This window comes from Geotrypetes seraphini, chromosome 12 (assembly GCF_902459505.1).
Source record: "Geotrypetes seraphini chromosome 12, aGeoSer1.1, whole genome shotgun sequence".
Lineage (NCBI taxonomy): Eukaryota > Metazoa > Chordata > Amphibia > Gymnophiona > Dermophiidae > Geotrypetes > Geotrypetes seraphini.
The window spans coordinates 116,108,514-116,240,093 of record NC_047095.1 but is presented as its reverse complement, the minus strand read 5'-3'; the positions used below and the strand labels follow the sequence as shown (position 1 = coordinate 116,240,093).

The 131,580-nt window shown below is 43.8% G+C and overlaps 1 protein-coding gene across 3 annotated transcripts; it reads right to left on the bottom strand.

Moving 5' to 3' along the window:
- Nucleotides 1–10,143: 10,143 nt before the first annotated feature.
- On the bottom strand, nucleotides 10,144–104,708 carry MSH5 (mutS homolog 5). Of its 3 annotated transcripts, XM_033915212.1 has the most exons (26): nucleotides 104,220–104,708; nucleotides 102,683–102,807; nucleotides 86,630–86,753; nucleotides 86,112–86,192; nucleotides 83,998–84,060; nucleotides 82,719–82,840; nucleotides 72,474–72,583; nucleotides 67,310–67,345; nucleotides 64,047–64,129; nucleotides 63,105–63,150; nucleotides 60,053–60,191; nucleotides 53,118–53,180; nucleotides 52,436–52,564; nucleotides 50,175–50,247; nucleotides 49,501–49,610; nucleotides 48,697–48,777; nucleotides 48,476–48,563; nucleotides 45,962–46,148; nucleotides 44,928–45,054; nucleotides 43,013–43,162; nucleotides 25,251–25,325; nucleotides 24,773–24,916; nucleotides 20,780–20,917; nucleotides 20,615–20,688; nucleotides 17,956–18,069; nucleotides 10,144–10,279 (listed from the first exon to the last, which is right to left on the bottom strand). In XM_033915212.1, exons 2-25 carry the CDS (start codon nucleotides 102,791–102,793, stop codon nucleotides 17,958–17,960), a joined length of 2,466 nt encoding a protein of 821 aa, XP_033771103.1. In that variant the 5' UTR covers nucleotides 102,794–102,807; nucleotides 104,220–104,708; the 3' UTR covers nucleotides 10,144–10,279; nucleotides 17,956–17,957. The 3 variants fall into 3 exon arrangements, with proteins under 3 accessions (XP_033771103.1, XP_033771102.1, XP_033771104.1); XM_033915211.1 differs by lacking the exon at nucleotides 10,144–10,279 and having other exon boundaries at nucleotides 17,190–18,069; XM_033915213.1 differs by lacking the exons at nucleotides 10,144–10,279; nucleotides 17,956–18,069; nucleotides 20,615–20,688 and adding an exon at nucleotides 21,182–21,245 and having other exon boundaries at nucleotides 20,783–20,917.
- Nucleotides 104,709–131,580: the final 26,872 nt, after the last annotated feature.

Genomic DNA, 131,580 nt, shown 5'->3' with positions numbered 1-131,580 from the left:
GGGGTGCAACCCCCATTATAGAGAAAATGGAACTTTTCCTGAAACAAAATCGGAAAACGTTCCGTTTTCTCTACAATGGGGGGGGGGGGGGGGTTGCACCCCTCCAACCGCAGCGCAAACTCTATGCATTAAAGTGTGTGTGTGGGGGGGTTCCCCCCCACACCCCCCGTCTGAGCTCTTTATAAATAAATTTTTCGGCAGTGCAATTCTTTCTTGCACTGAATTGTCAGCGCTGGATTGTCAGCGCGCTGGTCTCTTGCGCGCCACTGACTACAAACCCACTTCCCCTTGCCTTTTCTGTTGTTCTGCTGTTCTCCTGAGGCGAGGTGTTCTTCTTCTGCTTGCCCTTAGAAATTCCATGCATGCAATTTGCATAACGAGCCAATTGGCGTCAATAATTGGATGCTAACAATTTTTGGCGCCAATTGGTAATAATTTGGATTTACATGTGTGCTTGCTAAGCGCTATTTCCATAAAGATGTGCTGTGTATTTTTTTGGCATGTAACTGAAAAGGGGGCATGGCCGTGGGGGTGGGGCATAGGTGGGTAAGGTGCATTTACTAAAGATGCATGCAGTAGTATAGAATTTGGGGGAGCTGCGCCTAATTTACATGGGATTTCAGTCGGTATAAAATTTTGAGCCCAATTGTGACATTACGCGCTATTCCATAAATGCTGCTCAACCCAGAATGCCATTTATAGAATAGCGTCCAACACTTTTTTTTTTCAGCGTCCAAATCTGGGTACCATTTATGGAACGTTAAGTTTCAAGTTTATTTAGCACGATCGAGAGGACGTCTAGGTGGTGTACAATAATACTGGTTAATAGGGACGAAAAAAGAAAAAGTGAGGGGAATAGGGGCACAAACAAAGAACGGGAGCAAGAATGAAACACAATAATTGAGGTGATGTGCACATTCTGAATAGGACACCCCGAGGAACAGCTCTGAGGACCACTCTCAAAATTACCTGCCTTCACCATTTCACCTCCCCCCTCCCCCCCCCCCCCCCCCGAGCATCAACATCGGTTGCTAAAGGTTGGAGGGATAAAACTGCATTTTCAGCGTGTTAATATAGCAGGTTATGCCACATAAGGGAGCTAGAAATCATCGCGCTCACCTCAGCCCACCTGCAGCCATGATGGCGTCGGAGAATGGGCCTCCTGTGGTGCCTTCTGTTATGCCTTCTACAGTGCTTCTCCATGAAGATGTGGTTGTGGAACTGAAAAAACATCTAACAGCCATCATAGACGATCAAATGTTGGGTCTACAAGCCAGCATACAGGAGGTCAAAGATGGTATGGTTGAGCAGACTGGATGGACCATTCAGGTCTTTATCTGCCGTCATTACTATGTTTTAATAATCAGGAGCTCCAACTGGAGGAACACGAGACCACTATGGATTCCCTTTCCACCTGCATGCAGGAGCTGGAGCGTATTGCTCAACAGCTTAATGACCGGGTGGAGGATTAAGAAAACAGAGCCAGAAGGAATAACTTAAGAGCCGTGGGGATCCCAGAGACGGTTAAAGAAGGAGACCTGCGCACCTGGCTGGAACCTTGGTTGCCTACTTCGCTTCAGCTGGGCAATGACCTTCCCAAATTGTACATTGGGCAGCGAAGGGAAGGGGGATCACCATCCTTGCCCGGTAATCATGAGATTTCTCAACTACGTGGAGAAGGAGAAAGTTCTGCGCCGCTCTCGAAACAGCAAGCAGCTCATAATAAATATGATTTAATATATATTGATTAGATTGGTTCTGTTTATAAGTATGAATTATATTTGCTTTCTTTATTTGTTATTAGTCTTTTATCCATGAAGTGCTAGGGTGTTGCCAATATACATTTGTGCTTATCTATATTCATGTGTTTTCTGATGCATTTGCATGTTTTTAATTCATTTATGTATGTACATATTTGTAGACTCCTGAAAGCAGGCCATTTTGGCCGGAACATATACCATATTTTCACTCATATACCACGCACCCGTGTAAAACGCGCACACGGGTATAGCGCGCGGGAAACTGTAATTTATGTAAATAAATTTTTATATACCGCACACACCCGTATACCGCGCATGCCGCCCCAACTCTCCCATCGCCACCCGACTCTCCTTTTGCCCGCCCCGATTCTCCTCTCCCCCTTGAAGTCCTGTCCCCACCCTGAAAGCCTGATGCCCCCCCGACGTCCGATTCACCCCCCGCAGGACCACTCGCACCCCCACCCCGAAGGACTGCTCACACGCACTCGCACCCCCACCCCGAAGGACCGCTTGCACGCACTCCCACCTGCACCCCCACCCCGAAGGACCGCTCGCACCCCCACAGCCTCCTGACCCCCCCATCATGTCTGACGTCAGAGAAAGGGCGGGACCGCCGGAAGAGGAAGCAGCGCAGACGCAGGGCTCACAGAAGGGCCGGGGCCGCCAAGAGGAAGCAGCAGGACAACGGTAGGAGCTTCTACATGATGTGGGGGGGGGTCGGGAGGCTGTGAGGGTGCGAGTGGTCCTTTGGGGTGGGGGTGCGGGTGCGAGTGTGTGCGAGCGGTCCTTCGGGGTGGGGGTACGAGCGGTCCTGCGGGGGGGTGAATCGAACGTCGGGGGGGGAACTATGTAAAAAAAAAGTTGTAAAATGCGCTCATGCGTATAACGCGCAAGGTTATGCACGGTTTGTAAAAATCGTGTATAACGCGCGCATTATATGCGTGAAAATACGGTACATGTCGTGTCATTGAGTTATTGGATGAATAAAGTCATTTGAACCATTGGATGAATAAAAGGACATTTTTGCAATAGCTTGTGTTCACCAGTATTAATAGGACAATTCCACTCTTTATTTTTTACATTTGAGGTTGTGGTTTTGTTTCCCCTGTTTTAGTCCTATGTTATTTATAAAACAGAAACCAAACCCAGCATGTAATTACCTGAAAAACAGCTTATGTATTATGTTTTAAAGGTGCTCAGAAGAGTTTGTCAGAGAGATCACTGCCCGGGAGTTTCTTCCTACTGGCTTGTTTCTACTTCCAAGCATTGCACTGATAATGTTGCCCAAATCCACAATTTTCATATACAGTGATACCTTGAAATCCGAATTTAATCCGTTCCAGAACTCCGTTTGAGGTCCAAGACAATTTTTCCCATTGAAAATAATAGAAACTGGATTAATCCATTCCTGGGTCCACAAACGCTAATTTTAACAGGAAATACACTGGATTTTAAGGTAAAATATTAACAAATATTCCAAAGCAGCGTTCAGATTCTGGGGCACAAACACACATGTACAATGTGCAGGGCGTTCGGATTCCAAGACAAAATTTATTGCAAAAAAATGTTTGGATTCCAAGTCATAGAAACATAGAAATGTTTCTCTGTTTCTAGTTCTGGGGCATTCGGATTCCGAGGTACCACTGTATTAGTGAAAAATATACAGGTGCACTTGAATCTTTTGAGTTCTTTGTGTTTTGCCATTGATGGGCCAACAATTACCTATTTGAACTTGTAACTATCGGCCTCTTTTACAAAGTCGCACTAACAGCTGCGCTGTGCTAACGGCCTCGAAGCCCATAGAGATTTAAAGAGCTTCGGGGCTGTTGCTGCGCGGCTTTGTAAAAGAGGCCATATGTATTTGTAACTATGACCTAACTGAATTCGTAAGTGTACTGATCTAGCAACCCCTATTGAATGTCCATGTCAAACTATTTTAACTTCCTGGGTAACTGACCCAATCTCTTGTAATGCAATCCGACCTTGAACTGAATAGGTAAAGGTGGAATAGAAAACATGGAATATGACGGCAGAAAAAAGGGCCTTCGGCCCAACAAGTCTGCCCACACAAGAACCTTCCCCCCTAAGAACTTCCTCGAAGTGAACCCACATGTTTATCCCATCTTTTCTTAAAATCGAGCACGTTGCTGGCCTCAACTACCTGAAGTGGAAGATCATTCCAACGATCAACCACCCTTTCGGTGAAGAAATACTTCCTAATGTCACCATGAAATCTCCCACCCTTGATTTTTAACGGATGCCCTCTTGTTATCGTAGGTCCTATAAGGAAAAAGATGTCTTCTTCCACCTCAACACGGTCAGTAACATATTTGAACGTCTCTATCATGTCTCCCTTCTCTCTGCGTTCCTCGAGAGAGTATAGCTGCAACTTATCTAGACGTTCTTCATATGAGAGATTCTTGAGTCCTGAGTCCATCCTGGTGGCCATTCGTTGAACCGACTCCATTCTCAGCACATCCTTGTGATAATGTGGCCTCCAAAATTGAACGCAATATTCCAGATGAGGGCTCCTTTTACAAAGGTGCGTTAGGGCCTTAACGGGCAGAATAGCGCATGCTAGCCACTACCGCCTCCTCTTGAGCAGGCGGTAATTTTTCAGGTAGCGCACACTAGAAACACTAGCACACTTTTGTAAAAGGAGCCCTTAGAATCCATTATTTCTGTTAATAAGCTGGTTATATATTTCCATATTTGCATATTCAATTTGTATGTTTTCACATGATCACCAATAAAAATTGTTTGAACTTAAAATTCAATTGAGGTCTGAAACTATGATTAGAACATAATCCAACTAGTGATACTGCTAGTGGTATATGAGTTTTATGAATGCTCTGGGGTTTTTAAATCATTTTTTATTTGTTTCGCACACGCATTTCACTTGATGACGCATGGTTTGTTTGATCTTTCATTGGAAAATCACATGCAGGCTGGAGACCACCCTCAGTCATATTCCAAGCTGATTTGTTAACACTGCTTTTGGTTTGGTTTGGTTTATGGGAAGCCAGCCTAGCTACCAGAGACAGTCACCATGATCAGCTTTCTAGGCCCTATGTCAGGTGTTCAAAGCCAGTGTCTTGGGATTGGGCGCAAGTTCATGGTCAAGAAAGGCATGGATCCTGTTCTATCAAGACCAAACATTTCCAGGTGACGTTTTAGAGCCTTTGAATTTTTCAGTGATTAGCAAAATGGTCCTTTCCAAGATAGATGTAGTGGATCTTGTGGACAGGTAGTGATGGAGATCTTTCAAACACATTTGGAAGAGAATTTGAAGCGGGTGGCCTGCTTCTCTGACATGGTAAACTTATTTTATTTATTAAGATTGACAGTATTTACCACTTTTCTGAAGAAAATCCCAAGGGCGATGTACAGCAAGAATAAGGCAAACATAGGCAATAGACAATTCAAATAACAATACACATTAAGGTACAGTATGTTATTTACAATATCACAATATATTAAAACATCTTAATACATAGCTAAGAAATCAAAAGGAACTTTTTTTTTTTTTAAATCTCAGGTTAAAAAAATCACCCGTGAGAAAAAAAATGGCAGAAGGGGAACCACAAGTACAAGGGGGCACTCAGAGAAATTGAAAGGGGAGAGGTTTAGAACAAACGCCAAGAAGTTCTTTTTCCACACAGAGGGTGGTGGATACATGGAACATGCTACCAGAGGATGTGATAAACAGAAGCACGCTACAGGGGTTCAAAGAAGCTTTGGATAGGTACTTGGAGGACAAAGGGATTGAGGGGTACAGATAAGAGTAGAGGTAAATTATAGGGATGGGATTAGAGGTAAGTTATAAAATTAGTCAGGAACCACTGTTCAGGAACTAGGCCTGATGGGCCGCCGCGGGAGTGGACCGCTGAGCAAGATGGACCTCTGGTCTGACTCAGCGGGGCAACTTCTTATGTTCTATGCACTGCTGTTTCCCCTGGAAAAGCCAGAGAGGATACTTGACTCAGAAACATCAAAGAAGGTAAACTTGATAGACCGCCAAAGCCTGACTAGAAGCTAAGAGGGAAAATAGTATAATTCTTGACTCTGACCAAAAAAAAACAAACCCAAAAGCAAGATGGCTGGTGAAAATAAAGAAATTGAGTGGTTATGGAACCACAGTGATAGAAAAAAAAAATGGAAAATTGCTCCACTTGGCACATACAACCATGTGACCCACTCATGTAACTAATTAAACAGCTCGTGTTTAGGAAAATTACATATCTCAAATACACTTCTCCCTCCGTATTCGCTGTGATCGGGGATTAACGGAACCGCAAATCCAGAAAAAACGCAAATAACTTTTTCATGTGTTATTCGCTGTTTTCTATTAAAAACCATCGTGAATATGGTGAAACCACGAATAACATGGTGGGAGACCTGGCCTGTTCCTGAAGGGGAGGCAAAACACGGTGAAAAAAGTGCTGGGAATCGGCGATTTTCTCTGTAAACGCTTGGAATCAACGATTTCTCTATGCAAGCTGATGTCATTTGGGGGGAGGAGCCAGCAAGCTAAAAACTGTGAATAATCGAAACCGTGAATGCTGAAACCGCAAATACGGTGGGAGAAGTGTATGATAAATAAATTAAAAGTATAGAAACGAGACCCAACAGAGGACGGCGGTGTCTTATCACATGAATGCCAGGAAGGAAGATATGGTGCAGTGTTGCTGCTTGGCCCTGCCCCATTCCTGCTTCCCAAATCCCAGAACTCTTGTTATCTTCCTCAGCACTCTGAAACATTCTTACTATGGCTCTCATTACGATACCCTTCGGGTATTTGAAAAATGCCTGTGTGTGCCGACGCATTGGATATTTCCCTAGAAAAGATCCCTACCCCTCCGATAGTGAGGTACAAACAGTTTGCTTTTCTTGCCTTGACTTAAAACTAAAGAATATACTAAATAATCACTCAGTTATAAGTACATAAGGTGCATACAACTGTTCATAGAGTTTTCTGCTCGGAGAAATGGAGGTGATAACAGAGAAAATCCCAACGCTACCACCTCACCGCTTCAAGATCTGTCAGTGTTTGAAAAGTGCTCAAAGCTACTTCTATTTCAAAATAATAAATATAATGATTTAAGTCTGGAACAGCAAACTTAACTTTGAAATAGAAGTAGCTTTGAGCACTTTTCAAACACTGACAGATTTTACTACAGGCTTCTAGAGTTGAAGCAATGATTGGGCGGTGAGGTGGTAGCGTTGGGATTTTCCCTGTTATCACCTCCATTTCTCCGAGCAGAAAACTCTATGAACAGTTGTATGGTTATAAGCACCTTATTTACTTATAATTGATTATTTAGTACACTTCTCCCTCGTTATTCGCGGGGGATACGGGCAGAGCCGGGCTGCGAATGGTGAAAAACCGCGAATATCCAGCTCTGACCCACCCCCACCTCCCTGCCGCCTTCCCGGCCTTACCTGGTGGTCTAGAGGGCTTTCGGGGCAGGAGCGATCTTCCTACGCTCCTGCCCCGTGCAGATCGCCATGAGGAAATGGCTGTAGGGAGTTCCCGTCGTAGTCTCGAGAGACTACGGGAACTCACAGCAGCCATTTCCTCATGGCGATCTGCACGGGGCAGAAGCGTAGGAAGATCGCTCCTGCCCTGAAAGCCCGCTAGACCACCAGGTAAGGCCGGGAAGGCGGCAGGGAGGTCAAAAATATGTTTTTTAAAAATTTTCCCCCTCCCCAGAAAAAAATCACGATTATGTGAAACCGCGAGTGCAGAAAGCGCGAATGGGGAGGGGGAAGTGTATATTCCTTTGATATTTTTTTCTGTTCACTCTCCTCTCGATGCTTTAGAGAGGTTCTTGCTCCTTTTTGTTTATTTGATTGAGTTAAAACTATGCATGTTTCCCCTCTTCTAACATAGCTAGGTCTCTTTTATTTTTATAGGGGAGGGAGAAGTAGATGATGCTGTTCAGGTACCTTGAGGGCGGGAAGTTAAAAATCTCGGATGGGGTTGAACCCCGTTTGTGCACCTTTTCCCTGTCCTGGAATTTCTAAGTCCAAGGGGAGAATCAACCTCTTCCCATGTCCTTATCCCAGGCTCTGGGCAATGCCATCTCCATGATGCTCTGGATCACCTCGCACACACTCAACAACTGGTTTTACAGTGGTTGATGTGTTTTTGGTTGGAGTATTATTAACACTTTCCCTATTGTTTCTGGAGTGCGGTCACACTTTAGATAGGGTTTCCAGATGTCTGTTCTTTTGAGGACATGTCCGGAGGTCCAGACAGATTTTCAAAACCCGGCACTTGGAAAAGAAATTGTGTTGAGGGGGCTTCCACGCATGCAACACAGTGACATCAGGTGCACGCAGGCATGCTTGCGATATCATTGAATTGCATCCGTACATGCACGGATGCCTTCCTGCCCGACAAACAGGCAGGGGGGTTGGAGCTGAGGGCAGAGGAGGGGCATAACGGGGCGGGGATGGATAGATCTGGGTGGGCCTGGGGGCCGGGTCTAGGGGTCCAGATTTTACTGCCATAAAATCTGGTAACCCTAATTTTAGAAAAAGCATCAGATGTCCTATTGCTCCCTTTGCCCCCTGTGTTCCTGTATTTAGATGTTTCTGCATGCCTTTGACAAGTTATTTTCATGTTTGTTTTCACCGGAACACAGTTCTTTATACATTAACTAATGTTTTAGCCCGTTACATTCGTACCAGCCCCACCTATACTCTGACCCTGACTTTGACCCCACCCATGCCCCGCCTCTATCATGCCCGGACCCTGCCTCCCACTGATCCTAGTCCCACCACCTCACCTTTCACCATTTCCTTTGTACCCTTTTGGCCCTCCTGACAGGGTCTTTACTTCCCCGAGGCGGCAGCAGCAGTCCTGACGTACCAACCTTTCCTCCCTCAGTGCCCCAAAGCAGCAGTGATCCTACCATTTCCATCTTTCCCTTTCCCCCCTTTCACACCCTCTACCATCTCTCTCTGACCCCGTTTCACCTCTTTTGCCATCTTTCCCTTTCCTGTCCCCCTCTGTCCTTCCCCAAGACCATCTCTCTCTCCTGCCCCCCTCCACACTCCCTGAAGTCGATCTCTCCCTATCCCCTACCATCTCTCCTGGTCCCCCTAGTAGCCCCCTCTGTCCTTCTCATCCATCTGTCTCTCTCTCCTCACCTCCTGTCTCTGCGGAGCTCTCGCAGCTCCTCCTCGTCCTCCTCCAGCCAGGCTTCAGCCATGTCCTGCCGCCGCCAGCTGCAGCCGCCGCAGCCGACATCCGCCTCGGGGGATTCTTGTGCATGCACACTCCTACCTGCGGTGCCCTAAAGCGCACGGAAAACAGGAGCATGCAGGTGGATTCACTTGATTAATGGGCCTACTCAGCGCTGACAATTGGCAATTAACTCCTCATAATTGACGCTAATCAGGACTAATTAAAATTACGCGCACAGCTCAGAAAGCACAATTATATAACAAGTATGCACCAGTTGCAGTGCATGAATTTGAAAAGGGGGGTGTAGCCAGGGGCGGATTAGAGCAGATTGGGGGCACTCCCTACAAGTTACGTGCGTTGTTATAGAATAGGCCTGATCCGTGCACAACGTAGGTGCAAGTATGGCCTAAATGCCTGCGTCACTCATCAACGCCTAGCATGATTCTATAAAAGGTACAAGTACCATGTAGAATCACGCTAAGTGCCGTTCTAGTCCACACTGATTTTTTAGGTGATATATATAAAATATGGTAATACCGTGTAAGAATGGGCATCGGGAGGTTGAATGATTTGCTCAAGTTCAAAGAATGAGGAGCCAAATATAAGAGTAGCTGTTGTTTTCATCCCTAAGATTATGAGGAGACAAGTATCCCTATAATAGTAAGGATTGATATAAGGTTCGCGTAGGTCGAGCTGAGAATTTTTTTTCTTTATCTTTTCTTTTACTTTTTCTTGTTGTATTAGTATCCTGCCCCCCCTTTTTTGTGGGCTTAAAAAGGATTTATGTATGATGAAATTATGTACTTTGATTGTAGATTTCTCTTTTATTCCTGTTATTAATGGATAATGTATTATTCAAATTATAATAAAAAACTTATTGAACTAAAAAAACAAAACAAAAGAGAGTAGCTGCAGGACAGAGGTTTCCAGGGTCACCCCTTTAGGTACTTCATGCCAGCTTATGAAAATATTGAAGGCCATTATTCTGTCTTACAATAAATAAAATTTTAAAACACACACACACACAACTACAACCCATAATGCTTTATCCTTTTTTGTAGCATAAAGAGAAGGCCAACAGGGGACGTGATGCTTCAAACATTCCTAAATTTTATTTAAAGGTTTTGCTCAGTACATTCTGTTCCAATGTTCCAGCTCTCAAACTATTTTTTCCTTTAAACAAAGGCTGCTTGGGACGTTTGTCTCCCGCTCTCTCTCGTTTCTCTGTTAATCTTTTCCTCTCACACTGGACTTTCTCCCTTTCTGTCTCTTTCTCTCTCTTTTTCCTTTACTTCCATTCTTTCCCCTCTTGCTGTTCAACCTCCTGAGGTAGGTAGGGTAGAGAAAATTAATAGGAGTCTGAATCATGTCTCTAGGCTACATCTAGGGGGGGGGAAAAACCTACACTTGGTATTAAAGAGGAGACTTCAAAAAACTGGCAAGCAACCCAAGTATTTTACACAGGCTCCTGAAGTATAACTTACATTACATTACTGACCTCTATTCCGCCTGTACCTTGCAGTTCTAAGCGGATTACATTAGAAGATAACTGGACATTTCCAGGAAAAAAGTTACAATTAAGGAGCTGGTTTCATAATAAAGTTTTGAGAAGAGGGTACAAGATAGGTAGTAAAATTAGGAAAACGTCAGTTGAAGCAGGAAGATTACGAGGTAGTTAAAGAGTGGAAGCTGGTTACATTGTTGAGTCTTAGGGGGATAATACAGGTAGAGAGGGTGTGAGGGGGGGGAATTGCAAGGGGGAGGGGAAGGGGGGTTAACTCCAAAGTCTAAACAAGAAAAAAAATATCAGATACAGTAAAGCAGTGTTTTTCAACCGCTGTTCCGCGGCACACTAGTGTGCCGCGAGATGTTGCCTGGTGTGCCGCAGGGCCGCCATCAGGGCAGTACTACCAGTCCTGCATTCAGGGGCCCGGAGCTGACAGGGGGCCCGAGGCAGGGGCGCCAGTAGCTCGCCAAGGCAAAGTGAGTCGATCACCCAGGACTCACTTTGTCTTGGCGATCTAATCTATCGAGCCGATCAGTCTTCTTCTCCCCCGACGTCAATTCTGCAGTCGGAGAGGAAGTTCGGGCCAGCCAATCGCTGCCTGGCTGGGCGGAACTTCCTCTCCGATTGCAGAATTGACGTCAGGGAGAGCATGCGTCGGCGTCGGCTTTGGGGCCTGTTATCCATTGGTGGGTCCTGTTCCCCGATAGCAGTGGCTTGGGGAACGGCAGGGAGAAAGAAAGAAAGGGGGCAGGCAGGGAAACAGAAGGAAAGAAGGGAAACAGAAAAAAAGAAAGAAAGGTCAGGGAGAGAGGAAGAAAAAGTTGGGGGAGGGAATGAGGTGTGGAGGAGAGAAAGCATACAGGCTGATAGAAGGGAAGAAAGATTGGATGCACAGTCAGAAGAAGAAAGTGCAACCAGAAATCACCAGACAAGGTAGGAAAAATGATTTTATTTTAAATTTAGCAAAGTGGAGGCAGTATTACCACAGTTTTCAAAGGAATTTGCCCAAATAACTTAATAGTTAACTGGGTAAATTCCCAGAGATGAAAACTTCCCTTCACTTACTATGCACAGTTCTGAATTTATATCTGCTGTCTATATTTTACAATATGGTCACCTTTTACTAAACCGCAATAGTGGTTTTTAGCGCAGGGAGCCTATGAGCGTCAAGAGCAGCGCTGGGCATTCAGCGCAGCTCCCTGCGCTAAAAACTGCTATTGTGGTTTAATAAAAAGGATGGAGGGTATATTTGTCTATTTTTGTATGCTATAAAAACCAAATACAGAGAGAGACTGAGAGCTGTTGACGAAGAGCTACGTGTGTGTCTTTCTTCGATTCCAGCCAGAATATCAGCTTTGTGTTCAGCCAAACAGGCCCAGGTTTCGCACTGAATAAAGTATTTTATAATTTTTCACTATTCTGTTTACTTAATATTTCATAATAAAGTAATTATAAAATACTTTCTTTGTGTTTATTTGATTCCTATTCAAGAGAATTACTTTATATATAGTCAATATAGGCACAGAGTTAAATTTTTTAACATTTTCTAATGGTGGTGTGCCTCGTGATTTTTTTCATGAAACAAGTGTGCCTTTGCCCAAAAAAGGTTGAAAAACACTGCAGTAAAGGACAATGGGAGTCAATTTTCAAAGGATTTATGCTCTTAAATTGGCTTCTATGAATATTTACTAGGGTTGCCTTTCTAAATTTGTGCTTAGAATTTCATTAAACCCTTAAATTTTAGAAGTCTAAAAAGTGGATTTAGGATGGAGGAAAGTTAAAAGTTTAGCACTGATTTTCAGAATTAGGATCTTAAATCTAATCCTAAATTTAAGAGCATATCCTTCAAGCTCCAAAATTTAGATTAATTTTCAGTCAAAAGTAAGGGACAAATTTAGGTGTCCTTTCACGAAAATCTGTGCATAGTGCATCCTAAAATGGGAATTTCCTGCGTGCTAAACCCAGATTTTGCACAGCAGTTTTAGAAAGCATTTTCAATTTCTTTTGCAGGTTATGTGCTAATGTTTCCCTTAGCGCAGGGGTGTCAAAGTCCCTCCTGGAGGGCCGCAACCCAGTCGGGTTTTCAGGATTTCCCCAATGAATATGCATGAGATTTATGTGCATGCACTGCTTTCAATGCATATTCATTGGGAAAATCCTGAAAACCTGACTGGATTGCGGCCCTCGAGGAGGGACTTTGACACCCCTGTTCTAAGCCAATCCCCCTTGTAACCTCAATTTCATGTCCTCTAGTTCTGCTGCTTTCCATTCTCTAGAAAAGGTTTGTTTCCATATGAATAACGCCAGGGGTCTCAAAGTCCCTCCTTAAGGGCCGCAATCCAGTCGGGTTTTCAGGATTTCCCCAATGAATATGCATGAGATCTATGTGCATGCACTGCTTTCAATGTATATTCATTGGGGAAATCCTGATATGGGATCTCAAAGTCCCTCCTTGAGGGCCGTAATCCAGTCGGGTTTTCAGGATTTCCCCAATGAATATGCATTGAAAGCAGCGCGTGCACATAGATCTCATGCATATTCATTGGGGAAATCCTGAAAACCCGACTGGCTTGCGGCTCACCAGGAGGGACTTTGACACCCCTGCCTTAGCGCAAGGTACCTGCAAAAAAGAGTTAAGCGGGAGCACTCGCTGCCTCTTATTTAGGAGGCAGTAAAGGCTCCTCCCACTTTAATCTAGCATTAACCAGTTAGTGCCCAGCAATCCTCATTGTACTAGTCTCTGCCCATGACACGTCCCCTAAAAAACAAAAAGTAACACATGGATAAGCATGTGCGAACTGGCAAAAAAGTGTAGTTACTTACCTGTAACTTAGGTTCTCCGTGGACAGCAGGATAGTCAGCTGACTATCCTGCTGTCCACGGAGAACCTAAGTTACAGGTAAGTAACTACACTGATAAGCATGTGCGAACTGGCAAAAAACTGCAAAATGCATTAGCAGCCTGTTTTTCATGTGCTAAACATGCATTATTAGGGTATAACGCTTTTTAGTAAAAGGACCCCTTATGATTCCTAAATTTATGGGATCAGATTTGTTAAATATTGGCCTCAATGTCTCCTGAACTGGGTTCATAGACAACCCCGCGAAAGACAAAGGCGCGCGCCGACAACTGAGCGCAAGACGGAGGCGCACGCCAAAGAAAATTACAGTTTTTAGGGGCTCCGACGGGGGTTTTTGTTGGGGAGCCCCCCCAGTTTACTTAATAGAGATCACGCCGGCATTGTGGGGGTTTGGGGGGTTGTAACCCTCCACATTGTACTGTAAACTTAACTTTTTCCCTAAAAACAGGAAAAAGAAGTTTTCAGTAAAATGTGGGGGGTTACAACCCCCCAAACCCCCCACAACGCCCCCGCAACGCGGCACGATCTCTATTAAGTAAAAACCCTCTATTAAGTAAAAAATCTCTATTAAGTTCCCCCACACACACCCCCGTTGGAGCCCTAAAACCAGTAATTTTCTGCGGCGCACATCTCCGCGCTGCGCTCAATTGTCTGCGCGCGCCTTTGTCCCGGCGCGCTTTTGACCTGACACCCCTGAACTGTGATGTCCTGAAGGAATCCTCATCAAAATGAATTGTATACAATGAACAGAACTCACCACCTCTATTAAGGGATACTCGTAGAAACAAAGTCAGTACGGCACTAATATTAAGCCTTCAAGTGGTAGATGAAATGAAGGCATAATAAACCATGTCATTTATCATGTGTTTGTTGAATCTTTAAATGGTGGAGTCAGTGGCATAGTAAAAGGGGTGGGCGAGGGGACAGTCCACCCCAGGCACTGTTTTGGTGGGGAGCGCCCGTCCTCCTCAATGCCCTCCCCCGCTCCTTTCCCATCCCCCACTGCCATGCACACGCACCTTTTCCCTTCCCCTCCCATACCTCTTTAACGTTCCCCGCGCAAGCAGCAACCCCCAATCTGCTGTCACGCCAGCACTGGCTTTTCCTCCGATGTCACTTCTTGAATCCGCGCCTAGGAAGTGGCGGTGGAGGGAGAGCTGACTCCGACGCGGGCAGCAAGTCGGATATGACGCTCGTGGTGGAAGTGTTAAAGAGGTATGGGGGGAAGGGAAGGGGCACACAGGTGCGGCGGGAGGGGCGGGGTAGGGGGTGAGAAGAGGGCAGGGGATGGGCGCCACCTTCCCGTGCGCCTCTCACTCTCCCTACGCCACTGGGTGGAGTGGAAGGTTGTCGGCTAGTGGGAGGAGGGGAATGTGACTGGCTGAACTGATGTGCACTATAAAAAGACACCTATAGTCAGTTTTGTGAGATATTAAATTAGTAGTAATTAGTTACTGTAGTTAATCACTTTCTTGCATCAATCAATAAAGTAGTTAATTACTATCCCAGCAACTGTAATTAATTACATTTGAAGAGTAACTAGCACAACATGATATGATAGACCAGTGTTCTTCAACCACCGGTCCATGGACCAGTGCCGGTCCACAGAAATTTCCTGCCGGTCCACAGAGCCAGCACGTGCATCAGGCCCAAAACAGTGTTCTTCAACTGCCAGTTCACGGTGCGATTGTTGAGGCGTTATCTTCGAGCCAGCTCCCTCTTCCTAACTGATTCAGTGCACAAAGCCATGGGCATCCTGCGCCTGAACCGGAAACCTTCTTTCTGACGTTGCAATGTCAGAGGGAAGGCTTCCAAATGAGGCACGGGACGTGCAAGGTGCAATTAGTACTATTATGGGGGTGGGGTCTGGGGTAGAGATTGGGTAGAGATGGGCGGGGTCTGGCCCACGACTTAGCCCAGTGTTCCTCAATCGCCGGTCCACAGACTGATGCCGGTCCACAGAATAATTCTTTTATTTCTGCCGGTCCATAGGTGTAAAAAGGTTGAAAAACACTGCTCTAGAATGTTGCTACTTATGGTTTTAAAGTGTTTGAGGCGTTGGTGGAATGAGGCATTATGACATCACAATCTGAGCTCTAGAACAGTGTTCTTCAACCACTGGGTCCACGGACCGATGCCGGTCCACAGAATAATTCTTTTATTTCTGCCGGTCCATAGGTGTAAAAAGGTTGAAAAACACTGTGATAGAGGATATGGTTAGTACGAGTTGGTCAAACCTCCCTGAAATAAGCATCAGTAGATGAAGTTATGTAATATTCCCATTGAGGTCGTGTATAAAATGGATATTTTACCTCTTCATGTACCATAAGGCTTTTACCATAAGTACTTGTGGAGGTGATAGTGGTAAAGGAAAAGCAATTAACTAAGCCGATAGCTATAATCTGTAATGAATTGCTTTCCTAAATGAGTAAGTTAATTGCTATAACTTATTAGTTTAAACTGAGAAGTAACTCGTAACTGTAATTAATGATTTTTGAAGAGTAACTAGCACAACTGTCTATAGCAGGGGTAGGGAACTCCGGTCCTCGAGAGCCGTATTCCAGTCGGGTTTTCAGGATTTCCCCAATGAATATGCATGAGATCTATTTGCATGCACTGCTTTCAATGCATATTCATTGGGGAAATCCTGAAAACCCGACTGGAATACGGCTCTCGAGGACCGGAGTTCCCTACCCCCCAGACATCTTTGTAAAACCCTCTAAAGTAGTAACGAAGGGCCACTGAAAAGTTCTCGGTCCAACCAAGAAGAGAATGATGTGGAGCCATGAAACTTACAAGTTATTCCACCCTTTTCTTGGCACTTTTTGTTTCATTTCATTTCATACAGAAGAGTGTGGAGTAACTTGTAAGTTTCATGGCTCCACATCATTCTCTTCTTGGTTGGGGTGAGAACTTTTCAGCGGCCCCTTGTTTTTTGATGTCATAACGCCTCATTCCACCAATGCCTAAGAGCCAGCCTCATCGGTGATGTCACAATGGCTTGTTTCCCTATACTTGTGCCCATTTACTGGGTGCATTTGCCTCATTGAAAGGAAAAGTATGGAATAACTTGTATGTTTCATGGCTCCACATCATTCTCTTCTTGGTTGGGCTGAGAACTTTGCAGTGGCCCCTTGTATTGTGATGTCATATTGCCTCATTCCACCAATGCCTAAGAGCCAGCCTCATCAGTGATGTCACAATGGCTTGTTTCCCTATACTTGTGCCCATTTACCCGATGCATTTGCCTCATTGACATGAAAAGTAGCAAGAAAAGTGTGGAATAACAACAGTTTTAGAAATGCAGTGGGGATAACAATAGGGCTTGTTCAATTTGTGTCTTAATGTGTAGAACATGCTAGCATTTGTGTTTCTCTCCTAAAGTAGTCAGAAGCTAGAAGGGTTGTCTTTCCTTCCTGTCAGTATTCCATAGAACCTGGGAACCCTTGGCACATATCTCTCATTCTTCTTGGAAACTCAGCAGCTGATCAAACGTCACCCAAAAAGCTCTCCCTGCAAAACACAAGCCCCCTGCACCCTGCAAACTTAGAAAAAAAAAACTTCTTAGGGGGGTAGGAGAGACAGAAAAGTTTTTGAGAGTTAACAAATAAAATCCCTAACCTTGTTTACAAGGGGCCGCTGAAAAGTTCTCACCCCAACCAAGATTTTCCCTTTATCATTATCTGCTTTCCTGGATGAATCAGCATTGAACACATTAATACACTCATTAGTAATATCAAAAATCGATTATTGCAATGTCCTATACAAAGGGTCTACTTTAAAAAAAATACGCAGAATACAAATTCTTCAAAACACTGCAATAAAAATAATTACGAAAAAGAAAAAATTTGATCATGTTACACCGCTATTAAAGGAAAAACATAGAATCATCTATAAAATAGCTTTACTCACACATAAAATACTTATAAATAAAACTCCCACATTTTTAGAAAGATACCTAATACCATACTCTCCCATAAAATCCTTAAGATCTGAACATAAAGCTCTGCTAGTAGTGCCTTCCTTAAAAGTTATATATTCTAGGAGGGATATGATCTTTTCTGCCACAGCCCCTCAAATCTGGAATTCACTTCCATTTAATATAAGCGAAGAAAAATCACTGAGCAAGTTTAAAAGTCTCCTAAAGAGCTGGCTATTCAAGGACGCTTTCCAATAGATTTGCTCTAACCTATAATAGCTTTAGAAAGACGATCTAATAGCATTAAGCGGGTACCTGTTCCCCAACCTTTTATGTCTGGACCCTCCCCTGGTTTTATTTTTATTATTATTTTTTTAGAATTGTATTTATGTCAATCGATGTCAACTGCCTTTCCCCTTACTATTATGGTATATGGTATTTCCCCTTATTATGGTATTAGTACTGAATGTTATGTTTGTCGGTTTTTAATATTTTACTTAATTTTTGAACTTATGTAAATCGCATTTGATTTGGACTATGCGAAGTAATCAAAGAAATTAAATAAACTTGAAACTTGATGGAAACTGGTATTACAATTCCCAGATGTTAAGGGGCAAAAATGAGGCCCGACGACTTTTCTCGAATGATCTCTGCTGACCCCTGTGTAATGAATAAGAAACAGTAGACCCGAGTGTCTCTGGCTGGTCCACTTACAGTCAAAGAATGGAGGCAGCAGAAGGCAACACCTGCTGACTGAGGAAGTCCTGCAAATCTAGACTGGGATCCTCCAGGTCCAAGCTCAGAAACTTGTCCACCAGAGCCTTACACCTGCAGAAACAAGCAATAGTACCAGTAATGCCTCCTTAACTGGCTGGTTCAGGCGGACGCTATGCTGTGATTAGGTAGTCTTTCCACACATTATCCCCCAGATTCTATCTATGGCACCCAAAATTTCAGCCACAGCACAGTAACAATAGTTTGTGCCTATACAGTTTTTAGTTTTTCTCATTTCTTTTAGTGCCGTGGTTCTCAAACCTGTCATGGAGGCTGTCTGGCCAGTTATTTTTTCCAGGACATCCACAAAGAATATAGATAGATTTGCTTGCAAGGCCCTCCACTGTTAGCAATTTTATCTCATGCATATTCATTATGGATATCCGAAAAACCTAACTGGCCAGATGGTCCTCAAGGAAGTGACATCAGAGGAAGAGCCGACGTTGGCTGGGTTGCTGCTCGTGCCAGGATCATTACAGAGGTACAAGGGAAGTGTTGCGCGTGTAGCAGGAGGGGGTGGGGAAGTAGTGTGTGAAGGTAGGGGTGGGGAGGCACGGAGAAGATGGCAGGGGAAGGAAACCACTGCCCCGGATGCCTCATTCTCTTTCTTTCTATCTCTCTCTCTATTTCTCTCTGTCTCCCTTTGTCTCTCTCTTTCTATCTCTCTCTCTCTGTCTCCCTTTCTCTCTCTCTTTCTTTCTATCTCTCTCTCTCTCTCTCTATTTCTCTCTGTCTCCCTTTCTCTCTCTCTTTCTTTCTATCTCTCTCTCTCTCTCTCTATTTCTCTCTGTCTCCCTTTCTCTCTCTCTTTCTTTCTATCTCTCTCTCACTCCTTTTTTTTGTTGAACATACGATTCACACTGAATTCCGCCTTTTTGCAAGTGATAAAATCAGAAGAAAGATGTACTCTGTTTTTACACTACAATATCGCTTGTAGTCCATTCACACGACAACTTATATAGTGCCAGAAAAAGAGAGCGAAACGCGTTGGCCGAGGGGATTTCCAGCAATGGCTGAAAGCTAAGTTAAGCAAGTGATTTATAAAATAACCTATTTATTGAAAAAAATATTTATAAAAGGCTAAGCGCGCATGCGCTGTCGAAAATCCGTGAGTCCTGGTGGCGTGAGCTGTGCTTCTGTGCCTGCGCCTGCGCCAGCGACTCCTCCCTCCCACTGCCGGTCCTCTTCAAAGCGGCCTGCTGAGGTTCGCCAGCCACTGTAGCGAACCTTGCAGGCCGCTATAGCAAATCCAGGGAGGCGAAGGCGGGACGGAGGCTGCAATCGGCAGCGGCTGCTGCTACTCCTCCAGCCGCCTAGCTCCTCTCCGCCGGCCCCGGCTGGCAGCCCCCTCTGCCCAGTCCTCTCTGCTCCGGTGGCCCGCGCAGGAGAAGGAGCGGATGAAGAAGGGAGATTGTGCAAAGGGAAACAAGGGGGTTGACGGGACGGGAAGTGGAAAGGGAGGGGAAGGAAGCCAAGGAGTCTCTAGCACCCGTTAATGTAATGGGCTTAAAGACTAGTTAATATATAAAAGTGAAGAAAAAGAAAATTATCTATAAAATGAAAGATTAATATATAAAAGTGAAGAAAAATTAGACGTACCCACGGGTAAGATGAGGAAGTAACCCTTCAGAGCTATGTTGCTCAGAGGGTAATCTGATATCCCTCTGGCACTATATAAGTTGTCGTGTGTGACTGGACTACAAGTGATATTGAACTGATTAAAGATATTAAGAATAATAGATATTGTTTAAAGGATGGCTTTTCACTCTACAAAAAACCAGTAATGGCTATAGACAATCTTCAGACCTCCACCAAAGAAAGCCTTATCAAGATAACAGCTGGAAAGTCCAAAATAGTTTTCAATATAAGTTCTATTATTTTCTCACGGACCTCAGTGGTACCGTCTGCATGCCGCTAAACTTTTAGATCATGCAGAGCTCTGGCACCCCTAATCGTCATCGGTCCCTTGTAGTTCAATTTTTTCATTCATAATTTATAAATATTTTGAATTTTTTAAATATTTTAAATAAATCGGTACTTATCTTATGCTACGCGGGTGGGGGGTAAGCACTCCGACGTAGGCTACGTTTCGCCCCGTAGGGCTGTGTCAAGGAAATCCCCCTCAAATCAACCTGCTCATGCTCCCCGCGTTGTTTTCCTGTCTTGAATTTCTAACGCGGGGAGCATGAGCAGGTTGATTTGAGGGGGATTTCCTTGACACAGCCCTACGGGGCGAAACGTAGCCTACGTCGGAGTGCTTACCCCCCACCCGCGTAGCATAAGATAAGTACCGATTTATTTAAAATATTTTAAAAATTCAAAATATTTATAAATTATGAATGAAAAAATTGAACTACAAGGGACCGATGACGATTAGGGGTGCCAGAGCTCTGCATGATCTAAACGTTTAGCGGCATGCAGACGGTACCACTGAGGTCCGTGAGAAAATAATAGAACTTATATTGAAAACTATTTTGGACTTTCCAGCTGTTATCTAGATAAGGTTTTCACTCTACAGCCAGGTGATTCAAGGGACAGACCCACAAACTGATTAGTGAATCAAAAAATCGCCGTATCTTGGTGTAAATAGCTAACTTACCGTGCCAGCTGGTCTTCAACATGCTGAGGGTCCAGGCGACGAATGGGTTTCCCATTTCGGAACAGTTCTGAAACCTAAGATAGACAAGCCAGAGGTGATCAGGGGCCACAAGAGGCAGAAGTCTGGGATCATTGTGGCGTTTGGTGCACGACAGAGCCACCTTACTTCGACGCCTCTCCTGATGATTTTGGGGGGTAGGCCAGCCAAGGCTGCAATGTTGGCAGCATGACTGACTGTGGCCATGCCCTCTTTGAGGCGATAGAAGAACACCAGCTCATCTCCATCTTGGCAGGTTTCCAGGGTCTGGGGAAAGATGAGGGGAGATTGATGTGAGGTGTTGTTTTCACATTATCCCATTACAACATTTTCTTTCCTGGACCAACAACGAGTGCTTGCTTTTCTATTAAAGTGTGTAGGAATATTGATCTTCATAGGGAAGTGCAGGAAAGCAGGCATCGTAATGTTCACAGGATCTGGCAGTAGTAGTGGTAAATTTGTGTTAGGGGCATGTGTATGTGTGTTTGAATCAACCAGATAAGTTATCAGCAAGGGAAAATTAGATCTGACCTGCTAATTTTCTTCCCTTGAGTCCCTTCAGATCAGTTCAGGTGGGGGAGAGAATGCTCTCATACTAGCAATGGAGACAGAAAACAACTAAATTAATAACCCTTTAAAGAACAAGGGTTTTCAATTCAGCAACTTAGGTTTTCAGAATATCCCACAATGAATATGCATGAGATAAATCTGCATACACTACCCTTCATTGTATGCAAATCTATACCATGCATGAGCATTTACAAACCTCTGTAAACATAATGTGTGTAATTAGTAGTATCACTCCTAGAAAAAAAAAAAAAAAAAATCCCTTTAAGTAGATTGGATGATGAAATCAAAAATAAAATACTGAAAATGTAATTTGATTGCAGAGTTCTTTTGGTATTACTTTATTTTCAGTAAGGAAAATGAGTATTTTTGCTTTCTTAAAATTTCTGCACTCTGTATTTCCTCTGATCATCTGCATATTGTAACTCGCTGAACGTTCAGCTTCCTTGATTGTAAACCGCCTAGAAGTCGCAAGATTGTGGCGGTATAGAAGAATAAAGTTATTATTATTATTATTATCACACAGGGAATCGCTTTTGACTGGAGTGTGCAAGGCAGAATGCATTTGGTAAGTGCATGAAATGTGTTTTATCTGGAGCATGTAAGGAAGAATGTTTTTAACTGATGCATGCAAGCAAGTAGGCTTCTGATTGCAACATGCAAGGAAATAAACTTTGGTGCTGGAAGCTGCTTCTGGTTGGAGTGCAAAGGAAAGCATACATTTTGATTGGGATTTAAAGATAAGAAGTTCAAACAAGTTATGCATTGGCCTGCAAATGCATTACTTGCTTATATGTAGACTAGTTTTTTAGCCTGTTACATTAACGGATGCTAGAATAGATGTGTAGACTTGGGGCATTTCTTTCTTTCTGTATATCTGTCTTTCTCTCTCCCTGCCCCCTTTCTTTCTTTATGTCTGTCTTTATTTCTGACTCTCTCCCTGGCCCCCTGTCTGTCTGTCTTTCCTGCACTGAAAATGTTGCCTCGGGACCCCAAAACACCAAAACCTCTGGTGTTTTCCACAAATGGGAATGTGCAGGTAGGCTTTTCATCAGATCCAGAGAAGTTAAGAACTCCCCCCTGATGGGCCACCATGATAACTGACCTAAGCATTTCCATCTGAAAGGAGGATACCCACAACATCCTGTTCACCTGCTTGAGATCCAGAATCAGGCGCCCTTCTTCTTGGAAATCATAAAATAAATGGGGTACCCGATATTCCTTGCTAAACTTGAGGAACCAGAGAAATTGCCTCCAGTTGTACAAACTTCTCCAGTGTCAACCAGAATGCTTCCACCTTTTAAGGAGATTGTCAGGACAACTCCAGATAGGGTGTTATATAGAGGATGAGTAAATTCAAGGATGTAACACTTCTCAAATGACCTCCAGAATCTAATGATCTAAGATTATCTGGGCCTTTCTCTGGTAAAAGCCTTAAACAGCTGTCCACTGGCACCACCAAAAGATGGGCCCTGGCTGCCTCATTGCGTGACTCAGCCTAACAAACTGGCAAAAAGTTGTCTTCCAATGTTTGCATCCAGCCTAAACATCAAGTCTTTATTCAAATATGATAGGGGCTGAATTCATTCTAGTCTCCCTCTATTCACTTTTTGTCTGCTGTTTATCTTCAAGGATGCCTCAGCCCCACCACTCCACCGCTGTAATAGTTTGTAACTGCGGGAAGAATTATGCGGTGCTTATGTGGGCAGCCAATGATGAAGCACCACATAATTCTCCACGCAGTTACAAACTATTACAGCGGTGGAGTGGTAGGGCTGAGGCGTCCTTGAAGATAAACAGTGGACAAACAGTGAATAGAGGGAGACTAGAATAAATCCATCCCCTGTCATTGCGTGACTCAAGCCATCTGCACCCAAGGATAGGGGAAGTGTCTGAGGTATATGATGGAAGGTCAAAGGCTCAATCAGTTGAGGGGGGGAAAGGGATCCAGTTTTGCATTCCTGGTCAAACATGCTGCACTTTATAGTGGGTAAATGAAAGCCAAGCAACCTTTCCAGGCTTCTTCAAATTCTATCAGACTAGATCTGAACAGCAAAGGAGTTTGCCTCCCATACTGGCTGGTTGTAGGGTGAAGGTATTGAACTATTAGTTCTCAGTCTTCAGGAGTGCACATACACATGCCTGGAATGTCTGGAGGGTCAATGAAAACCAGTATCTGGATAGATGCAGGAAAAATTTTTAAAAAATTTATTTGAAAACCATATGTCCTTACTTTACTTTAAAAACAGGTTAATGAAATTTTGTGGGAATTTGGTTAGGATTTTTCCGGATGTATCCAGAACCACACAGTTGAGGAGGAAAGAATTTCTAAAACTTAAGGCTAGAGTGTTGGCACTGGAAGCATCTTTGTACCTGAAATTTCCCTGTAAATGTCTGATTAAGCTACAAGATATTGAATATTGTTTCTGGGATCCTATACAACTACAACAATTCTTAATTGCAAGAGAAAAGAAATAGAAATGAGATTTGTTTCATAGTGCTGAGAAACATGAGGAGAATTAATATAAATTGTATCCCAGTTTAAGGAACGATTCAGGGTCCATTTAATATGAACCAAGAGTTATTTATCCTTTGTATTTCTTGAATTTTATTTTATTAGAACAGTAAGATATGCTTCCCTTGATGTGGGCTTGAAAGGAGCTTTGTATGTATGATTTGATTATGTGTAGATTTAAAAGTGATTTCCTTTTTCTTTTGAATTATTGGATATTGTAATGTATTCAAAATTATAAATAAAAAAAAAAAAAAAAAAGAAAACCATAAGTCCTTGTATAAAAAGGTCAGAAACAGGACTATAGCAGTACAAAATGATTCAATCAACAGGCAAAGTGTTGTATCAAGTTTTTCATTGTTTTTATTTTTTTCTGCATCTATCCAGGTACTGTCGTTTTTTTCTTTTGCATTTCTTTTTTTTTTTGTGTGGATTCTTTTCCTTCCCTCTTTTGGATGCTTGGAGGGTCAATGAGACAGATGTTTGTTATTTAATTACGAATCCGATAGGGAAAGGACAAACTGGGGGATGCACTACAGTCAGCGACTGTTGCTAAACCTACCGTGCGTTTTTCCCCTCGATCGCCCATTTTCCGATCCGGGCATGCAAATGAGTTAAAACCCCATGCAGAATAGCCAAGCAATTGATGCACTAACATTACTTGACTATTTTGCATGGGGTTTTAGCGATTTAGCCTGATTTTTTTCAATGGCACAGATATTTTGCATGTGTTACACATGCAAAATATCTGTCCCATTAAAAAAAAATAAATGAAAAAAGTTCTCCACCGCCCCCCCTCCCCAACAACCTCTGTCAAATGCGGTCCCCCCGAGCTACTGTCTCCCCGAATGCAAAAAAAATGGCAGGAGGGTTGCCCACTCCATCCTGCCCCAAAGGGTGGGGCTTTAGGCATCTGAGTCAATCAGGCTTAGGCACCTCCCTCTGTATCTAGGATACTGAGGGAGGAGCCTAAAGCCCTGATTAGGGGTTTTACGGTATCACTGCAGGGGCAGTTGAGCATGTGATTGTAAGAAGGAGCTTACCAGGAGCTGCAGCTGTGGGGTATCTGGCAGGAGGTTGAGGTGCAGGAGGCTGTGGAAATTGGTGGAGATGAACACACATGGGCAGTCCTTCCCTTGTCTAAGCCAGTGTCTCAGTACAGAAGCCAGTAGAGCCAGACCATCCACCTAGAAGAGGAGGGAGAGTGAAGCTCATGGGTCAACCCCCTCGGTGAAGGTATCACTAGTGATATATGATGGTATCACATTGATAAATGGTATAGCAATAAATTAAGTATCTGAAACATTTCCAGCCAACTCCGAGATGGGCAACGTGTAGGGTTACTAGACGTCCGTGCATGCCCTCCTGCCCGACGAGAGCAGGCAGCGGGGGGGCATGGCTTGGGCAGAATTGGGGGTGGGAATGGGGCATAACGGGACGGGATGGGTGGAACTGGGGGCGGGTCTAGGGGGACCAGATTTAAAATCTGGTAACCCTAGCAACGTGTGTGTTTCCACATACCGTATTAGTGCCTTTGCCAAACTCATCTACCAGCACCAGAGATCCTTTGGTGGCACTGTTTACTGCGATGGCTACCTGAGAAGAGTGAGATAGATATTAGTAAAGCAATACTGAGAACAGTCCAGCACTGTGTGGGAGATACTGATCCCTCATAGAAACATAGAACATGACGGCAGAAAAGGGCCACGGCCCATCTAGTCTGCCCACACTAATGGCCCACCCCCTAACTACCTCCATGAAGAGATCCCACATGCCAATCCCATCTTTTCTTAAAATCTGGCACGCTGCTGGCCTCAATTACCCGTTGTGGAAGATTATTCCAGCGATCAACCACCCTTTCGGTGAAGAAATATTTTCTGGTGTCGCCATGAAATTTCCCATCCCTGATTTTCAACGGATGCCCCATTGTTGCCGTGGGTCCTCCCTTCCCCTGCAGCTGCGTGATTTTGTCCCACATCACTCTGGTGGCACGAAGACAGCAGAATTTTATGCTGTGTAAGGCCCTTCCTCGCCACACTGACCAGTTCCATTTTGATGTTTAAATATGTGAGGCCCATTTCTCTCACAGTCACAGGGCTTGAATAAGGGGTGTGAAAAAAGGTATTTACCCCATGCTACAGGGGGCCCCCAAACTTATCTGCATCTAATGGAGATATAGCTTGCTGATGGGCTTTGGGGCCACCTTCCAAATTCCTCTCCTGGGTCCCAACATGTTTAAACGCTGACTTTGAACAGTCCTACTAACCCCATACATCCAAACCATGATGCCAACTAGTGAAGGAGACAGATGCAGAATGAAATGCCATGGCCCTCCGGCTGGCTGGAGGAAGGGGAAAGGCTCAAATGGGTGTGTGGGGGAATGGAGAATGGGAGGAAAGGACTGCATAAGGTGACAGGTGCTGAGGGGAAGATGAGAGAGAGCAAACTGTAGAGGGGGTGAGAGTGAGAATTGTGGATGAGAGGATTGCAGAAGAAAGGTGAAGGACCAATGTCGACAACTTCCTGTGTGGTTGGGTTTAATGCAGTTTTACCATGGAATAGCAATGCAGAAAGGGTTTCAGTACAGGTGTTAACTCGCACAGAAACCTTGATGTATGCCAAATCGAAATGAACGCAAATGCAGTGATTGGCTGTTCCACTTCACCATTTTGGTCACCAGATACACTCTGGAGTGATGTAGTCTGCCTTTAATTGCTGCAGTGTTTTGGTGGTTCTTTCTGCCATTTGCTACAATTGTTGTTTTTTGGGGTTTGTTTGTTTTTTTAATTCTTTATTCATTTTCAAATTGAACAGCAAGTGCACAACCTAATATATTATACAAGTTTTTCCACAATAGCACATTAATCTCTACCATATAAAACTCTAGTGATACATTAACCCCCCCTACCAGGGGCGTGGCTTGGACACGCAACTGAATGGTCGGGTAGTCCGTTAGCTCCGTGGTAACAAGCTATTTTTTATTAAAATAAGCTATCAAAAATTACAAATTGGCAAGATACAGCATTTAATTACATCAGAAATGGCTTCAGGAAAGCAAAACAAGAGCGATACGAATGCTGGAGGATCGGGAATGAGCAGCAACAAGCGGTCAAAGCCGGAACCAGCAACTCCTTCTAAAGTTCCGTTGCCGGCAGAAGAAAATACAGATATTATAACTGAATTGCGACAGATCAAAGAGATTGTTATGGAAATCTCAAAAAAGTTACAAAAAGTAAGTGATGATGTGGAAATCCTCACTAAAAGAGCAGATTTATCTGATAACAAATTAAATCTGTTGGAAGAAAAAACGGAACAAATGCAAACTGAAATGAAAAAGAACAAAATAGTATGGAAGGAAATGGAAAATATTAAAAAAGATCTTGAAGATTGCTTGAATCGCGAAAGAAGATGTAATTTAAGGATCATTGGGATGCCTGAAGGTGTAGAAAAAAATGATCCTATCTCTTTCTTGGAAAATTTTCTACCTAAAGTCTTGCCAATTAAATCAAAAATCCCTCTTGAAATAGAAAGAGCACACAGGATACCGACTCAAAAAGTTTTATCTCAAAAAGGTCCAAGAACTTTAATATTTAAATTGCTACGATACCAACACGTTGTGGAAATTTGTCAACTTGCCAAAGAAAACCGGAGCCTCAAATGTCAGGATACAAGAATACACATCGTACCTGACTTCGCTAAAGAAACTGCATTTAAAAGGAAACAGTTCTTGGCTTTACGTCCCAAATTAAGAGCATTGGGGGCAAGATATGGACTGTTATATCCGGCAGTAATGAAGATTACATTAGCAAATAAAACTCAGAATTTCACTGACCCTTTGAAACTACAGGAATACTTAGAGGATTTAGAACAACCAATGACTTCCTAAATATTATTGCTAATTTACTAGATATATATACTTGTGACATATAGAATTATATTTTATTATTCAAAACTTAATTCAAATTTACCAATGGATATGTTCATAACAGGATCTATTTATGGTTTTTTTTTTTGTTTTTTTTTAACTGTAACTCTAACGGTCCATGAATGGCACGAGAACAGAAGCTGATGGAACAAATTATACTACTGTTAGAGATGAAAGACGCGTCATGACAGATTTGTTTACAACTGTAACAATTCTTGAATGGTTATGATACCTTTTGAATGAAAACGTGGGATCTCAATGCTCAACCAATGAAAACGCACTAAGATGAACTTGATTGGCTATCTCTAACGTACAATACGCAGGAAGAGAGCAATGAAGAACAGTGACGTATCTTATAGAACGGAAAGACAGAAGAAGATATACTTCATTATACGGACTTCGGGACTAAAGTTTAACAACATTTACTACATGGAAAGAACATAATTTCTATGGACAAGAAGATCTCTAATAATATAATGGCACGAAGCTGCTTTTCAATTAATATCTGCGCGAAGGAGTGGTCTGCATACAGTAAACCCAAACAAAAAAGGGAACAGAGGTCCAACCGTCTGCAATAAAAAAAAAAAACAATCCAGAACGGATGAGACGAGGGGTTGCGGGCTGGATACGCGATGCGAGCGGACTTTGTTTGTAGCGGATGGGACAGGGGTTGGAAACCTTTTACCGAGCAAGGATTGCCTGATGGAGGATTTTTGACTCGTGTTTTGCTTGTTGTGGGTGAGGTCTGCTTGCGTCATATGCTTAGCCTGCAGTTAATTACATGTTTCCTTTAGATCAGTAAATGGTTATATGGATAAGTAAGGGGTAAAAGAAACTATAAAATGGTGAGATGATAAAAGTTCATTATAGGTTAAGCAACTACTTCCTTCAATGGTTCCTACTAATAAAACGGAAGACTAAGATCTTTTATGTAATGTACTGAAGAAGTTATATATCTCATGAATACTATATGATTATCAGGTAAATCTTTATTGGTTTAAAAGGAGAAAGTGATGAGAAAAGGAAAGATAAAGAAAAGGGAAAGAAAGAAGAAAAGAAAAAAAAAGGAAAGAAATGAGGAGAGAAGAAAAAGGAAATGGAAAGGAAAAAGGAAAGAGAGAAGAGAAAAAAAAAGGAAAGAAAAAGAGAAAATATCACTGATAATAAAATAATATTAATTAAATATAGGATATATAACACTGGAAATTTTTTACAATATAGTAATAGATCCAGTAATGAAAATTAAATATATACTCATTTATATTAATTATATGCTATTATAGATGAAGAACTGCTTTGAACTTTGGATTTGATTAAGATATCTGGTTTAACACAATATAAATTTTAAGAAAATTTATAAAGATATATTTCTAAGATTAGAGATAACACATGAAAAAGGGAGGGAAAAAGAAAAAAAAAAGGGGAAAAAAGAGGGGAAAAAGGGGAAAAAAGAAAAAAAAAAATGATATTATAATTCTCATTCTATATAACTTTATAACACAATAATATTATAGAGTAAACAAGATCACATACAAACTTTCTTTATATTTATTAATTTTATTGGAATATTTAAGATTTTAAGGATTCGATTTTCAGAATTATACAATATATAATCATTCAATAAGAATATATATTGGATGTCATTTATTATATATAATTATTAATTGATATAAAATATTAATTGTTTCTGAATTTATAAAAGTCTACTTTAATGTAAAACGAGAATAGATCTTTGGTGTTTTTTTTTTTTTTTTTTTGTAATCAAACTATAAATTGACTTAAATGGATTTAGATATTTTATAATTTGATAAATTCAGATAAAATCTTTCCACAACTTATGATTAATTATATAAATTGAGATTTAGTATATTAAATTAATTGAAATTGTCAATTTGGATATATCCTTTATTTATTATATATATTATAACAAAGAAACAAGAGTGGATATTTAATTTTTTGATAGAATATATGTAAAATTTTATTTACATCATATATAAATTTAAAGATAGCTGTTTAAAATTGAGATAGTAGCTTGTGAGGAGTTATTTATACCTGATCTTACTTGCGTTTCCAAGTTTTCGTATTTAATTGGGGATGGAAGGGAGGGAAAGGGGGAGGGATGGATAATGAAGGGTGGGATATAAAAAGGGGGGGTTATATAAATATTATTGAATGGGAAATTGACTTATTATTCAATATTCACAATTTAATTTTTGATAGAACAAGTGATGAGATTACCTAATGGATATTAAAATACTGTCGTTAAATGTTAATGGTCTTAATCATCCGATAAAAAGGAAAAAAGCTTTGTTATTTTTAAAACAGCAAAATGCGGATATTTACTGCATACAAGAGACACACCTGTCTAATATAGAATCTCAAAAGCTGGAAGGAGGATGGATTAAACATTGTTTTTTCTCATCGGCTGTTGGGAAAAAGGCTGGTGTTGCTATATTGGTGAATAAGAAATGTTCTGCCTCCTTTAAATTTAAGGCATCAGATTCTCATGGAAGATGGATACATCTGGAAATGAGCATGGGAAATACTACCTTGTCGCTTTTTAATGTATATGCCCCTAATTCGAATCAGCCAGAATATTTTAAGACTCTACAACAACTGATTCTCCCACTGGCTACATCTAATATAATAGTAGCTGGGGATTTCAATGCTGTCATGGATCCTCTTTTGGATAAAAATCCTAAAAGATTTATAAAATCTTTGGGATTAGATAATTTTGTACAATCTTGTAATTTGAAAGATATTTGGCGTATACTTCATTTTGATGGCCGGGAATTCTCTTTCTGTTCTCATGTTCATAAATCTTTTTCTAGAATAGATTATATTTTTGTTTCAAATCAATTAGTACATCAAGTTACGCAGGCTGCCATAGATCCAATTATTTTATCAGATCATGGTGGAGTGTGGATTGAACTTAAAAGCAATGAACAAGATACAAATAGACCTATATGGAGATTTGATAATACATTACTTGCTGAACCAAATTTTTATGAAATTATATTAGGAAAAATAAAAGATTACTTCCAACTTAATGAAACAGATGAGATCTCTATGGAAACTTTATGGGATGCCTTTAAGGTAACCATAAGAGGTCAACTAATTTCTTATTCGGCTCATCTTAAAAAACAGATTAAAAAACAGTTTTCTGATTTAGAAAAAGAAATTAAAATTTTGGAATCAAAACTAATAGAAAAATGGGACTATTCTACACAACAAGAACTTTTAAAATTTAAAGGAAAATTTCATGAGATTTCATCTAAATTGATTAGAAAAGATTTATTTTCTCAGCAAGCTTTATATTATGGAAACTCAAATAAGTCAGGAAGAATATTGGCAAATTATTTAAAAGCTAAAAAAAGAAAGACAAAAATAGTTGCCATTAAAGATGAATTTGGAGATATGCATAATCAAAATAAATCAATTTTAAAACAATTTTTACAATTTTATAGATCCCTTTATTCTTCTGAGACTTATTTAGATAAAGAAAAAGATGGTTTAAGTTTTTTGAAAGTATTAGAGGGTCCTAAGGTTCCCGAGCATATAAAAAGAAGTTTAGAAGAACCAATATCACTAAAAGAATTAGGAATAGCTTTGAAATCCCTTAGAGTAGGATCCGCTCCAGGTGGTGATGGATATACAGTAGAATTTTATAAATCTTTTCAAAATACCCTATTACCTTATTTATTAAATTTATACCAGACTCAACTAACTAAGGGTTGTATTACAGGCACTATGGCAGAATCTTTAATCATAGTTTTACCCAAGCCAAATAAAGATCCCACTTTGGTCTCAAATTATAGACCTATTTCCTTAATCAATGTAGATAGTAAACTTTTAACTAAGACATTAGCTTTAAGATTGGCTAAAGCTCTCCCTTTCATAATAGGTATGCATCAAACAGGATTTGTTGCTCAAAGACTTTCTTCTCATAATACTAGACTGGCTTTTCATATGTTATATTTGACAAAAGCCATGAATGATCCGGCTTTTTCTGTTTCTTTGGATGCAGAGAAAGCTTTTGATCGAGTGGAATGGACATTCATGTATCAGGCAATGGACTGGTTTGGTATAGGTTCAGGATTTATACAAATAATTAAAACGTTGTATAGCTCCCCTGCTGCTAGATTATATATCAATAATACATTTTCAGAACGTTTTAATTTACGGAGAGGAGTTAGACAAGGTTGTCCATTATCTCCTTTACTTTTTGATATTGTTTTGGAACCCTTAATATTAGCTATTCAGCAGGTAAAGGAGATACAAGGTATACCCCGTTCAGATAAGGAATATAAAATATCAGCATATGCAGACGATATCTTGCTTTATTTGAGAAATCCAGAAAATACCATTCCATGTTTACTTGAATTAATTGAAAAATTTGGAAAATTTTCCGGTTACAAGATAAATTGGAATAAATCAGAAGTTCTTCCACTAAATGTACATTGTACAAAAGGTTTATTTGACCCATTTTCTTTCATTTGGAAGGAAGATGGTATTAAATACTTAGGAATTTGGATTGCAAAAACAATAGATGATACTATGAAAATTAATGAAAAAAATTTATTACAAAAAGTAAAAGAAATGTGTGAGCAATGGAATCCTTTACACTTATCTTGGTGGGGGAGAGTACAAACTGTTAAAATGATGATTTTACCTGTAGTTTGTTACCAAATGGGTATGATACCTATTTTTTTTCAGGGATCTTTTTATAAAAAAATAAATAGGATTCTAACCAATTTTATTTGGCTGGGAAAAATTCCTAGAATTGCTTTAGTGTCTTTGCAAAGACCTATTGTGGAGGGTGGGGTAAATTTTCCAAATTTTTATAGGTACCATCAAGCCTATATTTTGCGACAAGGTATGTATTGGATCCTCCCAGAGCCCATTGATAATATTCCAGATTGGTTCTGGTTAGAGTGGAGACTTATGTTTCCACTGCGTCTTGGCCACATAATTAGTATCAAAATGCCAAGGTTATATAAAGATCATAAAATATTTATGGATACCTGGAAAACTTTAAGGTATATAAATAGTCTGACTCCTATTCCGATAAATAAATCAACAATTCAAACAATATGGTTAAACCCCAAGATCAAAATAGGCGGATTTAAAATCATTTGGAAGCATTGGATGTTAGCAGGGATACGTACTTTAGAAGATGTAATAACTAATGGTAAACTGCTTGACTTTTCACAATTGCAACATAAATTTGGCTTAAACAATTCACAATATTTTAGATGGTTGCAATTGAAGCAGACCATTCAGGTAGGGTTCCCTGAATGGAAAAATCTTAACAATTATCATAGCCTAGAATTCTTATGCTTTCAGGTGGCTTCTACTGGACACCAGGCCGCAATGTGGTATAAATTAATATCTGGATATATAAATAAAAAACCAAAAAATGGTCTGAGAGACATTTGGAGCATTGAGATTAAGCATCAAATTAATGCATCTCAATGGCCACGACTTTGGTCTTGGAGGATAAGATGTACAGTATCAGCATCTATGAGACAAACATGGTTTTTTCTTTTGCATAGAGCTTTTTGGATCCCCACACGTTTACATAGAATAGATAGCTCTAAGTCTAATAAATGTTGGCACTGTCATCTTGAGGCGGGGACATTAGATCATCTTCTATTCTATTGTCCATATATATTAATATTTTGGAAATCAATTTGGCCTCAAATAAATAGGATGATGGACAATCCAGTAGCCTTGACTTATGATACTATTCTATTTGGTACAACAATGAGAGCAAAAAGTCAAATTTCGTCACATAATAATAAACTTTTATTCATATTAACTGGAATAGCAATTCAACAAATAACATGTAACTGGAAAAATTATGATAGACTAAGTTATAACTTCTGGTGGAATTCGGTATGCCATATATATAAAATGGAGCGCACAATAGCAACACAGAAAGGATATTTTGGTAAATTTCTGAAGATTTGGAGACCATTAACCGATTTTTGTAATAATTAATAACATTTTCCCATAATAAGAAAATTGGTAAGCGGGGATATGGGTGGGCACTATTTCATTTATCTCACAATTGTATAAATTAATTAATGTATTTTCAAATACTATGTTAGAATTCTGAAATATGAAAGGAGAGCTTGGGGAGGGTTATTTTATTTATATATTATCTAAGAATATGAATATATTAAATTTAAAATATTAATGAAAGAAAATCAAGTGTGTATTTATAAGATTATATGTATTTCTCTGATACACTTGTTGTAATATGAAAAAATGAATAAATAAAAAATAATAAAAAAAAAAAAAAAAACCCCTACCACCCATCCTTTATCACATTTTCAATAGGAATAAACACACATATTATACAGCATATTATAACATATTATGTAAAATTGTTCCCAACACCCTCCCCCCCTTAGTGTGCTAAAAAGGAAAAAGAAAAGGAAAAGAGAAGAATCGATGACTATTCATCACAATATTTTGCCAATGGCCCTCATATTTTTATAAAATTTGTATATGTCCCTTTTTGTACTGCTATTGCTCATTCCATTTTAAATATATGGCATAATGAATTCCACAAAATGTGTAACTAAGGTTTCTGTAATTTTTCCAATTATTGGTTATATGTTGGATGGCAACCCATAGAAACATAGAAAGATGACGGCAGAAAAGGGCCACAGCCCACTCTATTGACCCACCCCACTGAGTCTGAGTGCTAGTGACCTAGTTCCTTAACTCGACCCTCGTAGGGATCCCACGTGGATGTCCCATTTATTCTTAAAATCGAGCACGCTGGTGGTCTTGATCACCTGCACCGGAAGTTTGTTCCAGTGATCTACCATCCTTTCCGTGAAGAAATACTTCCTGGTGTCACCACTAAATTTCCCCCTTCTGAGTTTGAGCGGGTGCCCCCTTGTGACCGAGGGTCCCTTGGGAAAGAATATATCGTTTTCCACCTCGACACGACCCGTGACGCACTTAAATGTCTCAATCACTTAAATGTCTGCGCTCCTCCAGGGTATAGAGCTGCCCAGTTTGCCCAGTCTTTCTTCGTATGAGAGACCCTTGAGTCCGGCGACCATCCCAGTGGCCATCCGCTGGACCGACTCAGCTCGAAGCACATCTTTCCGGTAATGTGGCCTCCAGAATTGCACACAGTATTCCAGATGAGGTCTCACCATGGTTCTGTAGAGTGGCATTATGACTTCAGGTTTGCGGCTGACGAAGCTTCTATGATACATCCCATCATTTGCCTTGCCTTAGATGAGGCCTTCTCTACTAGTTTGGCAGCCTTCATACAAGTAGAGAAGGCCTGTCATGACTAATAAAAGCTTGTTGTTATATGATGATATTTGACTCTTTTTCCTCATCATCATGCCAAATAACACTGTATCGTAAGAAAGTGCAACATGATTTTCCAATAATAAGTTCACTTGAGACCAGATTGAATTCCAAAATATCTTAATATAGGGACAATAATAAAGTAGATGATCGAATGTCCCAGGTACCAGATTACAGTGCCAGCATTTATTGGACTTAGAACTATCTAATTTTTGTAAACGAACAGGGGTCCAAAACGCTCTATGTAACAAAAAGAACCAAGTCTGTCTCATAGATGCTGACACTGTACATCTCATCCTCCAAGACCAAATTCATGGCCATTGAGATGCAGAAATTTGGTGCTTGATCTCAATGCTCCAAATGTCTCTCAGATCATTCTTTGGTTTTTTATTCAAGTATCCAGATAATAATTTTTTTTTTTTTTTTTTAGTTCAATAATTTTTATTGAGTATTTTGAAAAATACAGGGAGCATTTCAAATATATAAAAACAAAATAAAGCTTTGTGTATAAAGAATCTGCAAATATATATTTAACTGTAGAGGACCATAGCAGTAAAAAAAGCTCCAAGTATTGGAACTGCTTGTGAAGACTATATGAGAAAAAGATGAGGGAGAACAGAAATAGAAATTAAAAGAGAAAGGAAAGAAAGAAGAAAAGAGAAGAAAAGGAAGGGAAGACAGGAGTGTCTACGAAGCAGAGCGTACATAGGAATCCTATACTTTTTGGTGGAACTCTCTGTGTATGTATCATAGATTTGAATCCTATGCATATCCAGATAATAATTTATACCACAATGCGGCTTGATGTCCTAGGAAGTCTACAATTTGCTACAATTGGAACGGCAAGAGAGAGACTTCACCTTCAAGTGTGCCCGCATCTCCCCTGCATGTCTCCGGAGAAAATATGTTAACGCTAGGTAAAATCTAGAAATGGACTGACCCTGCCAGAGGAAATTTGAAGTCAGCCGGCAACCCAAGGGCTGCTGCAGGGCCTGTACGCACTGGCTCTCAGGCACAATGGCTTATGCTCATTAGGACAGTAAAAGCCCTCATGGTGGTATGGCAGTGGTCTCCTAGCATCTATACAAATTTGACACTACAAGCAATTGTTAGTTCTAAAATCTGGAATGAACACATACATGTTCAATGAAAGCATTCTATAAATATGATATAACATCAATCTCTTGCAATTTGTAGCAAACTAGTAGCCTAAACTATGGTCTCAGTGCCCCCTGCTGGTAGTGTTAGGAACAGCATTAACTTCTAAATGCACAAGTTTTACAAATCAGAGTTTAGCCTCAGCTCAGCATCACACCTGCTCCTCATGCATAAGCATAGGACTTGATCCACTTCCTGACCAGCCCCAACTTTTCCTTCTATCCTTCCAAATCTAAACTGTTTTTTTTCCACTCATGATATCATCAGGCAACACTTGACATACACATTGTAATAATAGTGTAGTTACTTACCTGTAACGTAGGTTCTCCGTGGACAGCAGGATAGTCAGCCACATATGGGTGTTGTCCCAACACCTCCCAATTTGCGGATAAGCTCTCCAATAGCTCAGAGAGATCTTTTTTTTTTTTTTTCTCTGAGCACGTGCAGTGCCTGGGCCCCACTGGGCATGCCCGAACCCTACCCATTTCCCCCTGCTTCCCCCTAATCCCCAGGATGTTCCTAGCTGTGGCCGGGTCGGCCGTATGGGGAGGCGGGTGGGTTGTGTGGCTGACTATCCTGCTGTCCACGGAGAACCTACGTTACAGGTAAGTAACTACACTTTCTCCTAGGACAAGCAGGATGAGTCAGCCACTTATGGGTGACTCCCTAGCCGAGGGATGTACCGACTGGACCTGCGCCTTAGCGCTTTGTGCATCCCTCGCCTGGCTGTGGAGGCCGAGCCGGGCAGGGTAATCAGGCAAAGCAGGTAAAGTTGTGGAAACAAGGTTTTAGATAAAGTGCTGTGTTAACTGAGCAATAATACTCACAGAACAATGAACTGGTCAATGACAATCAATGAACAGTGAGAAACCAACTGGTCAACAGTGACCATTCGTACTTGCATGTGAGAATTCATACTTGCCTATTCCACATTCAGTCTAGACAGGAGTGCTGGAAGACCTACTTAACTCACAGAACAGCGAAAACTGGTCAATGACAATCAATGAACAGTGAGAAAACCAACTGGTCAACGGTGACAATTCATAACTGGTCAATAGTGACAATTCGTACTTGCATGTGAGAATTCATACTTGCCTATTCCACATTCAGTCTAGGAAGGAGTGCTGGAAGACCTACTTAATCAATATCTATAACACCCTACTTGAACAGTGTTTGTCGATATTTATAACACCCTACTTGATCAGTGTTTGTCAAGGCTATGCTAGTGGTTGCTGTCCCTCCCGGGAGGGAAGAGCCACTTCCAAGACTGCTCGGCCGAATGCATTTGGAGCGTGGAATGCTATGTCAAGGCAGTAGTGCTTGGTGAAGGTGTGCATGGAGGACCAAGTGGCTGCATCGCAGATGTCCCCTATTGGTGTGTGGTGCAGATGTGCCGTTGTGTTGGCTATGGTTCTGCGCTGGTGGGCGTTGGCTCCCACCTGCGGTTGATGCTGCGCTTTTCTATAGGTGAAGGGGATGCACTCTTATATCCAGCGCGAGCGCCTGCGTTTGGTGGCCGGAAGTCCTAGTCTGTTTTGGTCGTAGGAGACGAACAATTGAGGCTTGTCTAATCTGCTGCATAGTCAGGGCCCGCACACAGTCCAGGAGGTGTTGCTGAGGTGGCAGTGTGCCTCCCTGTGGGGAGATGTAGAGTGCCGGGAGGCACGCTGAAGCCACCTTCGGCAAGAATCGGGGGTGGGTTCTGGGTACCACCCTGTTCTCATGAGGGAGTGTGTCAGTAGACACGATGGTCAGGGTTTTCCCAGCCAGAAATACGGGATCTGCCTCCCCCAAAGGTTTGAAGGGGTCGAGGTGAGATGATGCGGCACCAAGTTGAGGTCCCATCCGGGCGGTGGTGGTCTGACCGGTGGGTGCAGATTGGACAGTCCCTTCATGAAATTTTGTGATTACTGGATGCCTCGACACTGGTTTGCTGTCTAGGCCAGCGTGGTATGCCGTGATTGCACTTAGGTGGACCTTGATGGAAGTGGGTTTTAGGTCCCCCTGAGATAAGCTCAGTATGTACTGCAGGATGTCCGGTATGGGGCAGTTGTAGGGGTCTCGCTGCGTGTCTGTGCACTGGTAGCGGAACCTTCTCCCTTTCAACCCATAGCGTTTTCTGGTTGAAGGTCTTCTGGCTGCCATAAGAGTGTGCTCCACGTCTTGTGGTAGGTTCATCCTCTCATCATCCATGCGGTCAGGGCTAAGGAATGCAGGTCGTGGTGGAGGGTAAGGTTCCCGCGTTGTGTAATGAGAACTGCCCTGATCGGGAGCGGGGAGAGGTGGGTGAAACGCTATCCCTTGCCGGAACGGGAACCATGGTTGCAGGAGCCCGAACAGGGCAATCAGGATCACCGTTGCTCTGTCCTGAAGAATCTTCTACAGGACTTAGGGTGTTCCAACTCACAGACAGACCGTCGGGGCTGAAACGGCGATGGGTTGATCTCTTTGCGCAGAAGGTCGAGTATTTTGAGTTCGGTTCGGTTGCAAACAGGTCGATGCTCGGTGTGCCCCAGGTGCTGAAGATCTTCTTCATCGCCGCTGGGTTGAGACACCACTCATCGGGATCCAGCTGGTGGCTGAGTCTTTCTGCCAGGTCGTTCTGCTCCCACAGGAGGTAAGTTGCCTGGATGGGGCATTGAATGGAGTTGGAGAACTCCCACATGTGGCAAGCTTCCTTGCATAGCGAGGTTGACCCTGTCCCTCCCTGTTTGTTGATATAGTGCAAGGCCACCTGGTTTTCTGTTTGGGTGAGGACTACCCTGCCTGTTTGAAGGTTTCGAGGGCATTCCCTAAGGCCCTGAGCTCCAGTAGGTGGGTGGTCAGAGGTTGGGTACACTGGTCCCAGTGACGTCTGAGGTGCCCTTTCAGGGATCACATGAGTAGTCTGGTGTGCTGCACAACAAAGACCGGAGCGTGCTGACGATGAGCTGCTGGCAGGGATGCACTGGGCCAGGGATGTCATGGCATCGATCTGGTAGTCCCGTAGGACGGCCTTGGTCTGCGTGGTGTCGATGACTGCCCAGATGAACGATATCCCCTGGGTGGGTATCAGGTGGGATTTCATGTAGTTGATGAGGAACCCCAGTTCTTGGAGGAGGGTTATGGTGGTTGACGGGGCTGCCAGCTGTCGAGATAAGATAGGACGCGCACCCCTTGAAGGCGAGGATGTGCCACTGCCACGCACTTTGTGAACGCTCTTGGAGCCATTGAGAGTCCAAGGGGCAGGACCTTGTACTGGAGGCGTCTGTCTTGGCTTTAGAAGCGACAATGCCTCCTGTGGGCTGGGTGCATGGAATACTAGCCAATACTCGGGCTGTAACAGGGCCAAGACTGTACCCAGAGAGTGTATCTGGACCTTGTGTATGCATCTTTTGAGCTTACAGAGATCCAGGAACGAGCGTTGTCCTTGTCCATGGTGACGCGGGGATTCCTGGAGTAGAAACCCCTTGGTGATCTCCTCTGTTCGTCACAGCCTCTATTGATTCTGCCGAAGCAGGTCCTCTCCTTGCTGCAGGAAAGTTGGGTCGTCAGATGGAGGGTGCCCCGCCCACTCGGGTGGGGGGGGGGGCGCGGGAGTGGAGACGAATTCGGAATCCCTGCTTGATGATGCTGAGGGCCCACTGGTCGATGGTGATCCTGGGCCAAGCCTTCGCAGACAATCTGATCCTGCTGGGCCGGAGGGTGGTCAAGGTTGTGTTTTTGTCTTGGGGAGAGGATTGCCCTTGGATGCCCCTGCCCCTTGGGCGGTGCTTGTTTGCATAGCAGTTATGTTACTGTTGCGAGCGCTGGGGCACAGACTGCTGCCAGTGTGGACTGGCTCAGTTGTGAGCTGGAGTCTCTATTTTATTTTATTTATTTATTTCCTCTCACTGGCCTCCTGATAAAGCCGCATCTGGAACTGGAGCGCAGCAATTCGTGCGCTCAGCATTGCGCCCTCGAAGGTCTTTTTCCCCGTGGAAACCAGGGTTTTTCAGGTCCTTCCCTGACGGGGGTTGGAGGGAGGGGTCGTGCTGCCCTGTTTCTCTTAAGCTACCGCAATGTCCATGTATGGCTGCTGCGGGTTGTCGAATCCCTGGGCTGGAAAGATCTGGTACTTCAATCCCAGTCTCCTTGATGTTGGTTGCCCTGAGGAGGGAGTCAGCCAAATCTTGTCTCTGCAGTCCAGGAGGTTCTTGTGGACTGGAATCGCCACTGCCTGCGTGAAGTTCTGGTACTGGTAGTTCTGGCCTTGTAGTACTCTGTCTTGGGTACTTGTTGTCCACCCATGTGGATCTTGAGAAAGGCTGTGAGTTTCTGGAGGGACTTGGGGTGCGTCCTCGTTTGTGGGTTTTTGGGGGTTTTTTTGTTTTTTTTTTAGTAAATATTTATTTATTTTTGTGGGTGGTGACTCGGGGCGTGGCTGGAGGCTGGTGTGTAGCTTGTTCCTCCGTTGCTTGGGTGCATGGCATGCCGCTGAACCGCGCCATGTTGTTGTGCGTGGCTCCCTCTAAAGGGGGACATAGTTGGGAGTGTAGCCCGCTGAGAGAGGAGTGGGTCAGCAGGAGGATTAACTGTGGCTGCTGGTCCCACCCCTGGTGGTTCGCAGGTTCATGTACTGCTCCACTTGACTGGTTGGGTGGCTCCATGTACCCCACCGCCCTTCTCTGTCCTTCTTGAGAGGGGGGGAGAGCCTGCAGAGAAGGGGCAGGGTGCACCCCTTCATCTGTGCCAGTGCACCTGGCTGCGTTTCCCACTGTTCCTGGAGGCAGAGAAAGAGGAGTGATAATGCCTCTTGAGTGGGCTTCTGCTGCTGTACTGCCTATTGTATATTAAACTGTACAGCGCTGCATATGCCTTTCAGTGCTATAGAAATCATGAATAGTACAGAGTCCCTCATGCTAGCTGGAAAAGCACTCTGCCTAGGTTTTATAAAGAGCAAACAGCTTTTTAGACTGAGGAGTTTCAAACCCCCACCTTTGGAGAGGCATGGTCTGACATGCCGCATCTCTGAAGATATCAGCACCCTGCTGAGAAAGGCAGACTCCTCGTTCCCAACATGAGAGGGGGAGGGGGGGCGGGGTGGGAAAGTTGTGAATTGTAGACTCTGCAGGACCCCAAGAGGGAAAGAAACATCGAGTTGGTTTTTTTTGTTTTTTTCCAGCATGTCCTTTATGAGCTGAACTCTGGGGCAGCATGTCTCCTACTGGGGGGAGAGGTCTGCAGGTCCCCTCCAAGGGAAAGAAGCATGGGAGATTCTTTCTCCTTAAATTCAGATTGGGAGGAGGGTGGGGCAGAGCCCTCGGGCTGCAACAGATTATCAGAGGTTTTCCCAAAAACAAGCAGATAGGACTTACCTTTGAACCCCAATCGGATCCCTGCAGAGGCTGGCTGTAAGCGGCAGCTTGCCGTCTGGAGGGTGAAAGCCCCGATCTGTTGCTTGCAGAGGCTGTGGATTTACGCAGCAGCATGCAAGACTCCTATCGGCTGCCCTGCAGAGGATGGCTGTACATGGCAACATGCAGGGATTCCTGGAGAGATCTCTCGGTCTGGCGAGACTCCTATCGGCTGCCCTGCAGAGGCTGGTTCTAAGCGGCAACATGCAGGGACTCCGGGAGATATTTCTCTACCGGGCCAAGTGCAGGCGGTGGGATTAGCTGAGCCAGGGCATCCTGGAGGCTCCTTGCCACTGTAGCTTGTAGATCCCCCGCTGCTGCATTCTGATGAGGATGGCTGCTGGAGGAAGATTCTCGGGCCTCACTTCTCTTCATGCCCTGCAGAGGCTGGCTGTAAGCAGCAACATGCAGGAACTCCTGGAGAGATCTCTCGGTCTGGTGAGACTATCGGCTTCCTGCAGGGGCTGGCGGCTAGCGACAGCATGCAGGACCTCCGGGAGAGATTTCTCGACCGGGCAAGTTGCAGTCGAGGGGGTTGACTGAGCCAGGATGTCCTGGAGGCTCCTCACCGGATTCGTCTGTGGATCCCCCACTGCTACGCTCCGATGAGGATGGCTGCTGGAGGAAGATTCTCGGGCCTCACTTCTCTTCATGAAGTCTCTCAGTGCCCTCTTCCTTAGCTTGCGTGCACGTGGTGACATGTGCGCACAATGCAAGCCACATGGAAACCTTGAGCGCCAGATCCAATCAGTGGGCGCACAATTCATGAGGATCCAGTGTATTCATTCTCCTCCTGCATCCCAGTTGTTTCTTTAGATGATTCAGGCATCTTCAAGGTGATGAGTAGAAAAGTTGTAATGGAGAGCTGTAGAAAAATCCGACCGATGGGAACGGGCGGAAACTAAAGACTGGGGATTAGGGGGAAGCAGGGGGAAATGGGTAGGGCTCAGGCATGCCCAGTGGGGCCCGGGCACTGCACGTGCTCAGAGAAAAAAAAAAAAAATCTCTCTGAGCTATTGGAGAGCTTATCCGCAAATTGGGAGGTTTGGGACAACACCCATATGTGGCTGACTCATCCTGCTTGTCCTAGGAGAACCCCAGGTACAGCATGGTGGGAAACACCATATGAACCAATGTAATAATAATAATTATTATTATTATTTTATTTTTATATACCGCCTAACCAAAAAATGGTTCTAGGCGGTTTACAACAAATAAGCACAAGTCATACAGTGGAGAGTAATTTTAAAAGGAAAAAACAATTCAAAACAAAATACAATAAATAAGAATTGGTCCTACAGTAGAAAGCATGATTTAAAAGAAAAATGCAATTTAAAAGAATGGCTCTAAACTCCTGGTAGCCACAATGGACAGGGCAGTCAAACCTCCATCCCTCTAGGAAGCTGTCTACCTGCCAGACCTGTCACAGAGAGATACTTCCAGCATTTCCCAGTCACCGCACACCCCCTTACGAGCCTCCATACCTGGTTTAGGTCAATCATAAAGGTGGAGAGCCCCAGGGACACAGACTCCCGGCTGTGTATGCGGGTGTAGATGCCATCAATGGTCCCAATCTCGGCTTCCGTGGCTGGTACATAACTCCCAACCAAAGCCATGAACACAATGAGACCTACCTGTGAAAGGTAAGAGGACAGGGGAGATTTAGGGCACAGAGCCACTACAGAGACAAAACCTCAATGCTTCTTAAACTTTTACAGTTCAGTAGTTCTGCACTGAAGCAAGATTTTATGCAGGCAATACATTCAGAAATCAGGGGAAAGGAAGACTTTAATTTGAATGCTGGATCAAGGGGACTGAGTGAAGTATATGATACTTTGTGGCCTCTTTACTATATTCTTTATAAACCACCTGTTTGCGATATAGTTAAAGCAATTTATATATTACATATAGGTATTTCCTCTGTCCCTAAAGCAATGCAGAGACTCAGCCAAGGGTTTTATCTCTAGCTACAGCACCTGTTCTATTTTGCCTCCAGCTACCATTGTTGAAAAGAAGATTCTGCTGACACCTACAGGTCATATGTTTTCAGTTCTCTGATCACACTTTCATGTGGGTTGGGTTTTATCAGAAATTTTAGTGTGTGTTAAATCAAGGGCACGGAACTGTGTTTGCACGGTGCCCTATGTAGGGTAAAGCTTCAGTTTGATTGGCTCTGCTCCCGTCTCTTGATTGGTGGACATAATCCATTGATTCTGGACTAGTCCGGTAGAGACGATAAGGAAGTTACCATTATTGCATCCACTATCATGGCCAGTTCCCTGACCTTTAGTGAAAAGAATCTGCCATGCCTTCTTTGGGCTAAGTTTTTTTGTTGTTTTTTTTTCCTTGCAGGCATGAAACTAACTGCTAAGGTGCAGCTCTTTAAAGGAAGAAGTTGCAAACTCTTCTTGGCCTGCTCTTGCTGTACTCAGCCTGGCCTGACATCTGTGCCTTTGGCCTATAGAGGACTTTGGCCTCAATGATTTCTGCCTTTATCTGGGCCTAATTTCTGCTTGGCTTAATAAAAGCTCTGAACTGGAATTTAAAATGCATTCTGTTGATTTCCCACACATTTGTTTTGCCTTGTGGGGTCAGAATAGTTAATGGATAATGTATTTATGTTCTGCTTGAAACCCCTTTGTCTGATGATTAGCCTGGCTTGGAAGCCCCTGTCTGCTTCTAAGAGAGTAAGGTTCAAGGTACTACCCTTTCATTTAACATAAAAAAGAAGAAGAAATCTTCCTCTTGCTCTCTACTTGCCTACTATCTCTTGGGGATCTGCATGGGTCCTTATAAACAATGATATTTAGTTGTTCTTTGTCTTCATTTGCTGGTACTGAAGCATAAACTCAAAAGTCTAGACTACACTGGTCTGGTGGGATGAAAAGGAATGTAATTCGGTGTAAATGATTAAATAAAATACATATATATATCGTACAAGAATGTGCTAAATCTATTCTCTTCTGTGTTCACTGCTAACAAAGGAATACCACAAGCCCAGTGGCGTAGTAAGGGGAAAAGGGGAGGGGGGGTGGAGCAGTCTGTTCTGGACGCCGTCTTGGTGGGGGCACTGGCACCTCTCTTCCTCTTTGTCTTCCCCCACCCCGAACCTTCTTTCACTCTTCGCCAGCAGCAACTCCAACCTGCTGCTCACGCCGGCCTTGGCTCTCTTTCTAAAGTCTTCCGGTCGTGGGACCAGGAAGTGACATCAGATGAAGAGCCGGGGCTGGCACGCTGGAGAAGCTGCCCATGCAGGCAAAGAGTTAAAGACGTACCAGGAGAGGGAAGGGAAGTTGTGGTGGGGAGCGGGGAGATGTGGAAAAGAGGGCGGAAGCGCCACCGCCCAGGGTCCCCTCCCGCCCTCGCTACAGCACCGCCACAGGCACCGATGCTCTCTACCTGCTTCAGGTACACACTCTTTCCACACGAGTTTGGTCCAGTCAGTATCTTTATCCTGCCGGTTTCCTCATTGCTCTCCACGGGATTAGGGACAAAGGTTCTTGCGCACAACTCCATGAGTGGATGCCTATGGAGAGAAGTCTGATCTGTGATAAGTCTCCCAACAGCACTGCCTCTTGTCCTCTGTATAGCAAGGCTGACCCACCCTAGCCCCCATTTCTTTGTTTTCTTTCTCTTCCATTGCAATACCACTTTCTAATTGCAACGTGGTGTACATTCTGCCCCCCCCCAAACCTCGTCTCTTATTCCCCAAGTCAGGTCCACGTCTAGAGGGTCTCCGAGCATGCACAGATGTGACACGATGATGTCACATGCATGCACACATGTGTGGGATGTCATCGCGTCCCATCTAAAACCTGGGCAAATTGCAGGGTTTTGGAAATCTGGTAACTCTAAGTCTATAATTATTGTGAGCTGCAATTTTTACAGAAGTCTATAACACTTTCTATGAGTCGGTTCAGCGAATGGCCACCAGGATGGACTTGGGGCTCAAGGATCTCACGTATGAAGAAAGGCTGAATAAATTGCAGCTGTACTCACTTGAGGAACAAAGAGAGAGGGGGGACATGATTGAGACGTTTAAGGATGTCTCGGGCCATATCGAGTCAGAAGATGGTATCTTCTGTCTCATAGGACCCTCGACCACCAGAGGGCATCCGCTGAAAATCAGGGGAGGGAAGTTTCATGGCGATTCCAGAAAGTACTTCTTCACCGAAAGATTGGTCGATCACTGGAACGAATTCCCACTGCAGGTGATTGAGGCCAGCAGCGTGCCAGATTTTAAGAGAAAATGGGATATTCACGTGGAATCTCTAAGGGAGTAAAGTCAGGGGGGCGGGTCTTTGGAATAGGCAGACTTGGTGGCTATAGCCCTTTTCTGCCATCATTTTCTATGTTTCTAAAGAGATCTTTAAAGCTCTGATCAAGCACATTCCACCGCAGACTGGCTGGGGACCTGAAGAGCTTGCTCTCACCTTCCATCCTTGATCCAGATGCCTCTGCGCTGGGAGAAACTGGGCCTGCTATAGCTGTTCTCCTGGGCTATGACTGCTAGCGCCAGCAGGACATCCAGCTGTGCCACATACCCTGTCACTTCCCCTAGCACCTGTGACTTTTCTAGTACCTTGGTTTGCAGCTGGTGCATGATCAGGGCCTCTTGGTCTGCAGGGAAAGACACACATGCTGTCAGATACCTAGACCCACTATAACCTCCCCAACCCTGAAATGTCCTGTCTGAATTAGACTGTAAGCTCTTCTGAGCAGGGACTGTCTATTGTATGTTAAAATGTACAGCGCTATAGAAATAATAAATAGTAGTAGTAGTAGTAAAAATGGCCATTAAGATACATATGCAGTGACATAGAGAAGGTAGGAGGTGCCCCCTGTATCCTCCTCTCTGCACCCCCTGCTCCTTCCACGCCCCCCCCCCATGCCACACTCACGCCCTCCCTTCCCATCCCCATCCCTCTTTAAATCTTTGCAAGTGGGAGCAGCTTCTCTGGCATTGGCTTTCCCTCGGTATCAGGTCAAAAGCGCGCCGGGACAAAGGCGCGAGCAGACAATTGAGCGCAGCGCGGAGGTGCATGCCGAAGAAAATTACTGTTTTTAGGGCTCTGACGGGGGGGGGGGTGTGGGGGGGAACCCCCCCACTTTACTTAATACAGATCACGCCGCGTTGTGGGGGGCGTTGTGGAGGGTTTGGGGGGTTGTAACCCCCCACATTTTACTGAAAACTTCACTTTTTCCCTGTTTTTAAGGAAAAAGTTAAGTTTACAGTAAAATGTGGGGGGTTACAACCCCCCAAACCCCCCACAACGCCGGCGCGATTTGTATTAAGTAAACTGGGGGTGCTCCCCAACAAAACCCCCCGTCGGAGCCCCTAAAAACAGTAATTTTCTTGCGCTCAGTTGTCGGCGCGCGCCTTTGTCTTCCGCGTTGTTGTCTATGAACCCTTTCCCTCTGATGTCAATTCCTGGCCCCGCAACCTGGAAGTGATTTCAGAGGGAGCCAGGACAGCACAAAGCGGCAGGCCAGAGTAGTTGCTCTCGCTGGCAAAGATTTAAAGAGGGACGGGTGGGGTGGGGAAGGGAGGGCGTGGGAGGGAGGGCGGAGGGATGCCGGTTCACTCACCAGGATGGGGCCCGGGGTGGTCTGCCCCTCCTCCCTTGCCCCCCCTTACTACACCAATGTATGTATGCACAAAATTCTCAAAAGCTGTTGCTCATGTAACAGGGGCAACGAAGCCAAGTGTCCCTTCATTCCTGGCCAATGAAAATTAAACTTCTGTACATCTTGCCTCTCACATATGAACATCACTATTTTTAAATAGATGTTCCATTTATCCATTCACCCGTCTGTCTATCTAGCTACTCTTTTTTTTTTTTTTTTTAATTCTTTATTCATTTTCAAACTTACAATAAGTGTGATAAAATGTCCAAACAAATTAACAATATCTATATCACTTAATAATCATCAATGGTAACAGTGATAAATACTTAACTCCCACCCTTCCCCCCCTTACCTATCAAATAATCAATACTTATACAATACATAACTATAAAACTCCCCCCCCCCCACTTCCCTCACAATTGAACTTGTAAATTTAAAGGAAAAGAAAATTTCATCTAATCAGTCCAATACTTTGTTAATGGCTCCCAAACATCTTGAAATTTCCCCGCTGTATTGCCAGAAATCTCTCCATTTTATATTTATGACATAAGAAATTCCACCAAAAGTTATAATTTAATCTACTCCAGTTTTTCCAATTATACGTAATTTGTTATTGTTTGTAGAAATCTGACTTTTCGCTCTCATTGCCATACCAAATAGCACAGTATCATATGATAATGCCACTGGATTATCTAATAAACAATTAATTTGGTCCCAAATTGATGAAATTCATAAGAAATGGACAATAGAATAATAAATGATCTAAAAGTCCCTGCTTCGAGATGACAGTGCCAACATCTATTAGACTTAGAGCTATCCAATTTTTGCAACCGAACAGGGGTCCATAACGCTCTATGTAACAGAAAAAACCAAGTTTGTCTCATAGATGCCGACACTGTACATCTCATCTATCTAGGTACTCATAAACACCACCCCTATAGTATCCCCTAGCCAAATTCTTCAAACCTTCCCCAAAATCATACTCAGAAACCTAAAAATACAACCTCCACCCGGGATCAGAATATTGCTTCCCTTAACACTGTGTAAGCAACCTCCATCTGTAACCAGAATATTCCGTCCCTCAACGTTATGTAATAATCTTCCTAATTTGTATGTATTGCTATTGTTTTATAAACTTGATATGTATATGTTATATACCTAATATGTAAACTCCCTGGAAATGTCCAGTTTTCACCCAATTTTGTAATCCGCTTAGAACCACAAGGCACAGGCGGAATAGAAATCTCTAATGTAATGTAATGTAATGTACTCTTTTCTGGTATCTACTCAACCTTTCTGAAGAACTATTCAGCTATTACCTCTGATCTCACAGTGCAAGTCTCCTAGCATGGCATCCAGCTCCTTGGTCCGGCTACTTCTATAATGCAACCGCTCCTCTGACAGGAACTGATGACAAACCCAGCCCAAAATATAGAAACAATTAAATACATGCACAGGTTAAAGTCACGTAAGCATACTCCAGTTTCAGAATGGACATGCTAAACAGAAAGAGCATGCAGCAAAATGAAGGGGGGCTCACCATGAAGTCCAGCCCATCTATCTCAAAGTCAACCTTCTCCACCATGGAGGGCAGGCGTGGGATGGACAGCAGGAACCCAATCTAGGACAGCAACACAATACATTAAAAGTGGTGTCATCTCAATCAAGGACCTTGAAGCAAGCTGAGCTGTGCGTGGGAATTCATATACCACCCACATGCCCGTTTTTATTTCATTGTTAACATAACATAGTAAATTACGGCAGATAAAGACCTGAACGGTCCATCTACTCTGCCCATTAGTTATATCCATTAAAAATACATGATTAAATTAACTTGGCTCTTCTTTGATATTTCTGGGTCATGGACTGTAAAGTCCGCCTGGTATTGTCCTAGGTTCCAAATGCTGAAGTTGCCATCCAATCAAGCCATTCTGACATCACTGCTGAGGTTGGCTCTTAGGCATTGGTGGAATGAGGCATTATGACATCACAATCTCAGCTCTGGAATGTTATTACCCTTTGGGTTTCTGCCAGGTAACATAGTAACATAGTAAATGACGGCAGATAAAGACCTGAATGGTTCATCCAGTCTGCCCATTAGTTATACCCATTAAAAATATATGATTAAATTAACTTGGCTCTTCTTTGATATTTCTGGGTCATGGACTGTAAAGTTCGCCTGGTATTGTCCTAGGTTCCAAGCTCACTTTTCTGTACTTGTAGTTTGGCTTTTATTAGTTTTGTAGGAACTCTAGCTCATACATACAATAGAGGAAAAGCAGGCCTGGCTAGCCTATCCTTTACCATTCGGGGTCATTTACCATCCTACCACCATTTCTCTCACCAATGGGATGTAAATCATACAGCAGGACGGGATGCGACTGTCCAGGGTCTCCAGCTCCTTGCGGGCCACATCAGTCAGAAAGTCTGAGAGGCCCATTAGTTTCCGTTTCTCTGCAAGACAATAGGAAGATAGCAGAACAGGGTCACCAGGCAGTTAAGCTTGTTCTTGTGGATGGTAATTTCTGTGTTGTTTAGAAAAAAGTGAAATTGCAACTCCAATAGATAGAATTGGAGGGTAAAATCAAGACCGATTCAACTTGACCTTGATGACTAGGAAACTGTTTGATGTCCACTGTAAATGCATAAACTTGGCACCTATGGGCACCAAATCCTTAATGCATTCCTGTTTTGTTTTTTTTAATATCTTTATTCATTTTTAACACTTTCATTAAGTGAATACAAGAAAAATTCATTTTAACTTTATACATCACTTAAAATCCTTAAAATATATAAATAGATCAACACATTTTCCCATCAAAAATTATTATATAGTTATTAATGAAATATATTCATATCCTTCAAAAAGTGCAAATAGCATATTTTTCATCTTTATAAGGAAATAGTAAGCACTTATATAAATATTTAATTATTCAAAACCCAAACCAATCCTACCCACCCCATCAATCAATAAAAAAAAATTCAAAAATTATTTCCTGTTCTGCTGGAAGTTCTTACTTTCATCAATGGTTGGGTCCACATGGGGTTTCACAATAAAGCGGTTCTCCGACAGGCTTTCCTCAAAATCTACCTACACACGAGGAAACACAGAGCATAAGGGAGTGATAAGGCACAAACAAATGCACCCCGACACACAGATGGATCCAAATGCAAGTGAGCCTAGCTCTTCTCTCATCTTTTTAAATGGAAGAAGCAACACACTTGCTAGTCTCGGATACCAGCTGCACTTAAAGCAGCAGGCCTTGCCTGGCCTCAGGTTTCAAGTTTATTTAAAATCTGTTTGTTTGTTTTTTGTTTTAAGTTTTTTTATTCATTTTTCATATAACAACAAGTGTACTACTTAAATTTATACAATTTCATTACGTACACACTCGATATTCCTTCATACATTACTATATATATAACGTATCATTGTATATGTCTTGGAATTTTTATTTTGGAGGTTGTGGTTTGATGTTTTTTGTTTTTTTTAAAAAGCCATTGAAATTGATATTTTTTTAAATTACAAAGGGAGATTTAGAACAAGATGACTGTTTATTTAAAATCTGTTATCCCGCTTATCAAGCTTGCAAGCAGCATATAAAAGTAAAAGATAAAATACGGGTAATGCATATTGATCTCATTAACAGACACATATTATCATACAATAGGTTAGGGGGCTGAAATACAATAATAAATAGGATACCCATCCTTTTTATTTATTTTCGAATTGTATTTAATCCATTTTCCCCCCCCCCCTCCTCTTCATCAGTGTTTTTACATCGTAATTGTATTTAAGTCCTGTTTGTTGGAAATTTTTTATTTTTTCTATTTTTAATTTTGTAAAATCGCATTGGATTTGGATACTGCGATTATAACAAATATTTTAAATAAACTTGAAACTTGAATAAACTTAAATACGAAAGGGAGGGAGAGATTTCATCAGTGTAGTAAAGGGGAATTAGGGAATTAGAAATTGAATGCATCTTTAAATAAGGTTTTTAAATTTGATATGAATCGATCCAGCGAAAGTTCCTCCCGAAGATATGTTGGCAGAGTTCCATAATTAGGGGGGAGGGGCAGTTACAGAGAAAATCAATGTACGGGTGGTATCATATATAATTTGGCTTAGTGAAGGTATAACTAAGAGGTCCTACCCTAGCTGAAATCATATTCGTGCACCTGTTTTATAGTACAGTAGGTGAAATTTTCTTGAAAACCCGACTGGCTGGGGGTTCCCAGAACAGATTTAAGAACCACTGCCCTGTTTTATTGCAGGGATCTCAAAGTCCCTCCTTGAGGGCCGCAATCCAGTCGGGTTTTCAGTATTTCCCCAATGAATATGCATGAGATCTATGTGCATGCACTGCTTTCAATGCATATTCAATGCATATAAGACCCCTGAGAGACTTGCTGGCTCCTGTAAGATCCTGAATGTCTCCTTCCCCCTTCACCAAGGAGTAAAGGGTCATGGATTTGATATACTCCCTTTATGCGGTACCTAGAGCAATGACGGATTAAGTGACTTACCCTGGATCACAAGAGCCACAGTGGAAATCAAACTCAGTTCCTCAGGTTCTCAACTCACTGTACTAACCATTAGACAACTCCTCCACCAAACTACCAGTTCTTCAAGTAAGCCTAGGAACTATATACCACTCCAAAAACCTGTCACTATCTGCTGGAGACAAAGAATATAGGAAAGCAAATAGTTGCACAGTGCCCTACAAAGTGCCCTTACTTCTCTGTCTCCAATCTCTGGCCAAAGGGCAGAACTCGTTTGTTCTGGATTGGTCTAGTGGAGGATAAAGAATGTTAGGTTCCATAGTTGTGATATCCAGATTGACCGTTCACTGAAGAGAATGAGTGACTTTGCTGATAATTCTGCATAAGGCCAATATTCAGCCGGTCATGTTTGAGAAAAATTAGCCAGGCATCTTTGACTGATTAATTGTATCTAAATATTCAGCCTGAATCTGACTGAGCTGAATTTCCAGTGTAAAATTAATTAGACAAACTCTGGTTAACTTTAGGCTCCTGTTTGGATGGCCTCAGTTACCTCAACAACAATTCTAGCTAGTCAGCACTGACTAACCAAAGAGCAACTGCCCCCAGTGCCAACAGTTGTTTGGGTTGGATCAATTGCCTGAACATAATTTGTCCCCTAAGCAAGGGATGGAGGGAAGGGGAATTTTAGACATTGCTGGAAATATCTTTTGAACATGTGACTTTAGTCATGCCTTGCTGGGGTGACAAAACGTTTTGTGGCTGGGGCATACCACTTTGCTGATGAGACTGGCAATGTAGTAGAGGTCATCGGTGAAGACCTGGGAGATCCTGGCAAAGAGTTCGATGGACTGCGGCAAGGAACGGCAAGTGTCCCGGATACACAAGGAGTTGTACACTGTCTGCAGAAAAAGGAGACAGAAAGAGAGCAGTCAATGCATGATGGAACTAAGGCACCAAGAGCTCCGAGTCACACTGCAGAATGCTTTTGCTACTGAAAAAAAGAGACTCGTAAAGCAATTCTCCATTCCGCTCCCTCTGGCATCACTATTCTATGCAGACAGATAGGCATCACTTTCCAGACTAATTAGTGGAAGAATTTTTTTCACTCAGTGCATGATGAAGCTCTGGCAGTTTATTGCCAAAACATGATGAAAGCAATTAACATATCTGGATTTATATATATGCAATGAAAATTATTTAAAAATTAAAAAAAAAAAGTTTAGCAAATTTCTGGAGGAAAGGCCAATAAACCCCATTAGCCAAGTAAACTTGGGAAAGCCACTACATATTCTTTGATGTAACAAAGAATGGAGAGATTCTTCAAGATCCTGCAGGGTACTTGTCACCTGGATTTTTTTTTCTTTGCTTTGTGTTACTTTCAGAAATGCTGTCACGGGCTCTTTAGGTACCCCCTGTGTGAAAAAATTAATTGCAGCATGGTGAAAGTTTTACCTTGTACAGTGCCTGCCAGTCATTAACCTTGGTGTAGGAGAGGGCCATCCGCTTCAGTATCAACTGCAAGAGGACATACAACTCTACTTAGAGAACAGTGAAAGGATTTTATCAATCAGAGGTTTAAGGGAATGGTGTCACCAGGAGAAACTCAAACCACCAATAAAACACTGTAAAATATAACCAATCTTCTCAAGTGTTCCTGATAATCTAGATATATTTTATGTGGGGTAGGAAAAACCTCAGAAAACGGAGTGGCCTAAGCACTTCATGCTCTCCTCAATAAATTGCCTCAAAAACCTTCCCTAGTTTTAATACAGTACAGTGGTACCTTGGTTTACGAGCATAATCCGTTCCAGGATCATGCTCGTAATCCAAAACGCTCGTTTATCAAAGCAAAGTTCCCCATAGGCCTTAATGCAAACTCAGAAGATTCGTTCCACAATCAAAGTCTGCAATGGGTGAGTACCTGCCTGCGGGTGCTGCAGCGATTCCAAAGTGGTGCCTTCCTTCCCTCGGGGTCCCCGTGCGGCTGCCCTCCTGCTTCGGTCGATGCCTCTGCCGCCCGTCAGCGCCTCCCAATACAAGCCGGCCGCCATCCTGAACGAGCATGCCGCACGGCCTCACCTCTCCTCTCCTAAGTCAGCCGCTGCCCCGACAACATGCTCACCACGTACAAGCACGCAGGACGTCCTGCAGGTACTCACCCCTGGGCCACCATTGCTGAGTGCTGGTTTATCGGGGCAGTGCTCAGTTTACGAGACAAAAGTTTGCCGAGTGTTTTGCTCGCCTTGCAAAACACTCGCAAACCAGTGGACTCGTACACCGAGGCACCACTGTATTTCTAACAGGGATACTGTGTTACGTGTGGCTTATTTAAATTAATTCAGGTGGTGTGGTAGCTGTTAGTTCACTTTTATAAGTAATAAATAATACAAAATAAAAATAAACCTTTTTTATTTATTGGACTAACAATACATTTTGGGCCTGATTCTATATAGTCTGCCTAAAATAATTGGCACCAAATAATATGGTGCTAAATGTGAATCTATAAAATTTAGGCAGGCTGTAAGGAATCAGGCAGGAATTTAGGCAGGCTGTAAGGAATCAGGCAGGAATTTAGGCAGGCTTAGGCATCACTAAGGGCTCCTTTTACGAAGCCGCGCTAGCGGTTTAACGCGCGTAATAGCGCGTGCTAATTTCCCGGCCGCGCTAGCCGCTACCGCCTCCTCTTGAGCAGGCGGTAGCTTTTCGGCTAGCGGGGGGGGGGAGGGGGTGTTAGCGCGCGCTAAAAAGGTGCGTGCGATAAATCCGCTAATGCGGCTTCGTAAAAGGGGCCCTAGGTATCCTAACTTTAGGCTCACCTAATTTATGTCAGGGTTTTCTTCACCTAAATACCTGCGCCTAATTCAAAAAGAAGCGCTTATCTTGGAAACACACCCATGATCTGCCACTAACCATGCCAGTTTTAGGTAGGCGCACTGCAGTAGGTGCAGTGGCTTGCAGTGCGGGCTTTCATCCCTACTTTTTTTATTTTATTTTTTGTTTACTTTTTGCTTGAAGGCCCTGACAGACTGCATTTGCCTGCTCAGCCAATCAAATTGAGAGCAGTGCCCTCGGGGCCTTTAGGGGGTGGGGCCGCTTCCCCTGAAGGCCCTGACTGCACACCACTAAGATATTTTGATGTTGAAGTTGATGGGATTGAAGAAGTTTCATCTGCCTCTAGAAGTTTCATCTGCCTCCATTTCTGACTGCTAGAAAGTATTAGTGGAATACTGTAGTCTCGCTCGCATCAAGTCAATTGACTTCTTAGATGGAGGAGTAATTGCAGCAAACTCCTTAGCAGAAAGTTGATGAAAACCCCTATAGCGCCCTCACGCTTCCTGGCCCAGTCCCTCTAGCGAGCATGCTCCTGCGTGCACCCGCCACCTTTGCTCAGCCAGGCCCCTAGTGGCCTACGTGCTTCTTCCTGGGACCTGGTCTACTCCTAGCTAGGCCCCAAACACATCTTCGCCACCTTAGGAGGCACTCCAGGAGTCCCTGCGGCCTCTATGGCCCCTTTTTATGGATCGGTGTGCTCCCACGCTGACTAGGCCTCTTCTTGGAACTTCTTCCAATCTTCATGCATGTGTGGCTTTCTGCACGCATGCGCCATTGCTCCCCCCCCCCCTTCTTCTGGCAGCTGATGAACAACTGACTGCCATGCTGCTAGGAAAAACAACAACGCCTCTCACCCTTGGTTTAACTGTGGGATCTGGGTTGTGGCAGGCCTGCAAGCTGTTCCTTCTCTTTTCCAGGTCAGCCCCAAACAACTGGGCCACGCTCAGAGTCCTGCAATTGACCCTTCAACCCTTGCCAAAACTCGGGCCCAGACACTGTGGGACCCTGCCACCCCTCCCAGGTGAGTTTTAAATAAAAAAAATAAATTATATATGTATAGTCTGGTTACATTGGCATTAAAACATATGAGGGAAATTTTACAGCCAGCAAGCTGGTGATATTCTTCAGTGCTGGCAGCAGATGGTGCTTTTCAGCTCCATAGCAACCTCAATACCTTGGTATTTCTTTCCTTCTAAGTAGTGCTCATCACTGTGTGGAAACTTTTCTTTAGTGATAAAAGGCCTTTTCTTTTTCAGTGTTTGATCCAGACAGCTCTCTTCTTTACTAGGTGACCTGAGAAGGCTTCAACCTGCTTTTATCACTTGACAAGCTGAGAGGGTTTCTCAGAGACCTGCTTTTATCACTTGATAAGACTGGTGTTGATTGCAAAGTGATGCACATTGGGAAGAATAGCCCGACTCACAGTTACCGGATGCTAGGGTCCACCTTGGGGGTTAGCGCCCAAGAAAAGGATCTGGATGTCATCATAAGATGATACGATGAAACCTTGCGCCCAATGTGTGGCGGCGGCCAAAAAAGCGAACAGGATGCTAGGAATTATTAAAAAAGGGATGGTTAACAAGACTAAGAATGCTCCATGGAGTATTGCGATCAATTCTGGTCTCCTTATCTCAAGAAAGATAGTGGCGCTATGACCTTGGAATCAAGGACTCTGCCCTCCAATGGTTCACCTCCTTCCTCCACCAAAGGACCCAAACTGTCCTACTAGGGACGCACAAATCTAACCCCAAGCCTATCAAATATGGTGTTCCCCAAGGCGCCCTTCTATCCCCCCTCTTATTCAACCTCTACATCAGACCTGTCATTGATATAGCGCAGAAGTACAACATTAAAATCCACTTCTATGCCGATGACATCCAGCTGCTCCTCCCTCTAGGCGAAAACCGATCGTCTCAAATTGCTAACCCCCAACACTGCCTCTCTGACATGAAAACCTGGATGACAAACAACAAACTACAACTGAACGCCTCTAAGACCGAACTCTTATGGATCAGGAAAAAAAAACACCAAATACACACGCCCAACACTATCATGGGACGGCAACAGATCAAGTACGCAGTCTAGGAGTAACCTTAGACGTACACCTACCCCTATCCACCCACATATCCCAAGTAGTCTCTACCTCCTTCTACTACCTCCGCCAACTGAGAAGGATCAAACCCTACATCTCCACACCTGATCTAGTCCAACTCCTCTACGCATATGTCCTCTCCAGAATGGATTACTGCAACTCACTATTTAATGGAATAACCAAAAAAGATCTCAAGCGCCTCTAACGGGTCCAAAATGCAGCTATCCACCTCCTACACAGCCTCAACTACCATGATCCCATCTCCCCAGCACTCCGCGCCGAACACTGGCTCCCAATTAGCCAACGCTGTGCATTCAAGGCCCTGGCAATAGCACACAAAATAATTTATGCCATCACCCCCTCCTACATAAAATCAAAGCTACCCATCTACATCCCCACCCGCACCCTCCGCTCAGAAACGGAGATACGCCTATGCATTCCCGCCAGAAGGTCCCTCCTCTCTGAAACCACCCGCAAACGCTCCTACAGCCACTTCATTCCCCAACTCTGGAACCAACTCCCCCCTCAACTCAGACTACAGAACACACTAATGACATTTTGGAAAATGGTAAAGACCCTCCTCTTCAACTAAAGGTCAATCTCAGTCTACACCCAACCCCCTTAAACCCCACCTCTACCCTTATTTCTCCATTCTAATCTTCTGCCTAAATTTCTGTATAGTCCACTCTCGGCCTATACTCAAATAACTTGTATCTAAACTAAACTACTTATATTTAACTTCTGTTCTTAATTTGCTCTATAGTCCCTATATCTAAACTGCTGCACAGTCTCGTATGTCCAACTATTTAAATCTACTGTATGTCCAATTCACTCCATTGTGAATGTTTACTTGTAAACCATTCTGAGCTACTGGGAGGACGGGATAAAAATCTAAATAAATAAATAAATAAAAGGTTCAAAGAAGAGCAACCAAGATGATAGAGGGGATGGCACTCCTCTCGTATGGGCAAGACTAAAACAGTTAGGGCTCTTCAACTTGGAAAAGAGGCCGCTGAGGGAAGATATGATTGAAGTCTACAAAATCCTGAGTGGAGTAGAACGGGTACAAGTGGATCAATATTTCACTCCATCAAATTTACAAAGACTAGGGGACACTTGATAAAGTTATAGGGAAATACTTTTAAAACCAATAGGAGGAAATTTTTTTTCACTCAGAGAATAGTTAAGCTTTGGAACGCATTGCCACAGGTTGTTGCAAAAGCGGATAGCATAGTTGGTTTTAAGAAAACTTTGGACAATTTTCTGGAAGAAAAGTCCATAGTCTATTGTTGAGAAAGACATGGGGGAAGTCGCATGAAATGTTGCTACTCCTTGGGTTTTGGCCAGGTACCAGTGACCTGGATTGGCCACCATGAGAACAGGTTACTAAGCTTGATGGACCATTGGAACCGTAAGGCTATTCTTATGTTCTTGAGATAGGGGAGATCAAAGTTCATGAGGCAATTCCACTGATTTTGACAATCTTTTGCTGTAGGTGGGATTCAACCAAACGTTTTCCCCATTCTCTTACCATCAGAAAAGGATCAGACCCCCTGTCATACGATACAATCTTATTTGGCACTTCAATGAGATATAAAAGTCAAATTTCAGGAGCTAATAATAAGCTATTATTAATATTAACAGGAGTTGCCATTCAGCGCATAACTAGGAATTGGAAGGATTATACAAGTCTGAATTTTACGTTCTGGTGGAATACAGTGTGTTATATATATAGAATGGAGAAAGCTCTTGCATTACAGAATGGGAATTATAATAATTTTAAAAAGATATGGGGGCCATTAATGGAATATTCAAATGATTTGGCACCTTTATAAGATTGAATGAATATCTAAGGAAAAAAATAGAATATGAATGTTTGTAGTATAGAAATGGGATGGGAATGGAGGGGGATGGGATATTTTATAATTTGATAAGATATATGATTAAGAATGTACAAGTGATTGTGTATAATATATTGTATAAAATTGTAAACTTGTTGATTGATGCAAAAATGAATAAAGAAGTTTAAAAAAAAAGAAAAGGACCAAACCCCTCCTCCATGATCCCAGGATAGAGCTTGGACAATCTAAATTTTCCAAACCAAAATCACTCTTGGGGACATCCTTTCACAAGCCGAACAACTGAAGATGTTAAGTGCAGCAGCACCAGGTAGTAGATACAGATCTTATGAATGTTGGGAACAGGCATTTTCCTATTACACTGAGGGCAATTCTTGACCTCGCTTTTGGATTCCTTTGGTAACAATATCAAGACAATATCAAACTGACTTTGAAGAAATAAAACAATTCCTCCACTAGACCACCAAGCTATATACAGTATAAATATATATATAGGGTCACCAGACTTCTGGGAAAACCCAGACATGTCCTCTTTTTAGAGGACTGTCTGGAGTCCCAGACAGTCTTTCCAAAACCCGGCAGTTTCTCTGTGTTTTGGAAAGCCCCAATGAGCTCCGGCCACATCTGGAGGGCATCTGAGCATGCACGAATAACATCACATATATCCGCGCATGCTCCAGGCCCTCCAGACGCAGACACAGCTTGTCGGGGAAGTAGAGAGGATTGTGGAGGCGGGGCCAGGGTGGAACATATATATATATGGGCGGGGCCAGGGTGGAATATATATATGGGCAGGGCCAGGGTGGAACACATATATATATGGGCGGGGCCAGGGTGGAACACACACATATATATGGGCGGGGCCAGGGTGGAACATATATGGGTGGGGCCAGGGTGGAACATATATATATATATGGGCGGGGCCAGGTGGAACATATATCTGGGTGGGGCCAGGGTGAATATATATGGACGGGGCCAGGGTGGAACACACACACACACATATATATATATGGGTGGGGCCAGGGTGGAACATATATATATGGGTGGGGCCAGGGTGGAACATATATGGGTGGGGCCAGGGTGGAACATATATATATATGGGTGGGGCCAGGGTAGAACATATATCTGGGTGGGGCCAGGGTGAATATATATGGACGGGGCCAGGGTGGAACACACACACATATATATATGGGCGGGGCCAGGGTAGAACATATATATATGGGCGGGGCCAGGGTAGAACATATATATGGACGGGGCCAAGGTGGAACACACACATATATGGGTGGGGCCAGGGTGGAACATATATATATATATATATATATATATGGGCGGGGCCAGGGTGGAACATATATATATATGGGCGGGGTCAGGGTGGAATGTGTGTGTGTGTGTGTGTGTGTGTGTAATTTCAATCCAAAACAATTTTAAAAATGCAAGAGAGCATTTGTCACGTGTCCTAGCAGAGAAAAAAATACAGAACAGTGTAACAAAGGAGAAAAGTTTTCTGGATCTTTCTGAGCTCTGAGTTATTCTGTGTCAGCCACATCATCCACTTTGCTGCCGATTCATTTTACTTGTCGCAGGAGAGCGCATGTTTCCCTTACAGGTACGTTTTTGATGTTCTTCAGACAGTTCTGCAGTGTCTGCACCACCTCCTGGTTCCGGGCCAGCATGAAGAACTGGATGACATCCAGACGGGCATTTAGTACTTTCAAATCCTGGGTGGGCTGCATGAACCACAGCCTGCCACAGAGAGGGTGAAAGAAGGAAAACCAAAAGTTACATTGAACAAAACAAGGGAAAAGTAGGAGAGGAATACAGTGTGCTCTGCACTGCACAGAGGGGCTGAATATTACATGAGTCCGACCCGCTGTTGTTAAACATCACAGCCAAAAAAACCAAACAAACATTCGGTGAAAAATAATTTTTCTATCTGGGAGTAGTGAAGTAAAAAGAAAAGGAAGTTTATTTTCAGATATGACAAAATCAAGGGAAAGTGAAACTGAATTCATTTATCCCACTAGTACAAGCAGGGGAATCAGAGTCATGAAATGGCATGGAAAAAATTCGAGCACTGTGACTGGCCAGGCCACAGCATATAACCAGGCACTGGCATCCCTATAAAATGCTCCATGAAGTGCATTTATTTAATTAATTTGTTTGTTTTCTCTCCGGTTCTGCCTAAAGAGCTCAGAATGGGTTACAGGTTAACATACATAATATATAGTTAACAAGTTACAATTTGTTATAGTTACAGTAGAAGTTTCTTCAATACAAGTTTTTAACCTAACTCGACACATACTAGGGATCTAATACCAATATACATAATTGTGACAGTGCAAAGTTCCTGTCACTGGCCAGCAGAGGGAGTCTGATCAGCAGCAAGAAGGAGCTAATTTGCATAAGATCCTGAGTGAAGTAAGGTGTTGAAAAGAACAGCTCCAGGACGGAGAGCTGAGAAAAGCAGAAGTTCCTTTGAGAGCCAGGTGACCCTTGAGGAGGAATGTTGGCCTCTGGCCTAACCCTTGGTAAGCTTGATAGACCAGCCTGCCTGGTAGAACTTGGGGTAACCAGGAGGGTACCTCAGGCTTGATGACTAGCAAGGGGCTGGGTGGAGGAGTGAGTGACCAGCGGAGTGAGCAACTAGGAGAGTCCTCACAGAGAGCGGCTGAGGGACTGGAGGGAGTCCTCAGGAAGAGCCCTCAGAGAGACTGGCTGGGAAGGGCATGGAAGAAGGAGTAGCTGGAGGGCCCGGTATGGCCTGGAGTCCAAGGGGGGGCTCAGGCTTGACAACCAGTGAAGTATCCAGGACCTGTGGGGACCCAAGAGGCTCGGGAGCATAGGGGCCAGTGGTGGCCCCACAAGAAGCAGTCAGAGGAGTCCAAGGTACAAGGCCAAGGGGTTCTGGCAAGCAACCAGAGGGACCAGTGGTGATCAGCGGAGAGACTGGTATATGGCACTGAGAGTTGGCAGAAGACTCCCTAGGAAGCAGCCTGATAGATCCATGAGAACATTGGCCAAAGATCTGGTGAGCGACCAGTGGAGGGACTGGCAGGGCCAGTGGTGACCAGCGGAGAGACTGGTAAATGGCAATGGAAGTTGCCAGAAGACCCAAAGGCTAATGACGGTCAGGGAGGACCTGGAGGAGATGACCAGGAGGAGCCTGAAGGGACCAGGTCATCTATTTTAACAGGATGTGTTTGTTGTTAACAGTGGTGTGTTGTTTTAACAGAGCCTAGTGGGAGACCAGAAGCACCTGGGGAGTAGAGAGGTGATCACATTTTGTGACAGTGGTGGGATTTTGAAACTGCTCATCATATTTGGATTAGGGGGATTCCAAAACTGCCTGAGGAATCCTGGAAGAACAGACAACCAAAGGTGAGGAGGAAAGGGGGTTGTTGTAGGGGAGGAGGAGCCCACAATGGGCCCCATATGGGGAGCCCACAAGAGGCTCTTAGAGGAGCCCACGAGGGAGGACAGGAGCCCTAAAGGACAAGGGGAGGGGGGCTAGGTTTTGAAACGCTAAGGGGACTAGTCCTGCCTTTCAAAGAGAGAGAGAGAGAGAAAACTGCAGTCAGATAGTTAGAGCTGGACATGCAGGGTTTTTTCCTCTTTTCCTGTCTAAGGGGTATGAACACCCACCCTTTTGGAGGGTGGGGTGACAGGGTGAAGTTCTCATCACTGGCCAGCAAAGGGAGTCTGAGCAGCAGAAAGAATAAGCTAATTTGCATAAGATCCTGCAAAGGCACCAGGGAGCTGTCCACTCACCCTGAGTGAAGTAGGTTGCTGATTCAGCTCCAGGACAGAGAGCTGAGAAAAGCAGAAGCTCCTTCAGTAGTAGGGCAACCCTCGTGGGGAGGAATGCTGGCCTCTGGCCTAACCCTTGGTAACTGTAATAGACCAGCCTGCCTGGTACAGCTTGGAGTGACCAAGAGGGTACCCCAGGCTTGACAACCAGCAGGGGGCCAAGTGGAGAAGTGAGTGATCAGAGGAGTGAGCAACTGGAAGACTGGAAGAGCTCTCAGATAGACTGGCTGGGATGGGCCTAGAAGAAGGTGTAGCCAGTAGAGCCTGGAGTTGGGGGGGGGAACTCAGGCTTGATGAGCAGGGGTGGGACAGGTGAAGTATCATGGACCCAAGAGGCCAGGGAGTGTAGGGCCGGCGGTGGCTACACAGAATACAAGGGAGATGGGGGGGGCACAAAAATCATTCTCTGTCCATTGTCCCATGGCTGTGACACAGTGGGTGGGACAGGAGCACTAGGGGGCATGTCACATGGGGCATGATTCCAACTTTGATTGCTCCTGCATTAAAGTTGTAATTTTTAAAAGGAAAATCTATTGTTCCCAGTACAGGAAGCCAAAGTACTTTAAGATACTCCCTGGTATGTGTTATGCCTTGTTTTAAAGGCCCTTCAGGCCTGCAATTGTCTATTAAATGGCGATGTATGCCAACTTGCTCTTCCTTAGTTAAGTTGGCGTGGTAGCACTTTTGAGACTAGTAGAGTCTTGGAACAGTACTGACATGAGAAAGTTCTCAAAAGCGGTACACAGCCAGATTTAGTAATGTAGTCATGTGCAACATTATATGTGTGTACACGTTCATGCACATATATGAGACACAATTGAACAGGAGGGAAATTACTGATCAGCTCACCTCATGAGTTTTTCTCCCCACTTAGACCTGCAGCGGTTCATGATCCCTGGAAGGCAGACAATTTTATTAGATGGACATTCAGTGTCATAGTTGCAATTTTCAACTGTATTAAGTTTTAAGTTCGACTTTTGTTTGATACACTACCTATAAATATACCAGCCGATATTCAGCCAGCGGCAGTCAGTGTTGTTTTGTTTTTTTTAAATGTTTACTATCACCAGCTAGATTAGCTCCCAATATTCAGTGCTGGATCATGTCTGGGCACCGACACTGAATAGCCATGGCTAACTAACCCTCCCTCTTTTACAAAAGCACGGAAGAGGATTTTAGCACCGGCCGGCGAGCTGAATGCTCTGTGCTGATCTGACGTTCATAGGAACTCTGACCGTCGGAGCAGCGCAGAGAATTCAGCATGCCAGTCGGTGCTAAAAACTCTTCCACGCTTTTGCAAAATGGGGGGGGGGGGTAAAAGGGCTATGGCCGCCAATCTTTTGTGAGTCCCAGACGATATTCAGCTGGGGCCCACATAAGACAATTATACAGACCCCAGCCGAATATAGGCCGGGACACACGGATGTATTTTTTTAGCTCCCCAATCCCTCCTTTCTCCCCCCTCCCCAAGTCACAAACTCCATTCCACCCTCCCCCAGAACAACCCCCTCCAATCCCCTGACCTGATATCCATGGTGATCCAGTGGGATCAAGGGGGGCGGGGCCAAAAGCCACTTGCTCTTGACCCTTATGGTCATTAAAACAAAATGGTCCAATACAAGACTGCTATGAGAGGAAGCAGCACCTGGTTATCCTTGCTCTCCCGGGCATTCTGGCCCAGGGACTCCCTTTTCTGCTATATTGCAAGAGGAAGGAAGCATGGGACCTAAACAGGGTAGACATGGATGTCTTCACCTTTTGTCAGTTCTCAGGAAAGCAGCTAACACTCACCATATAGACTCAGGCCCTCCTTCAGTCCTGTGGCCATCTTGTATACAGAGGGGTGCACCTCACTTTTAAATATCTGTAGAACACTGGAGAAAAATGGGGAATTGGTACGGAGAGATAACACTAGGCTTCTCGAGAAAAAAAAAAAAAATCAACAACTGGAGCACATCTGGATTTCTTCCTGATGCACTGTCTTTTCTGAAATAAGAACATAAGAAGTTGCCTCCACTGGGTCAGACCAGAGGTCCATCGTGCTCAGCGGTCTGCTCCCGCGGCGGCCTATCAGGTCCACTACCTGTGAAGTGGTTTCTGACTATTCCTGTAACCTACCTCCACTTCTATTTGTACCCCTCAATCCCCTTTTCTTTTAGGAACCTATCTAGACCCTCCTTGAACCTCTGTAGCGTGCTCGGCCTATCACAGCCTTCGGGAGCGCGTTCCATGTGTCCACCACCCTCTGAGTGAAAAAGAACTTCCTAGCATTTATTCTAAACCTGTCCTTTTTCAATTTCTCTGAGTGCCCCCTTGTACTTGTGGCTCCCCACAGCCTGAAGAATTTGTCCCTGTCTACCTTCTCTATGCCCTTCATGATTTTGAAGGTTTCTATCATGTCTCCTCTAAGTCTCCGCTTTTCCAGGGAGAATAGCCCCAGCATTTCCAATCTGTCAGCGTATGAGAAGTTTTCCATATCATTTATCAGTTTTGTCGCTCTTCTCTGGACTCCCTCAAGTACCACCATGTCCTTTTTGAGGTACGGCGACCAGTACTGGACACAGTACTCCAGATGTGGGCGCACCATTGCCCTATACAGCAGCAAAATGACTTCCTTCGTCCTGGTCGTGATACCCTTTTTGATGATACCCAACATTCTGTTCGCTTTCTTTGAGGCTGTCGCACACTGTGCTGATGCTTTCAATGTTGTGTCCACCATCACCCCCAGGTCTCTTTCAAGGTTGCTCACCCCCAGCAGTGATCCTCCCATTTTATAGTTGAACATCGGGTTCTTTTTCCCTACATGCATGACTTTGCATTTCTCAGTGTTAAAACTCATTTGCTATTTTCTTGCCCAGTCTTCCAATCTCGTTAAGTCCCTCTGCAGGTCTTCACAGTCTTCCTTGGTTCTAACCCTGCTGTAGAGTTTGGTGTCGTCCGTAAATTTAATAACCTCACAGTAGAGAATGACACGGGGAGCGATCCCCGCAGCGAACCGCTGCGTGGCTGCGGTTTGGCTGCGGGTTATGGTGACCTCATTAGCAAATTGCCGCAGACGCGGGGACAAATCCTTTCACCGACCGCAAAAACGGTGAATAGATTTGTCCCCGCAGGCCAATGTCCCCCCTTCTAGGAACCGCTATTTACCTGTGTTTTCACCGTGCTCCTCATTTGTCAGATCAACCCTTCCTGCCAATAGAACCCGCCCCCCCCCCCCCGACGATCGCTCTCACTGGTAGGAGGGTGCCCAACCCCTCCTGCCGGCACCCCCAACGGCCCCCTATATCGCCAATAGGAGGGTGCCCAACCCCTCCTGCCGGTCCCTCCCCCAACAAACCCCGCCATCCCGAAACACCACCCTTAGTCTTACTTTCCAAGTTGGACCGGACAGCTCCTCGCTCGTCTGGCCAGCAGGCCTGCCTCCGTCCAAATGAGGCGGGCCCGCCCCTCCCCTCCCCTGCCTAACCCACAGGATCCTAGGGCCTGATTGGCCCAAGCACCTAAGGCCCCTCCTATAGCGGGAGTGGCTTTAGGTGCCTAGACCAATCAGGCCCTAGGATCCTGTGGGTTGGGCAGGGTAGGGGCGGGCCCGCCTCATTTGGACGGAGGCAAGCCTGCTGGCCATACGTGTGAGGAGCCGTCCGGTCCAACTTGGAAAGTAAGACTAAGGGGGTTCCGGGGTGGGAGGGTTCGTTGGGGGGGGGTCCAGCAGGAGGGGTTGGGTACCCTCCTGCCGGCGATCTTAGGGGAGGCCATTGGGAGGACCGGCAGGAGGGGTTGGGTACCCTTCTGCTGCGATTGTCGGGAGGGCCGTTGGGGGGGTCTACAGGAGGGGTTGGGTGCCCTCCTGCCGTGATCGCTGGGGGGAGGGGAGACTTGCAGCCGTAGCCGCGGTCACTATGCTAATCACGGCAGGGAGATCTTTGCCGCGATTAGGTACAGGGGCCGCGTCTACTTACCATATAGGCTAACATTGTAAGCATTTAAAGTACATGTCGTGTTTGTTTTTGCATTGCTAGCCCCAGGGGTGGTGGAAGATTAGTGATTGAAAAACTGTATGAAAAATAACTATTTTAAATTTAGTGATCAAAATGTGTCAGTTTTGAGAATTTATATTAATTAATTTTTTCTCTGCGTGTTTTGTTTTTGTATAGTTATTAACTAATATTTAACTAAGTTTTAAAGTTTTAAAGAATGTTTCCTTTATACGTAAATAAAGAAAAGTGAATGGGATTGCAGTGGCGGTGACGGGGCGGTGAATGGGGTGGCAGTGGCGGTGACGGGGCGGTGAAGAGGATGGTGAGACGGGGACGGGGCGGTGACGGGGATGGTGAGACGGGGACGGGGCGGTGACGGGGATGGTGAGACGGGGAGGTGACGGGGACCAATTTTTTCACCGTGTCATTCTCTACCTCACAGTTCGTCCCTGTCTCCAAGTCATTAATAAATATATTGAACAGGAGCGGTCCCAGAACCGACTCCTGTGGGACTCCACTCGTGACCCATTGCCATTCTGAGTAATGGCCCTTTACTCCAACCCTTTGTTTCCTGCCTGCCAGCCAGTGTTTGATCCATCGGTGGATATTCCCTTGCACCCCTTGGTTCCACAGCTTCTTTAGCAGCCGTTTGTGGGGTACCTTGTCGAAGGCTTTTTGGAAGTCCAGGTAAATGATGTCTATGGATTCCCCTTTATCCATCTGGCTGTTTATTCCCTCAAAGAAGTACAGCAAGTTCTTGAGGCATGACCTTCCCTTGCAGAAGCCGTGCTGGCTTGCCTTCAGCTGCCCATTGTTTTCTGTGTGATCGCAGATGGTGTCCTTAATCAGTGCTTCCATCATCTTTCCCGGAACCGAGGTCAAACTCACCGGCCTGTAGTTTCCCGAGTCACCCCTTGATCCCTTCTTGATTTTATGACTGTTATTAAAAACACATTTGCTAAGCTAATGTTCTGATGTGGTGAATTTGTTAGGTATGGTTAATTCACTTATATTGTAAGTTTGATGATATGGTAACTCATTCCTAAGAGTGGTGAGTGTTCAATGCATTTCACTTACCAATATGTGTCCTGGTTCATATTCACAATTTCAGTCCTTAAAAAATATAAATGCATAATAATTAAAAAAATATATATCTATATATATTAGGGATCTCAAAGTCCCTCCTTGAGGGCCGCAATCCAGTCGGGTTTTCAGGATTTCCCCAATGAATATGCTTGAGATCTACTTGCATGCACTGCTTTCAATGCATATTCATTGGGAAAATCCTGAAAACCTGACTGGACTGCGGCCCTCGAGGAGGGACTTTGACACCCCTGTTGTAAGCCAATCCCCCTTGTAGCCTCAATTTCATGTCCTCTAGTTCTGCTGCTTTCCATTCTCTAGAAAAGGTTTGTTTCCATATGAATAACGCCAGGGGGTCTCAAAGTCCCTCCTTAAGGGCCGCAATCCAGTTGGGTTTTCAGGATTTCCCCAATGAATATGCATGAGATCTATGTGCATGCACTGCTTTCAATGTATATTCATTGGGGAAATCCTGAAAACCGACTGGATTATATATATATGGGATCTCAAAGTCCCTCCTTGAGGGCCGAAATCCAGTCGGGTTTTCAGGATTTCCCCAATGAATATGCATTGAAAGTGTGTATATATATATATATATATATATACACACACACACATACATAAGGTGAAGAAATTACTTATATTCCTTTGGCCAAAACAGAAAACCTTTTAGGTAAGTATACAAAAGAATGTATTTGGATAAGAGCACCTGCTATCTGGATACTTGTAAGTGGTGCTGACTGAGATGTTCAGAGGCACTATGCAGACAGTGCCTTTGAATATCCTAGCAAACCACCTCTGCACCATGTGGACAGTGCCTTGTCACTGCTAGAGTCACACATATTCTTGTTATACCAGTTCTTCTTTGTAACCCCCAGTTTCCCTTGGTAATGATCCCAGGATTCGTAGGATTATCCCAGATAGAGGAGGTAACATTTCAAAATGATTGGTGGTGCGAATCCCGATGAAAATTACCCCTCCCTGAATGCAGTCAGGTGAGTTAGCTCAATGTTGGAGCCCCCGTAGCATCCACAGAGCTTGCTCCTTTGCCCTAGATAAGGATCTAAATTTAGACCACACGTATCACAGATCATGCAGCTGATTTTTCACAAGTTGAGATTAATTTGCTCTATACAATCCTTGCTTCACCCTCCAGCTATTAATATCCTTATTCACTCCCTAGTGATCAGCCAATTGGACCATTGAAGTTCACTGTACAAAGGTCTCAGAAAAAAAAAAGCATTACATCACATGCAACTTACCCACAACACAGCTAAAAACACAATTAATAAAGCCAAAAAAATTGACCCTGTTACTCCCCTTTTGAAGGCTGCATATTGGCTTCCTTTGTCCCACTGCATAACTTCTAAATTGCTGCTTCTAATCTTTAAAATTCATATGTCAGGAGAATCCACTTTTCTCTTTGATGCCCTATGCTCCCCTCCAGGGTGCTTCAAGGCCCTGAATTCTGGGATATGATGCTAGAGCATCTAAGGCTGCTTTAAATCCAACCTGAAGGCTTTCCTTTTTATGGATGCCTTCCCATTAGGGATATTGCTATCTGCCTTTCACTTCTGCGGGCACGAGTCCGAAGCCCCTGACAAAATCTTCAGCTCGTCTCCACTGTACTCATCCTTCCCCCTTTCCTATCATTTACACTGTAGTTCTCTCCTCATTTCCTTCCTGTATATGTTATTTTCCTTCACTCCTCTCCATTTTAGCCTGTAAGCCTCCTCTAGATGGTCTGTCTGATGGCCGGGATAGTAAGTTAAAAATAAACTTGATAGCATTGCAACAAAGCATAGATGGAGCCAAGGTAATCCCAGAAGTTATCTGGATAGTGGCACTATCAAGACTGTACATTGACAGGAGAGAATAAAAGTAGCAACACTTGACATATCTCCAAAAGATTTTGACTTATTAAGCTGTTCTTTCAATATATTAAGGGGAAACGACCCGCGAAGGAATAAAGGGAGTGCTAAAAGAGAACAAAGCCATCGCCAACAAACTGAACACATTTTTTGCATCTGTATTTACCTTAGAGGATATACACAACATACTGGAAACCGACAGGTTATACGCAGGAAACGAAGACGGGAAACTGACTAGGTTGACGGTCAGTCTAGAAGAGGTATGCAGGCAGATTGATAGGTTTAAAAATGATAAATCCCCTGGACTGGATGGCATCCATCCAAGGGTAATCAAGGAACTGAAAGGGGTTATAGCTGAACTGCTTCAACTAATAACCAATCTGTCAATCAAATCGGGGAGGATTCCAGAAGACTGGAAAGTGGCGAATGTTACGCTGATCTTCAAGAAAAGATCGAGGGGAGATCTGGGAAACTAAAGACCAGTGAGTCTGACCTCGGTACCGGGAAAATTGGTAGAGGCGCTGATAAAGGACCACATCATTGTCCACCTTGATGGACACAATCTGATAAGGACCAGCCAGCACGACTTCAGCAAAGGAAGATCTTGCTTGACGAACTTGCTGCACTTCTTCGAGGGAGTTAATAGGCAGATTGACAAGGGTGACCCAGTCGATATCATATATCTGGATTTGCAGAAGGCATTCGACAAGGTCCCACATGAACAACTACTTTGAAAAATTGCAAGCCATGGAATCGAGGGTGAAATACTCATGGAAACATAGAAATAGACGGCAGATAAGGGCCCACGGCCCATCTAGTCTGCCCACCTTAATGTCCCTCCCCTACCTTTGCCCTGTGAAGAGATCCCATGTGCCGATCCCATTTGGCCTTAAAATCAGGCACGCTGCTGGCCTCAATCACCTGTAGTGGAAGACTATTCCAGCGATCAACCACTCTTTCAGTGAAAAAGAATTTCCTGGTGTCACCTCGTAGTTTCCCGCCCCTGATTTTCAACGGATGCCCTCTTGTTGTCGTGGGATCCTTGAAAAAGAAGATATCTTCCTCCGCCTCGATGCGGCCCGTAAGATACTTGAACGTCTCGATCATGTCCCCCCTCTCTCTGCGCTCCTCGAGCGAGTATAGCTGTAATTTGTCAAGCCGTTTTTCATATGGTAGATCCTTGAGTCCCGAGACCATCCGGGTGGCCATTCTTTGCACCGACTCCAGTCTCAGCACATCCTTGCGATAATGCGGCCTCCAGAATTGCACACAGTATTCCAGGTGGGGCCTCACCATGGATCTATACAATGGCATAATGACTTCTGCCTTACGACTGACGAAACCCCTTCGTATGCAGCCCATGATTTGTCTTGCCTTGGACGAAGCCTGCTCCACTTGATTGGCAGACTTCATGTCCTCACTGACGATTACCCCCAAGTCTCGTTCTGCTACCGTTTTTGCTAGGATCTCGCCATTAAGGGTATAAGACTTGCATGGATTCTGGCTGCCCAGGTGCACAACTTTGCATTTTTTGGCATTGAAGTTGAGTTGCCATGTCCTAGACCATCGCTCCATGGATTAAAAACTGGTTGGCGGATAGGAAACAGAGGGTGGGGGTAAATGGACAATACTCGGACTGGAAAAGCATCACGAGTGGAGTGTCACAAGGTTTGGTGCTTTGACCCATGCACTTCAACATATTTATAAATGACCTGGAAATTGGTACGAGCGAGGTGATTAAATTTGCAGACGATACAAAGTTATTCAGAGTAGTGAAGACACAGAAGGATTGCGAAGACCTGCAACGTGACATAAACATGTTCGAGAAATGGGCTGTGACATGGTAAATGAGGTTTAACGTGGATAAGTGTAAGGTAATGCATTTCGGTAATGCAAATCTTATACACAAATACAGGATGTCCGGTGCAGTACTCTGAGAGACCCCCCAGGAAAGAGACTTGGGAGTACTGTCAACAAGTCGATGAAGCCGTTCGTGCAATGTGTGGCGGCGGCAAAAAGGGCAAACAGAATGCTAGGAATGATTAAGAAGGGGATCACGAACAGATTGGAGCAGGTTATCATGCCACTGTACCGGGCCATGGTACACTCCCACCTGGAATATTGCGTCCAGCACTGGTCGCCGTACATGAAGAAGGACATAGTACTACTTGAAAGGGTCCAGAGAAGAGCGACTAAAATGGTTAAGGGGCTGGAGGAGTTGCCGTACAGTGAGAGATCATAAGAACATAAGAAATGCCTACGCCGGATCAGACCCTAGGTCCATCTATTCCAGCGACCCGCACACACGGAGGCCAAGCCAGGTGCTCCCAGTTGGAGACCCTGGTTACCCGTATCCATCAATATGTTTTGCAAGGAGGTATACATTCAACTTATACTTGAAACCCAGAATGGTAGTCTCCGTCACCACCTCATCCGGGAGAGCATTCCAAGCGTCCACCACCCGCTGTGTGAAACAGAACTTCCTGACATTTGTCCTGAGCCTGCTGCCCCTCAGCTTTAGTCCGTGACCTCTTGTCCGTTTCACATTTGACAATGTGAACAACGATGATTCTTGCTCTATTTTGTCGAATCCTTTCAGTATTTTAAAAGTCTCAATCAGATTAGAGAAACCGGGCCTCTTCTCCTTTGAAAAGAGGAGACTGAGAGAGGACATGATTGAAACATTCAAGATAATGAAGGGAATAGACTTAGTAGATAAAGACAGGTTGTTCACCCTCTCCAAGGTACGAGAGGGCACTCTTTAAAGTTGAAAGGAGATAGATTCCGTACAAACGTAAGGAAGTTCTTCTTCACCCAGAGAGTGGTGGAAAACTGGAACGCTCTTCCAGAGACTGTTATGGGGGAAAGCACCCTACAGGGATTCAAGAAAAAGTTAGACAAGTTCCTGCTGAACTGGAACATACTCAGGTAGGGCTAGTCTCAGGACGCTAGTCTTTGACCAGAGGGCTGCCGCGTGAGCGGAGTGCTGGGCACGATGGACCACTGGACCACAGCAGTGGCAATTCTTATGTTCTTATCCTGTCACCCTCCCATTTTAGGACAAAATAATTTATACTTCTAGAGGAGGCTAGATGTCCAAAAATGAACTTGAGGATAAAGTCTGTGCCTGGTCATTTTTACCTTAACCTCCCCAGCATGGAAACAGAAGTCATTCAGAACTGAGTACGGGATAGTGGCTTCAAAAAGAGGACAAGGAAGTGGCATGTGAAACCTACCAAACACAACCCCAATCACCTCTATCCCTGAGAAAAAAAAAATAGACTCACAGGACAAATTTCTTGAAGGCTAAAATGGGAACCCCCGTTGTGGGGTCTTCCAGTTCCACACCGACTCGCCTCCGTTCCAGAAACTTCAGAAGGCCCCCCAGAGCTCGGATCTGGAGATGCGAGAGGACAAAAGAGAGACAAATAGAAGGAGAAGGGGGTTATATGACTTAAAATGGAGAAGCAGATAGGGGGAAGCAAGGGGAGAAAGGAAGTTGAGTGCTAGTGACTTGTCTTAATATTTTTCATTCTGTATGCTTTTGATAATGAAGAGGAAGGTAAAAAAAGATATCCAATTGGGACAGAGAATGAAGACGCTGGATGTATGGTGCCTCCAGCCAATAAAATAAATTCCCGCTTGAGGAAAAGGAGGCTGAGGCAATGGAGCACTGCTAAGTCCCCCAGGTTCTAACTCTGCTTTTTCAGCTCACCAGGAGAGGTTGCAGGAGCATTATTTATTTAGGGATCCTTTTTATTAAGGTGCACTAACCGATTTAGTGCCCGCTAAAGATTAGAATGCGTTAAATGCTAAGGCGCCCATGAAATATAATGGATGCCTCAGCATTTATCGCGTGCTAAATCGGTTAGCGCACCTCGATAAAATCTGACATAGCCCCATTCAAACAAAAACTTAGGAAGGTTTGTATGAAGAAAAAATGAATACAATGGGGTTGATAGTCAAAGTGATTTATAGGGCCAGAAGAGGCTCCTTGCTGTTTAAATCACTTGTCCAGTGCTAATTACAGATATTCGGCAGCACTTAACTGGATAAGGTTGATGAATATCCTGCTGGAGGAAGATTCTCGGGCCTCACTTCTCTTCAAGAAGTCTCTCAGTGCCCTCTTCCTTAGCTTGCGTGCCCGTGGAGACAGACGGACGCAGTGCATGCAACACTGTTCCTCGTGCGCTATGCCCAAGCAGCGAACGCACAGGTCGTGAGGGTCCAGTGTGCTCATCCTTTTCCTGCAGCCCGGACATTTCTTTGATGTTTCTGGCATCTTCAAGATGGTAAGTAGAACAAGTTTTGACTGTAGAAAAATGGAGAGCTGTGGAAAAATCCGACCGATGGGAACGGGCGGAAACTAAAGACTGGGGATTAGGGGGAAGCAGGGGGAAATGGGTAGGGCTTGGGCATGCCCAGTGGGGCCCGGGCACTGCACGTGCTCAGAGAAAAAAAAAAAAAATCTCTCTGAGCTATTGGAGAGCTTATCCGTAAATTGGGAGCTGTTGGGACAACACCCATATGTGGCTGACTCATCCTGCTTGTCCTAGGAGAACCATGGTTAGCACCTAAGCTGAAACTGGCTTATTTTATGGACAGTCCAGGGGCAGAGTTTACTAAGCACCTTTCCATGAAGAGATTCACCCAAAGTGGTTTACAGTACATTGTTTTATTTTTTTAATTTCTTTATTCATTTTTTCATATTACAACAAGTGTATCAGAAAAATACATATAATCTCATAAACACACACTTGATTTTCCTTCATGAATTCTTTAAGTACAATATATCATATTTATATTCATATTTTTATAATGTTTTAGATAATATGTAAATCATTTAATATGTATGACAAATATAAATAAAATTTAAAAAAAACCCAAGCCCTCCCTTCCTATTTCAGAAAATCTAACCTAATACTTCAAAATGCATTAATTAATTCATACATATTGTGAGGTAAATAAAATAATACCCACCCACATCCCCATTTAACAATACATAGGATAGTAACCAGGTACAGTAAAACCTTGGATTGCAAATGGTTTGCAAGACAAGCAAAACATTTGATTAAATTTTGACTTGATATTCAAGCAAGATCTTGCAATACGAGTACATACAGTATACACACATCACAACTGAGCCGATGGTTCTTCTCTCTCTGTCGCTGCGGGAGTGTAGTGATTGCTCTAAATGAGCGAGGTCTTGCAATACGAGTACATACAGTATACACACATCACAACTGAGCCGATGGTTCTTCTCTCTCTGTCGCTGCGGGAGTGTAGTGCTTGTTCTAAACGAGCGAGGTCTTGCAATACGAGTACATACAGTATACACACATCACAACTGAGCCGATGGTTCTTCTCTCTCTGTCGCTGCGGGAGTGTAGTGCTTGTTCTAAACGAGCGAGGTCTTGCAATACGAGTACATACAGTATACACACATCACAACTGAGCCGATGGTTCTTCTCTCTCTGTCGCTGCGGGAGTGTAGTGATTGCTCTAAACGAGCGAGGTCTTGCAATACGAGTACATACAGTATACACACATCACAACTGAGCCGATGGTTCTTCTTTCTCTGACGCTGCGGGAGTGTAGTGATTGTTCTAAATAAGCGAGGTCTTGCAATACGAGTACATACAGTATACACACATCACAACTGAGCCGATGGTTCTTCTCTCTCTGTCGCTGCGGGAGTGTAGTGATTGCTCTAAATGAGCGAGGTCTTGCAATACGAGTACATACAGTATACACACATCACAACTGAGCCGATGGTTCTTCTTTCTCTGACGCTGCGGGAGTGTAGTGATTGTTCTAAATGAGCGAGGTCTTGCAATACGAGTACATACAGTATACACACATCACAACTGAGCCGATGGTTCTTCTCTCTCTGTCGCTGCGGGAGTGTAGTGATTGCTCTAAATGAGCGAGGTCTTGCAATACGAGTACATACAGTATACACACATCACAACTGAGCCGATGGTTCTTCTTTCTCTGACGCTGCGGGAGTGTAGTGATTGTTCTAAATGAGCGAGGTCTTGCAATACGAGTACATACAGTATACACACATCACAACTGAGCCGATGGTTCTTCTCTCTCTGTCGCTGCGGGAGTGTAGTGATTGCTCTAAATGAGCGAGGTCTTGCAATACGAGTACATACAGTATACACACATCACAACTGAGCCGATGGTTCTTCTTTCTCTGACGCTGCGGGAGTGTAGTGATTGTTCTAAATGAGCGAGGTCTTGCAATACGAGTACATACAGTATACACACATCACAACTGAGCCGATGGTTCTTCTCTCTCTGTCGCTGCGAGAGTGTAGTGATTGCTCTAAATGAGCGAGGTCTTGCAATACGAGTACATACAGTATACACACATCATAACTGAGCCGATGGTTCTTCTTTCTCTGACGCTGCAAGAATGCTGTGACTGTTCTAAATTAGCGAGGTCTTGCAATACAAGTACATTTAGTATTTTGTGTTAAAGTTTTAGGGCGGTGGAACGAATCATCTGAGTTTCCATTATTTCCTATGGGGAAATTCGCTTTGAGATACGAGTGCTTTGTAGTACAAGGTTTTACTGTACTCTTTAAGTATTTTCCATATCCGTCCTGGAAAACTCACACTCTAACTGTGGTACTTGGGGAAATGGAAGATTAAAGGGCTAGTTCGATAAGAAGCGCCCAAAAGTTAGGCGCACTGTTTGTTCAGTGCGATTCAAGTCAAATTGGGCGCTGTTTAATGAATCGCGCTGAGCGGAACCTATTATGGTGGCGCCCAAGAAATAGGCCAGCTCTAGGCACAACGAAAAGGCGCCTAGCTGAGCGCTTAAGCACGCTTAAGAGCGGCGAGTCTGCAACAAGGCGCCTAACGTGTAGCCACGGCCACGCCCGACGTGCATAGCGCCTGTTATTTTGGAAGGCCGCCTAAATTTTTAGAGGCGCCCTGTTGCAGAATCGCTCTCTCTTGATAGGCGCCCGAGTTTCAATTATTGCTGATTAAAAAGCTTAATGGAGTTTGTTAACTGATTTAGATAAGCCCCTATCTAGATAGTAACATAATAGATGACGGCAGATAAAGACCCGAATGGTCCATCCAGTCTGCCCAACCTGATTCAATTTAAAATTTTTTTTTTTTTTCTTCTTAGCTATTTCTGGGCAAGAATCCAAAGCTTTACCCGGTACTATGCTTGGGTTCCACTTGCCGAAATCTCTGTTAAGACTTACTCCAGCCCATCTACACCCTCCCAGCCATTGAAGCCCTCCCCTGCCCATCCTCCACCAAACGGCCATACACAGACACAGACCGTGCAAGTCTGCCCAGTAACTGGCCTAGTTCAATATTTAATATTATTTTCTGATTCTAATATTAAATATTGAACTAGAAAAAATTTAAGAAAAAATTTAAAAAAAAATTTAAATTGAATCAGATTGGGCAGACTGGATGGACCATTCGGGTCTTTATCTGCCGTCATCTACTATGTTACTATCTAGATAGGGGCTTATCTAAATCAATTAAGAAGCTCCATTAAGCTTTTTAATCAGCAATAATTGAAACTCAGGCGCCTATCAAGAAAGAGCGATTCTGCAACAGGGCGCCTCTAAAAATTTAGGCGGCCTTCCAAAAAAACAGGCGCTATGCACGTCAGGCGTGGCCGTGGCTATGTGTCAGGCGCCTTGTTGCAGAATCGCCGCTCTTAAGCGTGCTGAAGCACTCAGCTAGGCGCCTTTTAGTTGGGCCTAGAGCTGGCCTATTTCTTGGGCGCCTCTGAAATAGGTGCCTAACCTTAGGCGCCGGTTACAGAATTTGGGCCTAAGTGGCTTGCCCGAGGTCACAAGGAGCAGGCTGAGATCAAACTCACAAACTCAGGGTGCTGAGGCAGCGGCTGTAACCTCTAGGCCACCCCACCACTTATGCAGTTAAATGTGCCAGTATTCTGCACTTTACTGCTTAAGGCAACCAGCCAGACTGGACCACATAAGACACAGTCCTTCCATCCATCCATGCAACAAATTACTCAAAATTGGAAGGACTATACTAAATTAAACTATACATTTTGGTGGAACTCAATTTGTCATATATACAAAAATGGAAAAAATGATTGCGTTACAACAGGGGTATATTCATAATTTTAATAAAATATGGGGACCATTGGCTAGTTTCTCTAATGATCAGATATCCTAGCACTTGGAGAGAATATATAGGGGGTTAGGGAGGGTAAATACATTTAACATAGTAACATAGTAGATGACGGCAGATAAAGACCCGAATGGTCCATCCAGTCTGCCCAACCTGATTCAATTTAAAAATTTTTTTTTTTTTTTTTTTCTTCTTAGCTATTTCTGGGCGAGAATCCAAAGCTTTACCCGGTACTGTGCTTGGGTTCCAACTGCCGAAATCTCTGTTAAGACTTACTCCAGCCCATCTACACCCTCCCAGCCATTGAAGCCCTCCCCTGCCCATCCTCCTCCAAACGGCCATACACAGACACAGACCGTACAAGTCTGCCCAGTAACTGGCCTAGTTCAATCTTTAATATTATTTTCTGATTCTAAATCTTCTGTGTTCATCCCACGCTTCTTTGAACTCAGTCACAGTTTTACTCTCCACCACCTCTCTCGGGAGCGCATTCCAGGCATCCACCACCCTCTCCGTAAAGTAGAATTTCCTAACATTGCCCCTGAATCTACCACCCCTCAACCTCAAATTATGTCCTCTGGTTTTATCATTTTCCTTTCTCTGGAAAAGATTTTGTTCTACGTTAATACCCTTTAAGTATTTGAACGTCTGAATCATATCTCCCCTGTCTCTCCTTTCCTCTAGGGTATACATATTCAGGGCTTCCAGTCTCTCCTCATATGTCTTCTGGTGCAAGCCTCCTATCATTTTCGTCGCCCTCCTCTGGACCGCCTCAAGTCTTCTTACGTCTTTCGCCAGATACGGTCTCCAAAACTGAACACAATACTCCAAGTGGGGCCTCACCAATGACCTGTACAGGGGCATCAACACCTTATTTCTTCTACTGACTACGCCTCTCTTTATACAGCCCAGAATCCTTCTGGCAGCAGCCACTGCCTTGTCACACTGTTTTTTCGCCTTTAGATCTTCGGACACTATCACCCCAAGGTCCCTCTCCCCGTCCGTGCATATCAGCTTCTCTCCTCCCAGCATATACGGTTCCTTCCTATTATTAATCCCCAAATGCATTACTCTGCATTTCTTTGCATTGAATTTTAGTTGCCAGGCATTAGACCATTCCTCTAACTTTTGCAGATCCTTTTTCATATTTTCCACTCCCTCTTCGGTGTCTACTCTGTTACAAATCTTGGTATCATCTGCAAAAAGGCACACTTTTCCTTCTAACCCTTCAGCAATGTCACTTACATACATATTGAACAGGATTGGCCCCAGCACCGAACCCTGAGGGACTCCACTAGTCACCTTTCCTTCCTTCGAGCGACTTCCATTAACCACCACCCTCTGGCGTCTGTCCGACAGCCAGTTTCTGATCCAGTTCACCACTTTGGGTCCTAACTTCAGCCCTTCAAGTTTGTTCAACAGCCTCCTATGAGGAACTGTATCAAAGGCTTTGCTGAAATCCAAATAAATTACATCTAGCATATGTCCTCGATCCAGCTCTCTGGTCACCCAATCAAAAAATTCAATCAGGTTCGTTTGGCACGATTTACCTTTTGTAAAGCCATGTTGCCTCGGATCCTGTAACCCATTAGATTCAAGGAAATACACTATCCTTTCTTTCAGCAACACTTCCATTATTTTTCCAACAACTGAAGTGAGGCTCACCGGCCTGTAGTTTCCTGCTTCATCCCTGTGACCACTTTTATGAATAGGGACCACATCCGCTCTCCTCCAATCCCCAGGAATCACTCCCGTCTCCAGAGATTTGTTGAACAAGTCTTTAATAGGACTCGCCAGAACCTCTCTGAGTTCCCTTAGTATCCTGGGATGGATCCCGTCTGGTCCCATCGCTTTGTCCACCTTCAGTTTTTCAAGTTGCTCATAAACACCCTCCTCCGTGAACGGCGCAGAATCTACTCCATTTTCTCGTGTAACTTTGCCGGACAATCTCGGTCCTTCTCCAGGATTTTCTTCTGTGAACACAGAACAGAAGTATTTGTTTAGCACATTTGCTTTCTCCTCATCACTCTCCACATATTTGTTCCCAGCATCTTTTAGCCTAGCAATTCCATTTTTTATCTTCCTCCTTTCCTCCATTTATTGTATTTAGAGATAGAATACTGATAAAAAGGGGTTTCTTTACTTTTTATTATGTAATTTGTAATTTGTAATGTAATTTATTTCTTATATACCGCTAAACTCCGTTAGGATTCTAAGCGGTTTACAGAAAATAGACAATAGGGTGCATTAAAATTATAAGTAAAATAGGTACTTAGAAATTCCCTTACTGTCCCGAAGGCTCACAATCTAACTAAAGTACCTGGGAAAATGACAATTAGTAGAGTAATGAAGAAATAAAAATAGAGATAGATGAGAAAAATAAGAAAATAAACATTCTAATAAGACTACAATGATCTAAAGGACTTTGAAAGGTTGAAAAAAGAGGGGAGATAGGAAATAGAAGCAGAAGGGAGAACCATTGAAACTATAGAATTCTGGGGAAACTTAAATGAAATTTAAATAATAAAATAAAAACAAAAACAAGTGGCAAAACAATGAATGAGATTTAAAATATATCATAAACTAAAAAGAAAGTGAAAAATAAAAAACAAAAACAGTCAAGACTGAAGTCCAGCTTGAAAGGACCTCACTGCTTTGGCTGCCAAACTTCTCCAGATGTCATCCGATCCTTGTCCTTTTTATTATGAGAGTAATTGAATGTAATTCAAGTGTTATGAAATAATTGTATTCAATATGTATTTTTCACTTGATGTAAGAAATGAAAAAGAATAAAGAATTACAAATAAAAATAAAAAAAGACACAGTTCTTTTTTGGTCCAGTTTCACCTATCTGGTTAAGGGCTAAATACTGGTCTTAACCAGATAAGTGGCATCTGTCTGCACATACCCGGTTTTTCAAGGCCAGTGCCCCGACATTTCTCAGCATTGATTATCTGGAGATAATGCTGCTGGCAGCCAAAAGGCTCAGCTGAATATTTATCCAAATTCTGTTGATTCTTGATGTATTCCCTGCCCACCCAAGGAATCTCAAGTTCTGTAATACAGAACTGTCATATTGTAAGCCGCCTTGAACAATATTAGTAAGATGACAGCAACCCAGTTCGGTTACAGAAAGTAGATAATTCTAGGTCTAATAGATGCTGGCATTGTAAGCAAGAAGCAGGGACTTTAGATCATTTAATTTATTTCTGTCCTTGTATTAATGCATTTTGGAAGTCAATCTGGCCCCAAATTAATTTATTAGTAGAAAATCATGTTGCCCTGTCCTATGATACAATTTTATTTGGCACTTCAATGAGATATAAAAGTCAAATTTCAGGATCCAATCATAAATTATTATTAATATTAACAGGAGTTGCCATTCAGCACATAACGAGGAACTGGAAAGATTATACAAGTCTGAATTTTACGTTTTGGTGGAATACAGTGTGTTATATATATAAAATGGAGAAAGTTCTTGCATTTCAGAATGGGAATTATAATAATTTTAAAAAGATATGGGGGCTATTAATGACATATTCAAATGATTTGGCACCTTTACAAGACTGAATGAATATATAATGAAAAAGTTAGAATATGATAATGATTGAAGTATGGAAATGGGAAGGGATGGGGGGTGGGATATTTTATAACTTGGTAAGATTTATGATTAAGAATGTACAAGTGATTGTGTATAATATATTGTATAAAATTGTAAACTTGTGGATTGATGTAAAAATGAATAAAGAAGTTTAAAAAAAAAATTAAGATGACAGCAATATGAAGAAATATATAAATTAGAGAAAGGACACACACGATGTCATCTCCATAAAACAATAAATGGCACTGTCATCTCTGTCTCCCTCAGTCGGGGGGGGGATCCATACGTTAGGAAGGGAAAAATCTTACTACATTATTATTATTTTTTTTTAAATTCTTTATTCATTTTTAAACTTTCATCAAGTGTAGAGAAAGCACAGTTACTTACCGTAACAGGTGTTATCCAGGGACAGCAGGCAGATATTCTTGACTGATGGGTGACGGCACCGACGGAGCCCCGGTACGGACACTTTTAGAGTGATTGCACTCTAAGAACTTGGAAAGTTCTAGAGACCGCACCGCGCATGCGCGAGTGCCTTCCCGCCCGACCCCGACGCGCGGTCCCTCAGTTTCTTAGTTTCCGCGGAGCTAAGAAGTCGCATTTTCAACGGCTGTTGAAAAGTTTTTCATTCGCCTTCCCGCTCGCGTAAACTTTTTCGGGTTTTTTTTGCCCTTCCTTTTTTCTTTCTTTTGTAAAAAAAAAAAAAAAAAAATCTCTTATTTTTTTCGAGTTTTCTTGATTTGCCCCGGCGGGGCCTACTGCCATCATCGAGGCCTCGGCCTTCGATTTGGCAGAAGCCGTTTTTCCGTTCATGCCCCCTCAGCCCGGGTTCAAGAAGTGCCAGCGGTGTGCACGGCCTATTTCCCTTACAGACCCACACAACTGGTGCCTTCAGTGTCTGGGTCCGGAACATCAGGCCTTTACCTGCACCCGCTGTGCCACTTTGAAAAAGCGGACTCTCAAAAATCGAGAAATACAGCAGAGACTGCTTTTCGGCACCGACATGTCCGACCCCACGTCTTCGGCGCCGGTCTCGGTACCTGTTTCGTCGGCACCCACCTCATCGACGCCACGCAATACCGCGTCGGCGTCGCAGCATGCAGGTAAGCCGGCTAAGAAGCCTCAAGTGTAGAGAAATTCATAAACACAATTAATTTAATCACTTGAACATCTTATCATTAAAACCTCCCCCACCCCCTCAAAGCCCATAAATCATTATAAGATCATATACTTGAAACCCTCCCCCCACCCAATACTAAGTGGTGTATAATTAATAGAAAAATGGCATTTAATCATGACAAAAAGATGTGAATGGCTCCCATATTTTAATAAAATTTTTATAATTTCCCTTCTGTACCGCTAATGATCTTTCCATTCTATATATGTGACATAATGAGTTCCACCAAAAATTAAAATTACATTATTTATCCCCATGTCTACCTGGCAGAAAGCAGATTTAGCTTGCCAGCCAGAAATAGGCAGCCAACAGCTTCTTCATTATATATCTTTTTAAGCCAAGAATTCCTCACAGTCAGTCAAGTTTCAGGATCTTCACAACAAATACGCATGAGATCAACTCCATGTGCTATGCCTCCAATGCTCATAAATTGATCTTATGTATATTCATGATGGATGTTCACAATGAAATCTAAGAGCTCATTTGCATATGCACTGATCTCACGCATGTTCATTGTGGATATTTTGGCAGCTGTCTGAGGGGTCCCTGGGACATGTTTGAGAAGCCCTATTTTAAGCTGTGTAACTTGGAGAAGTACCACATGCTGCTTACCATGATGGAGCTGTCAAACGGAAGCACGGAGGAGAGATAGAGGATGCGCTCAGTCTCTGTCAGGTGAGACGGGACGAAGGGGAAGTTTGCAGACAGCACCCGCTGCTTGCACATTTCAAGTCCTGCAGAAAGAGTGGCATACAAATATTTATGCTATCAATAATTTTTTTAATTATTCCTCCCTGCTTTCAGATACCCTTCCCCCTCCCCTTTTCTGTGTACCCAGCCTTCTCAAGGACAGGGTCGACAAAATGTGTCTCCTTCTGTAACAAAAAAGTGTAGTTACTTACCTGTAATGTAGGTTCTCCGTGGACAGCAGGATAGTCAGCCACATATGGGTGTTGTCCCAACAGCTCCCAATTTGCGGATAAGCTCTCCAATAGCTCAGAGAGATTTTTTTTTTTTCTCTCTGAGCATGTGCAGTGCCCGGGCCCCACTGGGCATGCCCGAGCCCTACCCATTCCCCCCTGCTTCCCCCTAATCCCCAGGATGTTCCTAGCTGTGGCCGGGTCGGCCGTATGGGGAGGCAGGTGGGTTGTGTGGCTGACTATCCTGCTGTCCACGGAGAACCTACGTTACAGGTAAGTAACTACACTTTCTCCTAGGACAAGCAGGATGAGTCAGCCACATATGGGTGACTCCCTAGCCGAGGGATGTACCGACTGGACCTGCGCCTTAGCGCTTTGTGCATCCCTCGCCTGGCAGGGTAATCAGGCAGGCATCTTCAAGTAGAAAAGTTGTAATGGAGAGCTGTAGAAAATCCGACCGATGGGAACGGGCGGAAACTAAAGACTGGGGATTAGGGGGAAGCAGGGGGAAATGGGTAGGGCTCGGGCATGCCCAGTGGGGCCCGGGCACTGCATGTGCTCAGAGAGAGAAAAAAAAAAAATCACTCTGAGCTATTGGAGAGCTTATCCGCAAATTGGGAGCTGTTGGGACAACACCCATATGTGGCTGACTCATCCTGCTTGTCCTAGGAGAAGCTCTGTTCTGTAGATGTCACTACCAGGCAAAAGCTGAGGCTCTCTCCCTCCCTCCCAGGATCTACAACTCCTGCCTCTGTAGCACCCATCAGATATAAGAGTTATGTTCAGGTCTCAACTTTTGAAGGGAGATTTTAATTCAAATTTGGTTTTCCTGGAAATCTTTCAAACGTCTTCTGCATCCTTTAGTGCTCGTGTGAAATATAAGCAGCAAAGACTACAGATACCACAATGCATTATTTCTATACAAAATGCAAGCGTGAAGCTGCTCCACTTTCTGCATGAGGTCCCCGTACCAAATTCTGTATTAGGGAAGAATACCACTTCTGGTTTGCCATCCTGTTTACTTTCAGTAGATCCTATGAGAGGTGAGAATGGAGAGAGGAGTTAAACAACAGAAGCTTGGATAAAATTTGGATATATTCAGCTAAATGACACATTCATTACGACCTGAGGCATTTATAACAAATAAACATGACTAATTTTTGAACAATAGAAAGAGGGACAAAATAAATCCCCAAACACCCCCCTTCCCCCCCTCTCCGGAGTTCCAAGACCAAAAAAGTAAACCCTTATGAAAAAAAACAAAAAGGCAATGGCATCAGAATAGTCGATAAACAGATGGTCAACAATTTAAAATCTGACTCCGTGCCGATGGGGGTCATAGTATTCCAGAAAGGCTCACCTGGCGTCAGAGAAAGGGCGGGACCGCCGGAAGAGGAAGCAGCGCAGACGCAGGGCTCACAGAAGGGCCGGGACCGCCGGCAGAGGAAGCAGCAGGACAACGGTAGAAGCTTCTCTATGATGGGGGGGAGAGGCTGTGGGGGTGCGAACGGTCCTTCGGGGTGGGGGTGCGAGTGCGAGCGGTCCTTCGGGGTGGGAGTGCGAGCGGTCCTGCGGGGGGGGTGAATCGGACGTCAGGGGGGGCATCAGGCTTTCAGGGTGGGGACAGGACTTTAAGGGGGAGAGGAGAGTCGGGGCGGGTGAAAGGAGAGTCGGGGCGGCCAGAGGAGAGTCGGGGCGGGCGAAAGGAGAGTCGAGGTGGCCAGAGGAGAGTCGGGGTGGCCAGAGGAGAGTCGGGGCGGGCGAAAGGAGAGTCGGGCGGCGACGGGAGAGTTGGGGCAGCATGCGCGGTATACGGGTGTGCGCGGTATATAAAAATTTATTTACATAAATTACAGTTTCCCACGCGCTATACCCGTGTGCGCGTTTTACACGGGTGCGCGGTATATGAGTGAAAATACGGTATATTATTTGGTACATCTATGAGATTTAAGAGCCCAATTTCAGCAAATAATTATAAACTTTTATTAATATTGACCGGGGTTGCCATTCAACATATTACTGGAAATTGGAAGGATTATACTAAACTTAATTATACCTTTTGGTGGAATTCAGTTGGTCATATTTATAAAATGGAGAGCGTGCTTGCTATACAGCAAGGAAATTATCATAGTTTCAAAAAGATTTGGGGGCCATTGATTACATATTCTAATGATCAGACACCTTAAACACCTTGTTTTATATAAGATATAGGTGGGGTGGGATTGGGACATATGATAATTGTTAATTGAATTATTATTAATAGATGGGGTGTGTGGGAAGGGATTATTTTATACTTTAAGGTTTATAAGTAAGATTGTCAAGTGAATTGTTAAAAAGTTTTCTGATTGATTATTATACACTTGTTGTAAGATATGAAAATGAATAAAGATTTACAAAAAAACCCCAACAAATTGTTCTCTGATAGTGTCCTTCCAGGGTTTGATCTTATCCAGCACTCAGGTGCATGTGACGGAATATATATCCCAACACAGTTTTCCTTAATAAACTTTTACAGTTTAGGGTAATTAGCTGTAAAGAGTCCAGAGAGTCTGGCTGTCAAATGTACCACTACGTACTTCAAGCTATCTTCAACCCAATAAAATGGGAAGGTATCCCAGTCCCATATCGACCCGCCACTGTCTTATCCAAACTTATATTAAAAGCCTCAGTTTTCCCCTTATCTACCTTAGAAACGGCAGATAAGGGCCACGGCCCATCAAGTCTGCCCACTCCAATGACCCTCCCTATCTATCTTTGCAGATAGATCCCACATGTCTGTCCCATCTGGCCTTAAAATCTGGCACGCTGCTGGCCTCAATAACCTGAAGTGGAAGACTATTCCAGCGATCAACCACCCTTTCGGTGAAGAAGAACTTCCTAGTGTCCCCGTGCAGTTTCCCGCCCCTGATTTTCCACGGATGCCCCCTTGTTGCCGCGGGACCCTTGAAAAAGAAGATATCCTCTTCCACCTCGATGCCACCTGTGAGGTACCTTCAAACCAGAAACTTGGAAATAATCCTCATGTACCTCAAATAAGTTTGACAGTGTGGTAGAGGATGTGGGAGAAGGAAGCAAAGCTGCTCACCTGCCTCTTTCAGGAAATCTGCCAGGTTCGGATCCTGCTTGGCACTAGTGATAACGCACCTGGGCTGCACCTCTTTCATGACTAAAGAGAGACCAGAGCTAAAGAGAATCAGTGATGACGGTGCATGACATAATCGTATAACAGTCTGTGAAGGAGAAAGAAAAATATACAACTTATACCATTATATAACAGCCTTTATTCCAGGTCATGAGGAAGGACCTAGACTGGCCTCAACCAACAAAATCTAAGGACATGCCATTTTTCGAGATACTGTATTTAAAATTAGGAGATCCAGCAGCTTTCTTGAAGATATGATCTGCAGAAGAAATCCAGTTAAAGTCCACCCTGGCCCGGTGCTTCAAAAGGTTAAACTGTCACATGTGATCTTGTGGTAAATATTTGCTCTAGTGGTAGGAATTTGATGCTAACCAGACCAATGGATTCATCAGAAAACAAAGCATTTTATAAAAGCCTATTAATCCCTCTACTGGAAGGGGACAAGGACCGAAGGGTGTCACCTCTTTGCAGCAGTTTCAGGTCATCTCCATCCGGGATGTCAGGCATGAAATGGATCGCACACTCACTAGTGTCATAGTAGGCGAGACCCAGCTGGCCAGAATACCATAAAACACTCAGGTAGGTCTGGAAGAATGGACAAGAAGATTCACTGCTTATTGAGTAAAGCTACTTTTATAATAGAAATATTAATAATATAACATATCTCTTTCACACTTATATTCCTTTGGAGCATCCAAATACTCAAGAATGCCATGGATCCTCTGTTTTCTCTATTCTTTTCAACTACAATATATATACAATGGTACCTTGGATTACGAGCATAATCCGTTCCAGGAGCATGCTCGTAATCCAAAATGCTCGTTTATCAAAGTGAGTTTCCCCATAGGAAATAATGGAAACTCGCTTTGATGCGTTCTCCCCCCACCCCGCGGAGAACCGGCATTGCTCCCCTCGAAGGCCCCCCCCTGCGATCAGGCACCCCCCCCTGCCTCAAACCGGCCCCCCCCCGCCTCGAACTGGCACCCCCCCCCCGCCACGATCCGACCCCCCCCCGACACGATTGAGCACCCCCCCACCACGATTGGGCACCCCCCCGCCGCTTCTTACCCTCATCAGAACGTGAACTCGCAGGCCTTGAGCATGCTCAGATGCTCAAGGCCCAGCAGACGAGTAGGCCGATCTTCAAGAGTGCCCAGATGAGGGTAAGAAGCGGCGGGGGGGTGCCCAATCGTGGCGGGGGGGTCGGATCGTAGCGGGGGGGGGTGCCGGTTTGAGGCAGGGGGGGTGCCGGATTGCAGGGGGGGGGGTTGCCGGATTGCGGGGGGATGCTCGTAAATCGAGCCATGCTCGGTTTCCGAGGCACCGATTTTGCAAATGTTTTGCTCGTCTTGCAAAACACTCACAAACCGGTGCACTCGTAAACCGAGGTACCACTGTACATCTAAGTCCGTTTTGGGCCTAAGTCGCCAGTCGCCCAAAGTCGGCAGCATTCAAAGTCCATTCTCGAAAAATACGTCCTCAATTTTCTTTTTTTTTTTTGAGAATTTTCTACTTGTACATCCATCCGTATGATCATCCAGACCTCTAAGACGTCTATTTTTATACCCCATTCTCGTCCAAAAAAATGTCCAAGTCAAAAACGCTTAGAACAAGACCTTTTGGACGTGGGAGGGGTCAGCAAAATGATGGACTGGTTACCCAGACATGGCAACAGAGTAGTCGGGCACCTTACAGGGCACTGCTGTGAACTTCACAAAAAGGATGCCACGTAAACATCTCGCCACAACTCCCTTATACCCCAAAACACCCCTAAAACCTACCAGACCCACCTGTCTACAACCCCAATAGCCCTTATGGCTGCAGGTGCCATCTGTGCAGCATCTTCTTCATACAGCATCTTTGAAAATCATTAGCACACGTCGGGCCACCTCAATCGCAATTACGGCACCTACGATATGGAATTCCTTACCTCTTTATATCCGGGCAGAAAAAAATTTAGATACATTTAAGGGAATTCTAAAGAGTTATCTATTCCAAGACGCATTTGACTGTTAAACAGACTTGGTTACAGCCAAAGTGGTTAAATAATTCTTATTCCCTATTTTCCCTATTGTGGTTTACCTTTTATGTACTCTTTACTCATAATTTGTAGTTCTCCCAAGTATACAGTGGTACCTTGGTTTACGAGTGCAAGTGTTTTGCAAGACGAGCAAAACATTTGCAAAATCAGTGCCTCGGAAACCAAGCATGGCTCGATTTACGGGAAACCCCCCGCAATCCGGCACCCCCCTGCGATCCGGCACCCCCCCGACGCGATCGGGCATCCCCCCTGCCTCGAACCGGCACCCCCCCCCGACGCGAATGGACACCCCCCACCACAATTCGACCCCCCCGCCACGATTGGGCACCCCCCGACACGATCCAACATCCCCCCCGACACAATTGGGCACCCCCCCGCCGCTTCTTACCCTCATCTGGGCACTCTTGAAGATCGGCCTCCTCGTCTGCTGGGCCTTGAGCATCTGCGCATGCTCAAGGGCTGCGAGTTCACGTGTCGGGGGGCTGCCCAATCGTGGCGGGGGGGTCGGATCGTGGCAGGGGGGGTGCCCAAGCGCGTCGGGGGGGGTGCTAGTTCAAGGCAGGGGGATGCCCGATCGCGTCGGGGGGGTGCCGGATCGCGGGGGGGGTGCCTGATCACAGGGGGGGGGGGGCCTTCGAGGGGAGCAATGCCGGTTTTCAGGGGGGGGGTGGAACACATCAAAGCGAGTTTCCATTATTTCCTATGGGGAAACTCGCTTTGATAAACGAGCATTTTGGATTACGAACATGGTCCTGGAACGAATTATACTCGTAATCCAAGGTACTATGTAGTTCCGTGGGTATTTATTTGTTTATTGTCTCCCCCTTTTTAATACAAATTGTAAAACACTTAGAAGTCTTGATTTGCGTTTTATCAAAATTTTAATAAACTTGAAACTTGAACTTCTATGGTCTGGGTCCAGTATATGACAACATGGATCAGGAGGGGCTGGAGTTAGCTTTGATGGCGACTCCAGCAATGAGGCAGTATAACTGATGCTTTGCAGACTTCTTCAGTCTTCATCCCATATGCAGCAAGAAGGATCAGGTGCAATTATGTGTATTTTATACCACAATCAATATGTCTAAGTACAAGTCCTATCTATCTTGGGGGGGGGGGAAGACATCTTATACTGGAACTTAGCAAGTAAAATGAAAAATTTCTGGTTTGTTGTTTCAACATTGCCTTGAGAATGAATGAGACTGTTGGGCAGACTAGATAGAAACATGATGGCAGCTAAAGGCCAAATGGCCCATCCAATCTGCCCATCCACAGTAACCATTATCTCTTCCTCTCTCTAAGAGATCCCACGTGCCTATCCCAGGCTTTCTTGAATTCAGACACGGTCTCTGTCTCCACCACTTCTTCCGGGAGACTGTTCCACGCATCTACTACCCTTTCTGTAAAAAAGTATTTCCTCTTAGATTATTCCAGAGCCTCTTAACTTCATCCTATTCCCTCTCATTCCAGAGCTTCCTTTCAAATGAAAGAGACTAGACTTATGTGCATTTACGCCACGTAGGTATTTAAACGTCTCTATCATATCTCCCCTCTCCCGCCTTTCCTCTAAACTCGCGGCCCGGGGGCCACATGCGGCCCGCCAGGTACTATTTTGCGGCCCGCGTCTGTACTAGTGCTGCCCGCTCTTTGCAGTGTCCTCCGGCTTCCCCCCTGGCCTCCCATTCTTACCTTCAGATAATTACCGCAGCCTGCAGAGAGGGTTGCCGGTGCTGTAGTGATCGTTGCAGGCTGCCATCATCCCCAGCAGCACTTTCCCTCTGCCGCGATCCTGCCCCTGACGTCAGAGGAGGGTCAGGATCGTGGCAGAGGGAACGTGCTGCGGAGGCCGATGGCAGCCTGCAAGGAATGCTACAGCACCGGTGATCGTCTCTGCAGGCTGCGGTAATTAGCTGAAACTAAGACTGGAAGGCCAGGGGGAAGCTGGAGGACGCTGCAAAGAGAGGGGAACATGCAGGCCTTCAGGGAGGGGGAGAGAGAAGCTTTATAAACTATAAAGAGCTTTACCTCATGCAAAATTGTCATTTCTTTAATAAGATATTAACTATTTTTTCTGCGGCCCTCCAAGTACCTACAAATCCAAAATGTGGCCCTGCAAAGAGTTTGAGTTGGAGACCACTGCTCTAAAGTACACATATTGAGATCTTTAAGTCTGTCCCCAAATGCCTTATGATGAAGACCACGGACCATTTTAGTAGCCTTCCTCTGGATTGACTCCATCCTTTTTATATCTTTTTGAAGGTCTAATCTCCAGAATTGTACACAGGTCTTTATCTGTCGTCATTTACTATGTTACTGTCTGCTTAAAGTTACATGTTTGTAGCTCAGCTTGCAAATTAAAGTTCACGGCACCTTAGGCCAAGAAACGTCCAGCCTGATATTCAGCTGGTGGCAATCAGCATTTTGCTGACCACTGCCAGCGTCATACCCAGAAATTCAATGCTGGGCTACGTCCAGGCTCTGGCATTGAATTTCCAGGTATACAGTGCTAGCGAAAATGTAGTTGGTCAAATGCGATATTTAGTACTTAACTGTCTATGAAGAACTACATAAAGACAGAATTGACTTTTATGCGGTCCTATTTATACAGTTATCCTACCTGAAGATCAGCACTTAACCATCTAAAGTCAGGGGTGTCAAAGTCCCTCCTCGAGGGCCGCAATCCAGTCGGGTTTTCAGGATTTCCCTAATGAATATGCATGAGATCTATTAGCATACAATGAAAGCAGTGCATGCAAATAGATCTCATGCATATTCATTGGGGAAATCCTGAAAACTCGAGGAGGGACTTTGACACCCCTGATCTAAGTGCCGACTCCGATCCTGGAATGCTCACAAAATAGCCAGTTTTGGTTTGGATGCTAACCAGGCATTTTCAGTGGCTCTATCCAGTTACATGCCGTTGAAACTGGCTGGTTAGCCCTGGACAGGCTATTTAAATGACCAGGAGTGGCTGTTTAAATCAGTGGTCCCCAACCCTGTCCTGGAAGACCAATAGGCCAATCGGATTTTTAGGCTAGCCCTAATGACTATGCATGAGAGAGATTTGCATATAATGGAGGAGGCGGGCTTGCAAATCTGCTCCATGCCTATTCATTAGGGAAGTCCTGAAAACCTGACTGGCTGGTGGTCCCCAACCCTGTCCTGGAGGACCACTAGGCCAATCGGGTTTTCAGGCTAGCCCTAATGACTATGCATGAGAGAGATTTGCATATAATGGAGGAGGCGGGCCTGCAAATCTGCTCCATGCCTATTCATTAGGGATGTCCTGAAAACCTGACTGGCTGGTGGTCCCCAACCCTGTCCTGGAGGACCACTAGGCCAATCGGGTTTTCAGGCTAGCCCTAATGACTATGCATGAGAGAGATTTGCATATAATGGAGGAGGCGGGCCTGCAAATCTGCTCCATGCCTATTCATTAGGGATGTCCTGAAAACCTGACTAACTGGTGGTCCCCAACCCTGTCCTGGAGGACCACTAGGCCAATCGGGTTTTCAGGCTAGCCCTAATGACTATGCATGAGAGATATTTGCATATAATGGAACGGAAAGGCATGCAAATCTGCTCCATGCATATTCATTAGGGCTAGCCTGAAAACCCGACTGGCCTGCTGGTCCTCCAGGACAGGGTTGGGAACCACTGGTTTAAATCATTTTGAACATTGAACCTGTCATTTCTAACTGAACTGAAAACCCAAAGGAACAAAACAAACTACCAAGCCAAAAAAAATATGTTACCCTTGCACTATATCTGTAATCAACAGTTTACAGTTAGCAAACAGAGTGGTTAGTGGCTAGCTTTGAGGTTTGCGCACCACACCGAGAAGCAGGGAAGCTCAGTTGAAATATTACTGCTCGTCACTTAACCCTCCAATGCCTTAGGGACAAACTCAGATTGTAAACCTGAATATAATGTAATGTAATTTATTTCTTATATACCGCTAAACTCCATTAGGATTCTAAGCGGTTTACAGAAAATAGACAATAGTGTGCATTAAAATTATAAGTAATATAGGTTTACAAAGAAATATACATTAAAGGATACAATAAAAATAAGATAAATAAATAAAGAATAGGTACTTAGAAATTCCCTTACTGTCCCGAAGGCTCACAATCTAACTGAAGTACCTGGAAAAATAACAATTAGTTGAGTAATAAAAGTAAGAAATAGAAATAGAAGAAAAAATAAGAAAATAAACATTCTAACAAGACTACATTGATCTAAGGACTTTGAAAGGTAGAAAAGAAGAGAGATAGGAATAGCTGCAGAAAGGAGGAACCATTGAGCAGTAGAATTTTGGAGAAATTTAAATGTTAAAAATAAAACAAAACAAGGGACAAATCAATGAATGAAATTAACAATAAAACATAAACTGGAAAAAAAAAAGTGAAAATATAAATCAGAACAGTCGGATTAAAGTCCAGATTGAGATGACTTCACTGCTAGGCCGCCAAATTTCACCAGGTATCATCTCTGCTTTTCGAACTCGACCGAGATGTTCACATCCTCCTGCATGCCAAACCTGATGAACTTGTTCCTCCAACTCACCTTGAACTACATAAGCTAAATCCAAATTCACATATCCATACCGGATGGCGGTAGAAAAAGACCTACAGATTTTGTCAATTCTACCCAATGTTATTTCTGTCCATATCCTATCTTTCGGTCAGAAAGCATGACTGCTGCTAAGATATCATGCCTTATTCAAGGCAACACATCTACACCACCCTCTTGGGCAGATAAGTCTGCAAGAGTACATATTTACTTAATATTGTCACAAGCCTGACAGAATTAGGAATACTCCCGTAAAGCTAGTTAGATCTGACCAGTGCACAACAAACACTCAAAGCACCCGAGTTAAAACCTGCGCTGAGCTTAGCCCCAGCCCTGCTGTTAAGGAGGTGCCTAAAACCAGTTCCAAACCTAGCCGGGGAAAACAGGGCATGGCCCCTTTAAGTACAGCACTGCTGAGGTTGCTGGCTAAGCTGGCCGACAGGCAGTCAAAGCTGAGCAGCAGCCCTCCCTCGCGCAGGGCTGGGCGTGTCCCAGCAGCATTCACAGCTCTTGAGGCTGGGAAATCCAGAGACCCAGGGGCAGCCAAAAAGAGCAGATCTGAGAGAGAAGCTCCGAGTCCACACAGCAAGCAGCAGACAAAACCTTCGCCTTCCAAGCAGCCAAGATGAACCCATGGATCGCCCAAATGATTCTCGAGGCCCCCACTTACCTCGACTTCAGAAAAACACTCAAAACTTACCTATTCAACAAACACGCCCCGTAACGCCCCCTTTCCAGAATTACCTGTCCACACGTTCGACCCATTCCCCCCCATTATTGATCGCTGTCTTCCTGCTCCCCTACCTGCTTCCTTCTTCATCAGCCAAGTTCAGCTAAAGTTGCTGTAAATCCAATAAATCGTGGTAAATCGGCCCTTCCCCCCCCCTCTATTGTTCGCTTTCTTCCTTCTCTCCTTCCCACTTCCGCTTCTTCAGCCATGTTCGGCTGAAGGTGTTGCAAATCCAATATATTGTTTGTAAATCGGCATGTCAATGCGGATCCTAATGTAATTGTTGTGAACCGCCTAGAACTCGATGGGTATGGCGGTATATAAGAATAAAATTATTATTATATATGGAGATGCTCAGTCCTGAGGAAGTTTGCCAATTGTCAGAGGACAATGGCTCAGAACCAATGGAGGTTGAGTGCTTCACCTGAACTTACTCCAGTAGAATGCATGGAAGTGGGTTGTTGCACTGCTGTTCCCAGGACTGAAGAAACACTTCCTTAACGAAGAGGTTTTGTTTTTTTTTGGGGGGGGGTTTCATGCTTTGTCTGTTCTTTTTGAAACTGTTTTGCTCTGAGCTAAATTTTGGGACATTTAACAAGCCAGAGGAACTGTTCTATGTTGAAGGGATTGTGGATACTATAAGAATTTAAAATGTCTTCTTCTTCCTTCCTTTTCTTTTTTCCAGGCCTCTGAGGATCTCTTTCCCTCTTCCTTTTCTTTCTTGCCCCTCTCCTCTTCCTCCCTTTCCTAGATAGCTTCTCCTTTCCCTCCTACCGATTCTATCTTGCCCTTCCTCCTTTTTTTCTTTCCTTTCCTCCCCTGTCTACTCATCCTTCTTTTTTTCTGTCCCTACCTGTATTAGATTTGGGATTCTTGAGTGTTATATATTATACCTCTTCCTCACTTACATTGATGTACTTTTCATATGATACCAACACTTTGTCTGTACATTATTGACTATTGTACTTTTCTTGTGTACCATTTTCCCTTTTGCATTTGTATTTTCTAAAACTTTCAATACATTTTCAAGGAAAAAAAGAATTTAAAACAGCCCTTTTGATTTTTGTGATTGTACAGAATGTGTGATGGGTTGGTTTTTTTTTGATGGCTGAGGTAAGCACAAAATGGCTGCCACCAAGCGAAGAAAGGTGATAGTAAACCAGCTCATGTTGTAAGTTGACTTACCTTGCACATTTGCCAAATCACATGGTGTGGTCAAGATTTTCTTGGAGACTGTATACCACACTGGAAGAGGATTCTGTGAGGAGGACTTGCCCTTCCATCTGTTGGTGTGGGATTGTGGAGTGCAGTTTTGTATGAGTGCATATTTTGGCAAGTCCACTGAATCTTCCTCCAGCAGTTCTGGAGAGCTGAGCCCTGTACTGAGAGATGATAGCTGTACTTTGTTCACCAAGAAGCTGCTGCCCTAGGCACTCATCTAGTCTGCCTAATGGATAAGCTGGCCTTCCTCCGTTAAAAAGATGATCAAGCTTAGACAGGGAACGAGCTCATGCCCCTGTTGCTTTTGCGACACCAAGGGTCTTCCCACAGCTGACTTATTTTATCTCAATCAATGACCTATTTGAAGCCATTGACGAATTTTTGGAATTTCCATCTCTGGAATACAAGATATGGTTAACAATTGCAATTCGTGATGCTGTCAACACTTTCAAGGAATGCATAGTTTATCAAAGTTGGACACATAACAAGATTTGTTCTTGGCTTGCTAATGCTTTTGTTGAGGATATAGAATACATATCAATAAAAAATTTGTTATTTATGATGAGAATGTGGCTGAAGCTGTTCTTGTATATGGGAGTTTAGATTGTCATCGGGCCTCCGACATTGACTTGACTCCATTGCTGGTGCCTTCGAGTGATGGTTGTGTGTCATTCTCCTGCAATCCGGGACTTCAAGGGATCTGTGGCCTATCTTCTTCCTGCTGTCTCTGACTGTTGAATTCCTCTCACCATGGTAGACTCTGAGCTGGCTTCTGCTTCTGAGGGCTGGCCTTGCTCAGAATGGATGGTGTGCTGTCTCCCCTGGTGGACTGATGGGATCATCTTCATGGACTTCATTTTGTTTTCGCCCATATTCCTCTCTGTATTTGTTCTTGATAGTATAGTGTCTTGTGTTATCTTTAACTTGCTTTATTGTTACTGGTTTAGAGGAACTTCTGATTTTTCTGCTACACCACTGGAGTTATCTTTGCTGGCTCCGTTCCATGTGAGCTATTTTCTACATGTGGCGGATCCGAGGATGCGTCCTTTGGTGTCTCATTACCCCATTTTTACGCCGGCCAGAAGGACATGGAGATGGGTCTGTAAAACAGCCAAATTGTCTTCTAGGGTGTCTTTATATTTGCCTATACTGGGCAATGGAGCTTTCCAGCCGGGCATGCAAAATGCCACCTTTCTTAGGTGGCAAGCACAAGGTCTACAATATCTTTTCCACCTGTTTTCGGAGGAGGGGAGCCTGGTCACATTTGCCGAGCTGCAACGAACTTTTGACCTACAGGCTAATGATCTCTTCGCCTATTACCAGATCCATCACTATGTTCAGTCCCTCCCAGTGGCTGCCCTTACTGAAGTCTGCAGGGAGGCACTTTCGGAACTCTTCAGCCTTTCAGCCCCACAGAGGATTCCTCTACGATTTCATATTGTGGGGATCCGGGATTGCCAACCAAGTACGAATCTGGATATATTAGCGACAGCGTGGGCTGAGGACTTGCATTGCCAGTTGACTGCTCAACAGTTACAACGGGTCCTGAAGAACATTCAGAAGGTGTCACCCAATATTATTCACTGGGAAATGCAATTGAAAATTGTTCTTAGACTTTACATTCCACCGGAATGTGCAGCCCGGATGGGGATTACTGCGTCGCATTCTTGCTCGAAATGCAACCAGGCTCACGCATCTTTGAGTCACATGTTTTGGGCCTGCCCCGCAATCCAACAGTTTTGGAGACATCTTGGCCTATATACCACATCGCTTTGGGGACGGCGATGGCTTCCGCAACCAAGGGCGTTATTTGGATTTTATAATAGAACCTCACCCAAACCCAGGGGAATGTCAGCATTTCTCTCCAGAGCCCTTTTGATGGGAAAAAAAGCCATCCTCTCCAACTGGCTCTCCCGTGATCCCCCATCATATGCACAATGGAGATCCCTAATGATAGTGCACGCAACACTGGAGACACGCATGATGGGAGACTTGACTCTTGGCCCGGGTCGCAAATTTTGTCAGGTGTGGGAGCACTTCTGGCAGGACCTCACACCGCGTGCTCGCAGTAGACTTTTGAATCTTTAAGATTTTATTCCCACTCTCAGCTGTTGGACTGGCCATGGATTCTTGGGGAGGGGAGGGGAGGGGGGGATGGGAGGGGAACTGATTATATTGTTGAAAATGTTATTTTCTGAATGGTACTACTGTTTGTATTTGCTTCTTACTGCTGGAATAATAAAAAATCATTTAAACATAACTTGCTTTGTTGTTTTTGATGCTTGTCCGTCTGCCTTTAGATGCAGGCTGTGATCACAGTTGTTTCATATTCCACCTCTTCCTTGGCACTTTAGCTTACGTTGTGATCTCTATCTGGGACAGATAGGGAATTTCCTTGTGCCTCTGTATTGTATCTAAATGGCTCAATTAACTTTTAATGTTAAAATTTTTTTCTCTTCTTTATTGTATCCACTTTCTGTAACCGCATCGAACCAAAAGGAATTTTGCGGTATACAAATAAAGTATAGTTATGTTATCTGAGTTACCAGTAGTATTTCTCATTACTATTGTATGCAAAACCTACCAGTTAGACCCAGCTGCTAGCTGAGTCTATCACTGCAGCCTGACAGACCGATCCTGTTGTGGGGTTGCCTGAATTTTTTTGCTAAAACCTCTAACATTTCATATTATCTGCTTTGGAATTCTTCTTTGGTCAGTTTTTTTCTGCTCCTTTGGGCTTTTAGCTTGATTGGAGCCAAGGCTAGAGCCTACAGCCATGATTTTGCTCAAAACTACCAGGAGATTTTTTTTCTTTTCTTTTATAATTCCTTCCCTGCTTACTTAGCCCTATAGAGCAGGGATCTCAAAGTCCCTCCTTGAGGGCCGCAATCCAGTCGGGTTTTCAGAATTTCCCCAATGAATATGCATTGAAAGCAGTGCATGCACATAGATCTCATGCATATTCATTGGGGAAATCCTGAAAACCCGACTGGATTGCGGCCCTCGAGGAGGGACTTTGAGACCCCTGCTATAGAGGAAGTCATCAAGCAGGCACCATGCATTAGGGCTCCTTCTAAATCTGCGTAATCATGTATCCTAAATCTAATCTGTAGGTGTCACCATTGTGCAATGACTGAGGCATCACCATCAGAAGCAGTTGACTTAAGCCAGATATCAAGCTATTAGGCCAGCCCCAGGGGATCCTTAAACATGACACTAGTGCATGTTTATAGTTTTGTTTTGCTTTATTGAAACTAGAAATCCTCTATGCTTCTCCTAGGCCTCGCTTTAATGAAACTAGGAATCTTTTGTGCTTCTCCCATGCCTTCATGAAGTTGTCATGGTGTCACAAAGAAAAGAGGCCTCTGTCTGGAAAGACGCTTATTTGATTTTGAATTAAACAGAGAGAAATAGTATGGCAGCCGTACTAGTCCACTCCTAAAGATAATATGTGGTACTAATCCAAAGATAATATGTGGTACTAATCCATTCTTTAATCATAGCAAAACTCGACTACTGCAACGCACTTCTCCTTAACATTACACAGAAAGAAAAAAGGAGACTTCAGCTGATACAAAACACTGCCATTAAATTAATATATAATGCTAGGAAATACGATCATGTCTCACCATTGTTAATAGATGCTCACTGGCTTCCAATTGGTCATAGAATCACCTTTAAAATAATACTGCTCATCTTTAAAACTCTAGCCTTCAACGAACCTCAATTTATATCTAGACTATTAATACCTCACAGTTCTCAACGCTCACTCCGCTCATCTGGTCAAAATTTCCTTACAGTCCCCTCTCTGAAAATTATTGGAACAAGAAGATCTGACATATTCTCTGTGATGGGACCTCAATGGTGGAACGCCCTGCCACAATATATTAGAAACGAAAAAGACGTTACAATATTCAAAAAACTTTTAAAATCTTATTTATTTAAAGATGCTTTTAATATTTAAATGTTTAGTGAGAATCTAAATCATGCTGTGATTTAACTACCCCTTACCCTCTTGTTTTTTCCATTTTTTCTACCTTAAATTGAAAATTGTAACTTTTATTCTTTCCCTCCCAACTCATGTTTGTTTTTGATGAAAGTACACTGTTAAATGTTTGTTTCTTTTTATTATACTCTATTTTGATTTTGTACATCGCTTAGTGATTCTAATAGGCGATTTATCAAATTTATTAATAAACTTGAAACTTGGAAATAAAAAGAAATTAAACAAAACGAAAAAAATCCAAGTGATCTTTTTTATTGAACTAACTAAAGCCTGGTTAGATTCAATGTGATTTAGAAGATCTGGATGACTTAGCTGTATACCTGGAATAATAAGAGTGCTGATTATAGAGAATGATATGGTGATAGAATTTGTCACGATCCCCATCCCTGTGGATAACTATAGGAAGCAATCCCCGTGTCATTCTTTATGGAGAGAGGGAATAATCAGAGTATGAACGGGCACAACCACTGACCCTCAAGCCTTGCATTGAAGAATGCTGGTGTAGAAGGACTGAGGTTGCGATAGACACTAAAGAATGACACGGGATGGTTTCCCGCGGTTATCCATGTCACCATGTCATTAGATGTGTTTCTGAAAGAGTGAGAGTACTGGTATATGCTGTCTTCAGGATATACAGTTACAATCTCTGCCTTCCTCATGGCCTTTGTTATTGTGACTCTGCGCTGTGATCTGTGACTTCTTGGTGCTCAAGTTTTCAAGTTTTATTTATATTTGATTAATTGCTTAATTAAAATTGTTTCTAAGCGAATTACAATATATAAAAGTGACATATAATTAAACATAATATTAAAATAAGAAATAACATATAAGATACTATAAAACTAGCAATTTATACAATGAATACAATTTAAAAAAAAAAAAGAAGGATTTACATAGCAAGTATATATAATGGGCTAATAAATTTATACAATAATGAAAAAGATATCAACATAAAAAAGGAAGAATTAGGAAAAAAAGCGTGGAAAAGAAGAAGAAAGGGAAAGAGGAAGAGCTCAAAAGTAATTTATAAGTTAAAAGCATCCTTAAATAAAAAGCATTTTAAATTCTTTTTAAAATCGCTAAAGTTATTTTCATCTCTTAACTGTAATGGTAATGAATTCCAGAGTTGCGGCGCTGATACAGAGAACAGATCTTGTCGGCGGGTTCCAATAACTTTTAAGGAGGGAATCGTTAAGAGTTTATGGTTGGTTGATCATAGAGAACGTGAGGTACTATATGGAATAAGGACTTTATTTATGAATTGAGGCTCATTAGTATCAAGAGTTTTGAATGTTAGTAATATTCCTATTCCAAAACGCTCTGCTCTCTGTTGGTTTGAGTTAAAAACTGATTGTACTCTTCTGCCAGTAATGCATGTGACTGGATTGCACTTTAGATATGTGAGCTTCACTGTCTGACTCTGCATACTGAGCATGTCTCTCTCCACCTTCAGCCACAGAATATTACAGCAAAAAAAATCTGGGCTTAACTGCTTCTATATCTGTTTTTTGTTTGTTTAATTCTGAGTTCCAGAACAGTAAGACCTACAAATTTTACACTAGACCAGGTTTTGTGATTATCTGAAAAGCACAGGCCCTGTCTTTATAAACAGAGATGCCAAGTTACCTAGTTAGAAACATAACTATTAGCTCATTTTTCAGAGTATGGAGACCTGCTCAACTTTATTGTGATTTACACCATTGACATAAATTACTTGAATGTAATATCCATAAAATATATATTGAGTCACTTCTTATTTAATTAAATCATGTGTGATGCTCATTGGGAACTCTCTTCCATGTTTCGCATGTATATTTTCAGCTGAAATTATATGTACTGGCCCTGCTGGATTTGTTTAACATGTGACACTGGTTGTATTTGGCTTATAAACAATACTATCTCCCTGCTTATTAACTGTGATATGTACAACTAGTCTGTTTCATGTTTGAGTTATCTTTTGTATATTTATAATAATTATCTGTATACTTTGTATATTTATTTTGAAAAATAAAAATGATTCTTAAAAAAAAAAAAAAAAGAAACAAGATGGCAGATAAAGGCCAAATGGCCCATACATTCAGCCCTTCCACAGCATCCATCTCCTCCTCTCCCTAAGAGATCTACATACTTGTTCCATGCTTTCTTAAATTCAGACACAGTCTTTAGAAACATAGAAAATGACGGCAGATAAGGGCCAAAGCCCATCAAGTCTGCCCACTCCACAGACCCACACCCTAAGTCTGCTCTAGAGACCCCGCTCCAAATGGCCCATTCTTAACTCCACCCTCTCAGGGATCCCACATGGGCATCCCATTTACCCTTAAAATCTTGCACGTTGTTGGCCTCGATCACCTGTATCGGAAGCTTATTCCAATGATCAACCACTCTTTCAGTGAAGAAATACTTTCTGGTGTCGCCATGAAATTTCCCGCCCCTGAGTTTAAGCGGATGCCCTCTTGTGGCTGAGGGTCCTTGGAGAAGGAAAATATCTTCTTCCACCTCGATACGTCCAGTGATGTATTTAAATGTCTCAATCATGTCTCCCCTCTCCCTACGTTCCTCGAGAGAGTAGATCCGCAAGTTGTTCATCTCTCTTCGTATGAGAGATCCTTGAGTCCCGAGACCATCCTGGTGGCCATCCGCTGAACTGACTCTGCTCTTAGCACATCTTTACGGTAATATGGCCTCCAGAATTGCACACAATATTCCAGATGTGGTCTCACCATGGTTCTGTACAACGGCATGATGACCTCAGGCTTCCGGCTGACGAAACTTCTGCGGATGCAACCTAACATTTGTCTTGCCTTAGATGAAGCCTTCTCCGCTTGATTGGCAGCTTTCATATCTGCACTGATAGTCACTCCCAAATCTCGTTCTGTTACAGTCCTAGCTAAGGTCTCACCATTTAAGGTGTAAGTTCTGCACGGATTTCTACTGCCGAGGTGCATGACCTTACATTTCTTGGCGTTGAAGCCCAGCTGCCAGGTCGAAGACCAACGTTCCAACAAAACAGGTCCTGCATCATACTATCATGTAAATTGGAGCTGCTCACTATGTTACATAATTTTGCGTCGTCCACAAATAGTGTTATTTTACCTTGAAGCCCCTGAGTCAGGTCCCCTATGAATAAGTTGAAAAGTAGCGGGCCCAAGACTGAGCCCTGCGGTACACCGCTTGTCACTTCTGACGTTTTAGAGAGGGTACCGTTAACCACCACCCTCTGAAGTCTACCACTTAGCCAATCCTTGACCCATGCAGTTAACGTTTCTCCCAATCCCATTGATTTCATCTTGCTCAACAGCCTACGGTGAGGGACGCTATCGAATGCTTTACTGAAGTCCAGGTACACCATGTCTAGGGATTCTCCCAAGTCCAACTTCTTTGTCTCCACCACCTCTACCAGGAGGCTATTCCTTGCATCTACCATCCTTTGTGTAGAAAAGTATTTCCTTAGATTACTCCTGAGTCTATCACCTCTTTTAACTTCATCCTATGCCCTCTCATTCCTGAGCTTCCTTTCAAATGAAAGAGACTCGCCTCATGTACATGTATGCTACATAAGTATTTAAACATCTCTTATCATATCTCTCCTCTCCCATGTTTTCTCCAAAGTATACATGTTAAGATCTTTAAATCTGTCCCCATACGTCTTAATTCCAGGGTGATGACCTGGATTTCTGATCACCTTATCCAGGTGCATAATGGGACTTGCAACACTGATTTTAATGGATAGGATCAAACACTACAACACTTTGCAATGTAAGTTCAAAACCAGGACTGGTCAAAAATTTTCAGACTGGAGCTGGATAACTTGGCATCTCGGTATATAAACACCATAGTGTAATGGGATGTAAATTCAAATAATCCCAAGAATACCTGAATCTTTTGCCAGAAGTCAGCTATAGGAAATTTATACAAGGAGAGCAAAGAAAAAGAAGGCATACTGTTAAATCTTCCTGCTCTTCCTTTTCATTGGCATCGGCATGGCATGCTGGAGTGGTTCGGCTGTTCATTCTATCACCAAGGCTACCACTGCTGCTGGTGGTGAAGGCCATTTCAGATGTTCTGTCTGTGAACAAGAGAAGTCATATTGATGGTGATTATGACTGTAAACCAGATTACCAATCCACCTCGCAAAAATAAATCAAACAAAACAAAAACAGAAATTATTCTCCCCACATTTACAAAAACCAGGGTTTTTATTACTAGTGCAATATCATTTGCTACAGTACTGTAGTGTATAGCTGAGATGAAGCCAGCTGAGAATCCTAAGTAAGAAGCAAGAGCTGAAATGCCCATTCGCCAGAGAGGACTAAGATGGTTCATCACAGCTGGTTCAGTGTGGCCAGTTCATTGCAGCTGATTCAGTGCACCCAATTCTGCGTGGCTGTTTTACCGTGACCATTTCAACATGATCTGAAAGAGCTCTTAACAGCACAGGGGAGAGTTCCGACAGCAGTTCTGCCGGTAAAAGGAAGAAGAAAGGTAGTATAGTTGGGGGGGGGGGGGGGCATAGGCCCCCTTGCCCCTCCAGAAGAGAGAGAGCTACTAATCTTCACCCCCACCCCCCAAGAAAGGGAGAGTACTAACCATTGCCCTCCTGGAAGAGGAAGAGCTACTAAGCCAATTCAGCATTGGGGTTCATTGCCCGCCCTTGCCTCCCCCCCCCTCCCGGATGAGAGAGAGCTACTAAGACAATTCAGCATTGGGGATGGCTTTGCCCCCTTATCCCAACCCCCATAAGAGGGAGAGCTACTAAGCTGATGATACAGCGTTGGGGGAGCATTGCCCATCACCCCCCCTCCACTAGAATGCTTTGCCCCGGAAGGAGAAAGGAGGGAGAATGTACCAGTAAAAGGAAGGAGAAAAGAAGGTATCTTTAGGGGGAAGGGGGAACGTGCCGGTAAAAGGAAGGAGAAAGGAGAGAGAGCTACTAAGCCAACAATTTAATTGTAACATCAATGCTGCGAACTGTGATGAAATGGGCAAATGATGAAATGGCAGCAATGAAAGGCTTGTCCCGCACTGAAACAGCCATGATGAAAGGGCCGTACAGAAACGGCCACGATGAAAGGGCTACGCTGAATGGTCCCATTCAGCTCCAGAGTGCTGGAATCTGCACTTGCTTGAACAATTGCTCACATCACACTGGGAGTCATGGCAAGAAGAAATATGATTTATGGTTTAATGACTTTGGTATACTGCTCTTAAGAAAAGCACAACAGAGAAGTTTACATCCAAAAAGCTTCTTATGGAGCATCACTGAATTTAATACACAATCTTACAACCTGCAGGTTCTAGCAAAAAGCCATACAGCATGGGGTATAACGAAAAATTCATAAATTATTTCTATCTTGACACACTCGCACTGACAACTCCCCCCCCAAGTTCCTATCTCCTCTGCCAACCCTAAGATAAACAAAAAACATATCATACAAATAGTCATGTTTTCAACAGCTTTCAGTTCCCACAGCAACTTACTTGTTCCACAAACCTGGTACTATACCAGTAAAACTCTCTTGCATCAGGCAAAGCCAAATGTCCCAAACCACTTGATCACAATTGATGACTTGGCTTAAGCTGCTGCAAGAACCCCATCAAATATTGGGGTCCTAACTCCTGAAGAACTTGAAAAACAGCACACCTTACAGTATTGAAGATGAACCTGTTTTGGTAGCCATTGAACTCAGTCCCACAGCTTTCTATACATAACCATTCTGACTCTGTTGTCATTTCATAGGTCATATTTAGGAAGGCCTATATAAATAGCATGACAATAATCTTAGCCACGTTAAACTGTCACGCGCACAAAAGTTTTCTACAAATTGGCTTACAAAAACAGCGAAACTCAGACCCAACAATTGGATAAACAGAATTCCCTATTAAGAAAGCCTCCAAAGTGCTAGGCTGCATCCTGTACTGTTCTTCCCCCACCGGTCCTTGGCCCTATGAGCTGGGAACCCGTGTGTCTCCCTCTCTCCTGTGCAGCAGCTAATGTTTTGCTTTCTTTCCCCCCCCCCCCCCGCCGGAATAGCAGTGGCTTCTTCCCCTCCCCCCCTGCCGGAATAGCAATGGCTTCTTCCCCCCCTTCTGGAATAGCAGTGGCTTCCTCCCCTCCCACCCCCCGCTGGAATAGCAGTGGCTTCCTCCCCTCCCTCCCGCTGGAATAGCAGTGGCTTCTTCCCCCCCACCAGAATAGCAGTGGCTTCCTCCCCTCCCCCCGCTGGAATAGCAGTGGCTTCTTTCCCCCCTCCCGCTGGAATAGCAGTGGCTTCTTCCCCCCCCCCCCAGAATAGCAGTAACTTCTTCCCCCCCTTCTGGAATAGCAGTGGCTTCTCCCCCCCCGAATAGCAGTGGCTTCCTCCCTCCCCCCCCACCCCCGCTGAAATAGCAGTGGCTTGTCCCCCCCAAATAGCAGTGGCTTCCTCCCGTCCCCCCCCCCGCAGGAATAGTAGTGGCTTCTCCCCCCCCCTGCAGGAATAGTAGTGGCTTCTTACCCCCCCAGGAATAGCAGTGGCTTCTTACCCCCCCCACCAGAATAGCAGTGGCTTTTCCCCCCCTGCCGGAATAGCAGTGGCTTGGCTTCTTTCCCCCCCCCCCCCCGCCAGAACAGCAGTGGCTTCCTCCCCTCCCCCACCTGCTGGAATAGCAGTGGCTTCTTCCCCCCACCAGAATAGCAGTGGCTTCCTCCCCTCCCCCCCCCCCCGCTGGAATAGCAGTGGCTTCTTCCCCCCCCCACCAGAATAGCAGTGGCTTCTTCCCCCCCCCACCAGAATAGCAGTGGCTTCTTCCCCCCTCCCACCAGAATAGCAGTGGCTTCTTCCCCCCCCCCCACCAGAATAGCAGTGGCTTCTTTCCCCCCCCCACCAGAATAGCAGTGGCTTCTTCCCCCCCCCCCCACCAGAATAGCAGTGGCTTCCTCTCCTCCCCCCCCCCCCGCCCACTGGTATAGCAGTGGCTTCTTCCCCCCCTGGAATAGTAGTGGCTTCTTCCCCCCCCCAAATAGCAGTGGCTTCCTCCCCTCCCCCCCCCCCCCCCGCTGGAATAGCAGTGGCTTCTTCCCCCCCCCCCCCCCGCTGGAATAGCAGTGGCTTCTTCCCCCCCCCCCCCGCTGGAATAGTAGTGGCTTCTTTCCCCCCCCCCCCAAATAGCAGTGGCTTCCTCCCCTCCCCTCCCCTCCCCTCCCAGCAGCTCTCAGTATTCGAACTCGCCTGCAGCAGCGTCAGCGCTGTGCCACAACGAAGCAGCCTCGGGGCTTCCGCTGAGTCGCGGTCCGCCTCTGATGACGCAACTTCCTCTTTCCTCGGAGGCGGGCGCGAGCCATCAAAGGACCCCAGGCTGCCTAATCGTTCTGCTGACGCTACTGGGTCCGGGAAGGTGCTGGTGGGCTAGAGAGGTGCCTGGCAGCGATGCTTGCTTGCATGAACGCTCTTGGCTCACCTGGGAGTCATTTCTGTTTCTTACGGTGTCACCGCTTTTCTTTTCTCAACAGCATTGGGGGGGGGGTTGTTTTTCTTATGATAATGGAGATCAGACATTGGTTGATTGGAAGGTTTGCTTTTTGTATAAAAGTAAGGAAAACTGCAGCCTGTATGTCACGACTTCACATTGGGTTTTCACGGTTATATTTTTGCTTATTTGCTAGTCCTGTTTTATTTCTTTGGGGTCTGGCATCTGAGTGGAAGCCTGTATAGTTGGCTGCTTTCCTATATTGTTATTATATCTGTACCTTTTAGTGGTTCTTGTTGTGATTATACTGTTGCACTAATAAAGACAACGTTTTTTTAAAAAAAAGAGAGGTGTCGCACTGGACTGGAAACGGAGGATTAGAGAATGACACGGTGACAAAATTCATCACTGTTCTCGTCCCCGCGGATAACCGCGGGAAACCATCTTCATTTCATTCTTTAAGGAGAGAGGGAAGAATCAGAGTATGAATGGCCACAACCACTGACCCACAAGCTTTGCTTTGAAGAATGACAGTCTCTGGTATCCAGAGCAGATATTGTGATGTCATAATGCCTCATTCCACCAGTGCCTAAGAGCCAATCACATCAGTGATGTCACAATGGCTTCATTATCCTTGGCTCACATAAGAATCAGAGTATAAATGGCCACAACCACTGACCCGCAAGCTTTGCTTTGAAGAATGCTGGTGTAGAAGGACCGAGGTTGAAATAGACACTAGAAAATAACATGGGATTGTTTCCCGCGGTTATCCACGGGGACGGTGATGATTTTGTCACCGTGTCATTCTCTACGGAGGATGATGAAGGGGGAGCTGCTGATTTTAGGGGTGAAAGGAGAAGGGGGAAGCTAGAGCTGGTTGGGGGGAAGGGGGAACTGCTTCTGCTGGTCAGGGGAGTTGCCACACTGAACCGGAAATGGAGAATAGTGAAGGGGGAGCTGCTGCTGGACAGAGGAAAAGAAAGGGAGGGCTGCTACTGGACCTGGAGGGAGGAGAAGGAGAGATGCTGCTGGTCTGTGGGGAGGGCAGTGGAGAAGGGGGCAGAGAGAGTGAATTGGTGGATGGGGGGGACAGTGGACTCAAGGAGGGAGAGATGCTAACAACAGGGGGAGAGCAAGGAAGGCATGCAAGCCATAGGGTGGGGGGCCTGGGCTCCGGGCAGAAAAGAATAGAGAGATGATGCCCAGAGGAGAGATGCTGTGCATGGAGAATAGGGACAGACACAGAGGGGAATGCTGGATGGGGACACAGAAGGGCAATACTGATCACGGGGGTACAAAGGAACAAGGACGCAGAGCGTAGTGGTTTTTATTTCAGTCTTAGTAGTTTGCCGGTCCACAAAATAATTCTTTGATTTCCACCGGTCCATAGGTGTAAAAAGGGTGAAGAACACTGTCCTAGACAACACTCTTACGATGGAACCACAAATCTCCAACCTCCGAAAAAAGACCCTCTTCACCATGCGACAACTGACTCATTAAGCCATACTTCCACCCACATCATTTTGCTCTGATCGTCCAGATGATGGTCCTTCCTCAACTACACTACTGTAATAATAATAATAACTTTATTTTTGTATACCTCCATACCCCGAAGAGTTCTAGGCGGTTCACATAAGTTAGACAGAGATTACAAGTGGGTACATATCAAGTTGATCATAGAGTTGCAAACAGCAAAGCGAGAGTAGTTACAAATGGTTACATAACAAATTGAATCATAGAGTTGCGAACAGCAAGGAGAGGAGTAAGGGGGAGAGGAGGGAGATGGGGGAGGGGAGTGGATCAGAGCGGGGGGAGGATTGAAAAGGGGCATTAAGGGTCTTGGTCTCGGAATAGGTGAGTTTTGAGTAATTTTCTAAAGTCGAGGTAGTTGTAGGCCTTGAGGACCATTTGGGCTAGCCAAGGGTTTAGATTGGCGGCTTGGAAGGCGTAGGTTTTGTCAAGGAATTTTTTTGAGTGGCATAGTTTTAGGGAGGGGAATTAACAGACTCCAGCTCATACAGAACACAGCTGCAAGACTCGTAGTCAATCTAAAGAAATATGAGTCGGTCACAACCCACATCAAACAATTACATTGGCTACCTATACCATCCGGATAAACTTCAAAGTCTCATGTATCCTATACAACATACTTCACGGAAACTCAGCTGCTCCTCTCATCCAACTATTCACAACGGCTTGGTCCACCTCTAGGAGAATCCTCAATACAATGCAACTAAACATGCCATTCACAAAAAATCTCCACTACAGGAGAATTTTCCACTCCATGTTTACCTTCCTGGGAATAAAGACTTGGAACAACCTCCCAGATGCAATCAGATTGGAAATTAGCTACACCTTATTCCAGAAGAAGCTGAAAACTCTTCTCTGTGACAATTCGTCCCTAGTATAGACTGCTGCATTTCTAAACTTCAACTGTGGGCTTTGTCTATTCAAATGAAACTGAATGCTGCCAAAATCAAATTGCTTTGGATTGGGCCAAAATTAGAAAGCCTCCCTTCCTCTGTTACGTTAAAAACAGGTATCGCATTACATATAGATTTTTCATCTAGAGTCCCGGGTGTCATCTTGGATTCATCACTTACATTTCATGAACAGATAAATTCCTTGACAAAAAAAAGTGTTTTTTTAGTCTGCGCATGTTGAGGAAGATCAGATCGCTATTCCATCAAGAACATTTCTCAGTGTTGGTACAATCCACTGTGCTTTCTCAGCTAGATTATTGTAACTCGGTTTATCTTGGCATTAAGCAGAGCAGTCTAAAACAACTTCAGTTAATACAGAATACTGCAGCTAAGCTCATTTTTGGGAAACGAAAGTATGATCATGTTTCCCCTTTGTTGATAAAGCTTCACTGGCTCCTAGTTCGCTTTAGGATCCAGTTGAAATGCGCTTGCATAATCTTCAAGCTTCTCTATGGAATATTTGATCCTTTTGTTGGAATACCCTTAGACTTTGCCATTTGAGAAACACAAAGATATGTTAGCCTTCCCTTCCTTTAAGGGAATTAAATCTGCTGGGAAGCTCAATCGATCTTTTGTTTTCCAGTTTGTAGAGATCTGGAATGAACTTCCTGACTCCACACACATGAAATTTGTCTCCCCACCGGCTAGAGGGTGCAAATATAAGAGACACCATCAACAACTGCTATCGTATCAAGCAGCCATATGGGGTAAAGACCTAGAAAAACTAATTGCACACACAAACAACTATGAAGAATTCAGGAGACACCTAAAAACTTACCTATTCTTGAAATACCTAGGTAATGAACCGGAACATCAACCCCCCTCGTAACATCATCACATACCAGTACTTATAAACTGTTAACCTCAACCCCTAATCACCAACCATGAACACTCTATTCAATTTACGGAATATTTCTACTTCTGTGTAAGCAGCCTGGCACTTCCTGGCCTGCAGCACACAAACTGTCGTAAACATTATTAATGTTATCAGATGCACACTGCTATACTCATTAATTCGTTGTATGTAAAGTTTCTCTTTATTGTATTTACAGTCTCTCGTATTGTAAACCGACTAATTCGTTGTATTTAAAGTTTCTCTTTATTGTATTTACAGTCTCTCGTATTGTAAACCGCCTAGAAGTCGCAAGATTGCTGGCGGTATATAAGAATAAAGTTATTATTATTATTATTATTAAGCTTTTAGGCCAGCTGCAATTATTTCGTAAATTCCTGAAAACTTTGTTGTTCTCGCAATTTTTAAATGGTTTAACTACAGCCTCAATGAAATGATAATATTATTTTTCTTATGCTTTTCTTATGTGCTTTAGTTTTTAATTAGTTCTTCCTTCTTCTATGTTTTCTGCTATGTACTCTAGTCTTAATTATATGTGAACCAAGTCGAGCTTCACTGGGAGATGACCCAGTATATAAACCAAAGATTAGATTAGATTAGAATTAAATCTTTATGCCCCTCTATTTCCCCTCTTCCCTCAAGCCTTTCCTTCAGTCCCCCCTGCCTTTTCCCCTCTCTCCCCTATCACTGTAAATCGCCTAGAGCCTGCACAGGTTTGTGCGACACACAAATGGAAGATTAGATTAGAAGTCTGAAAAGTAGGAGTAAATTTAGTTTATTTTTCAGGAAAAGACCTCAGCCTTACATTTCATGTAAGGCTATAATTTAAAACCAGTTCTTTCTTTTTCAAATGTATTTAAAATTCCATAGATATGGATATGTTCACTTTTATATTAGGAAACATTGCCAATGGCAGATACACAAGGGTGACCAGGTCGACATCGTATATCTGGATTTTCAGAAGGCGTTCGACAAGGTTTCGCATGAACGACTACTTAGAAAAATTGTGAGCCATGGAATCGAGGGTGAAATACTTGCGTGGATTAAAAATTGGCTGGCGGTTAGGAAACAAAGAGTGGGGGTAAATAGACAATACTCAGACTGGAAAAGCGTCACAAATGGAGTGCCGCAGGGTTCGGTGCTTGGACCTGTGCTCTTCAACATATTTATAAACGACCTGGAAATTGGTACGATGAGTGAGGTGATTAAATTTGCAGACGATACGAAGTTATTCAGAGTAGTGAAGACGCAGGAGTATTGTGAAGACCTGCAGCGGGACATAAACACGCTCGAGAAATGGGCCACGACATGGCAAATGAGGTTTAATGTGGATAAGTGTAAGGTGATGCATGTTGGTAACAAAAATCTTATACACAAATACAGGATGTCTGGTTCAGTACTTGGAGAGCCCCCCTCTCCCCCAGGAAAGAGACATGGGAGTACTGGTCGACAAGTCAATGAAGCCGTCTGTGCAATGTGTGGCAGTGACGAAAAGGGCGAACAGAATGCTAGGAGTGATTAAGAAGGGGATCACGAACAGATCGGAGAAGGTTATCATGCCGCTGTACCGGGCCATGGTACGCCCTCACCTGGAATACTGCGTCCAGAGAAGAGCGACTAAAATGGTTAAGGGGCTGGAGGAGTTGCCGTACAGTGAGAGATTTAGAAAAACTAGGCCTCTTTTCCCTTGAAAAGAGGAAACTGAGAGGGGACATGATTGAAACATTCAATATAATGAAGGGAATAGACTTAGTAGATAAACACAGGTTGTTCACCCTCTCCAAGGTAAAGAGAATGAGAGGGCACTTTCTAAAGTTAAAAGGGATAGATTCCATACAAACGTAAGGAAGTTCTTCTTCACCCAGAGAGTGGTAGAAAACTGGAATGCTCTTCCGGAGGCTGTTATAGAGGAAAACACCCTCCAGGGATTCAAGACAAAGTTAGACAAGTTCCTGCTGAACCAGAACTCAGTTAGGGCACTGGTCTTTGACCTAAGGGCCGCCACGTGAGCGGACTGCTGGGCATGATGGACCACTGGTCTGACTCAGCAGCGACAATTCTTATGTTCTTATAATATAAACAATGTCAGCAATAGGCACTCTATCCACTAACTTCATCATCTGGAAAATATGTCCCTGATCCAAAACTGTGAAGTGTTACATGCTACAGAAATATTCAAACCCTGTCACAGCTAAGTTTAAAATCTTGATCATGACTCTTAATGCCTTTGATGCTAAGAAAGAATATGAAGAGAAACTTGCAAAAGAGGCAAAAACTCATAGCAATTTTTAAAGTACATCAGAAGCAGAAAACCTGTGAGGGAATCTGTGGGACCGTTGGATGATCAAGGAGCGAAAGGGGCGCTCAGAGAGGATAAGGCCATAGCAGAAAGACTTGATTGAATTCTTTGCTTTGGTTTTTACGGAAGAAGATTTAAGAGATCTATCTGAATCAGAAATGGTTTTCAAGGATGATGATGCGGAGGAACTGAAAGAAATCATGGTGAATCTGGAAGATGTACTAAGCCAAATCGACAAGTTAAAAAGTGATAAATCGCCAGGACCGGATGGTATACTTCCCAGGGTATTAAAAGAACTCAAAAATTAAATTGCTGACCTGCTGTTAGAGATTTGTAACCTGTCACTAAAATCATCTGTAGTACCTGAAGATTGGAGGATGGCCAATGTTACACTGATTTTTAAAAAGGGCTCCAGAGGGAGATCTGGGAAATTACAAACTGGTAAGCCTCACTTCACTGCTGGACTAAATGGTAGAAACAATTATAAAAAATAAAATTGTGGAACACATAGACAAACATGATTTAATGAGACGAGTCAGCATGGGTTCAGCCGAGGTAGATCTTGCCTCACAAATTTGCTTGACTTCATTGAAGGTGTGAATAAACATATGGATAAAGGTGAGCGGTTGATATAATATATCTAGATTTTCAGAAAGCTTTTGATAAAGTTCCTCATGAGAGGCTCCTGAGAAAATTAAAAGTGTCATGGCAAAGTTCAGTTGTGGATTAGGAATTGGTTATCAGATAGAAAACAGGGTAGGGTTAAATGGTCATTTTTCTCAATGGAGGAGAGTAAACAGTGGAATGTCGCAGTGTTCTGTAATTTATTTATAAATGATGCTGGAAATTGGAACGACAAGTGAGGTGATTAAATTTGCAGATGGCACTAAATGTTCAAAGTTGTTAAAACGCATGCGGATTGTGAAAAATTGCAGACGGACCTTAGGAAATAGGAAGACTAGATGTCCAAATGGAAGATGCAGTTTAATGTGGATAAATGCAAAGTGATACACACTGGGAAGAATAACCTGAATCACAGTTACCGGATGCTAGGGTCCACCTTGGGGGTTAGCACCCAAGAAAAGGATCTGGGTATCGTAGACAGTATGATGAAACCTTCCACCCAATGTATGACGGCGGCCAAAAAAGCAAATAGGATGCTATGAATTATTAAAAAAGGGATGATTAACAAGACTAAGAATGTTATAATGCCCCTCATCTGGAGGGGGGACTGGAGATGAAGGGAAAAGAGGTGCTAGACCTAAAGCTGGGAGTTGGAGGAAAGGGAGAGATGCTGGATTTGCAGCTCAGAGCTGGAGCTAGAAGGAAGAGAGAGAGATGTTGGACCCATGGAACAATGGGTTAGAAGGGAGAGAGGTGCTGGATCCTTGAGAGAAGGGAGAGAGGTACTGGACCTGCAGGGAGGAGGAGAGGGAAGGGAAAGAGATGCTGAACCAAGGGGATGGAGTGAAATATTTAACACAGTGGAGGGAGGGAGAAAAGAAAGGGGAAGAGACACTTTGGTGTAAAGGAGTAAGAGGGGAGAAGCTGAACATAGGAAGATATACAAAAAGGGGAGATGTGGGCATGGATGGGAGCATAGGAATAGGGACACAAAGGGGAATGCTTTATGGGGGTGGTATATGGATACAGACAGTAGGGCAATACCAGACACAAGAGGGTATATGGACACAGAAAATGGCAAGACATGAAGGAGAAGAGAACGCAGAAGAGAGATGTTGGATGGAAGTGGGGGCATAGGGACACAGAGGATTGACACTGGGTACGGAGGGGAAAGGGACACAGAATAGGGTTGATGATGAAGGCAGGGAGATGGGCACAGGGGAAATATTAGAAAGGGAAGTCTAGGAGACAGAGAAGGGAGATGCTTGCTGAACATGGGGACAAAACATATACAGAGATGGAAGATGAATGGTGAGCATGGAGAAAGAAGACATGTCAAATGGTCAGAACACCCTGATGGTCACATGCTCTATGAAGCATCTCCATTTCGTTCAAACCTGAGCAGGGTGGCCTTTTATTTATATATATATATATATATCTATTTGAAATACGAGGTTGTTCTACGATGCTGGGTGTATGGATGCCAAATCGCTGATGCGATGACATTCTTGCGTAGCATTATTTCAACTATGAACGCCGCCAGTTAGACGCCATTGCAGTGCGAATTTGAGGGCAGCAGAATGAGCTGCGTCCTCTGCCATATATTGAAAGGCATTAAATCAATCGCAGTAAGTATTAGTAAATAAACTAACTGTAAGAGAGTATTATATATTGATGTAGCCTGGGAGTTTCATTAAAGTAGGGGTTTGTTAACAATATATTAATAGGTGTAATTGTATTTGATAAAAAGTCACATAAAACAATGGAAGTTTCAGGAAGTTAAAGGAATTTTTTTAACGTAGTTTAAAAAACAAAGAAGAGGCACTTTTAACGTTATGTAAAATTTAATAGTTAAGTAAAATTAAAAGGCATTAGCAAAATAGCGATTTAGTTTGAATTTAAATGTAGTGTAATACATAATTAATAGGCTATGGCTATTTGTTTATGAAAAGTAATGGGGCTAATAGCCATAATACCACTGTCCTTCCCAGGCTCCTTTTGTAATGAGGAATGTTCTTTTCTCTTTTTAGTTCGATTAATATATTTATCCGTGTGTATATCTCCTGATGAAGCTCAGGTTTGCGCGAAACGGAGACGCTCCATAGAGCATGTGACCATCATTTCACAAGTGATAATAGATTTCTCAATAGGAACAAGGAATTACTAACACTTATATAAACTAAGTACCTTCAACATCTATATATAAGAGAGTAAAACATAGGTACTGTTAGTTCACAGGGAGATTGTTGAAACCGGTGATAGCTCGCACTAGGCAGGTTATGTTTTAGACCAGTTCTAATAATTAACTGCCGCAAGTGCTTGAGGTTTCTTTATTCCATCCCCTGTTTAATTTCTACTTGAGTTTTCACTTCAACTATTAAATATTCTCAGTTGAATATGAATGTCAATATGAGGGGTTTGAAAAAAGATAATCTTTTTGAATAATGAGAAGAAGATTGAAGAAGAAAGAGAGGCAGCGAAGATAGACAACCAAGTCTCCAACCTGTTGACAACAACCCCAGACTACAAGATGTTCAGAAAGGAAATAAAAACTATACTCTTCAAGAAATCCCTTAATAAAGCTTAATACCATGATAAAGCTTAACCCCCCTCTTACCATCCCCTCCCTAACCCCAGATCCTACTTTTCCCTCTCTTGGAAACCTTCTCTGATCTAACGTTGTAACCCTTCTTCCATAACTCTTTTTGTAATCCGCTTTGAACCGAAAGGTAATGGCGGAATAGAAATCTGTAATGTAATGTAATTTAGTTTGCAAAGAAACCATTTCTGTTCCTCATCGAATTTTGTTATAAGGGGTTTGTGTGATTAACATAGTGTGAGTGTGTGATACAATAATGGGATAAGTATGAACCAAGCTTTGCTGGATCTTAGCCTACCATTAAGATGCTCCTTTGCTCTTTATCGGTTACTTTCTGTAGCTCAGAAATTTGGCAGCATTCCGGTTTTAGAGTTTTGCTAGGGAGACTGGGGGCATGAATGACCACACAATAACTACATAATGCCATCTATGCCAGTCTTACAGAACGACTTCCCTTGAGAGAATAGAACCAAAATGGCGACATGCTTAATCTGCCACTATAGCCACATTCCCACGCTGAGCAGAGAAAGAAACCTGTGTTTCAGGCAGTACAGAGGCTGGCCTTGTCTGAACAGCAGAAGCCTGGATTCACTCGTTACACTCTGATATTTCTCTTTCCCTCTTTTGAGTTCTCATATTTCTTCAGTTGTGCCCTGCGGAGGAAGTATAACAGTTTTATCCTTTTTCCCCCCTTATCCAAGTGAATTTTGGTGGTACTTTCTTATGGCTCAGAGCTATAGTCATAATCATTCCTCAAGATGCAAACCCCTGAAGAAGGGCCCTCTATGTAGTTTCAAAAACTTGTGTATATTATTTATTCTATTTTCTATACCATTCTCCCAGGGGAGCTCAGAATGGTTTACATGAATTCATTCAGGTACTCAAGCATTTCTCCCTGTCTGTCCCTGCAAGTTCACAATTGGATTTATTACATTTGATATACCGCTTGTACATGAGTATTAAGTGGTTTACAATATTACTATATTGAGCAGAAAGTATACAAAAGGATAAAATTTCTCAAGTTACAAAACCATCAGATGATAGAAGAAAGGCAAATAGAGAATGACATGGGGACAAATTTTTCCCCGTTCCCTCAGGAACTCATTTTCCCATCCATTTTTCTGTCCCTGCCCCATTCCTGCAAGCTCTGTCATCTGCACAAGCCTCAAACACTTTAAAATGATAAGTGTTCGAGGCTTGTGCGGTTAAGGCAGAGCTTACAGGAATGGGGTAGAGATGGGGACAGCGACAAATTTGTCCCCGTGTCATTCTCTATGCAAACAGAGAAAGTAAGAAAGGGTACAGGAAAAAAGCAAGTGGGAAACAGGAACACAATTTTCGTAGGAAATAGAGGCATGGCTGCTGATGAAAAGCGCTTGCTCGTGGACTATGGAGAGCAGTCATATAGGCCAGGGCTCCACAATCTATCTTATAGGAGGAGATTAATATTCTAAAAGGTCCTTTATGTTTGAATCAAATGTGTGTTTAATTGACCAGCATTATATGAATAATTGTATAAGAGTTAATGGTTATATAACACATTATGCCTGTAGGAAATGGGGCGTGCCAAGGGCATTTCAGCAGGTATAATGGGAGCACTGGGACTTACCAGGCTTTATGATGTGCTAACTATATCCATGTAGCTATCTGGTTAACAGAGTGCTTAGCGCCGCTAACTGGGTAAGGCCATGCTCCATCTAGATTTCACCTCCATATCATCCAGATACTGCCATGTTGGTTGGATCAGATATTTAGCATCACTAAGTAAGCACTGCTGAATATCCTGGTTTGGCCTGTTATCTCCCTTTGAATACTGACCCCATAGTTGATATGTAAAAGAAGCATTATTCTGGTAAAGCCTGCTTTATATAGCACATATTTGCAAAGGAGCATACATAGGGGAGGAGCACACATAAGTTATATGGGTACTTGCTATAATTAAGTGTCTGCTCTTACAACAGCTCTGTGGCACGTACGAGGTATATACCTGGTTGGGCTAGTATTCTATAAGGGAAACAAGCACCTATATTCCTTATAGAATAGGCTGCACGCTGTTACAGAATTGCTTTCTATTCATATAAGCAAATTTATGGTGGGTCAACTGGCAAAATGCGTGGGCATGATGTATTTCATCTTTCCCTCCCTCCCACTTCCTGCCTAGCTTGACTTAAAATTTACATACCTTAGCTGGTATAAATAGAAGTTCCTTACCTGTAACGGTAGTTCTCCTTGGACAGATGATCTTATAGCCACACAAGTTGGTGACGTCACCATGATGGAGCCGACCCGGTAGTCTACAAGTTGCAAAGCTAAAAGCTTTGCGCATGCGCCAGCCCTCCCATCCGAATGTATCTACTGTATATACATATAACACAAGCCACCAACTGTCACCCTCTAGTTAGATGTATAACTGGCGGCAACTGATGGGGAGGATTGGCGAGACTCTGTGGCCTGCAAGATCATCTGTCCAAGGAGAACTACCGTTATAGGTAAGCAGCTTCTATTTCTCCCTGGACAGAGATCTTCCAGCCCCACAAGTTGGTGCCTCCTGAGCTGAAGGTAACAGACAAATAAATATGCTTGAATAATATAAAGAAACAGGGAAGTTGACGCCTCATAATGCCGCTTGCAATACAGCAGAACCCAGCAATGCATCTACACCGGATTCCACATCAAGGCAATAATGCTTTGCAAAGCTATGAATCCTGGACCGTGTCGCCGCTCTGCATATCTCCTGGAGTGGAGTGAGACGAATGTGGGCCCAAGTTGTTGCCATAGCTCTGAGATCATGCGCTGTAACATACAGAGAAGACTCTCGAGGCTGATAAATAACAGAATGCAATCAGCTGTGAAATCCAATGCGATAAGGTTAGTTTTGAAACCGGTCGAAGAGATGAGTTCGACACTATGGATAGGCCCCGCCTTTCTGTCCAGATAGATCTGCAATGCTCTGGCACAGTCCTGCGTATGCAGCTTCTTATCCTCTGGAGAAGCATGCGGTGGCGGAGAGAAAGTAGGCAGCACAATTGTCTGGTTCAAGTAGAATGCTGAGACTACTTTTGGCAAAAATTTTGGATGAGTACGTAATAAGATTTTATCATGGAGAAACTGAGTGTACGGACTATAGTACACTAATGCATGGAGCTCCCCAATTCTGTGAGCTGATGTTATTGCGACAAGGAACAGTGTCTTCCAAGCCGTGAACTTAAGAGGTATTGAAGAGAGAGACTTGAATGGAGGATCCATGAGAGCCTGCAGCACTAGATTGAGATCCCAGACTGGCACAGACAGCTTCGAAGGAGGGTGGAGACATAAAAGTCCTTTGAAGTATTGTTTGACCACAGGATGTCGCACTAGAGATACGTCGTCCACTGGGTTATGAAAGACTGAGAGCGCCACTAAGTGAGTGCGGATTGAGTTATATGCCAGTCCAGCAGCTTTTAAGGTTGTGAGATAGCGCAAGACCTGCGCTATGGGTGCTGAGATAGGGTGAACATGATGCGTGAAACACCAGTTATGGAATCGCTTCCATTTTGCTGTGTAAGAACGCTGAGTTGAGTCTGCTCTGGAAGCCATGAGAATGTGAAGGACTTCTGGAGTAAAGGCGAGATCTCCAGTTAGAGAGGATGGAGAAGCCCTGCTGTCAAATTGAGAGACTGCAGGTTTGGGTGAAGTAACTGCCCATTCTGTTGTGTGAGAAGATCTGGGCACTTTGGAAGAAACCACGGGGACTGAGACGCCCTGTTGAGAGGTACTGGGAACCATGCTTGCCTGTGATAAGGATCATGGAGACATTGAGATCGCCTTCTGAATGACCTTTCCTATCAGAGGAATAGGAGGAAATGCATAGAGGAGTTGGTCGAACCAGTGGAGTTGAAACGCATCCTCTGCCAGGCAGTCCTGTTCTCCGTACCTGGAGAAAAATGTGCGACATTTGGTGTTCTTCTGGAACGCGAAGAGATCTATCTGAGGAGTTCCCCACTTAGCAAATATCTCTTGCGGAACTGCTCTGTTGTGACCATTCGTGACGGTTGAGTTGTCTGCTGAGCTTGTCAGCGAGCACGTTGTCCTTGCCCGGAAGGTAAACTGCTTGCAATGTGGACTGGAGCTGTATGTCTAGGTTCCATATGGCCACCACTTCCTGGGACAAAGGATGAGATCCCATGCACCCTTGTTTGTTCACATAGAACATGGCCACTTGATTGTCCGTGTGGATTCTGATGATGTGATTGTGCAGATATTGTTGGAACACCTGCATTGCTAGATGTATGGCATGTAGTTCCAGGAAATTGATACTGTGCCGTGTAAGCGCCGGGGACCATGTACCCTTTGTGGACCAGGAGAGAAGATGGGCGCCCCAACCCCTCTTGGATGCATACATAGTAATGGTGGTTGTAGGATGAGGGGGATGAAATGGAATTCCCTGAGACAGATGGCCCATGTAAAGCCACCATTGCAATTCTTGCAGAACCTGGTGTGTTAACTGCATCTTTTTGGAAAGTGGTTGAAGAAATTGGTTCCAATTTGCTTTGAGAAACCATTGGATAAGTCTCACCTTGAGGCGAGCAAATTGTAAGACTTGCACCATTGCTGCCATGTGACCCAATAAGGTGATTATGTCTCTGGCCGTTACCCACAGGCCTGGATACCACCCAGTCATCTGGTCTTGAATCGCTCGAGCTCTCATGGGTGACAGCAAGACTGCTGCATTCTGTGTCTTGAAGATTGCTCCTATGAATTGCAGCATTTGAAATGGAATGAGGTGAGACTTTGGAAAGTTGAGCAGAAACCTCAACCTCAGAAGAAGGTTTACGGTCTCATTCAATGCCTGGCAGGTGAGGCTTGGCATTGAAGCGGAAATAAGCCAATCATCTAGATAAGGGAAGATTGACAGCCCCTGCTTGCAAAGATGTGCTACTATGGGGATAACATATTTTGTGAAAACCCGTGGAGTTGATGATAGGCCAAAATTAAGTACTTTGTATTGATAATGGCGGTTCAGAAAGACAAAGTGGAGATTTCCTGTGAGATTGGTGAATGGAAATTTGAAGTTACGCATCCTGAAGGTCTATGGATGTAACCCAAACTTCATCTTGTAGCAATGGGGTGATGGAGGATACTGTGAGCATTCGTAACTTCTCCCTCAAAATATACTTGTTCAGATTCTGGAGATCTAAAATAGGATGAACTGATCCTGTTTTTTTCAGGATAAGGAAATACCTGGAGTAAAATCCCTGACCCCACTGAACCTCTGGAACCGGTTCCATTGCTTGAATGTCGAGCAGCCAAGACAATTCCTGGTGTAATGGAAGAAGGTGCCAAGCATTGAGGAAGAACCGTAACTGGCCTCCCACTGGGATAGATGGAAGTGGAAGGTTATCAAAATGATTGCTGGGGTTTCTGGCCAGCAGGTTGGGAAGGCTTCTGTGATCTTCGGTTCCTCGGGGCCCTGGCTAAATATTACTGCTTAAATGGACAAAATTGTTTCTGTGGATAGTAAGGATACTGCCTGGAAGAGAAATAAGGTTTCTTGGAATTGTAATTCCTCTGCACGTGGTAAGACTGTTGCTTCTTGAATGGTTGCTTGGAGTGATGAGTAGTGTCTTCCTCCAGGGCATCCAGAGTGGTGCAATCTTCTTTAAGGCCCTCAATGAGGTCCTTGACCTTATCCCCAAACCCAACAGAGCAGCAAGAAGGTCCCAGGAGTAGCCTAGAGGTCAGAGCAGTGGACTGTAAACAAGGGCATTCAGGTCCAAATCCCACTATAACTCTTTATTTTTGGGTAGAAATTTGAGCCCTCTGACAACATCTTAGCTACTGTTTCATAAGCCTTCGAAAACGTGTTTCTTTGAAAAGTTTTTCTACTAAATTTGTACATTAATTGTAATTATATGTTATCCGCTTTCAACCTGGTACCAGGGAGTTGGCGGAATATAAGTATCACAAACAGCAAAAAAGGAACAATAATAGTTATTAATACAGTTTCAAAAATGGAATATAAATATCATCATTACAATTGCCAACAATAAAGTACCTATTGTACTTTGTTTATCTTGTTGGGACTGGATGGGCCATACAGGTCTTTTATCTGCCATCATCTGCTATGTTACCATGTTACCTTTTTATACGAGATACCTGCAGTCCTGTAGACCAGTACCCTGTCCTGGAAGACAACCAGCCAGTCGGATCTTTTGGGATAGCCCTAATGAATATGCGTGGGGCAGATTTGCATGCCTGACACCTCCATTATATGCAGATCTCTCTCATGCATATTCATTAGAGCTATCCTGAAAACCTGACTGGATGGTGGTCCTCCAGGACAGGGTTGGGAACCACTGCTGGAGACTATTGCAGTGGTGTACAGTCGGTTTTCTTCTGTTCCTGGAGTTAAGTTCTGGAAGTCCTCGGTGGGGCAGATACGAAATTGCTGTGAAAAGGGTAGCTTTAGAAAATTACTAAAGACGTAGCTATTTGTTGAGGCCTCTTTTCTCCTAGACTAAACCGAAAAGGAGGCGGATTGGCACTCCTCTACAAATCTTTCTTCAATGTTGAACTTCTCGAAAAAGGCAGCCACCACTCACTAGAATATATGCTAGCCTCAATCAATGATGAGCTCCATCTACACCCACTAGGTATCTTATTACTCTATCGCCCGCCCACCCCCTGGAGCAATTCCTCCGAACTTGTTTACGAGACCATATCTAACGCATTCCTTAAGTTCCAAAGACTACTGATCATCGGAGATATCAATCTCCACCTTGATGACACCTCCAGCAAAGATGCATCCAATTTCAATAATTTCCTCATCTCTCTCGGCCTCTCCCCCCCTGCCCCCTCTCCAACCCATGAAAAAGGCCACACACTAGACCTCATCAGCTTCCTCGATCTCACGGATTACAAAACTTCAACCGATGACATCCGTTGGGACCACGTTCCCTGGTCCGACCACTACCTAGGAACCTTCTGTCTCCCCATCTTCATGTCTCACCTTGGAACCTCTCCTCAGCCCTCTAAGTCCATTACTTTCCGCAAGAAAATTTCAAGTGATCAGTTCTGGTCCAAATTTCTTGACACTCTCTCATCCAATCCTAAGCCATCAGATTCTGCAACCAACTGGCACAATTGGACCACTCTCTCAGAATCCACCTACCAATCTCTCGCCCCGCTGTCCACCAAAACCATCTCCTACTCACGTAAGGCCCCCTGGTACCTCCCACAACACAGGATGCTAAAACAAAAATGTCGATCCCTGGAACGCATCTGGAAAAAATCTAAATCCCCCGCAGATAAACAAATCTGGAGAGTCAACATTAAACTCTACAACAATACACTCAAAAGAGCTAGGAAAAATTTCTATGGTGACAAGATCTCCAGTTCAAAAAACCAGAACAGTATGCTGTTCAATATCTGGCGCTCCTTAACTCCCAACACCAACCCTTCTATACCTCCCTCCTCCCCATCAGTGGACCTACTAGCAAACTTTTTCAATGAAAAGGTCACCGCCTTGAGAAGCTCCTTCCCTCCTGTAGTCTCCTACAATCCTCTGGTGCCCGCCTCCCCCGATCCTACTACAAAGGTCCCCACCCCCGTCCCAGTCAACAGATCCTGGACTACCTTTGAGCAAGTATCCGATTCGCAGGTCCTCAAACTCTGCCTGAAACTGAAATCCTGTAACTGCACCTTGGATCCATTCCCATCCTATCTATTTGAGAAAATACCCACACAGGCCATCTCTTCTCTCACCATACTCATAAATTCTGCCCTATCATCGGGCCTCTTCTCCCCTGAAATGGGACGCATTGCACTGACCCCTCTACTGAAGAAAGCTGACCTAGACCCCTCCTCCCCATCCAATTATCGCCCAATAGCAAACATTCCGCTCCTAACCAAATTGCTAGAGTCCATCGTCTCCTCCCAACTCTCAGCCTACCTGGAAAGATTCTCTGTCCTCCTACCCTATCAATACGGCTTCAGACCCAACTTCAGTACCGAAACCCTCCTGGCCTCCCTAATCTCGAAGATCCAACAATTTCACTCTCACAAAAAATTTGCCGTTCTCCTTCAATTCGACCTCTCTGCTGCTTTTGACGTTGTCCACCATGACTTCTAATCTTCCTACTCTCCGAGATAGGCATTAGTTCTACAGTCCTTGACTGGTTCTCGAACTTCTTACGTTCTCGCTCTTACACCGTCACCAAACATGGTTCCTCTTCCTCCCCATGGAAACCGACTTGTGGAGTCCCACAAGGCTCCCCCCTTTCTCCCATCCTCTTCAACATTTATATGTCCTCCCTGAATCTTCTCCACCTATCCCCCCTAGAAACACTCTACACTTACGCCGACGATATCCTGGTCCTCATCGAGACCGACGCGAACCTCACCAATCTCGCAGCTAACATTTCTTCTTGCATAACCAAACTTCAATCCTGGGCTCACACTGTACAAATGAAATTGAACGAGTCCAAAACTAAACTACTTTGGCTCGGCCCTAAACTTGATCAATTACCCACTTCCATCCCATTGCCCACAGGCTCCTCTCTACAGCTGGAATTCTCTAGCAAAGTTCTGGGCATCACCATAGATTCATCATTATCCTTCAACGACCACCTCAACTCCCTGATAAAAAAATGCTTTTGCAGCCTTCACATGCTGAGGAAAGTGAGATCCTGCTTCCACCAAAAACACTTTGCCGTCCTCGTACAATCCATTATCCTCTCCAGATTGGATTATTGCAATTCCATTTACCTAAGCTTAACAAAGAAAAGCCTCCACAGACTCCAACTAATCCAGAACACCGCGGCCAAACTTATCTTCTCAAAAAGTAAATTTGACCATGTCACACCGCTCCTATCCAAACTCCACTGGCTTCCCGTTATTTCCAGGGTCTACTTTAAATGTGCCTGCCTAACCTTCAAGATCCTCCACGGTATCCTTCCTCCTTTTATCCCTCTATCCTGGAATTCCTCAAATCCAACCTCCACTAGATCCACTCAAAAATTAAAACTATCCTACCCCTCCTTAAAAGGCATCTCCCTTGTTGGTAAACTTGGCTCTTCCCTCCCTTTCAGAATCACTCAGCTCTGGAACAGTCTCCCTTCCCCTCTCCGCAATTTGAGCCCCCTTCTACCATTCCGTAAGCATCTGAAGACCTGGCTCTTCTCCAGAACGTAACCCCGTCCCGCTCCTGGCACTCTCACACCAACCTCTCTTCTCTCATACTTATATAATTCCACTGGAGTTCCGTTCCTTCCTTAACCATGTAAACCGTGTCGAGCTCCATCTGCGGAGATGATGCGGTATATAAACCCAAGATTTAGATTAGATTAGATTAGATTTTAGGTATTTCTGACAAAGTTGATGAACTAACCATGATCTTTCTATCCGTATTATAGTATCTCTTGAAGATCGTATTTATGTCTATTTTATCTTGTTTTTTTAACTATCCATTCGTTTTTATCATGTGTTCATTTTAAATACTGTGTTTTAGTTTTAAACGGTATATAAATTTTTTAAACAAATTAAAGAATTGGGATTTGTACTTGGGTGTCATTGTTAAGAGTTCACTGCATTGACCACTAGGCTGCCCCTCTGCTCTGCAGGGATGCCAGTGAGGCTATTTTTGTACAAATGTTGCCAGGCTCTACCAGACTCGCCCAAAGGTATAAACTATCCTTCCCCTCTCTACACGGTATTCGCTAAGCAGGCAAACTGGGAAAATCCCTTCTCTTCAGAATCACAGGTCTTTGGAACGACCTTACTCCCCCGCTGCGGAACCTGGGCTCCCTCCAATTAATCCGCAAGCAACTGAAAACCTGGCTTTTCACTAAAATGTAATTCTATCCCCCCTTACTCTTCTCTTCTATATATCAGTTCATGTAAACCTTTTTTTTTTCCTTCTCTTCCTATATTTTAAGTGCTTGTAAACCGTGCCGAGCTCCACATCCGTGGAGATGATGCGGTATATAAACTTAAGGTTTAGTTTAGTTTAGGCTGATGTTCTTCTCCCTGTTTTTATTGGAAGTTTAATTTGGGGAAATATCTGTTTGTTTTGGACGTTTTCAGGGCGAGGATGTCCTCACATATTTTCAAACGTTTTCCCTGTTTGAAAACAGCTGTGAGATGGACTTTTTTTGTGGACAATTTTTGCTGGACTTTTTTTGCCGCCTTCTACCCTCGCTACGCCATTGTCCGTAGTGGCATTTCCTAGTGCAGGACTCCCCTACCCAATGCTTAAGTACCTGAACGCAAAATCACTTAGACAACCTCCATTGATAGGTGGTATATAAATAATTAATAAAACTTGGGAATAAACTTGGAAACCCGAAGCCAGTCAAGTTTTCAGGATATCCAAAATTGAATATGCTTGAGGTTCATTTACATGCGTTACCTATTCAATGCAACTCTATCTCATTCATATTCATTGGTTCATAGACAACGGCGCAAAAGACAAAGGCACGCGCCGACAACTGAGCGCAAGACGGAGGCGCGCGCCAAAGAAAATTACAGTTTTTAGGGGCTCCGACGGGGGGTTTTGTTGGGGAACCCCCCCACTTTACTTAATAGACATCGCGCCAGCGTTATGGAGGGTTTGGGGGGTTGTAACCCTCCACATTTTACTGTAAACTTAACTTTTTCCCTAAAAACAGGGAAAAAGTGAAGTTTTCAGTAAAATGTGGGGGTTACAACTCCCCAAACCCCCCCCCACAATGCAGCGTGATGTGTATTAAGTAAAGTGGGGGGTTCCCCCCCCACGCCCCCCCGTCGGAGGCCTAAAAACAGTAATTTTGAGCGGCGCGTGCCTCCACGCTGCGCTCAATTGTCTGGGCGCGCCTTTGTCCCGGCACGCTTTTGACCTGACACCATATTCATTGTGCGTACCTTAAAAACCTGACTGGCTAGGTGTGTTTCAAGGTCTGGGTTGAGAACAAGTGCTCTAGTGCAAATAAGTAGCATTCAGAGGCATAATTTTTATGACTAATAATGAAATCTCAGAAGAGGGAAAGAAATCTATGCCTATAAATAACTCCTTGAGGTAATAACTGAGAACAGCTGGAGGCAACACCCAAATCTTAACGGGAAAGGCTTTCTAACAAATTAACCTTTAAATGTCTCCCCGCAGAATAAAATGGTGGTGAACAAATTGGGGCTCATTTTCAAAAATGAAAAACATCCATCAAGGGGCATATGGCCATTTTTCTGACCAAACCCTTCCAATTCGCTCTTTTGGAAGATTCATAGACAAAATCGCGTGAGACAACGGCACGCCGACAACTGAGCGCAAGATTGACGGCGCGCTGAAGAAAAACACTATTTTAAAGGGTTCCGACGGGGGGTGTTGGTGGGGAACCCCCCTATTTTACTTAACAGACATCGCGCTGGCGTTGTGGGGGGTTTGGGGGGTTGTAAACCCCCTCATTATACTTGAAACCGAACTTTTTGCCTGTTTTTTAGGGAAAAAGTTCAGTTTTAAGTATAATGTGGGGGGTTACAACCCCCCCAAACCCCCCACAACGGCAGTGCAATGTCTGTTAAGTAAAGTGGGGGGGGGTTCCCCCCCACACTCCCCCGTCGGAGCCCTTTAAAATAGTGCTTTTCTTCGGCACGCCGTCAACCTTGCGCTCAGTTGTCTGCACGCCGTTGTCTCGCGCGATTTAGTCCCGTCACCCTTTTGGAAACCTATTTTCTAGACAGAAATCTATGCTGTTCATCCACTGTTCATCTAAATCTCATGGGGGCGTGTTAGAGGTGTGGTGTGGGCAGGTGTAGGGTGTGCTTATGACCTGGACGTTTTTCTGCCATAATTGAACATTTTAGAAAATGTCCAGGGCACAATTTGGACGGTTGGGGCTAGACCCCTGTTTAACAACAATTTAAGTGCCAAAAAGGTGCCCTACCTGAACAAATGACCACTGGAAAGACATAACCCTGACACCCCCACTCCCCCTACACTCCCCAAGTGGCCATTGACCCTTCCCACCCCCCAAAGATGTGAGAGAAACAATATATACCTGTCTATATGATAGTTTCAAATGTTATGGCCTAAACTAAACTAAACCTTAAGTTTGTATACTGCATCATCGCCACAGAAGTAGAGCTCGACACGGTTTACAGGAATTACTAAAGAAAAGAACTCCAATGGGAAGAAGAAAGGCTTGGTAAAAAGGAAAGAAAGAGGGGACTAAGTAGAGTGGAGAGGGAGGGAGTGGTTACATTTTAGAGAAAAGCCAAGTTTTCAAATGTTTTCTGAAGCGTTGGAGGGAGGTCGAACTCCGAAGAGGGGCAGATAAGCTGTTCCACAGCTCGGTGATCTTGAAGAGGAGGGATGTTCCAAGTTTTCCTGTATGGGATATGCCTTTTAAAGAGGGGAAGGATAGTATGAATTTTTGAGTGGATCTGGTGGTTAGGATTCGAGGAGAGCCAAGATAGTGGAAACAGGGGAGGAAGGATGCTGTGTAAAGACTTGAAGGCTAGGCAGGCGCATTTGTAGTGAACCCTGAGAACTGGGAGCCAGTGAAGCTTAGACAGAAGCGGGGAGACGTGGTCGAATTTGCTTTTTGCGAAAATTAATTTAGCCGCGGTGTTCTGAATCCGCTGAAGTCTGAGAAGGCTTTTCTTTGTTAGGCTTAAGTAGATGGAGTTGCAGTAATCCAGTCTAGATAGAATAATGGATTGAACGAGGACAGCGAAGTGTTGTTGGTGGAAGCAGGATCTGACTTTCCTTAGCATGTGAAGGTTAAAAAAGCATTTTTTTACTAAGGAGTTGAGGTGATCGTTGAAGGACAGTGTAGAGTCGATGATGATTCCTAGAACTTTGCTTGAGTGCTCAAGCTGCAGTTTGGTGCCAGAGGATAGTGGGATGAGGGTGGACAGCTGATCTAATTTTGGGCCTAGCCAAAGTAGTTTTGTTTTGGTCTCATTAAGTTTCATTTGAACGATGAGAGCCCAGGATTGGAGATTCGTTATACAAGAAGAGATGTTATCAGAGAGGTTGGTGAGGTTAGAGTCGGTCTCGAGGAGGACAAGGATGTCGTCGGCATAGGTGTAAAGTGTCTCGAAGGGGGATAATTGGAGGAGTTTCAGGGAGGACATATAAACATTGAAAAGAATCTGGGGATAGAGGTGAACCCTGAGAAACTCCGCAAATCGGCCTGTCCTATTAGAGCAGCAAACAGGTTCCTAGAGTAGTCTGGTGGTCAGTGCAGTGGACTGCAGAGAAGGGGACCCAGGCCCATATCCCGCTCTAACTACTACACTTGTGGTGGAGCATTCTTGAAAAATGCTCATTGGCTCCCTTACCACATTGAGAGCAGATGCGCCATTCTATCTAGCATGTTTGTTGAATCCTTACGTAGCGGGTTGGAATTTGAGATCTATAAATAAGCAATTCTTTATAATTCCATCGTACAAAGATATTGTACACGAACATGTAAGAGATGCTATTTTTGCTGTAAACGGTCCAAAATATTGGAATTTGATACCATTGGCACTTAAGACAATAACGTCAGTAAATACCGTAAGTTTAAGGAAAATTTAAAGACCTAGTGGTTCAAATGATCACATCTAATTGGAAACATCATGATAGGATTAATTTTAGTTTTTGGTGGGCACCGAAAGAGTAGTGGCTAATTGGAACAGACTCCCACTCCAGGTGATAAAGGCCAGCAGCGTGACGGATTTTAAGAGAAAATGGGATACTCACGTGGGATCTTTAAGGGAGTAAATTCAGGGGAGGGGATACTTGGAATGGGCAGACTTGGTGGGCTATAGCCCTTTTCTGCTGCTTTTTTCTATGTTTCTATGTTTCTAACGTTTAGGGTTTATTAAATCCTTTAAGGGGATTTGGGGTCCATTAACTAATTTTGTCACATTATAATTAAAATGATTCTTTTTTCTTTATGTTAGATTCCTTTGCACATCCGGGGGGGGAGGGGGGTGCAATATTTATTTGGAGGAATAAATTTTATAATATTTTATAATATTGATAGTATAATATACATCATTACTGTTTATAGGTTAAGAAGGGATTAAAAATTATTTAATGTAATCATTCTTATGTTAATAATGTATTTTCATATAGTTTTTCTGATTTTTCAATTGTATACATTATAAAGTTCAAAATATCAATAAAGAAAGTTAAAAAAAAAAACAAAAAACACAAAACCTAACTTTTCTCAGATTCATACTCTCGGATATAACGGATAGCACTTGGGGAACTCGGAAGACAGAAGATGTTTTCTCAATTTTGATTTATTTTGTATATTGTTTATTTAAAATATGATTTAGATTGTAAGCCGCCTTGAAGGCTTTCCCTAGGGTGGGCTAGAAAATTTTGAATAAACTTGGAAACCAAAACCCACCCACAACTTACTGCAAACATAAGGACTATTGGTGTGGTGTACAGTTGGGTCCAGTAGGTTTTGGGTGGGTTTGGAGGGATCACCACAGAATATAAAGGGGTTACTTTTATATGACGTTCACTGTAGTGCCCATAAATCCTCCCATCTACCTTCATTTCTACTTAAACTCCTTATTCCCCAATGTTCATCTCGTACTTTAAGATCTACAAATCAAAATCTCCTTTTGATCCCCTCTATAAAACACTTTTACTCCACACGGAAAATAAATTTTTCTGTCTCTGCTCCAACATTATGGAACTCTTTACCACAACCTCTTTGCGACGAGCAACAACTGGATAAATTTAAGATAGGCCTAAAGACTTTTCTATTTCGCGACGCATTCACTTCAGTTTAGTCTCTACTTTTCCTGATATTTTCAATCATTTACCTTCAAAAATTATATTTAAAAAGACTTTTCCCCACCCAAATGTTTATTCCCATTCCCTCTTTCTCCCTTTTCTCTCTACAATGTAACTTTACCCTCCCACAAACCTCTCTCCTCACTATCAAGTTTGTCTTGTTTATGTTTTAATGTACACTATATGTACTTCTAAATATTTATTAATTTTTTTCTTTCTTACCTATATTTTTTTTTTTATTGTAATGTAAACCGGCCAGATATTTATTTGATGGTCGGTATATTAAAACCTAATAAACTTGAAACTTGAATGTGTCCCGCTGCTCGGCTGAAATGTCTGTGTAGCTAGTCTACTAAAAAGGCTGACCCCCTTCTGCTTCACCGCGGCTTGTTTTGTGCCATTTAAAAAAAAACAAAAAACCCAAGATAGACGTTTTGCAGTTTTGAAAATGGGCATGTTTGGTGTTGGACTTTGGGGCATCTTCCACAAAATGGTCCAAACTAGAGAATGACACGGGGACAATTTTTCCCCATTCCCGCAGGAACTCAATTTCCCTGCCCCATTCCTGTAAGCTTTGCCTTAACCGCACAATAGAGAATGACACGGAGACAAAATTCATCACCGTTCCCGTCCCCGCGGATAACCACGGGAAATAATCCCATATCATTTTCTAGTGTCTATTTCAACCTCGGTCCTTCTACACCAGCATTCTTCAAAGCAAAGCTTGCGGGTCAGTGGTTGTGGCCATTCATACTCTGATTCTTATCTGAGCCAAGTATAGAACAATGAAGCCATTGTGACATCACTGATAAGCTTGGCTTTTATTGGTGGAATGAGACATGACATCACAATATCTGCTCTGGATACCAGAGACTGTTATTCTCTAGTGTCTATTTCAACCTCAGGCTGTTCTACTCCAGCATTCTTCAAAGCAAAGCTTGCGGGTCAGTGGTTGTGGCCATGCATACTCTCATTCTTATGGGAACCAAGGATAATGAAGCTATTGTGACATCACTGATGTGATTGGCTCTTAGGCACTGGTGGAATGAGGCATTATGACATCACAATATCCGCTCTGGATACCAGAGACTGTCATTCTGTAGTGTCTATTTCAACCTCAGGCTGTTCTACTCCAGCATTCTTCAAAGCAAAGCTTGCGGGTCATTGGTTGTGGCCATTCATACTCTGATTCTTCCCTCTCTCCTTAAAGAATGACATGAAGATGGTTTCCCACGGTTATCCGCGGGGACGGGAACGGTGATGAATTTTGTCACCGTGTCATTCTCTACCGCATAAGTCTTGAACACTTATGATTTTGAAGTGTTTGAGGCTTGTGCAGATGAGCTTTTAGGGATGGGGCATGGAGAAGAAAAGAACTTGCCGGGATAGGAAAATGAGTTCCTGCGGGGATGGGAAAAAATTTGTCCCTGAGTCATTCTGTAGTCCAAACTCAAATTTGGACTTCAGATCGAAAATGGCCCTTATTAGCAACCTGGGTGAGTCCCAGTTCACACCTAGCTTAATTTACATTTCTATTTCATGCAGAGTGAGAATGGATTGTAAATCTCACGATGTATTTTCCCTGTAGCTGATATCATTTGCCCATAAATTAGTCTGCGACAAGACCAACACTCAAAGCTTTTTATTTCAAACAGTGTGTGGTATCTAAATTGGTAACATACTAAGCTATGGAGAATTTTTATAAATGGAGACCTATGGGGATTACTGTGTCGCATTCTTGCCCGAAATGCAACCAGGCTCACACATCTTTGAGTCACAT

Excerpts from the sequence above, each read along its gene's own strand:
- MSH5 (XM_033915212.1), bottom strand. The coding sequence starts at position 102,793 with ATGGCCTTCACCACCAGCAGCAGTGGTAGCCTTGGTGATAGAATGAAC. Across the intron at positions 82,841-83,997 it reads CTTCCCTAATACAGAATTTG|GACTTGAAATGTGCAAGCAG; the intron begins GTACGGGGACCT and ends CTCTTTCTGCAG. Across the intron at positions 20,689-20,779 it reads TCATCAGGAGAGGCGTCGAA|GTTTCAGAACTGTTCCGAAA; the intron begins GTAAGGTGGCTC and ends TGTCTATCTTAG.